General features: G+C 41.4%; 2 protein-coding genes across 5 annotated transcripts; both read left to right on the top strand.

Moving 5' to 3' along the window:
• Window positions 1–22,751: 22,751 nt before the first annotated feature.
• Window positions 22,752–97,808, top strand: nlgn2b (neuroligin 2b). Its single transcript, XM_053476111.1, has 10 exons — window positions 22,752–22,821; window positions 46,924–47,649; window positions 63,423–63,476; window positions 78,296–78,445; window positions 87,774–87,959; window positions 91,934–92,199; window positions 92,505–92,658; window positions 92,840–93,200; window positions 94,310–94,525; window positions 94,677–97,808. Exons 2-10 carry the CDS (start codon window positions 47,169–47,171, stop codon window positions 95,353–95,355), a joined length of 2,547 nt encoding a protein of 848 aa, XP_053332086.1. The 5' UTR covers window positions 22,752–22,821; window positions 46,924–47,168; the 3' UTR covers window positions 95,356–97,808.
• Window positions 97,809–103,002: 5,194 nt separating this feature from the next.
• On the top strand, window positions 103,003–123,057 carry gigyf1b (GRB10 interacting GYF protein 1b). 4 transcript variants are annotated; one of them, XM_053516347.1, is made up of 25 exons: window positions 103,003–103,272; window positions 104,243–104,512; window positions 105,761–105,824; window positions 107,857–107,986; window positions 108,080–108,175; window positions 108,267–108,381; window positions 108,492–108,594; window positions 108,785–109,035; window positions 109,133–109,350; window positions 109,957–110,062; window positions 110,152–110,349; window positions 110,523–110,665; window positions 110,920–111,154; window positions 111,792–111,958; window positions 112,060–112,157; window positions 112,341–112,417; window positions 118,053–118,126; window positions 118,222–118,365; window positions 118,489–118,686; window positions 119,529–119,707; window positions 119,790–119,959; window positions 120,612–120,775; window positions 120,931–120,975; window positions 121,134–121,245; window positions 121,596–123,057. In XM_053516347.1, the coding sequence occupies exons 3-25, from the start codon at window positions 105,790–105,792 to the stop codon at window positions 121,661–121,663; spliced, it is 3,126 nt and encodes a 1,041-aa protein (XP_053372322.1). In that variant the 5' UTR covers window positions 103,003–103,272; window positions 104,243–104,512; window positions 105,761–105,789; the 3' UTR covers window positions 121,664–123,057. The 4 variants fall into 4 exon arrangements, with proteins under 4 accessions (XP_053372322.1, XP_053372324.1, XP_053372323.1 ...); XM_053516349.1 differs by having other exon boundaries at window positions 105,758–105,824; window positions 109,960–110,062; XM_053516348.1 differs by having other exon boundaries at window positions 105,758–105,824; window positions 119,793–119,959.
• The last annotated feature ends 3,368 nt before the right edge of the window (window positions 123,058–126,425 follow it).

Genomic DNA, 126,425 nt, shown 5'->3' with positions numbered 1-126,425 from the left:
TTCTCCATAAAACATGTTAATGCTCAGTAGTGAACATATATGGTTCTTTAATGTATTTGCATTGTACTAAAATGCATTCTTTATCAATTGCCATATACGTTAAAAAATACAACAAAAAAACAACACTTATTTTTATGAGGTGTTAGTGCAGTATAACGGCCTGTGGCACAGCCTAAGTTTTTATCCTTAATGCTTTTTCCCCCTCACGTTACTTTTACTTTTATGCTTTAAGTAGTTTTGAAATCAGTACTTTTACACTTTTACTTGAGTAAAAAGCTTGAGTTGATACTTCAACTTCTAAAGAAGTCTTTTTAAATCCTAGTATCTATACTTCTACTCAAGTAATGAATGTCAATACTTTTAACACCACTGTTAACAGGACTTCCATACTGGGTTGGTCGCGGCCCGGGTTAACAACGACTGCCACTGGTGCTGTTGACCTACAGGGTGCCGGTGGAAATTGGGCTACTTTTGGTCAAAGAAGGAGAGGAGGAAGGCGTGTTCATAGGCAGAGAGAGAAGAGGAAAGGCAAGAGTTTAGGAGTGATAGTAGGAACTTTGAATGTTGGGACTATGACAGGGAAGGCAAGAGAGTTGGTTGACATGATGCAGAAGCACTCAGGGGGACTACATCTTGTGTTGATGTTGTAATCTGAAGGAGATCAGTGACTGCAAAGTATTGGTAGGGAAGAGTGTGGAACGAGGAAGTCCAGGAGTGTACACATGTCTGGCAGACATCTCATTTTGGATGGCTGCTCATCAGCTGAAGCTCAATCTCAGTAAAACCGAACTGTTGTTTATCCCTTGTGACTCATCTCCAGGTCAAGACCTTGTGATATCCATGGACAACAACCAAATCACTCCCTCAACCACCGCCCGCAATCTTGGGGTAACCGTGGACAATCATCTGTCATTTTCCCCACACATCGCTAACCTTACTCGCTCTTGTTGATTTCTTCTTTACAATATCAGAAGAATTCGCCCATTTCTTTCTTCACAGGCTACTCAGGTGCTTGTTCAGTCCCTTGTTATTTCAAGACTGGACTACTGCAACTCACTCCTGGCAGGCGTGCCTCTGTCCACGATTCGTCCTCTGCAACTGATCCAGAATGCAGCAGCACGACTCGTTTTTAACCTTCCCAAGTTCTCCCACACCACCCCACTCCTCCGCTCCCTGCACTGGCTTCCTGTAGCTGCCCGCATTAAATTCAAAACACTGATGCTTGCCTACAAAGCCAAAAATGGCCCAGCACCCACTTACCTCTCTGCGCTAATTACACCACGCACTGCACCACGTTCCCTCCGATCCTCCAGCACTGCTCGCCTCATCCCACCATCTCTCAGGGATCGAGGGCGGCATTCATCCAGGCTCTTTTCTGTTCTGGCACCTAGATGGTGGAATGAACTTCCTCTAGATGTCCGTACATCAGAGACTTTGACTATCTTTAAACGACGACTCAAGACGCATCTGTTTCTCCAGTACTTGGACTAACCCCCCCCCCCCCAAAAAAAAAAAAAAAAAAAAACTCTTCTCAGTTGTGTTGGACTAATGGTACCTAGTTATTAACCTAGTTAACCCAGTGTAAGTATGTATCCAATGTTGTAAACATTAAAGCACTTTTTGTAAGTCGCTCTGGATAAGAGCGTCTGCCAAATGCCTAAATGTAAATGTAAATGTAAATGTACACAGAGAAAGAGGCTAGCTAAGAAGTGGGACACTGAGAGGACTGAAGATAGTAGACAGTAGTACAGGGAGATGCAGTGTAAGGTGAAGGTAGAGGTGGCAAAGGCCAAACAAAGAGCATACTGTATGAGGACCTTTATGCTAGGTTGGACAGTAAGGAGGGAGAGGTGGATTTGTACATGTTGGCAAGGCAAAAAGATAGGGATAGAAATTATGTGCAGCATGTTAGAGTGATTAAACATAGGGATAGAAATGTACTGACAGGTGCCAGGAGGGTGATGGGAAGATGGAAGGTAGTACTTTGAAAGTTGATGAATGGGGAAAATGAAAGAGAATTAGAAGTAGAAAAGGGTGACTCTTGTGGAGCAGGAAGTAGCAAAAGTAAAAATGAGGTGTGGAAGGTGTTAAAGAGTGGAAAGGCTGTTGGTTCTGATGACCTGTGGAGGTATGGAAGTGCTTAAGAGAGGTTGCAGTAGAGTTTCTGACTAGTCTGTTTAACAAGATTTTGAAGAGTGCGAGGATCCCAGAGGAATGAGGGAGAAGTGTATTAGTGCCGATCTTCAAGAACAAGGGAGATGTGCAGAGCTGTGGCAACTACAGAGGAAAAAGCTGATGAGCCATACAATGAAGCTGTGGGAAAGAGTAGTGGAAGCTAGGTTAGGGGCAGAGGTAAGCATTTGTGAGCATCAATATGGTTTCTTGTCTAGAAAGAGTACTCCATTGACAATGATGAGGGTTTGCAGATGATATTGTGCTTTGTAGCAATAGCAGGGAACAGGTGTACGCTTTGGAAAGCAGAGAAATGAAGGTTAGCTGTAGCAAGACAAAATACATGTGTGTGAATGAGAGGAACCTAAGTGGAATGGTGAGGCTACAGTGAACAGAGGTAAAGAAGGTGCAGAACTTAAAGTACTTAGCGTCAAGGCACATGTACAGGCAGGTTGGAACAGGTGGAGAAAAGTGTCAGGTGTGTTTTGAAACCCATGTTAGATGTTTTGAAGATAAAGTTAGAGAGGCCAGATTGAGGTGGTTTGGACATGTTCAGAGGAGAGATGGTGAGCATATCGGTAGAAAGATGCTGAGGTTGGAACTGCCAGGCAGTAGGTCTAGAGGAAGACCAAAGAGGAGATTTTTGGATGCAGTGAGAGAGGACATGAAGTTAGTTGGTGTGAGAGAAGAGGATGCAGAGGATAGGGTTAGATGGAGGCAGATGATTCGCTGTGGCGACCCCTGAAAGGGAACAGCCCAAAGACAAAGAAGAATTATATTATTATTATTATTACATAATAAATGCACAAAAGATCTCTTCTACAGCTGTTAAGATACTTCAGTTAGAATTGCCGGGAATTAAAATAAACTGGACAGAAATGTATATTTTTTGGTGTATTTCAATCCAACACAATTAACATACATTCGACAAATACATTCCACTCATTAGTAGATATAATTGAAAAAATGCTGATTTACTTATGTTGATTTCTCTTCGTTTTAAGTTTAAGTTTTAATTTTTAGATCACAGTGTTTTTCTTCACTCCTGTGAGAGTGTTGTGAGCTTTTATAGACGGTGAGAAGAGATTTTAGTGAGTCATGCCCTCAGGTTACACTCCTCCAAATCTGACTCAATCCCTCTCTTTAGATTCTCTCCGTCTCATCGCTTCACTTTTTGCCTCTGAGAAAAAAGTACTTACATACAAAAGATTAATTTTCCTTTTAAGCTGTAAAAAATGAGGTGTGTGCGTGTGTGTGTGTGTGTGCGCATCACCATGGCAGTGTTATCAGAGTTAATCTAGGAAGAAAGGTTTATTTTATTCCCATGATAACTGCTGATAAGCTACACTGAGAGAGAGAAAGCGGGATATCTGTGAAAGTCGAGTGCACACATGCACAAACAGCAGGACTTCAGTGACTCTTAATATATCCCTTTTATTATTTTTTTAAAGCATTTAATTCATAAAAAACACACCAGAAAAGTCTGTTCTTTTTTTGCTGAATCTCCTGTAATTCATCACGCCACGTCTGAGAGCTTAGCTTTCTTTTATCTCAGGGCAATCTCTGCGTTATCGGGTTAGGAAAAGCTGCAGTGAGCTGTTTATTATTCCGGGGTTTGGATCCTCAGTCTGTGGTGTGATTCATCTCCGCTTCGCTCTGTATGTCTCGCTGTGCTTCACTCAAACTCGCAACAAATCAGCAGCGTGACACGAAACACAACCAAACCGTATCCTTATCACTTTCCTTTCCACCTTTATAATTCTTCACTGCTCAGGTTTTTCCGATCAGTGGGATTAGTCAATATCCTGTAACCATGGTAACTATTTAAAACATGCTAATGCTTGCATGCTCCGTTACCTGTTACAGTTAGACTTCCTCGGAAAGTTTAAGAGCAACAATTAGCTTGAGCATGGAATGACAGGGTTATTCTGTACATGTCCTCAAACAGCATTATGTCATCTTAGGCACAAGTCAAACAGGCGATGACTCTTTCACTGTTTTACCTTTTCTTTAAATTAAATAATATTTTTGCTAATGGTAGAACGGGGAATTTTAAGATTCCTAGCTATATGTCTCTGGTACAGCACGTCTTTGGACTGACCAACAATCTAACAAGAAAATTTAATGCGTAACCCTTAAAGCATAGAGCATTTTAGCCATTATTTGTTTTGCCGTTTTTTTGTTTTTTGTTTTTTACATATACAGGGCTCAGGATTGTGCAGTACAGAGTGACATGTGTACAAATACACACAATGACGTGTTTCTATTGTTGTTTTCGGTTGTTTCAATTACAAAAAAATAATATGCTTATTTTGTAAGTTCTACATTTTTGCATCTTCATTCACATATTCTGGTAGTAGTAAAATTTCCCCCTTATTAAAGTAATGATAACTTTTGTTCTACCTGACATATCCAAAAAAAACTAATTAACAGTTTGAGCCCTGAAGCCTTCCTATTAACAAACACCAGAAAGGATTTTATATAAACACACACAGATGTATATCTTTATGTTAAACACAAACATTTTATTTATTAGCACATTTGGAAATTGTAGGATAAATTACAGTGGAACGTTGGATTGGGAGCATAATTTGTGGGAATTCAGGAAGCATGCTTGTATATCAAAACACTTGTAGATCAAAGCAAATTTCCCTCATAAGAAAAAATGGCAACTCAGAATATTTGTCCCACAACATAAAATATTAAGCTGAAAATTATTAAAACAAAATATAAAGTAAAAATAAAACAAATTAATTTATACACATTTTACCTTTTACCTTTGAAAAAAATCGTGACTGTACTGATCCAGACCAGAGGGAGGGGGACTTTCACACACACACACATACATACACCAGTTTACCGAATAGACTCACCCTCACACAAGCACACATGTGAGTTTCTATTTGGGAAACTGGTGTGTATGTGTAGGACAACTTTCACACACATACAAACACAAAATAAAAGATTACCTTATGCACACACATGATATTACAGTGCTTAGTAAACAGTACACGCGCACATGAATGTTAAATATATGAGTTACGCACATGCACTGAGACCGAGCATGAAAGACAATTACCCACAATTCCTCTGCCTCTAAGCTTCTTGTAATAAATTTTAAAAGCTTGCGTTACGTTTTTGCATAATTATTTGTTTGCCGTGACACAACGTGCTTCCTGATGCAAGCCGCCACTAAACACCGACGAAGAAGAAGCACTTATGTCACCCAAAAAAGAGGAAGAAGACACAAACAGTTATACCCCTATCTCACCTATGCGGTTTAATTTACGGTTAGATGCGGTGTTAGGCACCATGAGCCGCTGCGAGTGACCGCCCGTTAACATTAAACATGTTTAATTTTTTACGCAGAAAAATGGAAACGTAATCACAGCGTTAAAACTAGCGGTAAATCATGATAACCCGTTCTTACAGCCACCGCGCGGAACCATGAGGATAGGGGTATTAGCTGTGTATTGATTTGATGGTGCGTTCTGTTGCAGCTGCAAAATGGAAAAGAGCAATAAAAATAAAAAATAAAAAGCGAGCCAAGAAAAAAGAAACCAGCAAGAGAAAACAACCAAAAAGTCTTACGTTATACCTGAGGTGTAGATTTTGGAACTGTTAGTTTTGAAAGTTAAGTTGCGCAACTTAGTGTTCTTGTATAATTATTTATTTTAATGTGTGTGTTATGCACCAAAATGCCCTACTGCCACGGATTGCGCCCCCCTACATAATCTCTATTAAATATATTAGGACACCACAATTAAAAATTCATATTATTATTAACAAATACATTATATTCTTATTATCAAATATATTATTACCATTATAATTAACCCTAGGCATGTGACAAATTAACACATGAAAATTAAGACACGTAATACAAATTCTTATATAATGTTTATTTTGTGGCACATTTATTTTGCAGGGGTTTGTGTGATGTGATATGGGGTGTGTTTGTGTCATGTAATAGAAAAATGTTTACACTAAATAAATATTGTTTATAATGAAAAATATTACACGAAATGATTTTATTATAAAATAAGCAATATTAAAATATACATGTTGTCTATAAAAAAATATATAAATTATATTCCTATACATTGTATGTTTTATATTGCTTATTTTATAATCAAATTCATTTGGTGCATTTTGTAATTTGTTAACCTATGAATTTATGTCCTAATATAATATTTGATAGAAATTATGTAGGGGGACCAGTGGCAGGGAGGCATTTTTAGCACATAACAGTGCCGTAGTTTTTTTTTAAACTTAAAGTCGTTTAAACTTTTTTTAGTTTTTGATCTATGAAAAGGCTTTAAAATCAGAATGTATGACACTGTAATGCACTTAATTCATCTTAGTCAACTTTAAGCTATTTGTTTATTTTTTATAAAAATGCTGTATGTATTTAAAAAATAAGAGTTGATTTTTCTAAAAAAGAAAACCAATTAATCTTTGTTTCTCTTATATATTATACATTGCTGTTTAATTAAGCAAAATTACATTTTATCTGATCACTTGATTAATCGATTACATATTTTTGGTAGAATACTTGATTACTAAAATATTAGATATCTACAGCCATATTTATATCCATCCATCCTTTTAGGAACCTCTGTAGTTCAACTAGGGACCGTGGAGGCCAATGGTGACTGTCGTTGTATTTATTCCCATTTCACAACCATGGCAGAATCTCCGGTCAACACACACACGCACATTCACATGCTATAGGAAACCTAGCCTAAAGCACCCAGAGGAAACCGAGTTTAGATGTTTGGTTTAAAGTCCGAGCCACTGGGTTTTCTGTAAAAGTTAATAAATAAAACTGTAAAACATCAGCACGGAGATAAAATGGCGGTTATTTCTTTTTATATAAAGCAATGTTTTTTGTATCGGATGTATCTATTGTTTGTTGGAAATCATTTTAAACTTAAAGTGAGATTAAATCCAAATCTATTCATTTGTCTTTTTAGGGCTATAATGTCATATTGGTGTGTCATATGAGAATGTGGAATTCAGCGAGAGATCTGGTGGGGCCAGAACCCCACAGGTGCTGTAATAAAAACTGTCCAACTTAAAATCTTTTCTATAAAAACTGGCTGATTAATTTTGACGGACGAGCCGGAAAAGGAAGGACGAGAGATTATAAGTAAAGAGGCGTGGGATGTAATCCGGAGCGATGGTGTCGGTGCCGTTCTGTCTAACGGAACTCGAGTGTATCCGTGAGGAGCGCTATTAATAGAGCTTCGGACACTCATTCGGCTTGGCTGACATTCACTGGCCTGTAATTTTCAGTTTATTTTAACTCTAAACGCTTTTTATTTCATGTGACTCGTGTGGTATTATGTTACGACTCAAGGACTAACGTACAAGAACATGTGGAATTCAATAGGAAGCCCACTTTAGAGAAAATGTCACAACACTTTACTCGACTTCCTCAAGTAATCAGTAACACTCTGTTATTTCATGGAAATACGGTAATCAACGACGAGTCAATGTCACCACAGCAAAGTGGGTTTTTTGTATTCGTCTTGTACTACTGCAATCTGTAAATTATTACTGTTTCTTTTTTTTTTAAAGAAAGCCATGTTAAACTTATATCAATTTATAGTTACACTTTGTGGAATGTGAAATTCAATATCATCAGAGCCTAAATAATGATAAAAATATTTTTTAATTGTTAGATTTAGCAAAAACTGTAAACTTTCTAATGTTTGATTGTTTACGGTCTAACATCAGTTAGCTAGCACAGCTTTCTAATGTTCGCTAACTAACAAACTAAGTTCTAGCTAGGCAAAGGCTACCCAGATAGCACAGGTACGTCGCGGAGACGTCTGCTGAAGAGCATATCATCTGGTAAACATTGCGTATATATATATATATATATATATATATATATATATATATATATATAATCTGGAAATATAGTGGAGAAATCCCAAAGGGTAATTAACCAGAAGGTGGCAGTAGCGCAACACTTACGGATGCAAGTCGCTGTTAAACTCCAAAAAAGAAGAAGAAGAACAGTTTGTTGAGAAGACAAACGTTTGGCGGGCGTGTGGAAAAGGTCAGCAGGAATTAATTCCCATCTTTCTAAATAGAAACGAAATACTGAACATAAATGTCACCTGCTGTTTAGCGATGTTTAGTCACGTTATTTTGGTTTAAGCTATTCATTGTATTTTTAATCACACTTAAAATACCGACGGTTATATGCGCGTGATCATCATGAATTTTAATTAAATCTATCTCTATATTTTTTCACAATATGAAAAGTGTCCCGTCTGAGATGAGCAAACGCCCTCTGCCAGACATTTGCCAGATGTAAAAGACAACGTCGCATAGACGTCTCCGCGACGTGTGTGTGCTATCTGGGTAGTTGATTGTTTAACACTGACTAGCAAAAGAGCTCACTGGTATAGATAAATAATTAAAACACAGCTGTCATTTATTTATATAACTAACAAATGCTAGCTAGCAGTTTGCGAATGTTTGATAGCTGGCTATTAAATCATACTTAGCAATAGTGAGCTGACCAGCACAGCATGCTAATATGTAATACAGATTTATAACTACTAATTAATCTATTTATTTAAAAATATTTGTTGTACATTGTTTAAACTACACATCTTCAGTCATATTTAGTTTTTTCCACTTGCCTGATAAAAAGCGATTAAGTTTCACAAAAGTTGTTCCGAACATAAGCTTTGGTTTAACAATAATCCTAATCTGCTCATTAGCATATTTCTCTGCAGGTGCAGAGCTCAGAGACGACCGTGGATGGATGGAGTCACCATGTACCACAGAGCTACTGAGCTCCTCTTCACACCCCATCACACAATCCACCGAGCTCCATAAAGCAGGGGATCGCTTCCATCTCGCCATTAAAAAGGCAATTACACAAGACGCAGTAAATGTAAGAGGAACGCTGTGTCTGAGCGATCGTCCTACAAGGTCACCGCTTCATTACCCAGCAAAAAAGACGTGAACATAACGCCATGTCTAAAGTGTAACGCTGCTAATTAATGATGTATTCCCACTTGACATTGCGCTATTATTCCATTACTCGCTTAGGCTTGTTCAGATTTGATTTCTCTTATTATTTTACAGATTTGAAACTATTAAAAACTATTTAAAGTATCTAATAAACACTGAAGTCACGAGTGCAAGTCATACAGGTGCTCGATAAGATTGAATAAAGTGCAGATACGCTGTTCAGAAAGAACGTCATGAACGGTATATTATTAGTCCGCCCGCTTCCGTCCAAATTACACCAGTTTCCAACCGCTACCGCGTTTTGTTTGTAAATTTATTCCCGCGCCGCGAAAAATCTTGTCGGGTCCTGCGGGAGAGCCGCAGTAATGCAGACCTCTACACCAAGTAGTGCCCTTGATCAGAGATTAGATAGGGATTTGGGGTAGCTTAGTGGTTAAGGAAGATCGCAGGTTCAAACCCAACAACCACCAAGTTGCCACTGTTGGGCCCTTGAGCAAGGCCCTTAACCCTCAACTGCTCAGATGTATAATGAAATAAAAATGTAAGTCGCTCTGGATAAGAGCGTCTGCCAAATGCCCAAATGTGGATTCGGACTTGTGTTAGAACCTAGTTGGCTTTGTAGCTAAGCATTAGCCGTAAACAGGACACCACTTATGGCAATTCAGAACGAGTTAGAAGTGATTACTGCAGAGACGGCGTGTTGTTTAAGACGACATAACGTTATTAGATGCGTGTTCTTGCTGAAAGTGCTTCGTCAGGCAGATGCTTTCTCCTCCGCAGACCGTACAGACCTACTCTTACCCACGCTGAGACCCACAGTTAGTGTAATTAACCACTGTACAACACCAGGGACACGCCCAGTCATACATACAGTTACCCAGTCACAGTGCTGCTATGCTCTAATATCACTCATGGAATACCTCTCGTCCAGTCAGGGTACTCGGATTGGAACTAACAGTTGTATAAATTGACATAGTGCACTAATTAACTTAACAATCAGTTGTTTAATTTACACACTAACACCAACATTGATTAGGAAAGTAAACTCATCTACCAGTTACCTCAACAGAAGCAGTTTATTGGTAAGATCTTAATACTCATTTTCACCATCGTTTTTACTGATTTATATCTAATTTGCATAAGATTAGAAAATCTCAGGTAAGATCTTGATAGTGTGAAATCGCAGCTTTGTGTCATTCGAAACTTTATGAATTAATAAAATGCATACTGCTGTGTATGTGCCGCATAGCTGGTGGTTCCTTTTTTATACATTTCAACTGCCAAGTCTTTTATATTTCAGGAAACATAACACACAACCAGTTTGTACATAAGTATTTATATAAATGACAAATAAACACTGCCCCCTGCTGGTGTGGAGTACTCTTGTGTTTTCTTTCAAACAGCTAAGCACTGTGCGAGCACATCCACCGGCAGCTGTCGAGTTTGTGGGGTGTTTGTGTGAAACATTTTATAGATGTGAAGCTGACTCTAGTTCTCTGACATTTGGGTTGGCAAAGAAACATTTTAATTTGGGGTTTCTTGCAGATTTGGTGATTACAATCCAAAAACAATGCAAGGGGTTTAAATCAGCGTTTCTGTGACCTTCACGTTTTCCCCTGATATCAACCCTAAATCCAAAATCTGGCCAGTGCATACTGAAGAGAGGATATCCCTCACACAGACACAAACACACACACACACACACACACACACACACATACTCAATCATCTCGGAAAGCTCCTACTAAGCAGGCGCCCTGCCAGGCTTTGTGAATGCACATATTAATATGAGATTTCCAAATCGGATGCAAATCAGCCCACAGATGCTCGGTATAGAGGAGTGTGTGGGTGCTGAGACAGCAAGAGAGAGAGAGAGAGAGAGAGAGAGAGAGAGACAGGATTGTGTGGGAGTAAAAAAGTAGCCAGAATAAATGCAGACACTTGTTTCTCTACAGAAATCTGGTTTGTCTGATACGTGATGATGAAGTGAGCTGAGGTTTAAAACATAATTATCTTTTTACCATCATAATTACTTCAATTGCATTATCAAGGTGCTGAGATGAAATTTTCCTGTGCATTCTTCTTCCTGGTCCACCTCGTCTATGATCTGCTTTCACCTTCATTGTTGTCAAAATGCAGTACCAAACTTTCCGTGTTGTTGCGTATGTTATAAACGCTCTCAGACTCTGTTCATCATGGAACTTGACCTGAACATGGAGGAGATGGAAAATATGATCAGCACCCTTGCTGTTGCTGAATCCACTTCTCCAGGTGTGGTGAGCTGTGGCCACAAACTGTCACCACAACATTGCACTGAAGAATAGTATTGTCCAAGGTATAAGGGGCCTGCTAGAAACATCCAATTCAATTACTAACAGGTTTAAGCGAATACTTTTGTCCATATAGTGTATTTCGGTTATAAAGTTGGTGAAAAGACGAGCTCATAAACCCAGCAGCACCGCTGTACACACAATGTTTAAGTGTGTTTTAGAGCTGGTTTTACACTCTGACATTCACTGCATATTCCTGTAAAAGTAAACCCTAGACAGGACAGAGATCAGAGTATGAAAGAATACACAGATATATATATAGAATATATAAATATTCTCTGTTAAACGCCGCTTAATCTAATCTCTCAGAAACCCAGAGCCTTTACATCGACAGAGTCAAAAAGTGCAAGACCTGAGAAACTGTGTACGATACTACAAAGATTAAACTCGTGCAGGGTATCTAACATCTAAGATTTTATCCACTTTATAATTAAATCGATCTTTTATTAGGCGAATCAATTCCGGGAATCAGTCGGTCATTTATTTATACAGAAGCGATTTACAGTTTTTAAATCATTAAGGGAACTTAAACGATCTTAACTTGACGAATTCCTCAAAATCAAACACACTGTTTGTTTAAAAAAACTGCTTAGAACTTCTGCAGATGCTCATATTTTATGAGATTATCACTTCTTATTCTTCTTTTGAGTTTGGGTGCGGCTGGTGCAATACTGCCACCTGTTGGACTGGAGTGTGGAGCGGACGATCCGTAGGAAAAGATGACTATCGTTTTTGTGACCTGACATTTAAACACTCAAGAACACAAGTTAAACAGAGCTTCAGTGTTTAGTGGAAACTTTAAGTAGGTTTTATTGTTTTAAAACATGTAAGAAATATGGCTGCTTGAGACAAATCAGAAGATAAACTGCTCCTGAATCAAATCGAATCAAAAATCACAATGACGAAAATTTTAATCAAATCGACAGTCGAGCTCTGAGTCAAACTTTATTAGCAACTAAAGAGAGTTGATGTAAAAAGCCTTTAATTGTAAAATCTTTCAACAGACAAATAAAACTGAAGCTCAACTTTATTATTAAACCAATATTCTCAAAAGACTTATTATTCGTATTAAAGCTTGGTTTGTAAAGTAAATGACATAACTCAATCCTAGATTGTAATCTGTCTAATCCATCTGATCAAACTGTTTTCCAAGTACTGTACAGTGTCTCACAAACTAATTAGGTTTCTGAGATCAACAGTATATTTCTAACCCAATTACAGACGCCTCATGGCACTGGCTCAAGAGATATTGACTGTATTGTTATCGTGACAACATGGATGCCATGTGTTGAACATGGTGTGATCATATGCCCATGTCACACAAACATGTGAGTTTAAGCAAAATACAACCTGCTGTGGCCCAAGAGCTCAATCCAACATGGATGTATTACAGATCAACTCATCCAGTCTAAGTAGGTCTTCGGAGCAGATGGCTGGGAACGCGCTGTACGGCTCGGCGTTTGCATTATGATCATGAAAATGGGGCCTGTAATGAAGGAGGATAAGAGTGACAAATTATTTAAAATCTCCTGAGCATGTGTGAGCTGTGCAAGCTGTTCCAGGCATCCCTAAGCGTCCAAAATGCCCTTCTGTGCCTGAGCGAGCGCATCCATATGTTCTCATAATGATCGTTTTCACTGCTGCAAAGGGGCGGTGCTAATTGACGCCGTATCGGCGGTTAGAGTCGTTAAGAGACGTGAGTGTACAGCTGTTAGCTTCTGAATAAAATGTGTCAGAGCAGGATCACAACACTGCACTGATGATGGCTCGAGGATTTTCTAAGATTTTAGTTTCCAATACAAAAAGCAGTGAGAGCATCAGGGTCATGTGTTTACGAACAGGAGGCTTCCTCGTGTCCGAGAGGTGAAGAGCACTGATCCAAACCCGCTCCTCTGGTATTTCTACCAGTATCATGGAATTCTGATTATTCACTCCACTATACACTCTCTCTCTCTCTCACACACACACACACACACACACACACACACCATGACAGCTTTATACTGGAATCTCATTTTATGAAAATTACTCTAGTGTTTATCACATGTCATAAATATACATATTGTATTATAATTTATTAATCTAAATATATGATGTTATAAAATGTTTTGTGTTTCAGAGAATGTCTTATATTCATTTTCTGAAAGATACACAAAAAATCATACACAAAAAAAAAAAAAAAAAACACCGAAAATTCCCTGAAACATTAAAACATTCCCTGACGCGCACACACACACACACACACACACACACATATATATATATATATACAGTGAGGTCAATAAGTATTTGATCCCCCTGTGATTTTGTAAGTTCTCTTACTTAGAAATCATGGAGGGTCTACAATTTTCAGCATCGGTGCATTTCCACTGTGAGAGACAGAATCTAAAAAGAAAAATCCAGAAGTCACATTGTATGATTTTTGAACAATTTATTGGTGAATTACTGTGTCAAATAAGTATTTGATCACTTACTTATCAGCCAGATTTCTGCCCCTTAAAGACCTGTTATTTTGCTTTTAAATGTTGAATCAATGCCACGTAGAATTAAGGCAGTTCTGAAGGCGAAAGGGGGTCAAACACCCTGTTAGAATTGTGTTCCTAATAATCCTTTAGGTGAGTGTATATATATATATATATTTGTGAAATGTTTTCATCGGGATTAAAATGTTTTGTGTTTCGTAATTTTTTTTGTGTTTCAGAAAAATGTGTTTTGTAAAGTGTTTTTATGTTTTGTGAAATGTTTTTATGTTTTGAGAACTGTTGTGTTTTGTACACACTAAACCCTGCATCTGATGCATGCTGTTACAAAATTGGAGAGTTGCGACAGAAAGAGCATCTGGCATAAAACCTGTGCCATAACTTGTGGATCAAATAATCTGATCCCTCAAATACAAATAATGCAATAAATAAACACCACTGCATCAAAAAAACAAAGCTAAATACCCTTGACCACAACTACATTTAAGAGTTTTAATCTTGTGTTTATGTGGCTTCAATTGTGATGCAAAAGAGGGAAAAAATGGAGAAGATACTCTCTCAGATGGAGAGAGAGAGAGAAAAGCTGAGGTTGACCTCACAGGAGGACTAAAATAGGATGAGTGAATAAACAGTAGCGACAGATAAGTGCTGTTGTAGAAAGAGAGAGAGAGAGAGAGAAGCGAATGATGGCGCATTACCCTGCGAGCCCCCAATCCTGTTTTTTTTTCATCACCAACGTCATAAAAGCAATTTGACTTCAAAGCCGCGGATGGCACGGCTCATTACATTGAGCGGTCTTTTGGACTCATAAAGAAACCTATAGTTCAGAAGCAGTTGTAATTAACGCAGAGCGAGATGGTGAGGAGATCCTGCTCGGGTCACACAAACCATGAATAAGCCTCACACACTGACGACATCTACTTACGAGATTAGAGTTTTAACGTCAACATTTAAACATTGGGCAAGAGAAAGACTGAAAGAGAGAAAAGAGGAAGAAATTAAGAAACAGAACGGGGGATTCAAACCCCGGGAGAAAACCAAAACGCTGCTTAATTTATTTGTTTGTTCCTGTAAATCCCTGCTGAACATCTCGCCTCGGATACAATTTGTTTTAACAAATGTTAATGCAAATGAGATAAAAACAAATGTGAGGGAAGAGGAAGAATGGAAGAAGATGAGAAGAACACATGAAAGGAAGGACTAGAGCACACAGGAGGAGAGGAGCAGAACCTCAAAATTCCAGCAAAATCTCAACAACAACTCTATTATAAGCATTCAAACTTACAGTACAACTACCCCCTTTCAAAGCTAAATACCCCTGTAACCACAACTACCCGCAGGGTTTGGGTTAGGGTTCAAAATCTAAAGGCACAAATATAAATTCTCCTGAACCTACAGTAAATGCAATCTTTCAATGCTTTTATAAATGCAGCTGAATACACATGAATCAGAAATACGCCCCGGGACTCACTAATGCCCAAACCACATGCCAAATACCCCATACCTGATTACCGCAACCACACATACCCCATACCTACTGTTATTACCTCAACCACAAATAGCTCATAGGGCGTTTTGACCCAAGCATGTAGGTGAAGCCACAAAGCCTAATAAAACAAAACCTCTTCTTTAAACTGAGAATAAAATTACACAAATTGGGAAAAGAACTCATCTTTTACATTCATTAAAGGTGTCAGTCATTTTGAAAACGCCCGTATTAAACTAAATCCTTCATTTTCATCACGTCTCTGCTGAGAGGCTTTGTGCGTATGTATCATACCTTCAGTTATCTTCTTTTAAAATATGTCAAAAGCTGTGCTTGACCTGTTCGCTTGGCCATGTGAAAATGCAAACAGCGTGAAAAATTACGCAAACGTCCATGATCTTGAGCGCAGCGCGTTACAATATTAAATTCTGATTGGCTAATCACCATTAATAGTTCAAAAAGGATCATACTGTATATAGAGAGTTTTAATATTTTCATGAGAAATATAACATAATACACAGCATTATTAATCCAAAGGAGATCGAGCCTTGCTCTTATCTAACTCAAATAACTCAAATACCCCCTACCTAATTATCTCAGGCTCAAATACCCCCTACGTAACTACCTCAGACACACATACCCCATATCTAAGTACCTCAGACACAACTGCCAAATAACTAACAACATGATCTAAAAATATCTCATACCTAATTATCTCAGCACCAAACATAATTACGCCTCCCCTATAATTATAAACACGCTCTCAAAACTATCCCAGGTACAAATAGACTGTCATAACCATAACATCAGGAACATAACTAACTACCGTAACTACTATTAATACCCCTCATGGCCATATTTTGCATAAGCCCAAATGCATCGAAATTAACATGAACACTTTTATCTTTTAGTGTTTCACAGTTTGAGTGTTCAATGACTCTGTGTGTGTGTGTGTGTGTGTGTGTGTGTGATGATTATCGTAGACGTATTTACATAAAGGGGGCAGACGAGGCCACCCGACCCCAGCATGAGGACAAGTGTTCATCACGTATTCCAGGAAATCCTTTTAATCTCTTTATCCATGACAGATTGAAACACTGTGCGTCGCTTCATACGGATGTTCATCTGTCGGCTTCCAAATGGTTTATCCCTGTCGTGATTCTGGTCTTTTCATCCTTCACTCAATTGCGTATTTCCTTTATTTCCGTTTAAATCCCTCTTTATCCTTCTGGCTCGGCTCATCTTTGCCTCCCTCTCATTTTATTTCAAAATATTACTTTTTTACCCTGTTTACCCTGTTTATCCTGCGTTCAGCCTCAGGTGCATTCTGATTGGCTGACAGCAGATGCATGATGTTGTGATATGTTAATGCTGTTTTGTTTTTTTATCCTAATATTTTTTTTTTTTATGTTTGCACTGAAGACTCCTGAAGATACAAAAGGGGGCGGGGCTTTTTCATATTTAGCTCCAAAGCTTTGGAATAGCCTTCCAGACAGTGTTCGGGGCTCAGACACAGTTTCCCAGTTTAAAAGTAGACTCAAGACGCATCTCTTTAATCTGGCAAACGCGTAACTCATCCCATAACCTCATACTCCAGTACATCTATCCTAAATGGCAACGACGCTATTTCTTTCTATCTGTTCTGTACTTTTCTACCCATCCCGAGGCATCTGGAGATTGTACCAGCTTCAGTAGACAAAGGCCAACCCTGCGAGGATCCTGAGGCCTCCAGAGAAGGACCAGCTCCAGCTGGATTCTGCTTTATGATGGCTGGAGCTCCACATCCTGCTCCTGTGCTCCCAGTGATCCAGACCTCATCTGCCTTTTTTAAAATTTCTTTCATTTTCGTGAAGCTGTTTTGAGACGATGACAATTGGTAAAAGTGCTATATAAATAAAATTGCAGACTCCTTCACTGCTATCACTGATTACACATACCGTCTTTTATAAATCGTAGTTTCTACAGAAGCCATAATGTAAAGGCTACCTATTTTTTGACCATTTACAATCCGGAATTCACTAACAGGGTAATGTACAGTATAGTCCCGCCTCCTGGTGCTGATTGGTTGGCTGTTGGAAGTGTGAGGTGATGTTTTATTAAAGCTTGAGAAATATTGCAATAAAAAAAAAAAGAAAAAAGAGTGGAAGAAAGAAGTGTTTTAGAAATAAATCAGATAAACTGATTTAAAAATTGCTGACTCTGGCTTTGAGGAGCAACTCAGTAACTTTTATTAAAACAGGAAAAGGCAGGCGGTCTGAAGTGTAAACAGGGGTTTGTGTTATTATATGATCGTGTTAATATTTAAATTAGGTTCATTAGAATATGACTGAAAAAACACATCTCAGTATTAATGCGTATTGTAATTTGACAGTTTTTACACCGTGACCGCTGACTAAAGCTTTTATGAAGGCAATAATATTATTTATTGTTTTTCCCAGTTAGAAATTTATCTTTATAGTGAAAGCTTCCTCTTAGATACGGTGAGAGAGATCTGCTTTCTGCTAATGGTGCAACACCACCTGTGTGTGTGTGTGTGTGTGTGTGTGTGTGTGTGTTGAAACCAGCTCTCTCTCTGCAGCTCCACTCTTTATTCTTGTGCTCCTCTCCTCTTCCTCCTTGATGGTTTTACTCCAACCGTGACTATCAGACCACAAACAGAGGCACTGTGGATTAGGACGCAGCCTCAGTGTGTGTGTGTGTGTGTGTGTGTGTGTGTGTGTGGGTGGGTGAAGTATGCAGGCACTGCCCCCTGCTGGTCGTTTTTTTTTTACAAAGTGCACTACAAAGTGAGTCACTATCACGAGTCACGTGACCTACATTAGTCCCTGACTCCAGGCATGGCCAGTGGATGTAGATGAAGGTGTTGATTGGAAGAGGCCTTTGTGTGTGTGTGTGTGTGTGTGTGTGTTTGCGTCATAGAAAAAATTCAATGATCAGACCGAGTTGTGAGGTCGTCGTGTGTTGGTGATCATGGCGCCCCCTGCTGGCCAGACACTGATATAACTGATTCATCTCACATTTAACTCTGGAGAAGGAATGTACTGTAACAGAAAAGCAGCTTTCCCTATTTCTGACTATCTGTAAATGAAAGACAGGTTTTGTCTGTACATCGGATCAGAACTCGCTTTTTAAATGATATCTTTATATTTCACGCATTGGACGACCAGAAACCAGTCTCAGAAGATTTGTCTGTCTGTCTGTCACAGCAACACGCAAGACTTGCTTCTCAGAATTTTATGAAACTTTGTCAGTACTTATGTATTTGCCTGAAGTTAAACCTGTAAAATAAATGAAATTAAAATTTTAAGTAGAATGGAAGTTATGAGCAGTTATGTACCAGATTATAACTCGCGTCTTAAATCGACCGCTGGACGGAATTTACTGAATCTCCTGCAGTCCTTAGATCTCTACCTGAAGTTTAATCTGCACCATCAGTGAATCTAAATGTGGAGTAAAAGTGATGTTATGAACAGTTATGTGTGGGATTTAATAATCTACTTTAAAATAATCTACTAATGCGCTACTGTCTCAATGTAAACACACACCTGCACCAATAGATATTAATTAGAAAAGATAAAGTGAATATTTTGACTGGGATTAGTTCATATTTTCACTTTAGCTGAAATAACAGCGCTGAAGTGGTATAAGTGAATTTTAACACGCTGGAGTGGTTTTAAGACAAAACTTCATCTTTATCCTTTGATCTACTTTTTCCATTTCTCATCTGTGATTCACTCTCCGATTACCGAACAGGGAGTGTATTTGTCTGAGCACCAAAGAAGGACAACTTAGTGTAAACAAGGCGTAAGATCCTCAACCTTACAGAATGGGATTTCTTTGTATTAATAAGTTAGACAGAGAGTTCTGCTGTACAGAGAGACACACAGACATGGACGTGGGCTTCAACCTCAAACAATAATAATAATAATAATAATAATAATATCACTGATTACACTAAAGATCAGCAGATTATTATTAGATTTAACATTTTAACTGTTTCTACAAACTTTTTAACTGTCAACAACTTACTTATGTTACTATATTTAGCAAATCTGCCAAAAGCACACAAACTACAGCATAATGTTCATAAATTCTACTCAGTGTATATTCAGATGGAATCAGTGTGTGTGTGTGTGTGTGTGTGTGTGTGTGTGTCAGTAAATCACTGTGCGTGTCTGATTGATTTCTGAGAGCAGTGAGACAGCTGGATTTCTCTCCGAGACGCTCATTAATCCTGTTCACACTCCGTCATTTCCATATTTAAAATCAAACAGCGAGCTAACGAGCTAAACGCTGAGCATGCTAACATACACACACTGCTTCCCAAAACAACTCTACATCTTCTCCATTTTACACATTTTCTTCACCATATCCTCCATCTTTTTTACATCTTACACATCTACATCCTGTCTTCTTTATTCTCACCACCGTCTCCACCATCATCATCATCATTACCATCTACATCATCATCACCATCTACACCATCATCATCATCACCATCTACATCACCATCATCATCATCACCATCTACATCACCATCATCATCATCATCATCATCACCATCTACATCATCATCATCACCATCTACATTATCATCATCATCACCATCTACATCATCATCATCATCACCATCTACATCACCATCATCATCATCATCACCATCTACATCATCATCATCATCACCATCTACATCATCATCATCATCATCATCATCATCACCATCTACATCACCATCATCACCATCTACATCACCATCATCATCATCACCATCTACATCATCATCACCATCTACATCACCATCATCACCATCTACATCACCATCATCATCATCACCATCTACATCATCATCACCATCTACATCACCATCATCACCATCTACATCATCATCACCATCTACATCACCATCTACATCATCATCATCACATCTACATCACCATCATCATCATCATCACCATCTACATCATCATCATCACGATCTACATTATCATCATCATCACCATCTACATCATCATCATCATCATCATCACATCTACATCATCATCATCATCATTATCATCATCTACATCATCATCATCACCATCTACATTATCATCATCATCACCATCTACATCACCATCATCATCATCATCACCATCTACATCATCATCATCATCATTATCACCATCTACATCATCATCATCACCATCTACATTATTATTATCATTACCATCTACATCATCATCATCACCATCTACATCACCATCATCATCATTATCACATATCATTATGTGTGTGTGTGTGTGTGTGTGTGTCAGGATTGAAACGTGTTGGGATTTGCAGTAGCAGCACTACTCCAGCAGAGGAAGATATTTCTTCATTTATTCCCTCTTTCTCTCTCTCTCTCTCTCTCTCTCTCTCTCTCTCTCTCACGTTCTCTTCCACATTTGAATATTTTTCCTTCTTCTAGATCCTGCTTTTTTCCTTCCACCTTTTGCTTTTTTACTGTATTTGTTCTTTTCTTTTTCAGTGGACTCAGTGACCCCCTATTTATCTATTTACTGTGCTGCTGTAGTTAACACCAATCATTTTTACAGCTGCAGAAAAATTTCTTCCTGAACTTTATAATAAAAAGGCAGTAAAACAATTATTGTTATTTCTCAAAAGAGAGAGAGAGAGAGAGAGAGAGAGAGAGAGAGAGAGTAAAGAAAGCATAAGAGGAGGAGAGAGTCACTGACATTACCATGGTGAAGGACATTTTAAAAATCTGTGAATGAGGTTGTCTCATCCTCAGTTATAGTCTCTGCCTCAGTCTCTCTCCCTCTCCCTCTCCCTCTCTGCCACTGCCTCTCTGCCTCCGTCTTTCTCTCTCTGCCTCCGTCTCTCTCTCTCTCTGCCTCCGTCTCTCTCTCTGCCTCCGTCTCTCTCTCTCTCTCTGCCTCCATCTCTCTCTCTCTCTCTGCCACTGCCTCCATCTCTCTCTCTGTCTGCCACTGCCTCTCTGCCTCCGTCTCTCTCTCTCTCTCTCTCTGCCACTGGCTCTCTGCCTCCTTCTCTCTATCTCTCTGTCACTGCTTTTCTGCCTCAGTCTCTCTCTCTCTCCGCCACTGCCTCTCTGCCTCCATCTCTCCCTCTCTCTCTGCCACTGCCTCCATCTCTCTCTCTCTCTGCCACTGCCCTCTACCTCCGTCTCTCTCTCTCTGCCACTGCCTCTCTGCCTCCATCTCTCTCTCTCTGCCACTGCCTCCATCTCTCTCTCTCTCTCTGCCACTGCCTCTCTGCCTCCGTCTCTCTCTCTCTGCCACTGCCTCTCTGCCTCCGTCTCTCTCTCTGCCACTGCCTTTCTGCCTCCGTCTCTCTCTCTGCCACTCCCTCTTTGCCAGTGCCTCTGTCTCTCTCTGCCACTGCCTCTCTGCCTTAGTCTCTCTCTCTCTCTCTCTCTGCCACTGCCTCTCTGCCTTAGTCTCTCTCTCTCTGCCACTGCCTCTCTGCCTCCGTCTCTCTCTCTGCCACTCCCTCTTTGCCAGAGCCTCTGTCTCTCTCTGCCACTGCCTCTCTGCCTTAGTCTCTCTCTCTCTCTCTGCCACTGCCTCTCTGCCTTAGTCTCTCTCTCTCTCTGCCACTGCCTCTCTGCCTTAGTCTCTCTCTCTCTCTCTCTGCCACTGCCTCTCTGCCTCAGTCTCCACATCTCTCTCAATTTCTGCCTCAGTCTCTACCTCTTACTTAGTCTCTACATTTCTCTCTCTGTCTCTTATTCTCTTCCTCTCTTTGAGTCTCTGCCTCAGTATCTGCCCTGACTCTGTATATAACTCCTCCTACTTTACACAGAGTCAAAAAGTGTAGAAGAAGAGCAGCACGTCTATAGTTCTGTATTACCACCTGCTTCACAGGAGAGAGAGTGTGTGTGTGTGTGTGTGTGTGTGTGTTGTGATGTCCGTACTTTTACGGAATGTAGATTAAAAGAACAGAGCTGCTGATGCGGTATACACACACACGCGCGCACAGGCGCACGCACGCACCCGCACAAACGTATGCACGCACACACACACGCGCGCGCGCAATCTCACACACGCGCCGTGCTCGCGCACGCGCACACACACACACACACACACAGTGTCCCTCTCTCTCTCTCTCAGGCGCGCGCGGCTCGGCTTCTTCTTATTAGCGCTTCATCTGCGGGTCTCCAACATCAGCAGCCTGCGGGGATCCGAGAGAGAGAGAGAGAGAGAGGAGGAGGAGAGGATTCGGTCTGTCGGTCCGGGTTTTTCTTTTGGGTTTTTTTTTGGGTTTTTTTTTTTAGACGGAGCGTGAAAACAGCGCGCGCTAAAAACGCACAGGATGATGGAATAAAACGTCCGCGCGCGCCGAGCACCGGGAGGTAAGCGCTGCACAAAACGCCGCTCTATGTATGTGTGTGTGTGTGTGTGTTTATGTGTGTGTGTGTGTGTTTCTCCGTCATACAACGTTAGTGTATCGACCTCGTCTCGCGCACCTTTGCTTCATTAAGGATTGATACAATGTTGCTTCTGGTGTTGCTTTTTGAAGCGCCGCACGCGCGCACGTTAACGCATCGTGTAATGCGTGTCATCAGGTCGGCTCACATCAAAGCGGTGTGACATCACGACCTGAATCACGAGACGTGATTGATAGGATTTCTGCCTGGCAACGCAAACAGCGTCCCTGTCCTCATCTTATTTTGCACCTGATGGTGGTGATGATGGTGAAGGTGATGATGATGATGATGGTGGTGATGATGATGATGATGATGACACTGAAGGTGATGCACCTTCAAATCCTCATCCTCATATTACTCTCACTGCACCTCTATGTCATTTGGGTAAAATAGGACATGAGCAATAATACCAAATACCCCCCCTCCTCCCCACCCACCAACACACACACACACACACACACACACACAGAGCAGGATGAGGGATGATGCAGACGTGGTGATGTGCTCCACATTTACATGCCGGTCCGGTCTGGTGAGCCGGTACTCCGTCAAAGGCGGGATTCATGTCGGTGCACAAGGCGAGCTCTGTTTCAGTGCACACTCTAGTGTAGTGCTCCAATTATCACCTTGGTGAAGTGTTCACTACTCAGCGACGCTGCGTCCTGTTCACCACAGCCACCTCTCTCTCTCTCTCTCTCTCTCTCTCTCTCTCTCTCTCTCGCTCTACCCTGCTGCTGCTGCTTCACTCCTGAGATCCCTGGCGTCTTCCCGTAAACAGGTAAAAGTTGATGGAATTGTGCAGCTGGAATATCGATAATGCTGAGATCATGCACTTGCTTTCGAAATGATCGATCCGTTCAGTTGGCAGCATCCTACTGTACAGAAAATAGGAATATTCAGATTAGCACTAATAATATCTTTTAACCAGTGTTCTTTTTTTAGACTCCAGCCCAACACTGTATTTCTCTACAATCCGGTCTGAAGTTCAGCAAAAGAAACGATTTTATTTATAGAGCCATCTCTCCGTATCGCCCACGCTCTGAGCATGGCGGCATTATCTGCTGGTGGGGAGAGGGAAGGATTTTGAGGGTCTGAAAAAAAGATTTTATAAATTAAAAAAACAAATTTGACTTTTTCAGTGATTGTTGTGAGCGGTTTTCATCTTTTTCATCTCGATTTATCATGATTAAATTAAAAATCTTCCTCGGGAAGGGAATTATAAAGGACGCACGAATGCCCAATTTTGACTCACAACAGCACAAGTAAATCTTTCGGGAACGTACCCAAAGCAAAATCATGGACAGATATATCGTCGTATTGGATAAATCAAATATAAATTTAATTGTCTCCAGGAACAAAGTGGTAGAAATTACTTAAAATAATAAATAAATAAATAGGTCAGATTTTTAAGCCATGCCCACGTCCTGTGATACAGTGAGAGATTGTGTCATTGTGTTACACCCCTATTCGTGTACTACTTGGTATCTTTCAAACATTATTGTGAAACTATGCATAAAGCACGCAGTGTCTACTGATTAATGTCTACAAACAAAAAAAAAATGATTAGTAAGCTAAAAAATTACAAATAATTAGCACTGCCACCTTGTTCCTCCTGGGTCGAGGGTTCGATTCCCGTCTTTCCTCTTACAATCTAAAGACATGCAGGTTAGGCTTATTGGCGTTGCCTTTAGTGTGTTTGAATGGGTGTGTGCATGTGTGCCCGTGATGGATTGGCAGGGTGTACCCCGCCTTATGCCCCCCCCCCCCACACCCACCCACCCATGATTCTGTATACAGGATGAAGCGGTAAAGAAAATCAATGAATGAATAGATAATATTTGGTGCAAATTCATCCACCATTATCCCTAGAGCTGTTCATTTATCCTCAAAGTAAGAAACTCAAAGTTTTTTCCGCTTATTCAAGCTTCAGTTAAACTTTAATTGACTTTCTTGTGCATGTTTTAGGTTAAAAAAACTTTTATTCACAGTCAATTCTGGAGCATGAGGATAAAGCATAAAAGTTTGGGCTCGGTTCTGAATTTCTTTGTTTCTTTATCTTGCTTTTAAAAAAAAAAATACTGGGAGCTTAAATCTGAAAAAAAAGTCGTGTTCATCTTAGCTTCTGTGCCTGTCTAAGTGTGTGTGTGTGTGTGTGTGGGGTGTATTATCAGGAGTATAAAAAGTGAAGCCACAATTCAGGGGCCTCAAACACAGGAAATGCAGAGGTTTTTTCTTCTTCTTCGTCTTCCATTTTCTCAGATGGGAAAAAAAAGTCACACTTGTAGTTTGTCAACCTTTCAAACAGCATTTGAAGAAAAAAAACCCTCTCTATAGACCTCTACGCTTTTCCGTAAGTTACTGGAACTACTCCGCTAGCCCATTAGCTACATTAAGTACACTTCTACTTAATAAGCAAGCTAGCTTCACAAGATGTTAGAATAGTTCTTTGTTTTTAACACAGATTCTTAATCGTTCAGGAGGTTATGCTACGCTGCTAGCTGGATACATTAATTAGCAGACTGGGTTCTTAGCAAGCTATTTGCCAAACTACTATGGCTGAAAATATCCTGTTGTGCTGTTAGTGAACAGAGACATACATCAAGTTAGCATGCTAGCTCATTAGTTGGGAGGAAAGTGGATACTTGTGTAAAATTGACGGGCTGCTAGTTAGTTAATTACTGTAAATGATTTTAGCAAGCATTTACATTAGGGTAGGGGTAGCTCAGTGGTTAAGGCATTGAACTCATGATTGGAAAGTCCCAGGTTCAAACCTGCACTTCCTGCTTCACAATCAGAGTGGACACTTTTTGGGAACCCATAAAGGTCAAACTGGCAGCGCGGTGGCTTAGCGGTTAGCACTGTGGCCCCACACCTTCAGATTCGATTCTTTCCTCAGGTCTGTGTGCATGTTCTCCCTGTTCTTGGTGGGTTTCCTTCTTCTGGTCCCCTTCCACAGTCCAAAGACATTCACATTAGGCTAATTGGTGTTCCCAAATTGCCTATTGTGTTTAAATGCTCGTGTGAATGTTGACCAGACGTCCTACTACAGTCGTAAAAATGGGAATAAATGCAATGGTCACCTTTGGACTACAGAGGTTCCTAGATGGATGGAAAGGTCAAAACGCTTACCTAATTAGCATAACATCTACTTAGCGTCTGCTGTCCCTTCTGTGCTGCGGTAGTATATGTGTAGATTACTTACTCACTACAGTCTTGCACTAAAATTAGGCCTTAATTGCATCAATGAATTAATTACTGAGTTTTTTTCCCCCTAAAACGGCTCCATGGGGCTGAAGAGTTTGCGATGCAGATGGAGCAAAACGAAAGAGCACGGATGAGCCCGGCTCCTCGAGAGATAAATAATGCAGAGGGATGCAGCGTTAGCTTTGTGCAGAAACGCTATGCATTCCCTCTGAGCTGTGTTGCGTATGCGTGTGTGCGTTGTCTTGGGGAAACTCTTGCATGGACTGCAGGATGATTAAAGTTTAACGTGTTGCGAGAGGAAGGAACGCAGAGCCACGAGAATTTTTACTCTGTGCTGATTTTGGGAAAGAAGTTAGTGCTTTTAACAACAACGAAAAAAAGGCAGCCATTTTGTGAAAAGTTTTGTAACTGCTAGAACACCTTCCAGTAAAAGGTTGGAGAAGTCCAATGTTTGGATGGTTTGTATTTCATCAGCCCTTGCAGATTGCAGAACGATGCCGTATCTGATCCAAGCACTAAAAATGTGGGATATGGCATTTATAAAATGTTCTCTAGTTAATCAGACCACCTCATTCCCTGACATGCGACTGTAACCAATAGAACCTCAAATCCCCTCTGAAATACTCTCAGCTGAGAAACTTTCACATTAGTAATATTGCTCCGTACCCGAGGACGCTTGGTGTGCACCTGGTGGAAGTACAGCGGAGTCGACGGCCATACTGATATAACTAATATCTTGTAACTTTTGTAGACAATGTCAAGAGCAACTCTGCGTTACTATGCTATCAGCTATGAGTGTGCAGTTCAGAAGGTGAGATCGAAACGCATTGAGCAGATTTAAGATGGTGCCGAGCGTTCACGTTTAATTCAAACACCGCACCAAGCTCGAGACCATGGAAACTAGAGCAGGGTTCTCTGATTTGTGCCTGGGCATGATACAGCGGGATCAAGTCCACTCAGACATCAGGGGCAAATGCACTGTATACAGATCCGTGCCTAAGGTGTTAGTGTTAAGGCGTACATTCCCTCCTGAAACGGTACATTAACCAATCAGGTCATGGATGTAGTTCAAAAGGACTTTTGTTCCCTCTCAAAGCACAACTGTAATCCATCAGTCTATTTTGAATTTTTGACAAAAGGCGATACTTTTTTGCATAACATGTCCCTTTTAAAACTACGTCATATGGACAATTAAAACATCACTTGTTTAATGATCTATTCAATTTATACATTTTGTTCATTCACTTAAAGGGCGCACTATTTATAACGGCTGCTGCGGCGTTAGCAGTTAATGCTTTCCGTTGCGCGATGGGTAGCATGCGCTACTTTAGGTGAAGTTACGATATCACAATGCATTTTGGGAAACTGACCTCGGCATACTGATCACGTTATATGATTTTAGATCACTTTGAAGTCTTTTATGTGGTTTAAAAGCTTATCAGAGTACGTGCGAAAAAAATTCCGGCTGCAGTACATGATGTGATTAATTCATAAAGCCTGTACAGGAGTGTGTAGTTGTGTGTAGTTTTCCGGGTGAAGCGGTGGTGTAGTCTTGAAGTCTGGATTCAGTTACGTTCAGAATATAATTACGCCTTAATAGAGCATGTTTGATGGCACTCACTGTGGTATGCTTAAGTCTTTCATTTTAAAAAGTTTCTTCACACACACACACACACACGCAGACACACACACACAAAATACCTTCTACTAATGCTATAAGGTAATTTCCGTGCTGTTATCCTACACCTTGAGCCGACAACCGCTTAGTTTTCCCCTCCTGTGCTGCATTAGGTGATGAGATCAGAAGGATATTACATTATTTAAACGGATGCATTAGCAGCGCTTAATGCCAGCCGCATGGTTTATGATGGTGCCCAGGTCTGACCATTCTTCCTATACCATTTCCTGCCAATAAGGTACCTGTTTGACGCTAATTGAGTCTAAATGTCATATGCAGATGATGAAAAGTCCGAGTGCACTTCCAAGTCCTGAGAAAAGAAAATCCCCATATGAAGTTTGAATAACTCTAATCATTTAGCGATGGTTGTGCAGCTTCCTGGATTCATTCTGTCTTCTATAGGGATGGCGAGATTATCCAATTCGTATTGATGCACAAGCACACATGGGCACGATGTGTATGCATCGGTGGAGCAGCCGGGAATCGATAAAGCTTTGGGAAGAAATTGAGATTCATCGGTTATTACGTTTGCATCGATAAGATACAATCTGTTTAATTTTTAGATGTTTCATGCATTTATTTAGAAATGTGACTGACCCAATGATTCAATAGTTGGATATTTTATTCCTCCTACACTATTGTTCGTACACCACGGTTGAGCAGGACTTCGTTTGTGAACTATAAATCAAACTACAGGATTTACTAAAGACACAGGAAGCTTGACAAGTCAGACTGAAGACTGAAGTACGTACAATCAACCTTATAACCAGAATTAGGCAAGGTCCACGAATCCTTGATGAGTAAAAGTATAGACTCCCTTAAGGAGACGATCCTCAAGTAAAAGTAGAAGTCCTCCTTTATTTGTGTAAAAGTACAGAAGGGCTTCTGTGCACCGAGTGGGAGCTCTTCCTTACGTATCAACAGTACGGGGCTCGAATTCACTCACAGTGGAATTTTTCATAGTAAAAACTCTCTCTTTTTCCTTCTCTCTTTCTTTCCTTCTCTCTTTCTTTCCTTCTTGAGCTGTTATAGTAATAATAAAATAAAATAAAAATGGACTAACACAAAAAAACATAGACATGTATGCTTTACATCTGCCAAATATATATAGTGGAACCTTGGACTACGAGCATAATTCGTTCCGGTGTTATGCGCTCAAATGCCCCCCTGCCATGGATTGCCCCCCTACATAATCGCTATCAAATATTATATTAGAAGATAAATTCATAGGTTTATATCATCAAATATGATATTATTATTATAATAAACCCTCGGCACGTGACAGCCGTCAAGACCATTAATACAAATTCTTGTATAATGTTTATTTTGTGGCAAATTTATTTTTCAGTGTTTTGTTATAAATATGCAAATAAACATTTATATATAATAAAAATAAATATTGTTTATGATGAAAAATTAGACGAAGCTAATTTTATTATAAAATAAACAATATAAAAGTATACATGTTGCATATGAAAAAATATCAATATTTATATTTTTCCATATAAAACATATTTATTTATTTATTATATATTTTTTATTATTTTTATATTTCTTATTTTATTTTATTGTCTTATGTAATTTGTAAACCATTAACCTACTGTATGAATTTATGTTCTAATACAATATTTGATAGCGACTATGTGGGGGGGGCAATCCATGGCAGGGGGGCATTTCAGCGCATAACAAAGGTGAAAGTAGGAGGGGCCTTCGTGTGGCACAGTCTCCAATGACGCACGCGCACACACACACACACACACAGCAGGAAAAGAGAAGGCTAAGTCTTGAGCAGAGAAAGAAAATGGATTTTTAACGTCTCTAATGAGACTTGTCTGACATGTTGTGTTTTGCCGTACACACACACACACGCATACAGACATTGTTATAGTAAACACTACACGCGTGCACAGATGTTGATTATACCAGTAAGAGACGCGCACTAAGACCCAGCAGCCTCTGCCATGGACATGTATATTTTTTTCCTGTCTATGAGGCGTCTCTGCGTTCCTGTCTCTGTTAGCATCAGTGCGCAAGACCGCGTGTGTTCACTCCGCTCTTATCTATCAAATGTCTCCGCATCGCGCGACACAACGATCGATTATGAAATTTGTTGCCAACTATTTTAGTAATTGATATTTATCGCTTCGTTGTTGCAGCCCTACACCCCACTGTGGTTAGGTAACGCAACACCTTGCTGAAAATGAATTAGGTAAAAGTACAGACATTTGCAGTGCTATATACTGGAGTAAAAGTGAAAAGAATGACTCAAGTAAAATACAGATATGTGAAATATGTACTTGAGCACAAAAACAAAGTAAATGTACTCAGTTACCGTCCACTTCTGCTTAGAACTCATAAAGCGGCGACACTGTGTGACCGTGGAGGAATCTGCCAGTGCCTCTGTATCCCACGGGTTCGGAGTCACCTCCGGCTACTGCCCTGAAGAGTGATGAGCAAAGTACTACAAGTTCACTCCATGCACCACTGGCTAAAAGCTACAGTCATTCCAAGACGAAACTCATACCATAGCCTGCAAAATCCTCTTCCATTACAGTTAAGCACAAAAAGTGTTTCATATTTTGCATGTTGTGCAGTACTTAAGTGTTCGTGTTAACCTTAAACTCGTGAAATTGCATATCATTATTCCTTGGCATGAAGTCACGTTGCGTCACATCGAGTTGCTCTGTGTGTTGAATCAGATTGTGTTGAATCTCACCCCACACTGGTGATTCCTGCATAGGTTTCTTTATCTTTATATGTATCACATGACAAGGTCTCGACATACAGTCATGTTTAAGGATTAGTATCAGCTCTTTTAAGTCTGTTTATTGTGTAAAGACAATTAAAAAAATCTTGGTATTAGACAAATACAACCTCGGACAGACAACAACATAGAATGTTTTATTTATTTATTTAACAAAAAGATGCGAAAAAGGAAACGTGCAAAACTATGTAAAAGTTACTGCTTCCACTGGGATTAAGAGGGTAAGTTGCATCCAGGTGCTGCTAATCATCAGCCAGTGATTAATTGATCATCAGCAGGTGTGTCCTAGTCAAAACCCCAGACCTTAACCCAATTGAAATGATGTGGCGGGACCTTAAGAGAGCTGTGTGCATTAGAGAATTCCCAAAAAACCTCAATGAACTGAAGCAATATTGGAAAAAAGAACAGACCAAAATTCCACCCAGACAATGTGAGATCATACAGGAAATGATTTCTTCAAATTATTGCCGCTAAAGGTGAATCTACAAGCTACTGAACCATGGGGATCCTCACTAATGACCACATGTGGGTGGGTTTTTTTTTAGCTTAATTTTTGTTAAATAAATAATGACACAATGGAAAAAGTTTCTGTGTTCAGTTGGATTCGCCCAATACTGAGATGATACTAACTTTTGAACATGACTGTACACGACTGTTGTATCTGCCTCACCCGAGATCACCAGAGATGCCCAAATCTAGTTTCTAAGAGCCGTCAGGCGGATCTTGCATACAAAAGAGAGATCACTGGAACTCCATCATGATGTTGCGGTCGTAAAAGCGAAGGTTGTGTTTTTATAATGAGCTTCAACTTTCAGACTTCAGGGTGTGAGAGTAAAATAATAGTCATTGAGGCTGAAATGAAGACAGATGGGAACAAACATAAACATAAATGTCTTCTCTTTTTTATCACCACTGAGACCACTCACACACACACACTCTGAACTTACACGAATCTCTCAGGAGGAGCTAAAGGCAGCGTCAGAAGTTATTTGTTTCTATTAAAGCAGAAGCAAATTCAGGAAATGTACATTTAAATATTTTTAAGGAAAGGAAAATGCTAATGCTAATGTGATGGTCACTGAAAATATCAACAACAACAAGGACACCAACATGTACTGTAGGTAGAGTCGCCAGTTAATATATAGCTAGCTTGTCAACTTCAGTTCATTTACAAAAGTCAATAATAGGTTAATCTTTCATATATTTAAAAAAAATAATCATATTTTAGCATAACAACACGTAGACAGATAGCTCTATGACCTTGTACCATATAGTGATCGTCATGCACAAGTTCAGTTTAAGACCTTTCTACTTTTTTAAGATGTGTTTCTTTACAACATTAAATAGAAAATAGCTCAACACTCTGTACATTCAGGCTGCAAATGTTCAAAAACAGCAATAAAACTGTTACATATAATAAAAAAAAAAAAACTAAAACAAAACGTTCCATGTAACGTTAAACATCAGATCAGCTCTTCAGCGCCCCCTACTGGTCCAGGGTTTAGTCCGCTCACTCCTCTTCTCCTGTTCAGAGCTTTTATATAAGTTGGGATCTATCAGTTTTATGCTAGCACTAAATTAACACTAACACACACACACACACACACACACACAGGTCTCTACCTTGCTGTCACTGCTTAAAATAACACAGCTGCTGTAAATGTAGATGCAAAAAAAATGAACAAAGCAATACATTCTCTCGTTCTTCGGCTAGAAGATAAGTCGAGATGAGACGTAACACATTAAGAAATAAAGCAATATTTAGCGTTTTGCTACGTTCATGTGTTTAAAAGAAGATTTCAGTGACTGAGATGAAACCCAGTGTTTTACGGTTTTGTACTCGTTCGTTTATCAGAATTTAACGCTAAATTTCAAAACAGTGTCATTTTTTTTTTGTTGAACCAAATCTTGTTTAACTGCTTTGTCCACACGTATGAGGTACGTTTTGCCGTTCTAGACAACATTGTCTCATTTCCAGTTTGGCTGAATGTTAGCTATCTTGCTAAACCACTAAATCAGTTTTTTTAGCCGAGCCTCAGTTTCGCATCCAGCTTCTAATTGGTGTCTTGGTGTGGTTGCCTAGTTGCCAAGCAACAGAGCTCTCACCATTATAAAGTCATGTATTTTGAAATAATTAGGATTAAAGGGAGGAGAGTTTGAGAAAACTGTTTTGTTTGTTTTCTGAGAGAGAGAGAGAGAGAGAGTGTTAAGCTTATATTAGAGATATTTTAAACTATAGTTATTTCATGTGCATTTGATGAGGCTGCATGTGTGACTGTGTGTGTCCACACACACACACACACACACATACACACAGGAACACAAGAACTGCAGGTAATGAATCGCCTGCTTGAACTTAACAGCTCTCACACATCAAAAGCTGCTCGTCAGACACACCGGCCCCGAACGCACCTCGTTTCCATCCGCTAATGAGCTCCCTCAAGTCCTGGGGAACTCCCTTACACCTTTACCTGTCTCCCAGAGATGTGTGTGAGACCCTAAACTGGACACGGACCCTGAATAAATACACACCGTTTCGGCTCTGTTACACAAAAACCATGACATTTTGTTCCAGACAATCTTTAATCTGGAGATTTTATTTCTCACTTCTTTATTTAACACAGTTTAGAGTAAAGAGCACAACATTTCAGTGTTCGGCAAGACTGAACGCGGCAAAGAAGCAGCAGTGAAGTCAGGATTTACACATTTACACATCTGTAATTTTATTTTCTTTATTATTTACAAAATTTTACAAAATCTTGTAAACCTGAATATCCTGCTAGCAACCCTGAAACCAAGCGTTACTCGCTAGCTGCTAGTCAGCGTCCCTGCTGGAAGCTTCAGCTTAGCCAACTGATAGTGGGGAAGAGAAACTTCCGCGCATTAGCTAGCATGTTTTAGCTCCCTAATGCTTGATGTTTGTATGTTTGTAAATAATCAGGACTAATAGCTGATGCTAAACATATATTGATAACCATTTCTGATTAGCCTACCTAGTGCAGTCTTATATATATTATTATGTTTTTTTACTGATATTCAGGCTGATTGTTGACCGCGATTTCTGATGTATCTTCACACTCCTCGTCTCAGGACAGAAAGAAACACTGATCTTCAAATCAGACTCTTTTTTCTGGGACATGGCCGAGTTTAGTGAGATGGAAACAACCAGCCCTAAAGGAGAGCAACTGTATGTGTGTGTGTGTGTGTGTGTGTGTGTGTGTAAGAGAGAGAGAGAGAGAGAGAGAGTGTGTGTGTTGCAGTTTTCCTCATCCTGCTGTTCACAACACTATTTTTAATTATTTATAGGTTCAGAAACACAGATCACAGCTGCAGTCCAGCAGCAAGACTTTATCGGATCCACAGACAGACAGACAGATAAACAGAGAAACAGACAGGCAGACAGTGAGACAGACAACAAGACAGAGAGTGAGGCACACATACAGTAATATGAGAGAGAGACAAAAAATACAGACAGACAAGGTGACATACAGAGAAAGAGATAGGGAGACAGACAGACAATGAGACAGGATGAAACAGACAGAGAAACAGCAAAAAAGACAAAGACAGAAAGATTAAAAAAGACACACAGAGGACAGACAGGGTAACAAACTAAGAAACAGGCAGTCAGACAGAGGAACAAACTGAAAAAACAGACAGACTGAGAGACAGAAAGACAAAGTGAGAGACAGACAGAAGGACAGACAGAGAGACTGAAAGGCAGACAGACAACAGAGTGGAAAACAGAAAAGGTGACCAAGATACAAAAAGAAACACATAGAGACAAACAGACATAGAAAGAGAAGAAAAGACAGAAGAAAAAACAGGGAGAGAGAGAGAGAGGTGGACAATTATGGACAGTGAGAAAGACAGACAGATCTTATTGCACTCCAGTTTCTTTTGGTTTAGGTGAAGCCGTTTATCTTTCATGTTTGTGTTCTAGATTCCGATTGGCTGAAACACTGTTACCGTACAGAGATGGTGCCATTATTTATTTTTATCCTCATTATTTCACCCTAAGATTCAGTGTTATGAATTAATTACTGCTTCCTTAATGCGCTCTAATTCGAGACGCCTGAAGGTGAGCATCGCGGAGAAGCCAAGCCTGAATATTTCATTCTGTTTACACCACAGCGCGGCTGAGATCTGGATTCTGATTGGTCGTCGCGGGTTGATACATTTTCTGTGCAGCTGCTGTGACAATAGTGCTGCCGCGCATCATGACGTCCGCGGTGGGATATGGTGAGGATATGACGGGCCCGTTATTTCTGCTGAATATCGACTCGTTCCACCATTCGGTGGTGATGATTTTGAGATTGCGTATCGATTCATAACTTCGGCTCCTCGCTTTTCTCTCTCGCGCGCCTCAGACACGTGTTTACTCTCGGCAGCCATTTGACGTTAATCACATCAATGAGTTCTTCCCTAATAAACCCTCACACTCCCTTTCATTACTCCCACTGTTTATCCTCCCTCCCTCCCTCCCTCCTTCTCTCTCTCTTTCTCTCTCTCTCCCAATGAAAGAAGGAGACTGAGAACAGGGACGCGTCCCTAACCATCTCCATTAGGTCCCAAACGTCCCATATTGGTCACATCCGAGCACTTAAACAGCCACTTTAACCCTGCTCACTAATTAGCCACGTTGCATCCCGCTGAGCTGGACTGTCTGTCTTTAGACTTTATTAGCGATAGAGCTGTAAACAAGCCTGGTTTTCCAGACCGCGGATGGCCGGATGTCCAAGACGGCCTCTCTGAAGAAATGGAGAAGTCAATTCTAGACTAGTCTTCACCACCCTCCTCACCTTCATGTTCTTCATCACTGTCCTACCATTTATCACAATTTTTGTATTTTTTGTCAACGACTATATCACTGTCTCGTCCACTATCTCCTCCACCACCATCGTTCTTGATCATGACTGTCGTCACCATTATTGTCTCCATCACATTCTGTCTCACTCTCTTCCCCACCTTCTTCACTATTGTCTTTCTTTAATCTTCTTCATCAACATTTTCTTTACTTTCATCATTGTATTTGTCACCATCTTCACCACCATATTTCTTTATCACTGTCTTCATCACTGTTTTCATCATCAGCTTCATCACCATCCTCATCATAGACTTTCCTCATTACTGTCTTCATCATCATCTTCATCACTATCTTCATTATATCCTCATCTCTATCATCATTGCATTCTCATCAACATCTTCTCCACCATCTTCATCACTATTCCTATTACCATCTTCACTATCATCTTCACCACATATACATCACCATCTTCATCACATCCTCATTACCATCTTCCCCATTATTTTCCTCATTTCTATTTTCATCTTCACCATCATCTTTCTTCATCACATTCTTCGCAACCATCTTGAACACCTTATTTTTAACACCACCTTCACTACCATCTTCATAACCGTTTTCGTCAGCATCTTCATCGCTGTCTGGCTTTCTGATTTCAGCACCGTCTTCACACCTACCTTCACCATCATGTTTTATCACCTCCCTTTCCATCACCGTCTCCATCTCAGGTTTTGCCATCGTCTTCACCTCCGTCTCCATCGCAGTCTTCACCATCATCTTCACCGCTGTCTTCCCCACTTGATTCTTCATCAATGTCTTCATCAATCAGATTTAGATCATATGAGGACTTGTGGGCGGGGCTAAATGTCAGTCAGTGCTTGGTTATTTTTGTCTGACTGCTGCTTATTCACAGAGAAAAACCTGGCAGGAATTTCTTTGTTTTGTTTGGCATAAATCCTCACAGTCTTGATGAATGAGTAAAGATTAAACCCGAGCCATGTTGACCCGTGTGGAACACAAGGACTCGCTGGTCCTATTGATCAGGACACAATTACAAAGGTGACGGTTGGTTAAAGCAGCAGAGACCTTCACGTGTCCATGCCTCGTCACGGCTTAGTGAACGTAGATTATTTTGTTACAGTCTCACGTGCCATGCATGGAAAAAAAACAAACAAACAAAAAAAAATATCAGATCAGACGGAGAAGAGCAGCAGCAAGGCTGTGTGTTTATTTGAGCTGTCAGTCATCCGTTGTTCTGCTTTCTCCGAGAGTCTTCAGAGACGTGCTTCTGGCCTCAGAGCGTGACCTGCTTACTTCTGCTTTTCTGATTCTGCGCCGCTGTGGAGTCGAAGGTTTTACACTCAATGCTGGAAAAATATCTGTCGAGGGAAGAAAAGAAATGATTATGTATCGGTAGAAATGGTTTGTAATCTGTGGCGCAACAGACAACAACGTTTAATACCATTAACGGCGCCGTAGGTGTTTTTAAAGTCCCCCGGGAGAGGCTTCAGCCCCCCTGCGACCCTGCACAGGATAAGTGCTGTACTACATGAGTGAGGTTTTTTTCCTCTTAGAAATCAGATCTGAGTTCCATCTACTCACACTCCAGGTATTTTACTTTTTGAATTGAAAATCTCCAGTGAAATGTCCTGCAGTGTCTGTAAAACCCTGATCGTACCAATGCGAGCTGAGCTGTTGGACACTGAAGCCTCTATAAGACTGTCGGTGTGGATTCAGCTGCGGACGGATGGTAATTATAAAACATTTACATGTAATAACATGTCTGGACTAAAAGCCAGACATGAATCCAGATTGGGTTAGCATAGCGAACAAAATGAGGACCAATGTCTTTTAAAAACAAGGACAACGCAACACAAGACAACAAGTCACACCCAATGAAATAGACGCCAATGAAAAACACTAGAAGATCCGAGCGTGCGGTCGCTATCGCACGCCAGGAGAAGAAAACCCTAAGAAATCCAGAACAAAACACATGGTCAAGTTCAACCCATGCTCACCCGTGTTATGATCTTGACGCCGCGGAAATCTTGAAGAGATCATCGGAAAGGACATCAGGGTCTGGTAAGGCTTTTTGTGGCTAAAGAGAACCGGCAGATGAAAAAACTTATGCAATAAAGATGAAATATTAAGAAAACTGACATTAAATCTTTCTCTTTTTTTTATACAGCTAGCAGCTAGGAATCGTTAGCAACCTTACACTGACGCTACCAGGCTAACATCATGCAATCATCATTCAACTCAGATAAGAAACTCTGAAAGGTGAAACAGAACACGTTCCTGGTCATAGCAGACCCAAGAATGTGTTTTAGATCAACTTGTTTCACTTTGTAGCCCCGCTACGCTGGATTTTATTCATCTGTTCGCGGTGTGTTTGAGCTCACAGCTTCTGCACAGTCGGGAACACACCCTCTGATTGGTCGATGGACTCAACACAAGGCATTGGCTAGTGGAAGCAGACAACAGAAAAATAGATTAATACAGTACAGTTGAGGATTTCAGTTTATTTGCCCCGGGCAAGCAGGCGAGCGCTAACCTTGATGTTAATTGAGCATGGGTTAAAAACACAATTTCAAACATATTTTTTTTTTCTAAGGTTAAATTTCAAACTTGTTTTATTTTAAGTTGATACATTAAATAAGGCTGGAAATAATTAAATGTACCGCACCCCTCTTAAAAAAGTTTCCTTGCATTTTGCCTATGAAGTCATTTTCCTTGTGGAACGAATCCCGTCCTCCATCTTTGCCTGACCTTTACTGCGAAGGAACTTTATAACCACATTTTTTCTTCTTTTTTTTTCTAAATGTTAACGTGGTGTCGCTCGGGCATGCAGAAGAGCTAGGTGCAATTATAACGTAATGAAGGAACGACGTTTAAAAAGCCTGAGAGCAGCACATCGTACGGCTCAGCTGCGATCGCGCGTTAAAAAACAAACGGCTGTTAAATATTATAAGGACACTGAAGAGGAAATAAAAACAGGGCTGGCTGGGGACAGGGACGCGACGTTGCGATGCTTCTTAAAGTGCTGTGGCTGAAAAGAGTTTCCCTCCAGTGGTGCACCTCGTATATGAAATTTATTTGAATAATAATAATAATAATTGGAAATGAGACAATCCACATTTTTTCAGTTCCGATCTGATTCCCACATGTACTGCCGATAACGAGTCCATATCAAGAGCTCTTTTTCATGTTATGTTGTTCTTTCAAGTACAGTATTGTGTCAAGTGCATTTGCAAAACCCATCAAGCACCATGATGATACTGTCTCTCATATGATTCCAGGGTCTACACTGTAAAACAATGCTGAAGGCGTTTATCCTAAACACACAATAATCTCCTCTGAACAGTTGATATTGAGATGTATATCTGCTCCTTCTGCTCCATGAAGCTTCATAACGGCTCTAATCTGAGGTGCTGGTTGTTAATTGGTGATTTCTGAGGCTGGTGACTCTAAATGAACTTCTCCTCTGCAGCAGAGCTCAGTTTTGGTCTTCATGAGAGACAGTTTCATCATGGAGCTCGATGGGTTTTACAAACACACTCGACACAATACTGTTCTCGCGAGAACTGTTCCAGAACAGCTGACCTTCGCGTCTTAAAATAACAACAGACTGATATTATTTCTGGTCTAACCTCTCGTCTAGCAATCATAAAAAGAACGAGTCAGAAGAGGAATCACTCGGGGGGATTGTGAGGATCTCCTCCTGCACATTTTTTCCCTCCCATGTCCCTTTAGGGAACCTGGTGAATTATACCAAAGATTTTGTTAAGAAAGTTTTACATAAGTTTTTATATTATATATATTTATAGTTATATCAATAAGCTTTAAAGAAACACATCGTAACGTGTTATGTGACCTCTACTGCCAGTCACGTGACCTCCAGAGTCAATCATGTGGCCTTTACAGTCACTCAGGTGACATGATCTTTGTCATGTGACCTTTGTTGTCAGTCATGATGATTTACTGAAATGACTATAACGACAGCAATGTGTGTGTGTGTGTGTGTGTGTGTGTGTGTGTGAGTATGTGTGTTCTCGGTGCCTCTATCTTCTCCCTCTCTCTCTCTCTCGTGACTATTATGAGAAAGCAAATGATTTATTACAGTAGTGTGGGTCGTTGGCTCCGCCCACTTCTTCCTCCAATGGATAGTATTGATGACCTGCAGCTCAATCACAGGCCTCGTTTCACACACACACACACACACACACACACACACACACACACACATGCATGACATCTCGTATTAAAGTGATCTATCAGTGACTCCTCAGGTTCATACAGCTTCAGTCCTGCCCCTGGTTCCACTCTGACCACACCCATTAACCACACCCCCAATTATAATTATATATTTGTCCTTTTATCTGAGATTTTATCTACTATAATTTTTTTTTTGAAATGTTGCTCAGAAGTTTCTCACGTTACTAATTCTCCACTCCAGAGTGCACTTGTATATGGAGGCACTCGTACTCGTATATGGAGGCACTCGTACTCGTATATGGAGGCACTCATACTCGTATATGGAGGTGTGTTTCACATCCTTAATTTTTAACCCAATAGAACAAACTGGAACCTGCAGTCAGCCATCGTTTTGAAATTAATAAGAGAAGATAATACACACATTCCACCTTCACGCTGTTGATTAGCCTTTAATCTCCTTTGTTTGTTTGTGGCTGAAAAGGAGAGTGGAGAATATCCTGTAAGGTCACGATACTTTGTAACAGCGCGTGGAACTTTTAGGTATTCGTCTTCTATTCTGGCTCCTGTTTGATGCACGTTTAAAAACGTTTGTGTGTGTGTGTGTGAGAGAGAGAGAGAGAGAGAGAGAGAGACAGAAAGAGAGTAAGAGAGAGAGAGTTCAAGGTGTGTGTGTAATGGCAGCAGAGCAGTTGCTGAACTGTTCACACTCACTTTCATCTGTCTGCCCACACACACTGACCTGAGACACGCAGAGACGGTGAAGGCACGGCTTATAAACTCTGTGTGTATTAGAGTGTTATAGAGCCATAAATCACCTGCAGTAAGCAGCGGTAAACAGCATAGAGCAGTAATAAAGTGTGTGAGCGGGACCAGAGCAAACCATCTCCAACTGTTTTAAATATAAATAAGAGGGAAGAATCTTAAACCGTAAAAAGCAATATCACACATAAGCGGCGTTAAACTGTAATAAGCAGTAACAGAAGTAAGCGGCTCTAACCTGTAATAAGTATAAAGTTAAACTGTAATAATTGGTATTAAAAGATAAAACCTGGAGCTTACAGCTAATATGTGATACTAAACTGCAAAAGCAGTAATAAGAACTATTAAACTGTAATAACCAGTAATAAGCTGTATCAAACTTGTAATAAGCGGTATTAAATGGAAATAACTGCTATTAACCTGTAATAGGCGGTATTACACTTTAATAAGCGGTATTTAACTTTAATAAGTGGTAACATGTAATAATCAGTATCAAACTTGTAATAAGCGGTATTAAACTGTAATAAGCGGTATTAAATGAAAATAACTGCTATTAACCTGTAATAAGTGGTATTTAACTACAGTGTAATAAGCTTTATCAAACTTGTAATAAGCGGTAATAACATGTAATAAGCAGAATTAAACTGTAATAAGCTGTAAGTGGTATTACTCAGCGGAAGTGAAGCGTAATTAGCCGTGTAAAGCAGTAATGTGCAGTAGCAGGCAGTAATAAGCAATAGGGAACCTTTAAAACACTATTAAGCAGTAATGCACTGTACTTAGCAGTAATAAGCAGTAATAAGGACTAATCCACTGGAATTAACAGTAATAAGCTGTATTAAGCAGTAATAAACTGTAGTAGCTCAATACACAGTAATGTGTAGCAATAAAGAGTCGCTAATAGCAATACACAGTTATAAAGAGCAACAGTTATAAAGAGCAACAGTTATAAAGAGTTATAAGCAGCAGTAATCAGTAGTTTAAAGTTCCTGCATGAAGTTGTTTGTGTGACACAGACGCGGGGTTTATCAGAGATGTTTGTGCGAAGCTTGACGTCTTCTCCTGCTCTGAAGCATCAGCGACTCTCACACCCAGCTCCTCCACAGTATGACATTTTTAGAAATATCCCTAGGGAAGCTAAAATTGAATTCAGCTCTGAGTGTTGAGTGGCTCCGCCAGCAGGGCGGCGCCGTGTACTCAGTAACGTATGACGGTTTTATACAAACGACTCGAGAAGTAAAAGCCCCTGTGTGTAGACCAATGGAGTGTAGATGCTCTGAGTGTGTAACTATGGAAATTAAGAAAATATTAGAGCAGTTCTGACAGCACACACACACACACACACATACGGTTTATAGGGTATGCTGTGTTCATGTGTTAGTGCAGGTCTGTTCATTCAGAACAAGCTTTGTCTGGAGGCTGTGCAGCTGGTAGACTCACACACACACACACACACACACACGCTCTATTTGCTCTCTCAGTCTCTGTGCTCTTTGTGAATGAACAGTAATTAGCAAACAGATTGGCTCTCACCACTGCAGTGAAGGGATGAACCCTAACACATAACCACACACACACACACACTCTCGCTCACACACACAGCCCAGAGCTTGTAGCATGGCTGACGACCCATCATTAAAGCCCGCCCTGGTTACACCACTTGACCAATCACAGGCTAGCGACAGTAACCGGGCAGCATCACCTCCAACAGGCTCTCAGTTCTCATTATAAATGAGATTGAGAGGAAGAGTCTGATTTCTGTCTCTATGGCGATGTCGCTGAGACGCAACATCTTTTACCAGCTGATATTTCTGCATGGACTTTAGAAGTTGCGAGATCGCTACAAGCTTCCCGGGCCTCACGGTCACCATGGCAACAAGCAACGAAGCTAACGGGAGATGTCGTTAACGTGGCGTCTGTTGCCGCTGCCGTGCCGCTCTGGTGGGTGCGAGTAAGGAATCCTTCATTCTGATCAGGCTCTCCGGGTGTTTGATGGTCTCTTGATTGCATTTGTCGCCACGGAGACAAAGAAAGACCCCCCGCGGTGATGCCCTGATGAGCGGAGGGCGATAATCATCGATCCTTGAGCGACCAGTGGTTTTAGCGTTAACGGATTAATAAACATTGTTGGAAAGTAACGTGTGGTTCTTGGTATATTTTGCACCGTGTGTGTGTGTGTGTGTGTGTGTGTGCCTAGTCAAAGTTAAAAATCAGCATTGTTTCCATGGCGATGCATTAATTATGGAGATTCTCATCGTTATTTTTTTCACACTTCCTATTTTGATGCTGGTTTATGTCATGTTTGTTTTTTACTTCCTGCTTTGTTACGGGCTTTTTCATCACCTTGTATGAATTGCAGCAGTGCATGCTGGGAAAGCGCACCCCGTAACCAAAGCCTCCACTCCACCACTGAGTCGAATATCAAACGCTGATTGAATAATCGTTAGCGCTTCACTCAGCACCGCGTGTATTAAAAGCTAGCACTTGATACGTGTTCCAGGAAGCACGTCTCTCCCTAGGCCCTACGTAGGAACCCTTTCTGAGCATCACGGACGCTGAGACGAGTGCTCTCTTTCAGCTCTCTCGCTTTAGTCCCAGGCGTGAAGGTGAACATCGGCACCGCGGCCGTAGGTATGAGCGCGAGAACGTACAAAAAAGAAAAGAAAAAAAACACAGACAGGACATTAGGAGTCCACCTTCCTGTTGAAGAACCCTCTCGACGCTCCACACTCCTCCTCTCATGCCTCAAGTGCAAACTCGTGTGACGGACGGAAGCGAGACGGATCCGAGTCGTGACGGGGAGCTGATGATGAGGGGACAGGAGGACTGGAGTGCAGGATGAAAGGAGATCCAGAGAGATTCCTTTCATCACACAGAGTAGGGCACATGCAGTGTGTATGAAGGGCACTTCTCCCAAAAGTGTCAGGTACGAAATGGCATGATCAGTAAAGAATTCCCACAAATACCCATAATTCCTCACTGCTGAAAGGAGTTTACCGTTTATGTAAGGTGTCCAAAAAAGCATGTCACTTTTCTGGAAGTGATAGAAAAAAAACTGTCATGGAAGTCTGTTTTGATTACCCATAATCCTCTCTGCTCAGCACCCGGGTGAGATAAAGAATAGTGATGAAATCACTTAGCTCAGGAACAGAGCTACTGGGTGCTTTACCGATCTGCCCACACACACACACACACACACACAGACACACACACACACACACTCATTCACACGCATGCTCGATTAGGTCTCCGTTACATCTCCGTTCACTCTGAGTGCTTTATTGGCATGTCTGAACAACACGACAGCCACACTACTGTAGCTCATCGCTAACAGAGGGTCACAACATTCGGCTCGTGCAAACGCGCACACACACGCACGAATGCTGACTTTAGGTACAGCTGTTAAATAAGAAAAGCTCTGTTTGGTCAAGCAGCAGCCGGAAAATGGTTTGCATCTCTTACAGACACTGTGAAAACGCACCAAATGTTTGATCACGACTCGATAAAAATCATCAAGTTAAATGTTTGTCACAGACTGAACCCTGTGGTGTTCCTCAGGGCCCAGTTCTAGGAACACTGTTACTGTAGCATAACACGCTTTAGCTTTAGATAATATAAAATACAATAATAGATAAGAGTCTTGATCATCGTGCATGAAGAAAATTAAGAGGAAATAGACAAAACCTTCGAAAATATTTTAACTTCATATCACAAATAACTGACTGATAGAAAATCCAGACTTTACATGACATTTAGGGTTTTCAGTATATAAAAAAAAACTATTATTTTTATTCCAGCCTAGAAACCACCCAGGACATCAAAGATTTCACCTGAGTAACACCCCTAGCAACCACTTTAATAACAACCTAGCAACCACCTGGAATCCCATACCCACCACTTGGGATACCATAGCAACTGAAAGCAAACATGATAGCAACCAGCTGGATTATCATAGTAACCCCAAGCAACCACTAGCAACCACCTGAGATAGCATGGCATCTACCATAGTAACACACCAGCATCCAGCCCGATAACCAACCTTAACAACCAGCTGCAATACCAAATACACCAGCTGGAATAAGATAGCAACCACCAAGCAAACTCTAGCAATGGCCTCGCATCCACATTAGTAACACTCCCAACATCCTAGCAACACCCTAGCAACCACCTGAAATACCATAACAAAATCCAAGCGACCAAAGCAACATGGGTTAGCACAGCATTCTCCTATCAGCCCTCTATCATCCACCCTAATAACACTACCTGGAATACACTAGGAACTGCCTAGGAGCATGAATACAACCACGTGGCAGCTGCCAAGCCACCAAGCATGCTACCGACCATCTGGGTTCTTATAAAAACTATCTGTATCCTAGCACCCATTCTGGGAAATACTAAACATCTGGAATACAGTACCATAGCAACCACAGAGCAACATCTAGCAACCACATTGGAAAGCATAGTACCACTTCAGCATCCAACACAATCAGACCATACCTGTGAAGAGAATAGCAACCACTTGGAATACCACAGCAACCACCAAGCAACCCCTAGGATACCACAGTTCCCACCTAACACTCTAGCATCCAGACCACCTGGAATGCCATATCCCACTAATGGGATAACTTAGCACCTGCCTGGGAAAATTATAGCAAACTTCTGGAATACCAGAGCAACCACTGAGCAATTTCTAGCAACTGGCATAGAACACCCCTCCAAATAGCTCCATAGCAACTGCCTGGAATACCATAGCAACTAATAAGCGATCCCCAAGCAACCACCCGGGATAGAATATCATCCACCCTAGTAACAACTAGAAACCAGGAAAAATAACTATTAGAAAATAAAAGCAAACAACTGGAATACATAACAGTCCCTGAGCAAACCATATCAACCACCTAGAATAGCAGAGCAACCAGCCTAGTAATCCCCCAACATCTCCCTAGTAACACCATAGCAACCACCCGGAATACCATAGCATCCCCCTAGTAACACCATAGCAACCACCCGGAATACCATAGCAACCCCCAAGCAACCACCTGAGATAGTATAGCATCCACCCAATTACACCCTAATCACCTCTCTAGCGAGACCCTAGCAACTGAGGATATGAAAAGATAATATCAAACATCTGGAATACCATAGCAACCACTGAGCTACACACATCAACCACCTGGGGTAGCATAGCAACCAGCATAGTAACACCATAGCAAACACCTGAAATACCTTAGCAAGCACTTGGGATCATTATTATCATTATTATTAATACTGTTGGTATCACTAGAGCATTTTTATCTCTTTAAATTAGTTGCACAATTGTAACGCATTGTGTGCAAGCTTTACCTGATTACCTAATTAGCCCTGCCCACTTTTTATAGCAAAAAAAAAAAAAAGTATTTCTTTTTATTTTTGTGTTAAGCGAGTGATAAGCGACGCCGCACTCCATCCTGATCCTGATCCCTGTAAGTCGTGTGCACATGTCGCTTTAATCCCTTAAGTCTTTCATTATTCCACTTTAATTACACAACTTTCAAGCCAGCGTCTACTTTCATCTTATGTTATTCTTCGTGTGTGTGTGTATGTGTGTGTGTGTGTGTGTGAGAGAGAGAGACAACAGGGGGTCAAAACAGAAATGCATATGTATAAGGTCCTGGCAGCCTGTTAGCCGTGCACAAGCCTCTGGCCTTAATTGTGTCTCATAAATATGCAAACATTAGGCATTTCATCACACACACACACACACACACACACACACACACACAGCTCCTTCTCATATCCACTTTACAGGTAGATTAGAGTCATTTCAGCTTAATTGAAACAAATTCTACCTGACCTAAAATACACTTTATCGCTAATTATCCCACGCTCGTTTTAACACGTAACGGTTTCCATAGCAACAGTGTGCAGGGACGTTTACGCCGCACGCTCCACTGATACGCAGACACACAAGCGTGTGGAAGAGTCGAGCTGCTGGGGCTTTGTGTAAACGTGACCGGTATGGAAGGAGTCTCCAGTTTGAGCACTTGTTTCTGTGAAGGAGGCGTGGCTTATTACAGTGAAGGGGGCGTGGCTTATTACTGTGAAGGAGGCGTGGTTTGTATAAATGTAATTAATTTCTGCATCAGAATCATTGCTAAGTAACAGTTAGCATAGCCTCTGTCTGTGTGTGTGTGTGTGTGTGTGTGTGGTTTCTGACAACAAGTGTATGACTTTAACTGTCCCTCTCTGTCTGTCCTCCTTCCTTTTCTCTCTCTCTCTCTCTCTCTCTCTCTCTTCTTTACATTCCCTCTCTATGTTGTATCCATCGTTCTCTCACACATTCTATCCTGTATCTCCCTTTTCTGTTTCTCTCTCTCTTCCTCTTCCTTTCTCTCTCATGCATGTCCTCTCCTCTCTCTCTCTCTCTCTCTCTCTCTGTCTATCCCTCTTGCACTATTTTGTGCTCTCTCTCTCTCATCTGTCTCTCATTTTCGCTTTTGTTGTCTTTTTCTTCTTATCTTCTTATCTCTCTCCTTCTTTAACTCTTCCTCATTTTATAAACACTCTCTCTCTCTCTCTCTCTCTCTCTCTCTCTCTCTCTCTCTGTCTCTCTCTGTCTCTCTGCAGGAAGCTGACGGAGCTCAGGGAGGACGATGTGGATGGTGCAGTAACGTCAGCATGAAGCTCTTCAGCGCTCTGCGTCAGGCCTCTCTCGTGCACCGCTAGGCCACACACACACACACACACACACACATACACACACACACTGTATCTCCAACCCCTCCTTTTTTTCCCATCACCACCCTTTACTTTGATCCCTTCAAGACAGGAAGTGGGACCTTTCCTCCGCCTTCCATTCCTCACTCGCCGCCATGTCTCTACCCTGCGACGGTGGACGCCGGCGGTCGTTTTCCCGCCCCCACCGTAAACGGGACGCCTGTTTGTTATGGTTGTTAGGATTGGCGCTCCGGTTGGCGCTCTCTTCGTGCCAGCGCTCGGAATTCGGCTCCTCCAAACACCCCATCGTCTCCACCAGTTACGGGAAGATCCGTGGCATCCGGAAGGAGCTGAACAACGAGATCCTCGGCCCTGTGGAGCAGTTTCTCGGCGTCCCGTACGCCACGCCGCCCATCGGGGACCGGCGATTCCAGCCTCCTGAAGCCCCGGGAGCCTGGCACGACATCCGGAACGCCACACGCTTCCCCCCTGCGTGTCCACAGAACGTCCACGGAGCGCTGCCTGAAATTATGATGCCTGTGTGGTTCACGGAGAACCTGGATGCTGCAGCGGCGTACCTGCAGGATCAGAGCGAGGACTGTCTCTACCTCAACATCTACGTCCCCACGGAGGACGGTGAGACGCCTCACACACACACACACACACACACACAAAAAAAAAATCCCACAATGCACTGCAGATCTGCTCTTGTGACCTCACTGAATGTGTCCAAGCCCTGCCCAGTTTCACAAGCGCAGGTTGTTTCGACCAATCACAGAGCTTCCCCTGTAGTCCATCACCAAACACACACACACACGATTCAGAAGTGATATAAAACTTTTAAAGATTTTAAATATGAAACATTTTAGTCCATTAACTGTTCTCTTTTGAAGAATCTCAATAAACACACACACACACACACACACACACAGGCATGCTCTTGTTCTCTGATTGTCTACTTTAGTGAGTCTTTGCATGTAGGTTGTTTTCATGTGTGTGTGTGTGTCATGATGAACGTTTCTTGACTTTCGAAAAAAATTGTTCCAAATAAAAATTCTCAAACATTTGTCCGTCCTTTCCCTTTTCCACGCTTTCATGTCCTTCAAAACATTAGCAGTTCTTCTGTTCTTCATCCTCCTCTTAAAGATCATAAAATTATTTCCCATTCCTGATCTCTGCCTCTTCTTCATCGTCCTCCTTCTCTCGTTCCTTTCTTTCTTTTAATTCCTTCTTCTCTCCTCTTTTCTTTAAACCTCCAGATATTAGTTACAGTCTCCTTTTTTGTCCTCCTCTTCATATCCCTTAAACCCCTCTCTCTCCTCTCCTTCCTCTTCCTCAGTGTAACCTGTTGGTTGTCTCGAGACCTGTGCTAGGTGTAGAAACCTTCAAGACCAGAGCAGCCTGATACCTGATACTGCTAAGAATCTATAAAAGAATCTTCAAAGAGAGCTCTTTTTGTTCTGTACACTGTTTCAAAATTTGTTCCTTTATGGTTCCTCATGGGTTTATTACATATTTAAAATGTCTTAGTCTTCTAAAAGAGGTTTATTTGCATACCAGCTTAAGGTTTTAGGTATTTAATACTGTATGTATCTACACTCCCTTTTAGGAAGTCCAAATGATTGCTCATCTAGAACGGAGTTTAACATATAGTTGTTGGTACCGTCTTAGGGGGAAAAAAACGTGTTCTTCAGGGCTTCATCAAAAACGACAAGGTCTTACTTTCTATAAGAGTAATATACAGTGGTGTGAAAAACTATTTGCCCCGTTCCTGATTTCTTATTCTTTTACATGTTTGTCACACAAAATGTTTCTGATCATCAAACACATATAACTATTAGTCAAAGATATAACACAAGTGAACACAAAATGCAGTTTTTAAATGATGGTTTTTATTATTTAGGGAGAAAAAAAATCCAAACCTACATGGCCCTGTGTGAAAAAGTAATTGCCCCCTGAACCTAATAACTGGTTGGGCCACCCTTAGCAGCAATAACTGCAATCAAGCGTTTGCGATAACTTGCAACGAGTCTTTTACAGCGCTCTGGAGGAATTTTGGCCCACTCATCTTTGCAGAATTGTTGTAATTCAGCTTTATTTGAGGGTTTTCTAGCATGAACCGCCTTTTTAAGGTCATGCCACAACATCTCAATAGGATTCAGGTCAGGCCTTTGACTAGGCCACTCCAAAGTCTTTGTCCTGCTGCAGCTCAAGATCGTTTCAGCTTGAGTTGACGAACAGATGGCTGGACATTCTCCTTCAGGATTTTTTGGTAAACAGTAGAATTCATGGTTCCATCTATCACAGCAAGCCTTCCAGGTCCTGAAGCAGCAAAACAACCCCAGACCATCACACTACCGCCACTATATTTTACTGTTGGTATGATGTTCTTTTTCTAAAATGCTGTGTTACTTTTACGCCAGATGTAACGGGACACGCACCTTCCAAAAAGTTCAACTTTTGTCTCGTCGGTCCACAAGGTATTTTCCCCAAAGTCTTGGCAATCATTGAGATGTTTTTTAGCAAAATTGAGACGAGCCTTAATGTTCTTTTTGCTTAAAAGTGGTTTGCCCAGTCTCTTTCTTATGGTGGAGTCGTGAACACTGACCTTAATTGAGGCAAGTGAGGCCTGCAGTTCTTTAGATGTTGTCCTGGGGTCTTTTGTGGCCTCTCGGATGAGTTGTCTCTGCGCTCTTGGGGTAATTTTGGTCGGCCGGCCACTCCTGGGAAGGTTCACCACTGTTCCATGTTTTTGCCATTTGTGGATAATGGCTCTCACTGTGATTCGCTGGAGTCCCAAAGCTTTAGAAATGGCTCTATAACCTTTACCAGACTGATAGATCTCAATTACTTTTGTTCTCATTTGTTCCTGAATTTCTTTGGATCTTGGCATGATGTCTAGCTTTTGAGGTGCTTTTGGTCTACTTCTCTGTGTCAGGTAGCTCCTATTTAAGTGATTTCTTGATTGAAACAGGTGTGGCAGTAATCAGGCCTGGGGGTGACTACAGAAATTGAACTCAGGTGTGATAAACCACAGTAAAAAAATTTTAACAAGGGGGCAATCAATTTTTCACACAGGGCCATGCAGGTTTGGAGTTTTTTTTCTCCATTAATAACGTAAACCTTCATTTAAAAACTGCATTTTGTGTTTAATTATGTTATCTTTGACTAATAGTTAACGGTTTTTGATGAGCAGAAACATTTAAGTGTGACAAACATGAAAAAGAATAAGAAATCAGGAAGGGGGCAAATAGTTTTTCACACCACTGTAATTGGACTATGAGAGTTTAATTATGCACCTTACAGGTTCTGAATCGATCTAAACTGAACAGAACCTTTCAGAACTCGACCCTTAGTGAAGCTGCTTAGCATTAAGTATTTGGTTCTTGAGGATCTTTACGTGGGTTCTTTGACACTCAGGTAATTTAGGTAGAATCCATTCCTTTGTGAAGTTCCACACAGAACCTTTTGGGTCGGGGACGCATAAAGAGCTCTTGTCAAGCTCTTGGAATGGATTCACCAGGGATCCTGCGATACAATATGATCATACCTCCGAGCGGATTCGTTTTCTATTGTGATTCTGTAAGTATTAAACAACAGGATCTGTCCTGCCTGTCCGTGTGTAAACAGTTTAGAGCGTCCCACCTGTAGGATTGTAGAGAAACCGCAACCTGTTTTCACCTCAAATGCAAACATGAACAAATTAAAAAATAACCACAAAAAACAAATACTGTAACTGACACCCAAAAGAATCCTTGTCCCCCATCGTTACCACCCTACATACTACGCATGATTCCGGGGTTCCAGTAGGGGGTATCACTCCTAAACATGACGGCGTTAAGATGGTAAATATTTTCCGCTACACTGTTCAGATAAACTGCTTGTTTGTCACCGCGGTAGACGACGTAAAGTTTCATCATGGACACAGATGGGTGTAACTGCGAAACTGTTTGAGCTTCTCCTCAAAACTTTTCGCTATTTTTGACGTGCCTGCTGACTATGCTGCCCCCTGCTGTTTATATCCATTATTGCATCCTGCATTGATTTCGGAGGATGTGCACAAGCTACAAGGATACTCGAGACAGCGGAGTTAAAAGTGTGTGTGTGTCTGTCCTTAGATTGTAACATACAACGTGCTGTATGTTATGTTTATGTAAACGCATACACCCTGGGAATAAAGGTGTTTTTTAGAGGTTGAGCAGCACGAACGAATGTAACGTTACAGACATGACGGACAGTTTAGCAGCTGGTTTGATTATGTATTAGATTTATTATTTTTTATTAAAAGGATTTCAGGCTTTAAAATTGCTCTGTCCATTTTCGAGGGAGAACAAAAGGGCAGTGTGTACGGTGATAAAAATAATAAACTGCCGATGTGATGCAAATTAACAAATGCTGACTAATGAACACACACACACACACACACATTTTTTTTATTGCCAAGGTTATACTGTAATAAAATAACATGCACACAAGCACCAAATTGACCGCTCCATTTTGAATCTTAAGCTTTTTTCCCTCCCAAATAAAGAGGTTTGGAATCCTCTTCCTCCTTCCCGCATCCTCGTCTTCCTCCTCTTCCTCTCTGCACTGCAGTCGTCCCTCCGTTTTTAATCTCTCCTCTAAGGAGGAAGTCTCAGGGGACGACACACTGGCTGCAGTAAATGAGGAGTTTTGCTCAGTAATGGCTCCCCGGGCTGATCCGCTCATTCTTTTGGCAAATCAAAAGTGTGTTTGCGTGCATGCGTGCGCGTGTGTGTGTGTGTGTGTGTGTGTGCGTGTGCGAGCACGCATGTTGGAGGAGAATCAGTCACCGGATCTCTGGAGATGAGTCTGTCATCAGAGAGACGAGAGCACTTCGCTGCTCACACCAAAAGCTCAGGAGACTGCCAAGGACTGATAGCATAGCGCTTAGCCACTCAGCGTCCTGGTGTGTGTGTGTGTGTGTGTGTGTGTGTGTGTGTGTGTGTGTTTTGTCCTTCATGATTAATCATCCTTGATTTGTGGACCTACATTAAGCATTAAAGTAACGTTTTTTGTAACGTGTCAACGTTAAGGCATTTTAGCATTCAGCGTTTGTTAGCATATCCATTTATGATGTTTGTTCAGCTGCTAGTTTTTGATCTATTTTATAATCACATCAGATGTCTAAGTAGCTATTTTTATTTTTCTCATTTTGTTTGTTAAGAATTTTTTGGACGCTAATCTAATCCCGCAGCAGAGATACATAGCTAGCTAGTCTTTTGTTTTGTGCTAACTGTGATAAAGCTACCTAGCTAACCTTAGGTTCATTCCCTTTAAATCATGACGTCTTAACATCATCCTCTTCCTTTTTCATCACTCCCTGGCATCTTTCTCCTGTGTTCCTTTAGCCGTTTTGTCCTCCTGTTCTTCTTCTTTCCGACTTGTTTTTTTTCTCCTCTTCTCTTTCTTCCTCCTTTTACCACTTTTCATCTCCCTCCTCCTCCTTTCTTTGCTACACTCATGCCATTTCTTATATCCTACAACTTTTAATATCCATTAAATCTCTTCATTCAGCCGTCCTCTTCCCATCTCACTTCCTCCTCCTCTTCTTCCTCTAGTTTTTCTCTTCTCTTGCTCTTCTTCTTCGTTACACTGCAGTTGTGCCTTTGATTTTTCTTTCTCCACTAAGAAATGAGACGACCAAGTGCTGCAGGAAATAAAGTTGTTGTTTTTTTGTGTGTGTGATGGCGGACACATCTTTTAAACATTTCTTAGACACATTTTGTGGGACCGAAACACTGACTCGGGTCTGGACGTCTTCTGCCGTGTCCCTGCATGTATTCCAGATGAATATTCTGTTTATCCGATCGATAACACGACACGGCCGGACGAAGAGACCGGAGCCGCTCGATAGTCATTTGATTTACAGGAGTGTAATATAAATGTAGATTTGCTTGGTAATTGTGCATGTGTGTGTGTGTGTGTGTGTGTGTGTGTGTGCAGAGGCTGATTATAAATAAAACCTAGCAGTCAGTTGACTCAGCAAACAAACCGTCACACGATTTTCCTTTCGATGCGAGAACAAATTCTATTTTTTGCAGCTCGTGTTCCAGTGAAAAATTAGATCAGGTTCCTTTTATTTCATTTATAGAGGGAAAGTGTGTATCCCAAACGCACACACACACACACACACACACACCCCTCCCTGTCGATGTACAGTACGGCTGTCATAGGGGCTCGCGTATCCTTTGATCTCTGAAAACAAGACCGCATGTCCAGCTGGGATTATTACCTACGTAAGCGTGTGTAAGAAAGATAGCGGTCTTAGCATCTGCATCAACTATGCACATTTTTATTTTATTTTGCATAAAACATGCAAAGTCATGCTTATCCAAAGTCCTGTACATTCTACCATCAGTGTATCTAACTTTATGCCTTTGCCTATGAGCTAATAGTTTGTTAATAGCAATCATTGGTTAATGTAATGTGTACAAAACATAATACGTTGATCTTAAATGGTGTTTCACTCTCTATATACTTATATACTATATTTTTATAAACTTCCTATAAATGTTTATATTTGTATACTAGAATTTTGTAAAGAACAAATTGCTGCACTTTTGTCAACATTTCTATAAACAACAGCACATTATTGTGAAGGTCTAGTTATAATACTTCTGAAATCATCTTAATAAGAACTAAAACCACCTGGTGGCTCGAGGTGTGTGCAACATTTATCTAAAAATCTTTTTCTTTTAGGATTATAGAGTGCACTAGATTTCAGCGAGCCTCCCGGTAGCACGAGGACACTACGGCAGTAAAAGACTGGGAAGTGCAGTTATGATATCGAGATGACGCTTACAACGTTCAGCCATCGTATCTTTATACGACCTACAGTATAAACATCTGCTTTTTTTAGAACTTCTCGCCCAAAACAGATTCCACCCGGAACTCCCCCATTAAAGGGGAACACCCTGTGTATCCTGACTGTCTCAGTTTGTCTTGTAGAGCCAGACGATCAGAGAGGAGCCTTAGAGGAGCGGTGTGAGTGCAGCTATTAAATCGCTCACCTCGTGATCGATACTAAAAGAGTTACAGTGCTGAGTGATGCTGGAAGGTTCCTTCAGCAGAGGATGGATTTCTGCACTCTGATGGACCTTCATAATAAACCCCAACATCCTGATCAGATCAAACACTCCCAATTAACGTTTTTATTTATTTCTTTTTTTCCCCCCAGAAGATTAATGGTGCTCAGTTTGACTTTTGTAAAGAATTCAAAGAAAAGCATTGAATTGCTGTTAAATTTAAGGTGGACAATGTGTATATAAAGTATATGAAATTGGTTATTTAGTGATTTTTAATATTTGATAGTGAATGCTGATGATTTTTCATGGTGTTTAGGAATGACTGCTGGTGTTTTGTGGTGTTTGATGGTGAGCATTTTTTCTCCACACGTTTTGTGATTTGAAGAGGAGTTTTTGGAGTTTTTATTGTGTTTGAGGGTGGGTGTTGGTGTTTTGCGGTGTTTGAGCATGACGTTTGGTTATAAGTAGTGCATGCTCGTGAATGTTTAAGGCAAATCTGGGTGTTTTGTGGTATTTGACATTTTATCTCAGTCTTTATTGGGTTTGGTGGTGAAGGTACAGTAGATGTTTTCAGGTGTTGGGTGCTTTATGGTGGGTCGGGTGGCAAATCTTGGTGTAAAGGTGTTTGTCTTTAATGCTAAATGTGTAATTGGTGTTTTGTGGCAGGAGTAGCTGTTTGTTGGATCCTGGTGGTGTTTGCTGGTATTTTGTGGAAATTTTGGTAAATGTTGTGAAATTCTGGGGACCGATGGTTTGTTGATGGTGTTTGACAGTGAATTTCGGTGTTTGTTGGAACACAGTGCATAAAAAGACCTAAGATGAAGCTCTCAGTAGTGCTGACATGGCGTCTTGTGTGTGTGTGTGTGTGTGTGTGTGTGTGTGTGTGTGTGTGTGTGTGTTTCTTTGGAAGAGGACAGAAATCAAATATGTTTGTGTTTGTCCGGTGTTTTCTGAGTCCAAATTCCTGATGGAGTATCAGCTATCAGCAGTATTGACCTGTTTAGATATCAGTATCCAGACTTAAGCTGAGACAGTACACAAAGACACACACACACACACACACACACACACACACCTAAATAAACACCTTTTTACTCCCCAAATGCATTCTCACACCTGAAACTGGCAGCTCCTCACCTGCGTGTCTGTTCCTGCAGGCCGCCTGCTCCTCTATTCAAATTCCCTTTAAACAAAAGCACGACTGACCCTCTGTTACAGTGCGGACTGGAAGCCTGCCAAAACACCACACACACACACACACACACACACACACACACACACACACACACACACACTTTCCCCCTTGATGTTGTTTCCACCCATACACCCACAGCCGAGCTCTGCATTCCCTAATTTTTATTAGTGCTAAAACTGTTTACTTTATTAAAACCATTTTTCACATGGAGGGAGAGAGAGAGAGAGAGAGAAGGAAGGATAGAGTGAGATAAAAGGCCTAGAGAAAAGGAGGATGAAGAGATAGATAGATGAAAAGGGATGGAGAGGGGGAGGACAAAAGCAGTGGGATGGAGAAGAGACAGAGATAGAAAGAGAAGTGAAAGATGAATAAGAGGCAGGACGACAGAGCGAATGCTAATACAGGGATCTTGGATTAAAATTGAGGGGGTGGAAAAAAGAGAGTGAGAGAGATGGATAGAGATCAACCATAATGATGGAGCCGTCTTGTGCGAAGAAAAAAGAAGAAAGAAATTTAGACCCTGAAAAAAAAAGATTCCTAGATCAATGTATTTAAATTAAGAGCAGCGTTTCCACTTAAGTAAATTAAGCAGATCAATGACAGCAGGTTTACGTTAAAGTCGTTACATAGAAAGACATACTGTACATTTACAAACTTCATTTATTGTAGTAACATGAGTCTTATCTCAGTATGCAAATGCCATATCATTTGCATGATAAATCGCTCTATAATGTGACTATAGGAATCATATAAATGGAAATGAAGTGCCCTTTCGGGCTCTCTTCCAGCAGAGAAATCGTGATGAAGTGCCCTTTAGGTGCTCCTATGTGCAGGAAAATGTACCCCCAAGGTTTAACCCCTGGTTGCAGCAATACTCATTTCCATACCACATTTTTCTCTTACACTGTCCAAAGACATGCAGTATAGGCTCCAAGTTCCCTGTAGTGTGTAATATACAGTAGTGTGTGAGTGTGTGTTTGTGCCCTGTGATGAGTTGGAACCCCATCCAGGATGTACCCCACCTTGTGCCCTAAGTTCCCTGGGATAGACATCACCCCCCATGACCCTACACTGGATAAGTGGAATAGACAATAGATGGAGAGATGGATGGATAGATTTCTCCCTCACTTTCAATCACTTCATCATTTTTGGAATCACAGTGGATCTCATCATAGCCAAGTGATCTTCTGGAATGTTTTTGGGAGGTTGAAGGAAGAACCTGGAAGAAACGCTATGCAGACACAAGGAGAACATGTGAAACTCCCACACAGGCAGAAGTTGAATTTACGACTCAATTTGAAACCTTGAACTGAGAGGCAGCAAAAATGCACCACTGCATTATTTACACTACGTACCGTGTTCGATTCCCGGCCAGTGCCCAAGCCCCAGCTACTGGATGGAGTGCTGGTGCCAACCCTGGATAAAATGGAATGGCATCCTGCATAAAACCTGTGACATGTTGTTGTGCAGATTGGATGGTGCACCGTGACGACCCCTTGACGGAAGCAGCCGAAAGACCAACAACAACAATCTATGTGATTTTAAATTAGTCCTCCAGAAGGTGCAGTCAGTAGCGTTGCCACCACAGCCATGGGGTTAACAGTCTGATCCGAAGTCACCCTCTGTGCACAGATTTTGTTCATGTTCCTCTATGTGCCTACATGGGTTTCCTCCAGGTTCTTCAGCAGCCTCCCATGCTCCAAAAAAAATGTTTGTGTACAAGTCTGTTTAAATTACCCTTAGAAGTGGATTAGTATAGGAATGAGTGTGTTGTGCAGTGCAGTGAACTAGCCTTCCAAGCACTAGTTTCCAGCTAACTCTGAGTATTCCCAGGATAAACTTCACTTTATGTCCACCATGACCTTGACCAGAATTAAGTGCCTACTGAAGTTTAATGAGTGTGTTTTAGTTGAGACAGTAGAAGGTGTTCTAAGATATGTTTTTTGCTGGCTTAATGGATCATAACCTTGGGACCATTAAGAACAGTTCCCAGGAATATTAAAATGCTTCTGGTTGGGTTGCATCTTTGGAGAAAATATCAGTTCATCAAAAAGGAGAAACATTTTCTCATTGAGGGATTTCACACCTCAATTTCTTTGTCATGTTCCTCAAATCATTCCTGAAGTGTGTCAGGCCACATTCTCCTGTTGAAAGAGGCCACTGTCATCAGGGAACACCATTTCCGTGAAGGGGTGTAACTTGGTGAACAACAATGATTAGGCAGGTGGGAAGTGTCCAAGGACCTGAAGTTTCCCGGCAGAATATTGCTCAGAGCATGGGCACCCTGAGCAGTTTGCAGCTACGCAGCTCTATACACAACAAACTGAGATACACTATGTGTTCTGACTCCTTTCTATCAGAGCCAGCCTTCACTTTTTCAGCAGTTTGTGCCACAGCAGCTCTTGTATTGGATCGGACTACACAAGCCAGCCTTCACTTTTCATACACATCAGTGAACCTTGATTGCCCATGACCCTGTCTCAGGTTCACCAGTTGTCCTTCCTTGAAGCACTTTTGATAGGTACAGTACTAATACCCCTACTATCTCACCTACCCGGTTTCGCGTGGTGGCCATAAGTACGGTTTATCATGATTCACCGCGAGGTTTTGGCGCTGTGAGTACGTTTCCATCTTTCCGTGCGAAAAGTTAAACATGTTTACTTTTTTTGCCAGTCCTCGCAGAAGTTTCCGGTCCTTACAGAACTTCGCGGAACGCCAGCGGAACGTCAGCGGGCAATCGCGCCGTCTCACGGTGCCTAACTCCGCATCTCAACGTGAGTCAAACCGCGTAGGTGAGATAGGGGTATAACCACTGCAGACTGGAAATATCCCACCGGACCTGCTGTTTTGGAGATACAATTTATCCTGTGTCAGAGTCGCTCGAATTCTTACGCCTCCCCGCGTTTTTTCAGCTTCTTACACATCAACTTTGTAAACTGACTGTTTGCTTGCTGCCTGCTATACCCCACCCTCTGACTGGTGCCACTGTAATGAGATGATCGATGTTATTCACATCTCGTCTTAGTGGTTTTAATTTTATGGCTGAACGGTGTATGCTGAAAGCTTTGCTCTAATGCAAACACAGTATCTTATATGTTTTTTTTTTTTTTTCTCAGAGACCATCCAAATGTCCCCACAGAGTAATAAATACATGCTCACACACACTGGCACACACTGATGGAGAACTCCATTTAAAGCAATTAAAGTGCACTCAAACACACTGCTAAAGTGCTGATGTGGTCAGAGCTTAATCTATACCTATCCATCTATCTTTCACACATACACACTCACACTCATATACGTACATTGTAATAGCGTCTAGCCGTCTCTCCCTGAGACGTTTCCCAGAAGAGGTGTTTTGAGACGTTGAATTGGCCCGGCATTGATCGCTTGCTGCTCTTTAAGTGCTGCTGGGAAAGTTTGTGTGTGTTTATCCGTGTGTGTGTGTATATATATATATATATATATATATATATATATATATATATATATGTATCTATGTCCCCGTGTGTGAGGTTTTCCTATTAGAAGTCTTGCATGTGTTTGTGTGGTGGACTGCCAGACCCAAGAGAGTTTGTGAGCGTTGTTCGACCACTGTGGCTCCAATTAAACAAGGCAGTGACAGAGAGCAGTGTGTGTGTGTGTGTGTGTGTGTGCGTATGTGTGTGTAAGCAAACACATATGCTGTACCTTATGCTCGCAACTAAAGATAGCTGGCGCACAGTTTAAAAAGGTACTGTACAAACTTATTTGTGTTCCGTTGACAGAAACATGTTTAAAAGGTACAACAGGGGTCCTTAAAGTCTCGTAATTTGTTCATGATGTATTCTTAAGTGTAGGACCCTGTAAAAATGCCTTTTTGGTGCCTGTCGTTCCGAGACTGGTTACCATGTCTGGACAGTGTAATCAATCCATCAGTTCGGAAGTCTGAAAAGGTATAGTCATCTCTTTCATCTTCTAGTCTTGCGGATTCCATCACTTTAATAAGAGCTTGCATTCATGAAAGGTGCTGAAAGTATAAATGATACTTAAAGGTCCCATATTTTAATATTCCTTTAGCAAGTCAATACAGGTGTTAGAGCTCCCCCACTTTGTGTGTGTGTGTGTGTGTGTGTGTGTGTTAGTGCCCCAGCTAAAATACCCTTTGGATGAGGCATTGTTCTCCTTTATTTTATTGCTCTTCTCAATGTGCCATGTCAGGGGCACACAACAAGCATAACAGAGATGAACAACAAGCCGGCGGAGGGACTCTTCCTATATGACATCACAATATGGGAATTGTCAAATTTTTTTCTTTTTTCTCATGTTTTTTTATTTGGAGATCCATCTTAATGTTCAAAAAGCTAGTTTTATCCTCTTTAAGGCGGCACAGTGGCCTAGTGGTGTGGCTCCAAAACCCCAGGGTTGTGGGTTCAATTCCTGCCTTGAGTCTACATGCTCACTCACTCACTCATTCATCGTCTACACCTTATTGTGGGTCTGGAGCCTATAACAGGAGACCTAGGGCACGAGGCAGGGTACACCCGAGACAGGGTGCCAATCCATTGCAGGACACACACACACACACATACACTCACTCACACACTCATTCTTACTATGGGCAATTTGGGAACATCAAACAGCCTAATCTGCATGTCTTTGGACTGTGGGAGGAAACCAGAGTACCTGGAGGAAACCCCCCAAGGACGGGGAGAACATGCAAGCTCCATGTACACAGAGACAGGAACCACTACTAACCACTAAGCCAGGTCTACACACATGTGGTTTAAATGTTCTCTTTATGCTTGGTGGGTTTCTTCCTGGTACCTCTTACAGTCCAAAGACAAGCAGGTTAGGTTGATTGGCATTTGTAGTGTGTGAGTGAGTGCATAAGTATGTGTGTACTTATGCCCTGCGATGGATTGGATTGGCACGTCTCCATGGGGTACAACACGTGGTGCCCTGAGTCCTTTGGGATAGGTTCTAGGCCTCTCTCCACACTGTACAGGATAAGCAATATAGGAAATGATTAAGAGACTGAGTGAGGTCCCCTTAACATGTGGTCACGACAACTATACTAAACAAAAGAGCCAACCCCAAGAACTATACTAAACAAAAGAGCCAACCCCAAGAACTATACTAAACAAAAGAGCCAACCCCAAGAAACCAGAAGAGTAGAAGTGCAAACACCAGTACCACACCATTGACAAGTGGTTCTGCAGTAAAAAGAGCTTTTTGGTCTGAGTATAAACAGTATTTAAGTGTACCTACATCCAGTTAATGTTTCGGTTCAAAACTATTAAAGGGAATAGAAAACTCTTATCCAGTCTGTCACTCATTTACTAAAGTACTACCTTTGCAACAAGGAACTATGTTCTATTCGAGGAACCTCTTTGGTGGTCTGAACCATATGAAAATTCCTTTCAGACATGAAGATTGAAAACTCAGTGCTTATTGTATGTATTCCATCTCAAAGGTCTTTTAAGTGTTACATATCTTGGATTACCATCGCTACAAGTGACAGTACCCTGAAAGGTACCATTCCTCAGGGTGTAACATGTTTACAGAGGTAGCAACAGCAGCTGAGCAAAGTGGTGAACTAATGGGGTTCCCAGCCCTAGTCCTGGAGGAGCTCTGCCCTGCACATTCGGTGTTCTATCAACCACTTCTATTCAGTAAAAGGCTGTTAATTAGCTGATGATTTATATCAGGAGTGCTGGAAGCAGGGAAAACACTAATATGTGCAGAACATGGGGGTCCTCCAGGATCAGGGTTGGGGACCACTGGATTAAAAGATAAAAATAAAGGGACTTTATTGACATTGTAGTGATATAATGAAATTTGTTTGGTAGCTTTTAGAGACCAGCAGCAATAAAGAGAATGTAAGAATTATTATTATTATTATTATTATTATTATTATTAATACAGTGGTAATAAGAACCCCTAGGTCTGTCATTTATTTCCTGGAAGTAACAAAACAAGATGTCTGCTCCTGATGTAACACCCTCTGATAGGTGATTGTACCCTGGAAGGAGATTTTCTGGTACACCAAATTCAGAAGTCCTTGAGAGCAGGGGTGAAAGTAGTTTTAAATTCCTGTGGGTACTATGTAGGCAAAAAGTGCGGAGTATAAACCACAGAGGTGGTGGACAGTCCCGAGTATCACCTCAGCAAACTGTTGGAGGCAAAATAAAAAAACTATTCCGGGGTTGCATGCCAAATAGTGTTAAATAGAGATCTAGTGCGCTATAGGTGTGTACAATCCCTTGTTCCACACACCAAGTAGTGCCCTTGTTCGGAGTCTTGCCACTATGGAGTGGCAGTTTGGAAGCATTTAGTTTAAACTGCATGTCTTTGAAATATGGGAGAAAAGAAGAGGTACCTGAGGTGAACGGGAAGTAACTGGAGTACCCGGAGACCCTGCAGGTGCGAGGCCACACTGTGACATCTTTGGTCCCATACTTCCTGAGCATCTCAGTAGGAGATCAGGAACTCCATTTAAACATTTACATTTAGGCATTTCGCAGACACTCTTATCCAGAGCGACTTACATTTGAGGGTTAAGGGCCTTGCTCAAGGGCCCAACAGTGGTAACTTGGTGGTTGTGGGGTTTGAACCTGGGATCTTCCGAACCGTAGTCCAATGCCTTAACCACTGAGCTACCCCTGGCCCTAAACCTGGCCCTAAACCTGGGCTAAACCTGAAAAGGAATTTGAGATTTTCTATGTTGACGTGGATCACCTCAATTAAAGGTATATATCTATTTTTTAGGGTTTACGAAATACTAAAGCTACATGTGAGCTATTAGATCCATGTTATGATGGGTGCTTTTTCATATCCTTCAGCTAGCTTGTAAGGACATCATGTTAGCAGGGTGAAACCATAGCAACTGGCTGTAAACTAGTGGTAGGACTATAGCATGTGTGTGTGTGTGTGTGTGTGTGTGTGTGTGTGTGTGTGTGTGTGTGTGTTACACGGTCCATCCTCTCAGCCCAGACAGTGATGAACCATATGTGGTCAGTAGAGGTGTGTGTGTGTGTGTGTGTGTGTTCCTTGCTGACAGGTAAACAGGGTAAATAATGAAGCGGATCCCTATCTTACTGCTTTACAGCAACACACACACACTGGCGCACACAGGTTACACCGATAGTTCTTGCTAATAGCCGAAGCACTTAGCGCTGACATAGAGACGACTGATACACACTCGGATACTGATACACACCATACCTGATGTTTTATTTTTTTCTGAAACAAGTCTGGGTATTTCCTGTGCCCACGCTCAATCAGGTTCCTCTTCCTGCCAGGACGTAATCGAATACGGCTGCGTGATTCAGAACGAACAGATAATGCGTTTAGTGTTCTAGCCATCTGTAAGCTGCTGTTCTTCACGCTGCTGTGTGATTCTGCAGCGCTGGTGGGTGGGTGTGGCCTCGCAGGTGATCAGTCGTAATTCGCAGGTAGATTGAAGGATAATCTACATTTCTACGTCTAGGAACCTTCCGATGTTTCTGGGCATGAAAGAAGAAAACATTAAGTTCAGAATACAAATGCAGGTGGTCCCCCAGTGCATCACACTGTACAGGTGAGGGTACTGAGAGAATGCAGGTGGTCCCCCAGTGCATCACACTGTACAGGTGAGGGTACTGAGAGAATGCAGGTGGTCCCCCAGTGCATCACACTGTACAGGTGAGGGTACTGAGAGAATGCAGGTGGTCCCCCAGTGCATCACACTGTACAGGTGAGGGTACTGAGAGAACCGAGCCGGGACACGAGGGCGGAGCTTTGCGTAATCCTGTGTGGGTTTAAAGTCATTACACTGTGCCTTATTAACGAGTTTCTTTTTTAACAAGACGTTGCATGACACCATCTCAGTTTTCACTACGATAAAAAGTATTGGCACCCTTGGTTGGGCCTTTTTGATGCTTTTGCTCTGTGTGTGTGTATGAGTGTGTGTGTGTGTGTGTGTGTGAGTGAGTGATGCTGCACTGTTAGTTTGTCTGATTTTTTTATTGTTGTTTGAGTCTTTTTGTCCTTTTTTTTAAAAGATTTTTGTCGTTTCTTGTTTTTCTTGTCTGTTTTTTCTTGTTTTTTTTTATGAGACTCATTGAGACTCTTTTTGAATTTTCTCTTTTCTCTTCTTTCCCCCTGTGTGTGTGTGGTGTTTTTTTTTTTTTTTTTTCTCTCAGGTCCTCTCACTAAAAAACCTGACGAGTCGGCGACGAACAGGCCGAGGGACGAAGGTATTTTTCATGCATGTCTTTTTTTGGTCAACTTTTTCACAAACACACACACATACAAGCACACACACGCACACACTCTTTTTGGGGGGTGTAAATACATCTGTTCTCTTGATTGTCACAGCCTGAGCTGAGATTTTGCACTGTATATATGAGATGCGTGTGCACACACACATATACACACACACACACACACACACACAAACACACATTGCTGTGCTCTGTAATTGCTGAGGTTTAAATAGAGACACATCTGGCTAATCCAATTGTCTCCGAGCGATGGAAAGACAGATGAAGAGAAGAGACGGAGAACGAGTGTGGCTCGAGTGCAGTGTGAATATGAAGCAAAAAAATAAGGCAGAAAATTATCACATTTGAAAATTGCGATAAAGGGAGGTTTATGATGAAACAAAATTCACAGGCTTTGAAAGAAAAAGTAATTAATTAAAGCTTTATGTTAGACATTATGAAAGAATTTGTGGTACATACAACACCTTATAAACCTCAGTACAAACTCCAAAGTGGAAAAGGAAATCGGGATACGGAGCTCCATGCGCAGTGTTCAGTTCATTCCTCACTACATTTTCCCGAGAATTAAATCTACAAAGACAATCACAAAAATATATATACTGTACTATGCAGTGAAAATAAAGTCTATCTATTGATCTATCAATCATGCTCCTGCTTGACTTACCAATATAAAGGCAAAATATTAAATCGCGCTACATTTGCTACATTTACCGTGACATTTCTATGACACACATACATATCACAATATACAGGTCTGCAAACAAATCTGGTACAGGTACTGTATGTATGTTGCATTTAAATAAAAAGTAAATAAGATGGAACCTTGAATTACAAGCATAATTTGTTTCCGGAAGCAGGCTCGTATTCCAAAACACTCGTAAACCAAATTGAATTTTCCTATAAAAAATAATGGAAACTTAAATAAAAAAATAAATGCATCAAAATTATTAACACAAAATATTAAGTAAAAATAAAACAAATTAACCTGCACGTTACCTTTAAAAAAAGTTAAAATAAATGCAGACAGATAAGTGTTTCCATTTGTGCGCACAGGCGCTGTGTATGTGTGTGTATGTGTGTAAATTAGGGATGCACCGAAATTTCGGCCGCCGAAAATTTTTGGCCGAAATAGCATTATCGGTTTCGGCCGAAACGTAAGAAAGCGGCGAAAATAAAAGCCGAAATTGTCGCCACGCCTCTCCCATCCTCCCGTCTCGTTCGCGCTGTCATTACGCATCAAACACGGAGTATGTCGGCGGTTTGGAAGCACTTCAAAGTTTCAGATGAGGACAGCAAAGTTGCAATATGCAACATTTGCTCTGCAAAAGTTTCAAGAGGGGGTCACGTGCTAAAGCACGTGACATAACAGAGAAAGTAATGGAATTCATTGCTTTAGATGACCAGCCGTTTTCAGTCGTGGAGGACATCGGATTTCGTAGGCTAATACACCACATTGAGCCGCGTGATTTTATTCAGTGCAGTATGTTCTTCATGAGAAGAGGTGTCTTCAGCCAGAAAACTGAAAAACTTTTGTTCATAAAGATAAACCTGCTTCTTTTGCTTAAATTAAAAGCAGACCAATTTAGTGTGTATAGTTATGTTGTTTACAGTAAGAGGTTGGATTTATTTATTTTTCTTCTGTTTGTGCACTGTTGTTTGGTACAGTGATTTAAAATTGAAGTAAAAAAGCAGCTAGCATTTTTTTTGCACAATTTTGTTACAGAAAGAAATTTTATTTAGTTTTGTTATTGTTAAACAGCCTTATTACTGTTATTTATTATCAATAAAAGTTTGATTGCTTAATTAATTTGTAGTTTTTTTAATACAAACAAAAAGAAAATATTTTAAACATGTTTTTTAATGAAGCCATTTTCGGTTTCGGTATCGGTTTTCGGCCAAGTGCATCCAAAAATTTCGGTTTCGTTTTCGGCCCAGAATTTTTATTTCGGTGCATCCCTAGTGTAAATCTAAAGCTTCCTCCACTCTTTTTACACACACAATGGAAAAAATCTCTGTAATGACACTTGATTGAGCGACACAGTAACGGAATCACTGCTGTAAAGTAAAAATAAAACTTATTAATCTGCACTTTACCTTTGAAAAGAATTGCGACAGAGCAGTGTTTCTGTGTAGAGCAGAGAAAAAAAAGTGTGTGTGTGTGTGTGTGTGTCTGGTTCTGTGAAGACGAAAGTAGGAGGGGTGTGTGTGTGTGATGATGACAGACACACAGAGCAGGCTGAGCCTTAAGCAGAGAGAGAAAATGGATCTTTAACCTCTCTAATGAGACTTGCTTTTGCTTTACATTCGCGCTGTACACACACACATACAGACACAAAATTAAATATGTTTTAAACACACACGTGGTCAGAGTGTTATAATAAACAGTACACGTGTGCATGGATGTTGATTTACCGGTAAGAGACGCACACTAAGACCCAGCAGGGGAGACGATTACCCACAATTCTGCAGCGCAAGAGATAGAAAAAACCTTGGCTCAGTTGTGATCACGTGACGCTCGGCATCAAAACAAGAAGCACTTGCGTGATACATGATACTCGGTAGTCGTAAACCAAGACTTGTTTGTTTTCCAAGTCAAAACTTATTAAAAATCTTTGCCCATCTTGCGGAACGTTCGCAAACTGCGTTACTCGCAATCCAAGGTTTTACTGTACAAGTCATTTGTACAACTTTATTAGAGATGACATGATACTTTTTATTTTCAGACTCTGATACCTATAGTGAAACCTTCACCATCGGAGGCACCAGTACCCATGGGATATTTGTTCTTTCATTTTAGTTGTAATAAACATACTCAAATATAAAGTGTAGATACACTGCTCAGGAAAATAAAAAGGTGGCACACTCTAATACTTTATTGGCCTGACTTTGGCTTTGATTACGGTCGTGGCGTCGTTTCTATGAGCTTATGCATTTTCACCCAGAGTCGCATTAATTTCTTTTAAAGATCCTGTAGTGATGATGGGAGAGTCGGGACGCTGCGTAAAGCTTTCTCCAGCACGTCCCAGAGATTCTCGATTGGCTTAATGTCTGGATTCTGTGGTGGATGAGTCAAATTATGGCTCCCTGTAGCTCTCTTTTACAGTTTAAGCCCAATGAATATGGCTGTGCCATCAAGGGAGTAAAACTCCATAGGCTCCATAGGCTGCTGAGTCTAGACCTGAGTAACTGATCAACCCCAGATCATAACACTGTCTCCAGAGGCTTGTACAGTGGACACTATGCATGATGGGAGTATCGCTTCATGTCCTTCCCTTCTCACCCTGACACGCCCATCACTCTGGAATAGACTCGATCTGGACTCATCAGGTCACATGACCTTTTTCCATCGCTCCGAAGTCCAATCTTTACGCTCCCTAACAAACTGAAGCCTTTTTATTTTTATCTAACAAGTTAGTTACAGTAGTACAGTAGTAGTTCCATTGTGTGTGTGTGGAAATGCTCTTACTTTCACAGCTGTGAGTCCTGATGTTTTTTTGGTTTTTTTTACGATTAGATTTTATTTAATAATGTGTTTTGCATCAGGTAGTATTAAATTACTTGTTGCAGACATACAGTGTACGATACGCAATAAATTTAGGTATTCTTCAAAACTCCTAGTTCTAAAATTATGTTAGAATATCTTATTGAAATTTATCATGATATTAATGTTATTGTGGCTTATTATTAACGGCTGCTTATTTGATTATTAATTATACTACTCCATCTGTGATGTAAAGGGACCGTCGAAGTAATGTACTTATTTTACTAAAACTCAAGCTCCAACTACTGTATGATAAAATGCTCACACTTGCATTTGTACCTTCTTCTCTGCTCTCTGTAATCAGAGGCTAATCTCTCTCCTAAGCTTGTGTACCTGCAGATGTTCCTGTGAGTCAGGCTCGATAAATTTCTGACCTTCACTGGTCCTGTTGAACAACACACCACGCTTTCACAGCATCCACAAAACCAGGGTCCAAGGTTAAACCAAGTTAAAATGGTCTCCAGGTTCACTCTAAATGGACCTGAGAACCTTCTGAACAAGAGAGCTGTGAAACTGTCCTAAGCATGACCCAGTTCCTGAACAAGTTCCTGATTTGTTTTGCCACCAGGACATGAAAAAAAAAAATTCTTTACAGGTTTTTTTGATAGTTTGCTTCCTAAATTGATTCTAATTTGAAAGCTATTTATGATTCTTAAAAAGAGTTTCTCTAGAGTGCTTTGGATACTTAAAAGTTCTTACTCTCCTAACAGATTTCTTATTTGAACCCAACCCATCATTCCTAGCTACAAGTGCACTTCCAGAAAGTAAGAAAGCAAGTTCTTGGTTTTTGGATAGCTCTTCTGAAGGCCCTTAGCTTCCTAAATTGGTTCTTTTCTAAACCATCTCTGTCATTCCTATTCATAGGTATACTTTGAGAAAATAGAGTTCCTCTAAGGTTCTTTAGATAGTTAAGAGATCTTAGCTTTCCATCATTGTTTCTTTAGCTTTCTTAAGCTTTCCTCAGATTCCTTCTACTTTGACCCCCATGGTTTCTGTCCACTAATTAACTAATTAGGGGTTTATTTATGACCTTTATAAAGGTTATTTGGACTTTTAAGTCTTTATATGAACAGTTTGACAACATAACGTGGACTGGACTTTTACTTATTTGGGCAAATATTGTTCTCTGACAAACAAAAGTGTCTAAAACAGAATGTTTATTTTAAATGTTGGTATATAACTTTATTTAATCTTATATATAACCTTATTTAAGAAGCTTTAAACCTCCACATGTTGATTGAAGCTCAACACATAGCTGGGCAAAAGCTGATGAGCTGTGATGAGCCAATCGCATTGCTTCTTTGAGTTAAGTAAAGCTACTTCAAATGCAACTAAGATCTAACATGAGTGATTTAAATGTGTTCAAAGGGTTTCTGGAGAATGATTGGGCCAAGAAAAAGATGTTCACCCAGGCAGAAATAAATAACAGTTATGCGTCACTTAATGTCCACAATACATTCTGTGAAACAGGACATTATGCCACCAGTTTAACCACCAGGTAATATACTTAACAAAAAAACAGACTGGTATTCAACTGGTATTCAAGTGAAACTGGGACTTGTGATGACATTTCTGGTGAATAAATGTGTAAAAGTGATTGACATTTACGGAAGACTTCTAGTACAGTACGGTGATGAGACTCTTAGCCGTATTTACAGAAGTTTAATAGAAGGTCATATGTCTGTGAATATCGATGCTGGCCAGGGTGGCTCGAGGCTCACTGCAGTCGTTCCCGCGAACATTAAGCGAGTGGAACGCCTGATCCTTTAAAATCGATGATACCGAATTGTGGAAGAGACAAATCTGTCTGTAGGAAACTGGACACACAAACATTCACCAACTCCACTTGCACATTGCAGGAACTCAGCTAGGAGTTATTGCCACGCCCCCAGTACAGTCCCGACCTCGCTCCAAGACATTTCTATTTGGAACCGTGAAAGGAGCCGTGAAAGGAGTTCCTGGGAGGCCAGTGTGTCCTAGATTTGGAGCAGGCAGACTGATTATGGCTGCGTTGTACTGAGAAAACTTACTACATTTTTTAAATGGGGGTTCGATTCCCACCTGGGGTCTGCATGCGAAGAGTTTGCATGTTCTCCTCATTCTTGGTGGGTTTCCTCTGAGTACTCCGGTTTCCTCCCACAGTCCAAAGGCATGCAAATTAGACTAATTAGTGTTCTTAAATTGCCTGTAGTGTGTGAGTGACTGTGTGACTTTTGTGTGTGTTTGATGGACCGGAACCCCGTCCAGGTTGTACCCTGCAACTGACAGGTTGTGTCCCAAGTCCCCCCAGGTTACACATCATAAGTGCAATAGAGAATGAGTGAGAGTGGGTAAGAGAGAGAGAGAGTGCAAAACTCAACACTTTTCTCCCAGAATCAGAGTCATGAGTAGGTTTGTTATATTTTTTTTTACTAAAACTAACCAATAAATTATTGGTACTAAACTGCATGCTTAAACAACCACAAACACAAGTGTAGGCTGATGTATCCAATGTGAGAAGGAACCTGTGGGAGGTGGATTTATAGCGTTTTGAAAAATCATACAAAATTCACACTGATCCAACCCAAACAGTTTTGACGAAATATTTTGGCATTTGTGTTATTGACACCCTTTTGACTCAGAGAAAACACGCACAAAATATTCTTAAACAGTTTGCAGTAATTCTGGCTTTATTTAAAATACAACTGCAAAAACGGAGTTCTCTCATTTGGCTCTCAAATTGTTCTTACTTAAATATATTCTCTTAAAACGGTCCAACTTTAAACCTTCTCTCATTTCATTCTTCTATCATTTCTTTTCTAGGTACAGGTTTAGAGAAATAAAAATGGTTTCCCCTGGGTTCCCCAAAGAACCCCTTAAAGACCACCTAAGGAACCCCGTAGATCCCTAAGGATGAAGCCGGTTCTCCCTCGTACTCGATTCTAAACAGACTGGTTTTTGTGATTTGGTCCTCATTAATAATCACAAGGAGGTTCAGGTCAGAGAAGCCTGCAGAGTCTGCATCGATGCTGGGTGCACAAAGGGGTGCACTGCACTGCACTACACACACACACACACACACACACACACACACACACACACACACACACACACACACACACACACTCCGACATCAGATACTTGGTTCTGGATTTTAAACAGTTAAAGTAAAAGGTGCCACTTAATACTTAATATAGGGCCTATGTTTTCACACCACGGTGTGTGTGTGTGTGTGTGTGTGTGTGTGTGTGTGTGTTTCACAGGTGCTAATTTGGTACCTTTATTGATCGTTTTTGTACTGTTTTGTTTCTAGGCAACACAAAAAACAGGCTGCTCAATGCGTGTGCGTGTGTGTTTGAGATCACTGAGACGCATCTGGTGAATTCAGCTGTACTTATGTCTCGGGATGAGAGAAAGGAGGAGAAAGAAAAAACAAAATGGACAGAGAGAGAGAGAGAGAGAGAGAGAGAGAGAGGAGGGGTATAGGAATACCATAGAGACAGAATGAAGGAAATGGACAGAAATACAAGGAGAGAGACAGATAGAGGGAGACAGAAAGTAAGAGAGACATCATGAGAGGGAGGGGGACATAGAGAGAAAGAAACAGACAGATTTAAAGACATACAGAAACAGAGTGGGGGAGACAAAACGAAAAACAGATAGACACTGAAAGTGAGATAGACAAAAATAGAAGGAGAGACAGAAAGAGACGAGGAGAGACAGGGACACAAAGTGTAAAGAGAAAGAACGAGAGACTGAGACAGATGAAGAAATAAAGAAGTCATGACTGTAAAGTTCATAAATAAAACACAATAAACAAAGCTAGCTGGAGCTGACTAGCCAGCTCTCGCTGGAGTCTGTTAGCTAAATTATAGCTGTTAAATGTAAAGACTAACATTTCAGATACACTGATTGTCCTCTAGCTAATCAGCTAACTGGCTAACTGACTCGTAACCATCTGTACATCCGGATGTATATCCGTACATGCTAACATGCTAAGCACAGACAAGCTGACGCGGCGTGTAGCTATTTATCTCTATGAGCTAAACATAGCTAGTGTTGATAGTGCTATAATAACCCAGTGTAAGTATCTGTCCAATGACACAAACTTCAAAGCGCTTGTTGTAAGTCGCTCTGGATCAGAGCGTCGGCCAAATGCCTAAATGTAAATGTAACTCCGTCATTCAACAGAGTCAGAAGGCGAGCTGAATGCAAAGAAACCCGCTACGTCACTAAAGAGCTAGCTAAAAATTAGCTGCACGGAAATTAGCTTCCTTCATTCCTCAGAACCACGAAGTGAAAATGTCTGACCCTCGAGAAATGAGGATCGAAACGCAGTGTGTGTGACAGTAGCGCTCACACACTCGTATTATGCTGTTAGCGCTGTTAGCATTGTTAGAGTCGTTAGCGTCGTAAGCTTTTACACAGAGACAGGGTTCAAGCGCCACCGTAACTGAACATGAGAACATTCACACATATTATAGTGATATTCAAGGTGTGTGTGTGTGTGTGTGTGTGTGTGTGTGTGTGTGAGTGTTGGAAGGGACACGCTATGCTAATACTGGGATAATTGAACATGTTTACAATTCCTCTGGGAAATCAGCGGGCAATTGAACTCACTGGAGAGAGAGATGGACAGAATATGAGTGAGAGAGAGACAGAGAGAGAGAGAGATGGACAGAAAGATAAAATGAGAGAGAGTATGAGAAAGATAGAAAGAAACTGAAAAATACAGAATATGAAAGAGAGAGACAGAGACAAAGAGAGAGAGAGAGAGAGAGAGACATGTATGTAGAGAAAAAAGGTGCAGAGATAGCTAGAGGTTTTAAACCTGTATTTGTATGTAAGTCTGTGTGTGTGTGTGTGTGTGTGTGTGTGTGTGTGTGTGTTCAGGTGTTGATGCAGGCGGGCGTGCAGAGACGTGCGTAGAATTCGTTTCCGTGGCAACAGGCCTGAGTGAGTCAGTGCTGTGGAATGGAGCCTCTATTAGACAGAGAGGCAGTTTCCATAGCGACCGGGCAATCACAGCTGCGTGTGTGTGTGTGTGTGTGTGTGTGTGTGTGTGTGTGTGCCTGTCCATGAAAAGACCTTGGTTTTTGTAACTTTTCCTCTTTTCAATGCCATTTCCTGTTTCTCCCAAATTTCGTCTTTTGCTCTTTTATCTGTCTCTATTTCTGTCTTCGTCTCTTCATGTCTGTTTCTAATTCACTCCTTTCCCATGTCTCTTACCTGTCTCATTCTCTTCCCTGTCCCAATTTTCTCTCGTGTTTATTCTCCATCTTTCTCTCTGAATTTAGTTTTCTGTCTCAATCTCATTGTGTCTCATTTTGTCATGCTCGCACTCTCTCTCTCTCTCTCTCTCTCATTTTCTGTTTTTCACCCCCTGTCTCTGACTCCCCCTGTCTCACTCTCTCTCTCGCGCGCTCGTCTGGATAAACAGATGCCGTGGCTGTTAGTTTTGTTTCCAGTTGGTCTGCTGTTCGTATGAATTATCCACAGATCCTGCACAGAGCAGATGCATTGGCTAACTGGCCGTCTCTCTCTCTCTCTCTCTCTCTCTCTCTCTCTCTCTCTCTCACGCGCACACACACACACACACACACACACACACACTGCAGAGAGAGAAAGAGGCTGCATTAATGCAACACAGTAGGGGAAACACTGAAAGTAGGAGTAAACCAATGTTTCAGAGACAAAAAGACACTAAAGGGACAAATATCTCCTACAGAGTGAGGACAAAAGAGACAGACATTACCGGTAGATGGAGGATAAACAGGACAGACCTTGTAAGTAGAGTGAGGATAAAGGGGACAATCAGCAACAGTACACGGAGACAGACATTATTAACAGAGTGAAGATACAGTAACAGAAAATGAGAGATCATTGGCCCGCCTTTTGCTTTCATTTCGGCCGTAGCATCGTTTCGATAAGCTTATGCACAGTGTTTAATTATGTCCAGAGTCGCATTAATTTAAGCCCCAGCACTGCCAAGTTGCCATTGTTGAGCTCTTGAGCAAGGCCCTTAACCCTAGGTGCTCCAGGGGCGCTGTATCCTGGCTCTAACCCCAGCTTTCTAACTGGGATATGCGACAAAGTCAGTTCACTGTGTTGTAAGATAAATGTGACAAATTATTTATATCTTTTAGTATTTTTATTTCTCTTCAAGATCTTGTATTGATGACCTGAGAGTCGGACCGTTGCGTGAAGTCTTCTCCAGCACATCACAAAGATGGGGTTAAGGTCTGGACTCTTTGGTGTCCAACCCATGTGTGAAAATGATCTCTCATGTTCCCTGAACCACTTGATCCCAAATAAAACCTGGCATCAACATCTTGGGACATGGCCGTGCCATCGGGGAAAGAAAACTCCACAGATGTGGTAACTTGGTCATTCAGTATCAGCTGACTTCGTTTTATTGCCCCATAATGTTACTGAGTCTAGACCTGAGTAACTGATCAACCCCAGATCATAACACTGTCTCCAGAGGCTTGTACAGTGGACACTATGCATGATGGGAGCATCGCTTCATGTCCTTCCCTTCTCACCCTGACACGCCCATCACTCTGGAATAGGATCAGTCTGGACTCATCAGGTCACATGACCTTTTTCCATCACTCCAAAGTCCAGTCTTTATGGTACTTAGCAAACTGGAGCCTTTTTTCTGATAAGCTTCACTGATAACTGGTTTTCTTTAGGCTTCGCAGCTGTTTAGTCCCAATCCCTTAAGTTCTCTTCGCGTAAATGCTCCTACTTTCACTATTAAACATAGCCGTGAGTTCTACTGGCGTTTTTTCATTTTTTTATTTTTTTACAATTTGATTTCACTTAGCATTCAAGTGATATCATCATTATTATCATCTTAAAAATGTATTTCGACTACGTTTCTTCCTTAAATTTGATGCTTCACCACTATTCTTCCGTTTTTTAATAATGCATTTTATAGTTCTTAACCTTTATTTTATAGTTCCAGCAATCTCCGTAGTTGTTTTCTTTGCTTGATGACAAAACAGCAATTTGACCCGTCTGAAACAGAGTAACATCTTTGCCACAGCCACAGGATATGTCTTCTGACGAGGTTGTTTAAGATATGAGAAGGTACGAACTCCATCACTTAGGATTAAATTACTTGTTGCAGCTGAATCGTATTAATCCCTGCAGTAATCATCCAATGGAAGGCTCTTAGCTAATTGCTTAATTGAATTCAGGTGGCGACCTTTTTTCTGCCCAGGCAGTGTATAAGGGACAGGCATTACTAATAGACACACGATGATTAAGTAACCTGAGTGCTGTGAATAAATACTGAGTAGATTTTTTCCAACGGTTTGAAAAAAAGATTATCATTAGATCGTGTAGTAGCACAAATAAATTGATAGAAACTAGATAAAAAAGAGACATTATTAATAAAGACAAGATAAAAGAGACAGGCATTACTAATAGAGACAAGGTGTGAGAGACAGGCATTACTAACGGACACAAGATACATATGAGAGTCAATTCAATTTTATGTATATAGCGTTTAACAATGGTCACAAAGCAGCTTCACAAACCTTGTAAGAAACTTATGTAAATGTGTATGAGCAAGAAAAATGTGTTGAGATCATAATGATCAGATTGTCCTCTCGATGAACGAGCCGAGGGTGACGGCGACAGTGGGAACTCCCTGAGATGGCAACAGCAAGAAATCTTGAGAGGAACCAGACTCACCAGGGAACCCATCCTCATTTGGGTGAGAAAAGGTAGCAGGAATTTTATGCTGACATTCTGTGTGTTAGGCGGCTGGAAGAGACATAAGAGATGATGTTTAAGTTAACATGGAGTCCAGTTCAGCACCAGGATGAGTCAGACAGGTGCAGAGGGCAGAGTGGATCTGGGTCACTGGGAGCTCGGGAGAAGCGTGTGTAGATCCAAACCGTCATGAAGCAGAATCCAGCTGGAGCTGGTCCTTCTCTGGAGGCCTCAGGCTCCTCGCAGGGTTGGCCTCTGCCTACTGGACCTGGCACAATCTTCAGGTGCCTCGGGATGGGTGGAAAAATAAAGAAGAGGTGGGAAAGAATAGGTGTAGCTGCCGCTTATTACATTAGCAGGACTATATGAGAGTGTGCATTTAGATGTACTGGAGTACGAGGTTATGAGATGAATTATGTGTATGCCAGGCTAAAGAGATGTGTCTTAAATCCATTTCTGATCTGGGAGACGTTATCTGAGCCCCGAACATTATCAGGAAGGCTATTCCAAAGCTTAGGAGCTAAATATGAAAACGCTCTGCCGACTTTTGTGGACTTTGATATTCTGGGAACTACCAGAAATCCAAAGTTTTGTGATCTTAAGGAGCATGGTGGATTGTAACGTGTCAACAAACAGTCATTACTAATAGAGACAAGTTATGAGAGACAGGCATTACTAATAGAGACAAGATAGAGACATTACTAATGGAGACAAGATATGAGACAGGGATTACTAACAGAGACAAGGTATGAGAGACACATGCAGTATAAACAGAGAAAAGATAAAAGAGACAGGCATTACTAAGAGAGACAAGATAAAATAAATACATTACCTATAACAACAAGATAAAAGAGACAGGCATTACTAATAAAGACTAAATAAACCAGAGACATTATTAATAAAACAAAAAATAAGAGACAGGAAAAGGTAAAAGAGAGACATTACTAATAGAGACATAATAAAAGAGACAAGCATTACTAATAGCGAAAAGATAAAAGAGAGACAAGTTAAAAGACACAAGCACTACTTATAGAGACAAGATAAAACGGACAGGCATTACTAATAGAGATGAGATAAAAGAGACAGGCATTTCTATTAGAGACAGGATAAAAGAGACAGACAGTACAAGTAGAGACAAGATAAGATAATTTACTAATAGAGACGAGATATTGGAGCAAGGCATTACTAATAGAGACAAGATAAAAAAGACAGAAATTACAAATAGAAACAAGATCAAAGAGAGGTGTTACTAATTGAGATGAAATAAACGGGACAGTCATTAATAATACAGATGAGATAAAAGACGTGTTAGTAATAGAGAAAAGATAAATGTTAAATTAAAAACATTAAAAATAGAGACAAGACAGGCATTACTACTGTAAGAGATACAATATAAAAGAGACAGGCATTACTAATAGAGAAGATATTAGATACAGTTATTACTAATAGAGAGAAAATTAAAAGAGGTTTTAATTGAGATGAGATAAAAGGAACAGGCAGTACTAATAGTGCCAAGATAATAGAGATACATTACCTATAAAGGTAAAAGAGTTAGGCACTACTAATAGACACAAAATAAAAGTATATATTATATATAGAAATAAGATAAAAGAGCCAGATAGTACAAATAGAGAAAAGATATTTTCTAATAGAGACATGATATTGACGTAAGGCATTAATAGTAGAGACAAAATACATGAGACGGGCATTATTCATAGAGAGGAGATAAAAAAGTTACTAATTGACTAATTGTCAAAAGTTATTAAGTTACTAATTGAGACAAGATAAAAGGGACAAATATTACTAAGAGACAAGTTAAAAAGACAGGCAGTATAAATAGAGACGAGATAAAAGAGGCACCCATTACAATTAGAGACAAGCTTTACGGATAAAGACGAGATAAAAGGGACAGGCATTACTAAGAGAGACAATATAAAAGAGACAGACATTACTAATAGAGACGAGATATAAGACACAGTTATTACAAATAAAGCAAGATATAAGAGACAGGTATCACTAATAAAGAGAAAATAAAAAGAGTTGTTAATTGAGACGAGATAAAAGGAACAGGCAGTACTAATAGAGCCGAGATAAAAGCAATACATTACCTATAAAGACAAATTACAAATAGAGACAAGATATAAGAGACAGGCATTTCTAATAGACACAAGATAAAAGGGATACATTACCTGTGAAGTCAAATAAAAGAGACATGCATTACTAATAGAGACGAGATAAAATAGACTTATTACCTATAAAGACGGGATAAAAGAAACAGGCATTACTAATAGAGACAAGATAAAAGAGATACATTACCTATAAATCAAAATAAATGAGACAGGCATTACTATTAGAGACAAGATATAAGTGACAGGCATCACTAACAGAGACCTGGGTGTTGTGATTAGAGACAGGATACATTACTAATGCATTATAATACTAAGAGAAAGGCATTACTAATAGAGTCCAGATAAAAGAGAGAGGTTTTACTAATAGAGCTGAAATAAAAGAAAGCCATTTCTTTAAAGAAGGACATTACTAATCAAGACGAGATAAAAGAGACAGGCATTACTAATAGAAAAAAAATAAAGGAGAGACTTTACTAATAAAGCAAAGATAAAGTCGTCAGTCATTACTGATTAAGTAACCGCGAGTGCTGTGATTCCTTTGTATGAGCTCGTGTAAGAAAGACAGACCAGAGCAGTCCACATGAAAACACCTCGGGCATATAGTTCAGAATAAATACCGAGTAGAATTTACTGGTGATGTAAGATGGATCATTATCATTAGATCATCCATGTAATAGTGACGGGAGAGACATCACTAATAGAGAACAGATAGATTGATTGAAATTGCTCAGCTGTTTTGGTGTTTGTCATATTTTGTGTGGGAAAAAACAAAAACAGCATTGTGTAATGACCACACCGACACAAACACATAGAACATTGCTGCAGGCTCATTTGTGCTGTAAAGTTCCATCCGAAGTCACTCCATGTGCTTTAAGGGCTGATAAAGAGTCAGGAAATAAATCGTGAAATGTGTTGGAAGAAAAATTCAGGGACATTCCTGAAAGGAACTCAAGTAATTGATTGAGAAAAGGTGCACACACACACACACACACACACACACATCACCCTGTTGTGTCAAGCTGTCCACTTACTTATGAAGAAAATTGTAAACAAGCAGAAAATTACTGTCTGCGCAGCCCTAAATAAAACCCCGGGGCCGCGCGTCTCCTCACACATTACCGTCTTATTTTCCACTCCGCACTTTGGTGTCATCATTTTCCAGTCACTTTTTTTTTTTTTTACATCTAAAATAAGTGTGAAAACACAGGGTGTGAGACAGGAAAAAAAAAACATGATGGAGCTGTAGATTAAGTTTTTGGATCCTCCATCTTTTACTTTCTGTTTTATTCTGTTCTATCTGTGATGGAGGGAGTCTCCAGTGTCAGCGCTTTGTAACAGTCAGATGTAAAGCTGCTGTTATAACAAAAATTATTTCTATGTGTGTGTGTGTGTGTGTTTGTGTGTGTGTATGTTAACAGATATCCGAGATCGGCGGAAGAAGGCAGTCATGTTGTTCATCCACGGCGGTTCGTATATGGAGGGAGCAGGGAGCATGTTCGACGCCAGCGTTCTCGCCGCCTACGGCAACGTCATCGTCGTCACCATGAACTACAGACTCGGGGTTCTGGGTAAGTTTGATACCGCCGTGACCGACAAACAAACAAAATGTAAGAGAGAGAGAGAGAGAGAGAGAGAGCGTCAAGCAGACATACAGACAAAGAGAGAAAAATGGCAGGAGAGACACGGGCTAAAAATAGACCATGGGATTTTTTTATGTTCTGCAGTGAAGCTCTAAAATCATACAAAGAGATGATCATGATGCAAAATGGTCCCATCTCACCCCCCACCCCCCAATTGTATAAAGCTATAAACTCAGGGGCGGGGCTAGACATTGTCTTATTTTGTGATGTCACCAAATAATCTCCACCAATCCAATAGGCTGAGGTTACAGAACGATACGTGACGATTTGTTTCAGTAAAACAAACAAAAACAAACAAAAAAGCAGCTGATCTTCTAGAGAGACAAACCTCAGCTATCGGTTGGCGTCAAGACTAGCCAGGGTTCAGCTAACGTTAGTGATATTAGTTCTGTTTGGGGTCACAGGAGGTCATTTTAAATTTGCATATTCATAGCTCCTGACATTTTTAATGAGGTGTAAAGATGGACAGACGTCCCTCGGCTCGTCCCTCGGCTCGTCCCTCGGCTGTTTGTTAGGTGCATTCTGTATGCTGGTTTTCTGTAATTACATCACCCGTCTCTATTTTTCTCTGTTTTTTAAATCTTTCCTTTTTTCATCCTTTCCTTCCCTCTGTCGCTCCATCACTCCATCACTCCATCACTCCATCCGCACAGCCCCCAAGACTTGTTGATTTGTGAGTGCGGCCATCTGTTCAGACTAATTTACTCATTAACTAATTAATGAACTCGAGAGTGTGTGTGAGAGAGAAAGAGAGAGAGAGAGAGAAAGAGGGAGAGAGAGAAAGAGAGAGGTGCTTTCTTTGACCAGTTTAATCTCTGTCCTTCTATCCCTCTTTTTTAATCCCTTTATTTTAATTTCTCCATTCCACTCCCCTTCTGCATCTCTCTCTCTCTCTCTCTTCCTTTATCTTTCCTCCTCCCCTCCATTTATAACACTCAGTCGCTGCTTTTTTTTTAAACCCCCCCCCCCCCTTTTCCACCCTTCCTTTTTTAAATCTGTACGTTTTGGGGGAGGAGTTTGGACCTGAGCCAATCGACTTTTCCTCTATTTAACGATGCTCAACGAGTCTTTTATTAAATTTACAGTTTGTTAATATAGCGTTCTGTTCTTTTCTTTCTCGCATACAGAAGACGTCACTGTCTTTTCCCTCCTGACTCTCCCTCCGTCTCCATCTTTCCTCTTTATAACTCTCTCCCATCTGTCTTTTACTCTTCACGCTTCTTTCTATCTTATTCTCCATCCCTTTATCAGACGCGCTCTATTTGCAGAAACAGATTACCCTAATTAGCTTCCTAATTCCACACGAGACCTGTCTGCTTTATATATATATATTATATAATTTTTTTTTTTTCCGGATGCTACCAGCGTCCCCAAATTAGGATTCTGTGCCCCTGCGCCACTCTTCTCGAGCGTGTTCGCTTTGAGGCGCTTGTGTTCCTCACTTGTGATGTCGCCTCCAGACGTGTGATTACGAAGTCTAATTTAGAACTAAGTTCGAGGTGTTTGACTGGTTATGTTTAGACCTTGAACGCATCACCAAGGCAGCATGTGAAGGATGGAGAAAGGGGGTGCGTCCTGAAAGGACATTTATTACTCCTATAGTGCACTAGGTAGGCTGTAGAAGCCATAGTGATGGGATGAGGTGGATAAATGGCATATTGGACTCTGGGCGCATCCCAAATGGATGTGTGTTGGCCATATAGTCCACTTCGTATGATGCAGAAGCCAATGTCTATGGAGGAGGTAACTGAGTAAGTTCTATTAAGAGGTCCAGGTTTTGTCCCAAATAGATCTTATCATCACCCTGGGGCGATGGTGGCTCAGTGTGTTAAGGCTCTGAGTTAATGATGGGAAGGTCTAGCCCCAGTTCTGGAGACATCAGGGTTAGGGTTAGCAACAACGTTAATTGTCGCAAAGCATCTTTACAAGATTGAAAAGAGTTTGGAATGTGTGGGGACGTATGTATGGATCACAATTATCAGATTTTTCCTGGTGAGCTAGCCGAGAAAAACCTCCCTGAGATGGCAATAGGAAGGAACCTTTAGAGGAACCAGACTCAACAGGGAACCCATCCTCATCAGGGTGATAACGGATAGCAGGGATTGATCTGCACTCATACTGTGTGTTAGAAGGCTGGAAGTTCAGTATAACAGTTGAGGTGGAGAAGTTCATATGGAGTTCAGTTGGTTATTGGAGGCTCATGTAGACTGTAGGAAACTCCAGTCCTGAACTATCGAGTGACTGCAGTAACGCGTCCTCAGAGAACAGCTGTCTGCATCAGCCAAGGACAGGACCGTCTTCATGGTGAAGTGGAACCGTCCCCAGTCACCACACGCATCCCAGACAGACCACACCTCCATGCAATGGGATCTCCAACCAGAAGAGGAACACCAGGACGAGTCAGACAGGTCCAGAGGACAGAAGGGGTCTTGATCACTGGTAGCTCAGCAACCACATGTATAGCTCAACAGAGAGACAGGGAGAAGGAGAGATAACAGTTCTCTATAATCACAGTCGAACAACGTATAAGGTGAATGTATATTAACTGTAGAGTGCAAGCAGAGACTCCGGCAGGACTAACTATGACATCATAACTAAAAGGGAGACCCAGAAGGAAACACAGACATGAGGGGGAACTGGGATGTAAAGCAAACAATCACCTCACCGTCAACAAACCTGAGTGATCAATGAGAGTGAGGAAGACAGCATCTAAACATACCAGTTCACCATAATACTCTACGTCCATGAGTCCCCCAGATCTGCTCCTTTACCTAAGGCTAATCTATTTATAAAAATGCTAGACTAAATAAATAGGTTTTTAGCCTAGAATTAAACAACGGGTCTGAGTCCCGAACATCCTGAATATCATTCACCATGTAGAGTGAGGAAAGCATTCAATAGGTACTGGGTACCTGAATGTCAAATGTGAAACTGGCTGTGTTCCAAATGCATTTGTATTTTATATAGTGCATTATGTAGGCTGTCAGAGCCATTTCCCAGGCATTAGGAAGCTTAGCATTGAATGAGAATCAGACTGCTTTCCAAATGCATCTGTATTACTCATATAGTGCACTACGTAGGGTGTACAAACCATTTCGTAGTGAGTAGGATGCCGGATGCCAAATTAGTCAAATCTGAAAGAGATCCATATTGTTCATAGACATACTGCTGTATGAGACAGTCTGTAGAAGCCTGTAGTCTGTAGAAAATGTGCAGGGTGTATGGGTAGGTCAATGACTAATGAGACACAGGCTGCGTTCCAAACAGATCCGTATGGGTCATGTAGTTCATTATGTAGAGTGTAGAAACAGTTTTATTAGAGTAGGTACCTGAATGTCAATTGAGACACGGGCTGCGTTCCAAAGCAATCGGTATTGTCTGTATAGTGCACTAGGTGGGCTGTAGAAAGTATTTTATAGGGAATTAGAAAAGTTAAGTTAAGACTATGTCCTAAATGGACCTTTGCTGGTCATAAAGTGTCCTAGGCAGGCTTTAGAAAGTTGAAGGAACCCGGCAAGGTAAAGGCTGCGACAGTACAGTAACTTAGTGGTTAGCACTGTCACCTTGTAACCTCAGGGTTGAGGGTTCGATTCCCGCCCCAGGGTCTGTGTGCATGGAGTTTTTATGTTCTCCCTGTGCTTGATGGGTTTTCTCTGGTTTCCTTTCACAGTCCAAATACATGCTGATTAGGATAATTGCCATTTCCAAATTGCCTATCCCCCCTCATGCCTCCTGGGATAGGCTCCGGCCCACCCAGTCCGCCCACAGGACAAGCAGTATATGTAGAAGATAAATAAATGGCGGTTAAGACTGTGTCCCAAATCGACCTGTATTGGCCATAATAGACACTAGATAGGCTGTAGAAAGAATTTTATAGGTAATTAGGAAAGTTAAGTTGCAGCATGAAGTCATATTTTAAAAGTTAATGTAAGGTCTTGTGCCAATTCAACCTCTGTTGGTCATTTAATTCATTACATAGGCTGTTGTAGTATTTATGAATATACTGTACACTACCGCTTAAAAGTTTGGGATCACTTGCAAATTGCTTTGTTTTTCCAAGAAAACACATTTTAATGCAATTCACAAACAATTTTACCCATTTTACAAACCATTGAAGTTAGCCGTGATTCTGTAATGTAATGTTAATGGAGCGGGCAGTACAGAGTCCGGATCTGAACCCTATTGAGCTGTTGTGGGAGGAGCCTGACCGTATAGTACGGAGGAAGACTCTATCAAGCCAATCCATCTTGTGGGAGATGCTCCAGGAAACATGGGGTAAATCTTATTAGATTATGTTAAACCGCCAGAATGCCTATGGCCTGCCAGGCTGTAATTGCTGCAAAAGTTTTTTTTTTTTTGATGAAGGCAAAGTTTGAAAAACACATTCATCATTTCCATCAAAATCACTCACTCACTCATCTTCTATACCACCTAATCCTGTATTCAGGGTCGCGGGGACCTGGAGTCTATCCCAGGAGGCTTAGGGCACGAGGCGGGGTACACCCTGGACAGGGTGCCAATCTATCACAGGGCACACATACATATTCACACACTATGGGCAATTTGGGAACGCCAGTCAACCTAACCTACGTGTCTTTGGACTGTGGGAGGAAACTGGAGTACCCGGAGGAAACTCACTAAGCACAGGGAAAACATGCAAACTCCATGCACAGAGACGGGAATCGAACCCGGACCGTAGAGGTGCAAGGCGACAGTGCTAACCACTACAACACCACGCCGCCTTCCATCAAAATCATTATTTCTAATTATTTTGGTGTCAGCATGTCCGGTTCTTTTGCTATATTTTCTATTCAGACTAATTTTGTGTGTGTTTCCTTGGATAAGTTGGATACAGTTATCCCAAATGTGATCCCAAACTTTTGAGCGGTGGTGTAATAGGTAGCATAGAGGAGGAATTATTAAATACCATGTGGTGCAGTTATATTGGAAGTAGGTAGATGAATCCCAAATACCTCGGCTCGTGTCCCAAATGGATCACATGCTGCAGAAGATGTTATTTTCTGCCCTATATAGTGCACTTTTAATGGTAGTAGGGAACCAAATCCCAAATGCTTGTGCAGATAGAATTGCAAATAAACCAAATCGAATATGTCTCTGTATGATTCTGCCGTGAGTCCACACAGCCGTCTCAGTCTCAGTACAGCTGTTTGTTGATTTCTTAAGGAATCTGCACCAGATGTTTTAGTGACATTGTTACGCTATAGCGCTTTTACAGGAGAATGTTAAGGATATTAACATTTCTCTCTCTCTCTTTCTCTCTCTTTTATTTCTCGCTTTCGTTTCATCTTTACTCTCATCTCAGTAAAAACACAAAGGATGCAGGCTCGCAGTGGTGGTTAGTTGGTGAATATTTATGAGTTTGGCTCGGGAACGCTCCGCTCAGCGCTAAAGTTAGCAAGAGCTCCAACTCTGCAGGACGGAGGTGTAGATACAGACAGATAAATGAACAGAGCCTGTTAAATAATGGATGGATGGATAGTTGGATAGATGGATGGACAGTTTAAATAAACAGCTTCCTATAAAATGATGTAAGTACGGATGAACGGATAAAGAGAAATCAGTCTATCCATCCATCAGTCTATCCATTTTTCATTTATCCATCAATCTATCTCTCCACCCATCCATCCATCCAGAAAGAGGGTTTTAATCAAAAGGTTGCTAGGTGTTATAAATAGATAGACAGAAAGATTGATCAATTAATGAATAGGTGAATGATTGACTGGACAGATAAATTGGTGAATAGATTGATGGATAAATGGATGGAGAGATGGATGCATTGGTATATAGATGAATGGATGGAGGATAGATTGTTGGATTGGTGGATAAATGGATGGATGGATGAATGTATAATAGATGGATAGGATGGATTGATAGATGGATAGAATGATGGATGGATAAAAGGTTACTGGATAGATGGATAGATTGATGAATGGATGGATGGATGGATGGATGGATTGTATAGATGGAAACTTTGAAAAGTGGTCCCTATTAATGATAGATTTTTCTGTTATGGACAGATAATTTAAATAAAGTGTCCTATAATGAATAAATGGATGGATTAATGGAAAGAATGGGTGGATGGATGCATGATGGATAAATAAATAAATTGGAGTTTAATTTAAATAAAAAGTTCCATGTGATGGATAGGTAGATGTTGGATAAAAAAAAAAAGTCGCAATTCGGATAATTAAAAAACAGATCCTAGCAATAATTGGATGAGTAGTTTTATAAAACTGTGCCGATGAAGAATGGACACACGGACGGACAGATGTACTGTTTTGAATAGAAGCAGTTTATCTTCATGCACTTTTACGATTACGAAGGTAATATGAACAGTTTTAACAGAACAGCACAAGCTGTATAACACACACACACACACACACACACACACACACACACAGGCATGCACAAAAACGATCTGTCTGCCACTATATTAACCTTCTCTGGTGCTGTTTTGCTGCTGTTGCCTGGCAACCGACCACAGTCAGACGTGTCCTCCATAACCAGCGACGTCCAGAACACACATCGGTTTATTTTTTTTTGTAAAGATTAATACCATATTTTACAGAATATTCATCCGTGAACCCACGCCAATCCATCTCACCCCAGACCACCACACCCCACCACACAATGCCCCCCCACCCCCCTGCAGGTGCAGTGATTTATATTCATATAGAATAGATTAGTACATATGTCTGTGTACTAATCTATTATAGATAGATAGATAGATAGATAGATAGATAGATAGAAAAAGCTTATGTTAATTAAACAATTATGTGTTTAATCTACATAATTGAACAGTTGTAAGACGGTATCTGAATGCTCTCTAAGAGTGGCCAAGCTGTGAGTGATGCTCATGCATGTATGAGTTCAGGACTGCTTCAGGACATTTAAACATAAGCAGGACATTCTACTGAGTATTGGTCAGAGGAGTTGGTTTAGGACTGAGCCGTTGACTCTGGAGCAGGACGAACAACATCTCATTCAGCCTTAGGATTTAAATATGACTATGATGATTAAATTATTTTTGAGGTGTTACTTGATGTCGTTAACTATTAACCAGAATCTCTCCATCCATCTTTCTTGCTGGATGCTCCCATCGAGGGGTCGCCACAGCGGACCACACAATCCCCACACAACTTGGCACAGATTTTACGCCGGATGCCCTTCCTGACATAACCCTCCCATTTTTATCCGGGCTTGGGAACAGCACTGCATGCATTGGCTGGGTAATATAAGGGTGTGGACAATGGTGGTGGGGCTCGAACTCAGATCCTCAGATCCCCAAACCAACAACCTAGAGCCTTAGACACTCAAGTCACCATTAACCAGAATCCATAGTAATAAAATAAGGATACAATCACTTTACAAGCCACGTTGCTCAATTCAGATCGGATTTGCATGTCATGATGATTCACATTCATAATAACAAGTGATTTTTATCTGATGTAGACATGTCTGTACACCAATGAGAATCATCTTTGCTCATTTAAACACGTCATATTCGTGTGAGCCCTAATTCATTTCAAATAATACATGTGCAAACATTTTAGCAAAAATACGTTTGAGGTTTTGCTCTGCAGGGCGAGCAGTAAGTCGGCTTCAGAAGAAGGAAGAAAGCCAGACGCCTCACTTTAGCTAGTTGACGCATTGACGGTGCAGACTGTCATCTGTGGGCACACTACACATGCACAGAGGCAAAAAGTCAGTTGAATTCCGATCTGCCCGTTCTCGGTTAAGTCACATGACCACGTATCGGATGTGTCCGACCTAGGACTACCACTGAAAGTGACTCAGTTCTAATCTTTTCGAACTGCAGAGTAACACACTCAGAGGACAGCGCTATCCGCTCCTTCCGTTAGCGTGAGCTCACAGACGCCTGTAGAGCCGTGATTAATGTGGGAGCACGAAGTACCTCTCATCACGCCCCTCTGAAAGAGCTCGGCCAATCAGCTCTTTCTAGACCTCCAGATACAGCATTACCCAGGAATCGAACTCGCGATCTCTGGATGATAAGACGAGCACTTTACCACTGCGCCATTCAGATTGAAATTTAAGTAATGTGTCCTATTTTTTTATTTTTCGCTGCATCTAGATAATAAACCTCAACAAATGTTCCCTTTCGCTCTGTCTCTGCTAGTTCCTCAATAACAACATCAAGAAACCGAACACAAAAGAATATACCAGAACCAGAAGAAAATGAAACACCAAGTCAGGGGAATAAAGAACGTTCTTGATGTCCATCTGCCCCATAGCATCTGAGAATCCGTTCCTTTATTTAGCATAGCAGTGCAGCTAAACCCAAGCAAAGAAAAGAAAGACAATATGTTGGTTTCTTCGTAAATTAGAAATCCAGTTAAAAAAAACAACAAAAATGAGCCTAAATCAGAGCCTTGAGGGACACCAGATTGCATTTTTTAACACTGCATACCCATCGAGTGTGTATTGTGGTGGGTTTTTTGTGTTTATGTGTCAGTACTGAAGGTAAAGTAAAAAGTGCTTCAGTAGCACCAGGATTATAGGACTCACATTTCCTGCTTTTTTCCCCTCTTTCCGTCTTTCCAACGCGCGCACACACACACACACACAGCCCTCACTCAGTCTCAGATATTAAGGCAGGCAGGACGCTTTTAAGCTTTCAAGTCTATTTTTGTGCTGTTTTTGTATCCTCCTCGCTTTCTTCCTCCATCCCCATTTCCTTCTCTTTCCCTTTTCATCCTCACTAAAAAGCTTGTCTTTCCTGTAGCGCTCTTTTTTATTCAAAATGTTCCCCCTCTTTTAATTCGTGCAGCATTGAAGCAGACATAAGCTGTGACACAGTTGCTCTAATTTAATTTGATTTAATATTTTAAGACATTATCGTAAGAGCGCCATTTTTTATTTGATTTGGAGCTTTGTATTCACGCTGGACCGCTAACAGGAGCTGTTTTTATTCTATCGGTTATTAAACGCTAATGTGATTTATGTATTAGCAAGCGTTCATCATTCGGAGGTAACGCATTGCCGGTAAAGTGCGTTCTGATTGGCTGAAAAGCAGGAGAAAAAAAAAAAAGCTTGAGGACGGAGTCAGGGTCGGAATTAGTCACTTATACAACAAGAAAATTAATGTGTTTAAACCTGCCGGTAAATGTATTATTTATTTTAGAAACAAATCATCAATGTTTGTGGTCAATTTGTGTTTTTATGTATTTTTCATCTGTTATAAAATCATAAACATTCCTTGGCTCATGTACAGGTTTCCTAAGCACTGCTGATCAGGCGGCTAAAGGGAACTACGGCCTGCTGGACCAAATCCAGGCTCTGCGCTGGCTCAACGAGAACATTGGCCATTTCGGGGGTGACCACAAGAGGATCACTATCTTCGGCTCCGGCGCTGGAGCGTCCTGCGTCAACCTGCTCATCCTGTCCCATCACTCGGAAGGTGAGTCTCATCATTGTCATTACCATCACTACCATGATCATCATCACCATCATCATAACCATCATCATAATTATCAGTATTATCATCAACACTTTCACAAAGATCAATACCACCATCATCACCACCATCACAACTTCATCGCCACTACCAACTTTACCACCACCAAGATCAACACCACTATCATCACCATCATCACTTGCAACACAACTATTAATATCACCACCATCATCTCCCTCATAGCTACCATAACCATCATCACTACCGTCACAATGACCATCATCATGACTACAAACATTACCACCACCATCTCCATCATAGCTACCATAACCATCATCACCACCATCACAACTTCATCGTCACTACCAACTTTACCACCACTAAGATCAACACCATTATCATCACCATCATCACTTGCAACATCATAACCATCATTATAACCATCATCATAATTATCAGTATCATTATTAACACTTCCACAAAGATCAATACCACCATAATCACCAACATCACAACTTCATCGTCACTACCAACTTTACCACCACCAAGATCAACACCATTATCATTACCATCATCACTTGCAACACAACTATCATTATCACTACCATCACCTTTATCGTAGCTACCATAACCATCATCACTACCATCACAATGACCATCATCATGACTACAAACATTACCACCATCATCTCCATCACCATCATCACTACCATCACCATAATTATCAGTAACATTGTCCAAACTACCACTGTGATAATCACCACTATCATAACCATCCCTACCATCATTACTAGCATCATCACCACCATATTCACCACTATCATCACCATTATAATCACAACTACCAACACTAACATCATCACCACAATCATCACTACCAACATTACCACCACCACCACCACGATCAACAGCACTATCTAATATGCACACGTTCTAATACGTTATAGTTTCCATAGTAACAGCTATTTGACAGGGGCGTGTACGGTAATCATTAATCAGATCAGAGTCACTGTAAATGGAAGGAGTCTCCAGTGCCAGCACTTTGAATCAGATAAAAACAGATGTTCTTTAATGAATGAAAAGTTGTTGGCAGACTGACATTGTGTAAGAAGAAGAACTCGCGCACACACACACACACACACACACACACACACCACTGTTTATTATAGCACTGGCACGTGAGTGTGTTTGTGTTGCATTCAGTCGTAGATACATGATGAGCCTGTTTGTTAGTGTGACTGACAGTATTGTGTGTGTGTGTGTGTGCGTGTGTGTGTGTGTGTGTGTGTGTGTATGATGGAGATGTACACTGAGATCTCACAGAGTTCTGATGCAGGTTTTATAACGAGAAAGCGTGTGATAAAAACAGACGGGTGCGAGACAGATCCATAACGAGGAGCATGTAAATATGTGTGTGTGTGTGTGTGTGTGTGTGTGTGTGTGTGTGTGTGTGTGTGTGTATGAAGAGAGAGAGAGACAGAAAGAATGATGCATTCAGCTGCATCTGAACTGACTCTTAATTGATTTCATAGGGACAGGAACTGAAAGGGGGGAACATGGTGCTGTGTGTGTCTGTGTGTGTGTGTGTGTGTGTGTGTGTGTGTGTGTGTGTGTGTGTGACAAAAAGCGAGCGAGAGAGAGAGAGAGAGATTAATGTATGAGACTGAAATTAATAATTAATAACCAAGTCTTCAAATGCAAATGTGGGAACACGACTGCTCTTGACACACACACACACACACACACACACACACACACACACACACACACCTTCAGCATCTCATTTTATTATATTATAATCTACACATCATTGATATTTTTACATTATGTGTAATATTTTATACGTGTATTAATAAATACATACGTACTTGTGAACACATGTGTACTGCAGTGTGATAGAGCGCCCCTTGGTGGTGGCTGCATGTATCGCATCATTACAGCAAAACCCATTTTTAATATACTGTGATCTTATTTATTTTAATTTGACGCGCAGCAGCGCAGAAATGCACCTCGTCTTTCCTTTCTCATTAATCAGTTAATTAATAAGAGTTAATTATGTAAACGGAGAAGCATTTTAATAAAGCAGTGACGTCACACTGAAACAGGAACGGCATGTATATTTCATTTTCTCGACCATGCAGTCTGTGCGATCTGGGTCATCGTGTGTCATGCATATATTATTGTACATACACAGATTTAACCCTGAGACCGTGTGTGTGTGTGTGTGTGTTTTGCACTTCATATATCATGGCCATTATTTCTAATGCATTCATACACTACAGTTTAAATGTGAGTTTTATGCATCTCTATCTCTCTCTCTCCATCTCTCTTAGCACACACACACCCACACACACACATACACACACACCCACACACCCACACACACGCTGATGTCATAAATCAGTCATACTGACACACAGCCTCAGCTGTGACATTGCGGATTATCTTTCGCATGAGTGAAATAACACGTTCCTCTTGCCTGTTTGCCTTAATGAACATCCAAATTAATATGTAAATGAGTATGTAGATGTAGGCCGTTTTAAAATGCGAATAAATTACATTAGCACCTGAAAGTAACTAGTACAAAAGTAAACAATTAATATATGAGTAAATTATTGATGGATAAAATTAGCTTTAGCTGTACCGATTATTGATTATTTTTGACCGGTTGCTATGGCGATACCGGCGCCATTACGCTTTCCTAAGGTTGAGGCAAAGCAGCGGTCAGGAGAGATACGATTCACCGAGAGGCAAAGCCGAGTTTCTGAATGGAAAGAGCAGAACGTAAACTGCGGTTTCATTCTTTTTGTGAAATTTACTTACATGATGGTGGACCAGTGAGTTTCTCAGGTTTATAAGCCAGTGCTATCTCAAAAAGTTAGAAAATCTAACAGCCTCCGTCATGGAGTTCATCAGTGATACGTGTGGTGTGTCGTGTTTCGAGAGAAATCCTACACTTGTAACAAATAATGTAACGTGCTTAACATTTAAGAATAAAAGCAAGGTTTTGTCTGAACATGGCTCAGAACTCGCTTTTTCAATGATCTTTAAGATTCATACCCTGGAGGACCCGAAACCAGTCTCAGAAACATTTCTGTCTGTATATCTGTCCGTCTGTCCAGCCGATTTCGGTACAGCACCACGCAAAACTGGATGGACAAAATATAAACAGACTTTGCCAGAAATTAAACCCAAATTCAATCTAAATGTTGAGCAGAAGTGAAGTTATAAGCAGTTCTGTGCCAGATTATAAACAGGAAGCGCGCTGTTGCGTAGTCATGTTGGATCAAGAAGGGGCCGTCCCCAAACTGTTCCCACAGAGGTGGGAGCATGAAATTGTCTTGGTGTTCTGAAGCATTAAGAGTTCCCACACCGGTTCCAACATGACTGCGCACCAGTGCACAAAGCAAGGTCCATAAAGACATGGACGAGCGAGTTTGGTGTGGAAGAACTTGCCTGCACCGCAACCCGATAGAACACCTTTAGGATGAATTAGAGCGGAGACTGCGAGCCAGGCCGTCTCGTCCAACATCATGTCTGACCTCACAGATGCACTTTTGGAAGAACGGTCAAAAATTCCCATAAACACACTCCTAAACCTTGTGGAAAGCCTAACCAGAAGAGCTGAAGCTTTTTTAGCTGCAAAGGACCAACATCATATTAAACACTATGGATTAAGAATTGGATGTTACTCAAGTTCATATGCATGTGAAGGCAAGTGAGCGAATACTTTTGGCAATGCAGTGTATAAAATAGACAATCATGTGTAGAGGTGTTTTGATGAAAAATATACTTTTGTTCATAAGAAAGCTCCAGGAGAATGTTTTATTTTGGAAGTTAGAATGTATAACATGATCAGAAACAATTCTTAGTATTAGGGTTATTAGTGGGAAGTTAGAAAAACTTTAACATCCAACAAATGTCTAAGGAACTTAAAGAGTGTACTACGCTTTTATTTTTAACTTTTCTGGTCTCAGGTCTGTTCCAGAGAGCGATTGCCCAAAGTGGCTCTGCCATCTCCAGCTGGTCCGTGAACTACCGCCCGCTCATGTACACTAAGATCCTGGCCAAGAAGGTGGGCTGCAGCTCCGGGGACATGGCCAACATGGTCAGCTGTCTGAGGAGGAAGAGTTTCCGAGAGCTGGTGGATCAGGACATTCAGCCTGCGCGCTATCATATCGCATTCGGTCCCGTCGTCGATGGAGACGTGGTTCCTGACGACCCCGAGATCCTCATGCAGCAGGTCTCACTAGCTTTAGACTTAACCTTATCAAGTGATCGTTTATATCCTTGCAGTAGAGATGCCAAAATGTACAGTTTAAAAGTAGTATCTCCAGTTGTTGACACATTGCTAAGGGAGATACGTGGAGACGACATGATGTTTAAGCTGAAGCAGCTGTTAGACCAAACTCAAATTAAACTGACCCAGCAGAAATGCCAGTTAAGTGAAGGGGAAAAGATGTGAAGGGTTCACATTTGCAGTAGCTTTCAGTTTGTGTCAACTTCATCTAGGTGAACTTTGAGGTCTTTTTTCTCTGCCATATTCAGGGAGAATTCCTAAACTATGACATCTTGTTGGGGGTGAATCAAGGAGAAGGACTGAAGTTTGTGGATGATAGTGAAGGAGAGGACGGAATCTCAGCTGCCACCTTTGACTACACAATATCTAACTTTGTGGACAACCTTTATGGATACCCAAGTGGTGTGTGGTGCAACACATAAATAGAAATATATATATATATATATATACTGTAAATAATTACTGAATCTAGACAAATAAAAGTGAATATAAATGTTAAATACAACTCTCATTGTTTTTTTTTATCTTTTAATTTCCCTGTTTCTCTTCCTCTGTCTTTCCTTCTCTCTCCTTCTTGGTTAAGATATCCTTCGTGAGACCATAAAGTTCATGTACACTGACTGGGCCGATCGCGATAACGGAGATATGAGGAGGAAGACTCTGCTTGCACTCTTCACAGATCACCAGTGGGTGGCACCAGCAGTGGCCACAGCCAAGCTGCACGCAGAGTTCCAGTCACCGGTTTACTTCTACACTTTCCACCATCACTGCCAGATGGAGGGGCGACCAGAGTGGGCGGATGCTGCACATGGGGATGAGATTCCCTACGTCTTCGGGGTGCCCATGGTGGGTGCTACGGACCTCTTTCCCTGCAACTTCTCCAAGAATGACGTGATGCTTAGCGCTGTCGTCATGACCTACTGGACCAACTTTGCCAAAACAGGGTCAGTTCATTATTGTTATATTGAATCATAATGAATTATATAATATTTACTTTTATATTATATAGCTGCCTAGTTTATTGTAGCTACCTAGTTGCTTTAAACCCAATCCAGTACTGTAGTTAAATTCAAACTCAAATCAGGAAATATGAGATATACAGGTCCAGCTATGGTACCCAGTGGGAACTTTAGAAACAAGTAAAAAACTATTGTAAGGCGGAGTTTACACCATCTGAAGACCTCAAGGTGGTGAAGACCTGAGGAGAATCAAGGAGCGTTATCACAACCATGGACAGGATGACTGGATATTGGTAAAGTTCAGGGCCAGATTTAGGACAGAGCTGGACAAGCGCTAGAGACGGGGACTAAGAAATACACAAAATAGGTAAAGGATGAGGGACTAGAACTTGATCTGAAGCTTAGAGAGGATGAGTGGATCATGAGCTGACTTTGAGTAGAGAGTGGGAAAGGAACTGGACCAGACACAACACACTACATCTCGAAAAGTCTTAAGACAGGAACTGGGATTAAAACAAGAGTCAGACTCAAGGTGGGGTCCACATCAGGGCTTGAAACAGGGACTGGGATTAAATAACAAAACCAAGACGATGACTAGGAGGTGCCATTATGGTGTGCGTAGTGGTTAGCACTGTGGCCTCGCTGCAGGGTTAGAAGTTTGAGTCCCACCTCATGTCTGTGTGTATAGAGTTTGCATGTTCTCCCCATGCTTTTTTAGTTTCCTCCAGGTGCTCTACCTTCTTCACACAGTTCAAAGACATGCAGATTCCCAAAAAATCCCAAATGGAATCCTCTCCAATGTGTACTCCCCCCCATGCCCTAAGTCTCCCGGGATAGGCTCCAGGCCCCCACGATGCTGTACACAGGATAAGCAGTATAGACAATAAATGAATGAATAAACAAAGACTAGGAATTGTCCACAGGAGTTGATCACATACTCAAACTAGTCAACCCTACTGTAACTCATTTTACCTTTCAGAACTGTCTATGGAATGGTTGATTATAAAATGTTTACTGCAGTGTCGTTGTATGCCGGCTGTCATTGTCTGCCTGTTCAGCAGTTTGTTGCAATGGATTTGTTCTGGTTCTTCCAGAGACCCAAACATCCCTGTTCCCCAGGACACCAAGTTTATCCACACAAAGCCAAACCGCTTTGAGGAGGTTGTGTGGACCAAATTCAGCTCTAAGGACAAGCAGTACCTTCACATTGGTCTGAAACCACGCGTACGGGACAACTACCGTGCCAACAAGGTGGCCTTCTGGCTCGAGCTGGTGCCGCATTTGCACACGCTACACGAGGAGATACTCGGGTCAGTTACACCCAATTATAATGAGCTGTTTGCCTATTTCAAACGATAGAACCCTAATGATTAAAAAGCTTTTTTCATATTTTATAAAAACACAGAAACGTTGATTAGAGTGTAAGAAAATATACTATACTAATCGTACTTTTATTAACAGCACTCCCAGTGCAACCCGCTTACCACCACCTGGCGGCGTCCCCCACAGACCTGGCTGGAAAAATCCGTTCCTGAATCCAAATCATCCAGGCACGCGCCAGCCCTCGGTTTCCTCCACGTACCCACCGGATACAGAGTCGGATCCAGAAGGTTCGGAGCGTCCACGCATATCTCCTTTCCCAGAGGCAGCACGTGACTACTCGACGGAGTTGAGTGTAACAGTGGCGGTTGGTGCATCTCTGTTGTTCCTGAATGTCCTGGCATTTGCGGCGCTCTACTACAAACGTGACAAGCGCCACGAAATGATGCTGCTGCAACAAAGGCGACGTCATCGCCGCCTCTCGCCTCAGCGCGGAGCTGCTGGTGCCCCGATTCCTGCAACAGCCATCGCCGTGGGCAACGACCTGGAAGAGGAGCTCATGTCCCTGAGGATGAAGCAGCAGAGGGCCGAGTTGGACCTGGAGCCACTTCGATGCCCGCCGGATTACACGCTGGCACTGAGGAGGGCACCTGATGATGTGCCACTCATGATGCCCAGCACCATTAGTGCCATGCATGCCTTTAATACATACCCCCCTGCTCCTGGCCACACCCCAAATCCTGGCCCTGCCCCAGGGTCAAGCTCTAGCTCTGTGCATACCAACAATGCTTTGCATCAGCACTCGACCACTCGTGTATAGTACCTCGCCAAGCTCTTAGCACCCCTAAGGACTACCTGCACCATGATTTGGTGCTCTACAGAGGTTACACATTTTGTCCAGTTCGGGAATGTCTAGGTCCAATCCTGGAGTTCTGGAATCGGGCACAGCTTGGTGATATTCATGCTCGAAGGTAAACCAAACCGTACCGGACTCCAGAACTTCAGGAGGGGGATTTATTAACTTGTAGCCTAGTGGTAGAGAGTCAGAGTCACTGGATTCGTGTCCTTCTCAGAGATCTTGAATCGTCCAGATGCCTCGACTTCCTCCTACTAGACCATTTAAAGACTTGGAGAACTGAAAACCTTTATAGACATCTACAACACATCCTTGGTCTCGGTTAATCCCTTCAGTCCTAGTTTTCTCTCTTTTTTTTCGGAAAACTGAAAGTTTTAATATAAAAAACCGACAAGGAACCACTCAGTTGGCCAACTCTCCCTCAACCTTCTCTCTGCAATCTTCTGTTTTGTGTTCTTTTTAATCACGCTTGCTGGGTTGCGTTTTTCTCTCCATGCTTTCTTTTCTTTCTCGTCTTCTTCATCTACTGCAAAACTCTGCTTTTTGCCTAAACTGAACTCTTTTATAAATCGAGAGAACCTCTGTGTAATACGTACTATCAAGAACCTTGCGAGGACATGAGCGAGAAAAAAAAAAGAAAAGATTTGAATATTTAGTTTTTACCAGCATTTCTGTGCCAAGTACTGTGATATCCATCCGATCAGACTCTGAGTTGAGACCCGGATTGGGAGCGCATACAAGGATCGCGTTCGTGGAATTTAGAAGAAGTCACTGAAAAGTGCCAAACCCTTGTTTGCTTTTGTTTTCTTCTCTCTCTCTCTCTCTCTCTCTCTTTTTCTCTCTGCCCCCACATATCCTTCTCTTTCTCTCTGCCTCTATTTCTTTTGCTTTTGCACTGTTGCTGGTTTGGGATGAGATTTGAAACTATACACATAATATCTATATTAAAGTCTAAATATAGAATTATTTAAAAACAATTATATCTTGTTTGTTCTCGGGGAAAATTTGCATGATTTATTTTTTAAAAAACAGACACGCGCACGAGACTCCTCGTCTGGTTTTATTATTATTATTATTATTATTATTATTATTGCTGTCCTTTTTTTCATGCTCTCTTTTTTTTTTTTAGTTTTTAATGTCTCCGCTATATTGTGCGCTTCATTCTGAGAATATTTTCCTTCTTTAGAGACTATCAGAAGCATATCAGGAAAAATGGAAACTTTCAAAAATCAAAAAAAGGATGTACAGATCCCTTTCTGTTCATTTATCAAAAGGCGGAATATCTCGGAACGCTGAGCATCGAGGAAGGACTTACGGCCCTCCAGCATTCCTCCATCATCTTGCTTTCTCCTGTATATTCCACTGCATTGAACTCGCACAATAAGGAACGAGATTGAGTTTTTTCTCTTCTTCTCTCCTAATCTTTGTTCCCGTCTGATTTCTACCCTCGTGTGCAGTCAGGGTGCTAAAGAGACCGCATGGAACCACAAGGAATCCATGGACAAGGATCCAAAGTGGACAGAGAACTGGATACTGGTTGAATGACTAAAACGCTAACCGCGACCGATGATGCAGCTTAATCTTCGTCCTTCATTGCTTGTCTCATCATCATCATCCTCGTCATGTTTCTGTTACCGTCTCGTTTCTGGGAAACAAACACTCAGCGGGCGGATGGATATAAAAATCTCGAGGGAAACTAAAAACAAACAAACAAAAAAACAAACAAATCTACAAACTGTAAATTTTTTTTGAAGTTGTATGAGATGACACGGTCTTTGTAAATATTCTGTTTCGTTGTTTGGGTTTTCAGGTGAACATCCGAGCGACTCTTTTGTGAGAACAGGTGCAAGTTCGGTTTCTTTTATCTCTCAGTTTCCCGACTGTCTTTCTTTCTTTCGTTCTTTCTTTCTTTAGCACGGAACATACACGCAATCCTCCCGAACCTCTGCGTTCGACCGCGCCGACGCGACACGCAACACTTTATCGCGGACGCTTTAACACATCATCGGCGCTCGGTGCTCAGGGTTCAGGAGGAGGAGTGTAAACTCTGTCTCGTGTAGGAGCCTGAAAAGCACAGCTGCTAAGTGTCATGGCGTCTGGTCATGTGACCTCGGGTAGACTCGTTCCACAGGGTCACATGACCTCGGCAAAGACATAACGCAGGGTCACATGACCTAAGCAATGAGCAGGAAAGAATTATCTTCACTGTCGAGAGAAAAGCTGATGATGTCATGAAGTCTACTGCTTACACTTTCTTACCCACATCTTTTCAATTTATTTCTTTTCCTTCTTCCTTTCATTTTCTCTCTGTTGCTTTGTTTCACTTCCTTGCCTTTCTTTTGTTTATTTTTTACTTTTTTTTCTCCATTTATGGTAATTTTTTTTTCTTTCTCTGATCTTTTGTTTTTTTTAATCAGTTTCACTCTTTATTAGTTTCTTTCATTCCTCACCTTTTTCTTTGCTTTCCTTTATTTTACACTGTTCCTTCCTCGCTCTTCTTTCTTTCTTATTAGTTTATTTTTTCCTTATTTTATTATCTCTCTTTTTCTTTGTCTGTTGCTTTGTTTCACTTTCATAACTTTTCCTTCTTTCCCTTCCTTTTCTCAAATGCATGGTTTTTATTCCATTTGTTTATTTTTTTTCATTTCATCCAGTTCTCTCTCTCTCTCCTCCAACCCGTTCTTTCACTTCCTCTCTTACCTTTTCTTTCCAGTCTCATCAACAAAAGATTAGAACTTAGTTGACAGTAAGATTTTCATCTTTTTGTCATTCCTGATTGACTTTTGCACCTGTGTGTGCGTGTGTGTGCGTGTGTGTGTGTGTGTGCGCGCGTCTCCTGCTGAACCCGAAGCGCACTGATGATATTTGAAGCGTCCACAATTAAATTTACGTTTCTTGATCATCATTGCTTGATTTGATCACATGACACTGTGTGATCCTCGCCCGACCCCGTTACGTTTATTGAGACTGAATCCTCATTTCAGAAATAAAAAAGAAAAAAAGAATTAAAAACTGTCCATATTTTTGTACAGAGGGAGTGAGAGGCAGCGGACAGACTCACGAAGCACACTGTCACCAGATCTCACGGTGACCCTCTCGTCTGCCCTGGCTGTGTGTGTGCGTGTGCGTGTGTGTGCGTGTGTGTGTGTGTGTGTGTGTGTAAAACTGTGGGGGGAGGGGGGAGGTGGAGGTTAGAGATATATTACAGATATTTACTAAGCGCACCTGCTCTAATATTAACGCTGGGTCGCCAAATATACACTTGCACCTGTTGCTTTTCATTTTGTTCAGTGGCAGCGACTCGGGACGAGAGGAACGGGTTTGGGGGGAAAGCGGCGTTCATATTTCTATTTCATATAAAGGCTATTACACACTGTATGTTGTGTATATGAACTGGAGAACATTAAAAGACGTTATAAAACCTACGGCGGTCTCAGAGTCCTTACTTCATGCTACACAACACCCGGCTAACGTAGCCACCGTAGCTACCGTGGTCTCAGTGGAAGCCTCCGGCCGAGTGATGTTGCCGTGACTCAGTGTCAGTTTTATCTCGGACCTTGTCGTGTCTGTAGTGTGTGTGTGTTATACAGACTCAGAATCTCTTTGAGGAAACACTGCTGCTGCTCTAGTGCACTGCGCTAAACTGTGTGATTTATACGGCTTCCATTACTGATTATCTGCGTTAGCCTCTTCACTGATGGACTGTGTTCAAAAAAGACTGATCCCAGTGTGTGTGTGTGTGTGTGTGTGTGTGTTTAGCTACCTTTTAGCTACATATAATATACCTTTATTGCTGAAAGATGGTTGTAATACCATATCAGTCCTCCAGGGGGGGTGTTTATTTAACACAACACATGAGTTCTTAAGGTGGAATTTTGTATTGTGAAACACATTGTCCCATAGGAAAGAATGTAAAATGCAAATAATCCGTGCGAGCCACCGAAACAATTTTACCAATATTACCAATTTTCAACACTATAATCATATTTTTATCAAAACATTTAGAAAAGATGTTGAGTTTCTTAAGTTAAATATAAAATAAATAGACATTAAACCTAACTTAACCTTAATTTATGATGGCTCTCGTCAACGGCTGCCAAACTGATATATAAACACGGTGAAAAAAAGAAAAAAAATTAAAATATAAACGGACACAGGATTAGAAAGAGACCGTCAGACATACGCGCAACTTAGCCGGCGTTCGGTTTGGCTCTGTTTGGCTAAAAATGCTTCGTATGCCCAGACAAATTACTAGCAAATTTTCAAGATGGGAAGTTTGTATGCCGAGGTAGCGCTGTATGTTGATTTGGACATTGTGGTGGTAATTAAAATCTTAAACTTTGAAACAATTATTTAAGTGTTTAATATTAAGTGCAAATTTAAAAACTTTATTTTAAAAATTTCTCATTTCAATAGTCAAGTCATTAACACACTGCTAATCTGTTAATATGCTGTTAGCGTCATTTCAACACTCCTAAGTTGTCCAGACACTGTCCTGTGAAACCAGAACTGAATGTCTTTATTTTGTAGGTAAGTATTGTGTAGAAAGTCAGAAAGTGTTGCTCTGATGCAGGTGTTTGTCAACTGACGCAAAAGATTTAACCTACTTTATCTTTGACGCTACGCCTCCTGGGTCGATTCAACAGTGTGCTACGTGTTACTTTAACACCATGAAGGTTAGTTTAAAACCGTAGATATTCCTATGACACTGATTATAGTCGTTATATTCAATACGACACTTTATTAACAACGAGTGTGCCTTAAATTCAACATTTAGGGGAGAAGGTTAGTATTGGGACAAGTTAGTATTTTTATTAGGAATTTTAAAAGTTCACTTTTTTGTTTTGTTTTATTTTTGAACTAAGGGAATTGATTTGTATTGTCAGGACACCATGCTAGCCACTGATACTAGCAAGTTCTTCTTCTTCTTCTTCAAGGTTTCGTGGTGGTTAGCAGCCAGCCTGAAGGTGCATTTCTGCCACCTGCTGGACTGAATGTGAAACTGTAAATTGACAAAAAAAATATCGATTCAATCCTCCCCTATAAACCAGTCTTATTTAAATATCTGTTGTTTTTAATGATGTACTTTCTATCATGTATCTGTATCGAGATTGGTTTCATTCAGAGCCATTATAAGGTCCTACCTTTGTTTGTTTTATTTATTTCATTTTACCAGCGCGTGGTTAATCGTTTCTGCTTCTTTGCAGTGTGTGTGTGTCTGTGTGTGTGTTCCACTTTCTTTATATGATGTTTGTCTGTTGTGTAAAGATTCTGATTTAAGTCCTGAGTGTCCCAGTCTCAGGCAGATTATGATCACTTCCTCTGTCTGGTTCCCGCCCCCCCGTTTTGTCTATGGCTTCTCGTTTCATGCTGTACGTCACTAACTGTGTCACCATCACCTTTGTCTCAGCCCTCTTGCCAGATTTGGTTTCTATGATCTTTTATTAGCAATTAGCACACTGTATTGATATTTTTTTTTCTCTCATCTCCCAATTGCATTCCAGTGCTATTAATATTCCTATATAATATAAACAGTTTAACAGTATACGCTGATAATTGAGCTGTTGTTATCTTTTTAACCGCAGACTGTTAAATGAAGCTGTGCGATGAAGAATGCTGCACTTGTGCGTCTTGTCTCAGGCTCTTTTGAGCCGTCTATAAATATAATTAGTTTTCCAATACCTCCTACTGTAATGTGGTTTTGTTCTGTTACCCGGCGTTAAGCACTGCAGAACTGTCTCTGATTGTGATCGCAAGGTGATACTGCAGATATAGACACTGTGAGGGGGATGATTGATTAGATAGATAGATAGATAGATAGATAGATAGATAGATAGATAGACACTTTATTGATTCCATACAGTAACACAAAATCAGATTTGTAGATGTCATTGCACGATATAACAACAACAAAACAACAACAACAATAATAATAATAATAATAATAATAAGTGAAATGCAGGGCAACCATGATGTGCAATTGTATTGGTGACAAACTGAAGGCAGTGCAAATAGCAAAAACCGTAAAAAAATTAAAATATAACTGCATGAAAGTGACAGGTGACCATGTCTAAGTGTATTGGTGTAATAAATAAACCCCGAAGCTAAAAGATGAGAGAGTTGTGCAGGATAGACATTATGAAGCCTTGGTCTCCCTGTTCACACACCCATGCCCCTGTAGAGATGTCTGGAACAGCAGAATAACTCTGGAGAGAAGAGAGCTCCTGAGTCTGTCGCTTTGCAACAAAAGTCTTCCACTGAACACACTCTGTTTGGAAAAAACAGTGGGTCAGTGTGGTGGGCTGTGATGGACAGCACTTTGTTTAGTGTCCTCCCAGCCACTACATCCAGCTCCTGCATCTGCTTCTGAGACATGTAGCTCATAAGATTCGTTGCTTGATATTCCCTGCCCATCCAAAGCTGTAAAAGTGGGACTTACTGTTTTCCTTATATGTGGGACTTATATGTCTCATTTTGACCGTGTAAATTTGCTCAGTAGGCAGGTGTTAGCTTGAGCCTTCTGACTCTTTTTAATATCTCAACCTGACACTGGTGAGGTTTTAAAGCTCCAGAACACATCTGGAGCACTTGAACTTGTATGACATTCAGACTTGACACTGTTGCAGACATGTAAGGGATACGAACATAATGTAGGGTTGCTCTCATAAATATATCATCATCAAGATTGTAGGGCAGCCTCGCTGGCGCTGTGGCGGCCAAGACGGATGCATTCTCACTTTTGCAGAGGGGTCCATCTGTGATCGTCTGAGGACTTGGTGACATCTCTGTCGAATGATCTCATTGCACAAGGATTGTGCTGAGGCATCTCATGTGGAATGTTTCCAGGGTTCTGAGGTCCCCCGCCAGCAACGTCCAGGTCTCTGTGGCGTAAACCAGGATTGAGATGATGACAGCATTGAAAAACTCTCATATTAGTCTTGATGCTAACAATTCGCTGTTCCTAGAGGCAGTACCTCAGACTGGCAAAGGCTGGGCGCTGCCAATTCTGGCTAAGTCATCAGCTGATTTTTTATGCAGAAATGAGGGAACGGGGGTATCTGAACGGGTCCACCTGCTCGATCTATTCGCCCGTAACCGCCAGAGTTATTTGTGTGTCGTCATGTCTTCTTGGCGCTGATACACAGGTCCAGCTTCCCAGCACTTTTGCCAGAGGTTTTGAGCAGCTCCTGGGCACTTGCTACTGGTTTTTCAAGGATAATAGTGATACTTTACTTGCTCAGCAGTCTTGTCCTGTTAGGGGTTTTAGTATATTGTTAATTTTTTTTTTTTTTTGCCCTTGGTTTTTGTTTATTGACAATGTGTTGTCTCCAGGCAAGTTTCTCATCATATTAAACACCTATGAATCTGACCACTGTGATTTTTTCCCCACAACAGTACTCCGCGCCGAATCACAAATAGATTTATAATATTCACGAAGGGCACTACACGACGCCATAGTGGGTGTTAGTTGTTGTACCCTAAGTAGAGCATAACTGTAGGCAGTAATGAAGAATTTGGGACTCACTTCATGTGGTAAGCGCAGGCCCTCGCTGATTGGATAAACCCGTCACGTGACCTACAATGAACAGCCATTTTTTTGTAAAACACAAACAAGACGAGACAGAAAAACGGCGAGCGTTGCAAAAATTAATCAGAATTAATGATTCAGTTTATTGTCGTGTTCGTAGAAGCTAGCTGCAGAACTTCTATATATTTAACTCGAATTTATCTGTTACTGCGATGCACGCGCGTGCAAACGGAATAAAGTCGTAAATAACTTAAAGGCATTAGCTGGCTGGCTAGCGCGCTGACGCCTGCTGTGCTAGCTAGCTAGCTCCCATTTTGTTAATCTTGCAGAATTAAAACAAAAAGAAAAAACAGGTAAGAAGAGCACGGTTTCTTTAAGAATTATTTATGCAGTGTTGTTTGATCGAGACACAGACTCGCACTAATAACGTTTGTAAAAAAAAATAATAATAATAAAAATGTTGAGAATGGTGTGAAGTTTTGAAGGCCGTGAGTGGATCCCCGTGGTAAAGTTTAGTAAGCGACCGGCGCAGAGTGACGCTTAGCCGGGCTTAGGTGGTGTTACATTCCGCTCACTGACTGACTTGTTCTTTTAGAGATTTTTAAGCTGTTTGCTTTGAGTGGCGGTTCTCAAAATATTAGACGATAAATCCTTTATTGAAGTGATTGATTGTTCAGCTGCTAAAATGTGTGTAGAAAAGTAATATACATATGAATGAAACCGCGGATATTCTTTCAGGCGGAGTCCTTAATGGCGCTGAAGTTTTCGCGTAGTGCACTACAGCAAATTAAGCTAAGCGCTAAAAGTAGGAACACTAAGTAGGAAGTAGGCCGCGATCTGAGACACAGCCCTCGTCATTGGAACAGTAGTAATTTACAGGAATAACTAAAGTTTATTAAAGGGTTAGAGATTTTACATGAGAGAGATAAGAACTTTAAATGTCCATAGATCATATCATATATGATTTATTTTAAGGAAAACCCAGTAAAGTTCAAGTGTTTACATGTATTAATTATTGTTGTATAGTTGTTTATTTCATTCTTGGTAATAATTAGTTTCTAAATATGTAAATAAATGTTTCTTTACTATAGATACATCTATAAAAAGTTAATTTAGAGATGTGCCATGTGTTGTATTTTATTACGCTAATGTTTAAAGCGTGTAGACGGAGCCATGTTTACTAACATGAATAAATAGTGTGTATAAATGATTCTGCTGTGTTCTGGAGTTGTTTTTACACACTGATGCCCTTTTAACACCACTATTCCTGATTTTTTTTTTTTTTTTAAACGTTTTTTCATTTTTTTATATCTTTTCCTGCAGGTCAGACAAGACGCAAGCCAGGCGGTGACCTTACGGAACACACCTATACTGCCCTGAAACACTCGCTCAGATCCATGTTCACTCACAGTGTGTGTGTCTTATATAATAACCGTCACTTTTTCTGTCCTCTTTATTATTATTTTTTTTTCCTCAAGCTTTTATAGTCAGTGTTTGGCAGCTATCAGTTCACTGATATAGAGCTCAGAGTAGCAACACACACAGCGTCACACAGCAAAACTGCACCTGCTGTCTCGCTTGCCCCGCTGAGAGGTAAGAACCATACACACGTGCAAGTTTACTATCAGTTCACGTATGTGTCTTGTGTTTCAGACACTAAACTGTCATCGTTAAAGCTAAGAAGGGAGCAAGCTTCAGAAATGTGACTTGTGTTGATTGACCGATTTATGGATGGGTTGGGGGGGGGGGCTGTAAAAATCCAAAATGTCATGATATTTTAAGACGAGGGAAAGGACTAAGATGTTGGGCTTCTGATCAGAAGGCTGTGAGTTTAAATCCTAGCGCTGCCAGGCTGCTGATGCGGTGCCCTTGAGCAATGCCTGAAACCCTCACCTGCTCAGTCCTTTAATTAAATAGACTGAGAGGGAGGTCACTATGGACGAGGGTGTTCTTAAAATTATGGAAATTAAAATGAGAATGAAATTAATTTCTTGGAAATAATCCGAAGAATCAAAACGGCGCCATCTTGTGATAAACTGAGTGCTGATTTACACCCGGGCATCGCTTTAAACGCCCGCGCACTCCACTCGAACCTCTGTGCATTAATTCCAGTCAGTTAATTCCATCTATTAATATTTAATAATCGACAATTTATTAATAATAAGTAAAGAACCTTTTTTTCCCCCACCGCTCTCAGTTTAGGTGTTATTTAACAAATTAGTTACACGATAAACTATTGAAGCCCAAATGCTACTAAAATTACTGTATATTGAACGTGGTCTAGCTGCGAGTGCGCCCTCTTGTGGTGAACGATCTGATCCATGGTTATCAGTTAATGTTTTAAATCAGTCAAGTTCTTTAAAGAAATCAATCGTTTATAAGCTTTAACATGCTTTATGCCAATATTGCTATATTAATATCAGTGTGATGCAATAAAACGTTTTTACTTGTGTAACAGTTCCCAGCACGGTTGTGACATAATGCAGGGTTTTCACATCAGTCACATGTGGTTTTTGTGTGTGGGGATGGGGTCGGGGATCTCATGCTTTATAGTAAAAATAAAAAGAGGCAGCTGAGCTCAGTCCTGCTCATCTCGTTTTGGTTTAATCCCAGACGAAAACGTGTTTAGATTCTTGTATTAGTTACAGAAATCACTCAGCCTGAGTGAAATTTCTTAGAAAGGGAAGTTGAGTTGTTTTGGTAATAATAATCATAATAATAATAATAACAAGGTCAGTTCTGCTTTCACACGTGGATGATCTGCTTGTGTGGATTTCGGTGTGTAAGTGAGGTGTGAAAGTCCCTGTATAAACACTCGGCTGGTGTTCTTCATGTTAGCAGAACCTTCGAGCCCTGAGGACGAGGAGAACATGACTGCTGAGGCACTTACCTTCGGTCCAGAATGGTAATACCCCTCTCTCTCTCTCTCTCTCTCTCTCTCTCTCTACACACACACACACACACACACACTAGCCGTGTTTATGTTTTACTTCCCCATCACACGAGGAAGCAGATGTTTCCTGAAGGTCAGAACTTTGTTTTGAATTAGTTTAGAGAAGTGATTTAATAACAGCTCGCTGATACACACACACCGATAATTTACACCCTGCTATGTCTATCTGCTTTCGTCACACACTCATCTCCTTAATCCAATATCACAAGAGTTAAAGTTTGTTTATATTTAAACTGACCATGGTGTGTGTGTGAGAATGAACGAATCCTGATATTCATTCATAAGGTTTTGTGTGAACGCGTTGTCTAATTAAAAACATTGTTGTGTCTTTTGTGTTGTTAACCCCTCCCAAATTAGTTGAGTTTCTCTAGATGTCATGAAGCTACAAAATTGTTACACTTTAGGTAAATGAATTTGTAATAAAATTGATGTACATTAGACGTTTGTGTAGCTACTGTAAGTTATTTAAGCAACTTTACATGAGAGGAAACGCTCCACTGAATATCAGCTCAGAACTGAAGATATCACAGCTGTGCTGATATTCAGCACAACCTTGAGTGGGAGAAATAAGTCGGCCTCATCGGTTTCAGTGAATCAGTCCGGGAGCACGATTCATTGTCCTGTTGAACTGGACATAGTGAATAATTCTAATTTCAGAAAATCCTCAAGGACAGAGCTCACAGTGCGATACAGTGGAAAACAGCTCTCTGACAAAATGGTGTCTGTGAATTCTCCTCACGATTCAAAGATGCAGAGACAACACTGTTACTGTTGAGAGATTAATTTCCTTGTGCACGGTTAAGTTTTTTGCTCACATGATGGCAGTATCGGCAAAGGGGACAGAGACTTAAGGTGAATCCCAATTCTACCCCTTACCCCTACACTTAGCCCTACCCCTCCGTTTGGCGCGTTCACGTGAAGGGGTAGGGGTGTCTCATTTCTCTTTAGGTTGGAGGGGTAGGGCTAAGGGGAAGGGCCAGATAGCCCTCGAAACGAAGATTTTTCGGGACCTCACTTCAAACGAAGGGCTAACGAAATTTTCAAGATGGCCGCTCACTCGAGCAAGCAGACCCGTAAATTTAACGATTTTTTGCCATTAATAAGGATTTTTATGACAAGTTTTTATTATATGTATATTAATTTTAGTCTTGTGTTTGTGTTTATGGTGATGTTTTGTAAAAAAACGTTTGCAAAAAAAAACGCTAAAGTTTGCTAGCGGATAGCGCCGATTGCGCAATATTACAAAAATATATTTTTATGTCATATACACTTTACTACATGCTACAAACAAATATGAAAGTTCAGTAGCACGGCAGTTTGCCGAGCTTTTGATAACGCATTGTTTGTTTTGCTTACGGATATACTGTATGTGTACATGTAAATGAACGGATACGTATGATGGCGTATAACAGTGTTGTAGTGGCGTCCCATTTCTTAGGGGAAATATTTTAACCCTTCCCCTTTCCACTTCGTTTTAAGGGACAAGGGGAAGGGGCGAGGGGTAGGGGAAGGGGCGAGGGGTAGGGGAAGGGGTAGGGGAAGGGGTAGAATTGGGATTGGGCTTTAGTCTCTGGGATTGGTATGGTTTACGTTGTATATTCATGTTAAAGGTGCATAAGACTAACTTTGTCTGACCTGGGAACAAATCAGACTTACAAACATGCTACCGGAATCAAACTTGTTTATAAGTCTGGGAAAACCTGTAATTAAAAATCCCACTGTAGATAGTTTTTTTTACTTTTTACAAAAGAAAGAAATGAGAAGCCTATGAGATTTAACCAGAAAAAGAAATAAGTCCACATGGAAGTGACAATTCGAAGACTTAAGTGTTAATAATTTGTATTAGTATTGTAGTCTTATTAGTGTTTAAAACCAGTCAGCAGTGAGATGTGGTGTGTGTGGAAACATTACTCATTTCCTGTGAAGGAATTTGTGTAAAAGAACGTGACTGTAAAGGTGATGTGTGTGTGTGTCCTCTCCCCAGGCTCCGTGCACTATCCAGAGGAGGGAGCATCACGTCCCCTCCTCCTTCCCCAGCAATGCCAAAGTCCAAGCTGGCCGAGTATCGCTACGGCCGCGAGGAGATGTTAGCACTTTACGTCAAAGATAACAAGGTGAGAGAGAGACACACGAGGGAAGACTCTTACACTGGGCAGTGTACGCTGGCGGCTGACACTGTGTGTGTGTGTGTGTGTGTGTGTGTGTAGGTCCCTGAGGACATGCAGGATAAGGAGTTTGCTGCCATCCTGCAGGACGAGCCGCAGCAGCCCCTGGCTCTGGTGTCTCTCACCGAGGAGGAGCAGGTCACTACACACCCCTGACTACACAGAGACACAGCTTACATCACACACACACACACTTTTACATTTATATCTTACATTTCTTTATCCACAGAGGAACTTTTCCATGTCGGTGAACAGCGTGGCCGTGCTGAGGCTCATGGGTAAAGGGGGTGGGCCTGCTCCGGTGGGCGTGTCTCGAAATCGAGGGAGCGCTAGAGGAGGACGAGGTGTGTCTCGCTTTCCCTCTGTCTTGCACACAAACACACACACACACACACACACACACGTGTGTAAGCTTGCAGATTGTGTAACTCTCGATGTGTTTCATGTCCTGTAGGGAGAGGAAGAGGAGAAGGAGGGTTCTACCAAAGAGGCGTGGACGAGGAGGTCGGGTTCGGACGCAGCCGGGAGGTGCACCGCAGCCAAAGCTGGGACGACAGGTGCGTTCGCAAGTGACTGGCATCTTCCTGTTTATAAACATGAGTGGTAGGAGTGTTGTCATGGTAACAGTGCGAGTGTTGATCACTGTAGAAGAGCCAAGTATTTTATTTATATGTATAAAGACTTATTTTTTGTCCTAAATATAGAATCCAACATTCTCCGCCTGTTTTTTTTTGTCCTTGGTTACAGAGGCGAGCGTCGTTTTGAGAAGCCGCTTAGGAGAGAGGGAGGACGCGGAGGGTTCGAGGACGGAGGGACGGGACGGAAGGATTACAATCGCTCCGACAGCGAGAACTGGCGCACGCTCCGGGAGGAGCAGGACGAGGAGGAAGCGGCGGCGGCAGCAGCGGCGGCGGCGGCGGCAGCATCAACTACAGGAGGAGGAGGAGGCAGCGGAGAGGCAGGCGGGAGCTGGAGAGTGGCCGGGATGAGGCGTGATGGTACACACACACAAACACACGCACACATTACCCAAGATAGATGTGTGTCTGTGTTTGGTCACTGGCCTGCCATGAACTCTCTCTGTCTCTCTCTCAGACGGAGGCCCGCGCTCGGCCGGATGGAGAGACCACGGAAGCTCAGACGCGCGACGCAGGAAGTTCGACTTCGATTTCCGGGACGGCGACGGGGTCCGGCGGAGAGCAGGGAGCGAGGGAGGCGAGGAGGACAGAGACGGGCTGCCAGAGTGGTGCACTGATGAAGAGGACGGGGAGATGGGCACCTTCGACTCGTCTGGATTGTTCATGTGTGGCAAGGTGAGGCGGCGCTTTAGTGTGGGCGTGGCCTGGAGATGAGAGTTGGAACAGCGAGCATGTAATATTCACCTTCACAGTCGTTATAGAAAATTCATACCTTTGGAGCAGGTGTGTGAGGATTTACAGGAGACCCGTTACCATGGTGAGACATGAAGCCTGTAGAAATTATGAATTGTGACAGAAAATCCGGTGCAGGACCTGAACCTCATAAAGGTTCATCACTCTTTAGATGAACCGTTAGCTCCGTGAGTCTTAGTCCGTGAGTCTCAGTCTAATGAACCAATAGCAAGCAAGAAGGTGGGACTACAGTGGGTTTGATTCATAAAATTAACAGCAATGGTGTTAATTATGTAGCACCGCACCAGACTGATCACACGCTGTCCTTTTTGTTCCTTGGTGGCCCGTGTTTAACCTTGAAATACGCTGCATCGAGGCCTGTTTCTATGGCTACAGCGACAGGTCTTTCTCTAAGAATGTATATTGACTTGTCTTAAAGAGTCCACTCTCTAACCCCACACACACACACGCACTCTTTCGCTCGCTCTCTTGTAGGAAGGCTGAATATGGCATAATTTTTGAGTGATTTGATTTTTGTTTTCCTTTTAGAAGACATCGAGAGATGCGATCCCTGAAGACCAGGAGCTGGAGTTCGAGGCTCTGGAGGAGGATGACGAGGTCGAGCAGGAGAGAAAGGACGGCTCTGCTGAGAAAGGTGATTAAAAGCGAGTCCCGGTGTTAGACAGGTGAGGGGTTGGAAAAGTGGAACGTTCTCTCGCTCATCCCTCGCTCTGTCTTTTCCAGCGGAGGACATTGAAGCGCCTGGAGCGTCTGATGGTGGAGAGATAAAAACTACTACTAATACTATTATTATTAATACTACTACTACTACTTCTCCTCCTCCTGCCCTCGCCGCTTCGGGCTCTACTCTCAGCTTAGAACAGGAAGCACACCCACCTCCTGCTGCTCCGCCCACAAAGTTCAGCCTCCAGATTAACGAAGGTATTTGGTCATCTTTAGTCGAGATTTTTATGTACGATATTGTTGTTTAATTTCAATGTCAATATATTATTGTCATATGTTTGTTTTTATTGATTTATTTTTCCTAAAAACAACAAGCTACTGAAATAGTCGTAGCACTGACGGCCCTTTAACAGCAGTGACGTGTGTTTCAGATGCAGCTCCAGCTGGGGGCAGCACTCAGCCGTCTCAGAGCTCTCCTCCTGCCAAGTCTTCCTCTCCTCCCCTCACAGCCACTGATCTCCTTCCACCAGGGGGCGACACTGAGGAGGAGGACGGCATGACACACATGCAGCAGGTCAGTGTTGGAAAAGTATTTGCATAGTATTGTTTGACTTTTGCATAGATGTTCATTTTGCTTAAATTTTATTTTAATTTATAGTTGTTTTGTGCACTTTAAGCGATGATTTTGCACATTATTTTTGTTACCGCTGCTCAGTTTTTGTTATAAAATAGTTTTGATATATTTATTCAGCAGGATTTTGCACTATGCTAATAATTTCCTGTGGTTTGTATTAAATTGAACTTGGGGCGGCGCGTGTTCCTCTGCAGGAGGCGGAGAAGATGGTGGCGTCCCTTCAAGACACGTCTCTGGAGGAGGAACGTTTCACGCAGGCGCTGCAGGAGAGCCACGGAGCTGCTGTCACTCGCACACACTCTCACCCCAACGCGCACACACACTCCCACCCCAACACACACAGCCTGCCTCACTCGGCCGGAGCCCTGCCGCTCACTCACGAGTCGGCCATGAAGTGGTTCTACAAAGACCCTCAGGGCGAGATCCAAGGTACGGGGATTTTAATCCGGGTTTATTCAAGTCTTGTGTTTATTTAAGGTTCATATGCAGTGTCTCCCCACACGCCCAAGTAGATTTGGATCATTTGGCTGGATGTGTTACTGACGCGTTACAAAGTAAAGGACTCAGATTACTATTTTGATGTAACAAGTAATCTAACGCGTTAGGTCTGCCAGTTGTTTACTTACTTTTTAAAAAATGTTATCCATTATTCAGACAATTTATGTAATCCGTGAGCAAGACAGCAGTCATTCCCTATACATTAGTGTGTGAGTGTGAAAGGTGTCCTACAAGCCCCGCCCCTGATAACCCACCCCTAACACCTAGGTGGTTTGACTCTGCGAGGACTCTTTAATTTTCTCCAGTGAAAAAGTACTCGAACTAGTTACTTTAATCAGAAAGAAAACACTGTGATGTAACTGATTACTTTTTAAAGACAGTAATTTTGTAATGCAATTAGTTACTTTAAAAAGTAACGTCCCCCAACACTGATTACTGACCTGGTGCTTGTACACACAAGGTCTACAAGAAAGCAATTTAAAACCAAATATTGCGCAAATTATTGATCGTTTTAAAATTTTGTTTTTGTCTCATTGTTTTTAAATTTCTGGTATAAAATTATAAACAGGCCCGTTCAGTCCAGTGGAGATGTGTGAGTGGTTCCAGGCCGGGTATTTCACCATGACCCTGCTGGTGAAGAGAGGATGTGACGAGGGCTTCCAGCCCCTGGGGGACGTCATAAAGATGTGGGGACGCGTGCCTTTCTCCCCGGGACCCTCACCTCCACCCCTGCTGGTGAGACGCGCGCGCGCGCACACAACACACAGGAATACACACATGAATATGCATATGTAAAACATTATATTTTCTGTTAATTTTGATTATTTTGTGTGTAGGGTAACATGGACCAGGAGATGTTGAAGAAGCAGTTGGAGCAGGCAGCCTCCCAGGCTCTTTACCAGCAGCTCCAAATGAGGTTCCAGCACATAAACAGGTACACACACACACACACACACATTAACTCCCTCAGGCTCACAAACACATATCCTGTTATCACTTCAGATCAGCTACTTTACTCACTCTGTGTGTGTATGTGTGTGTGTGTGTGTGTGTATGTATGTATATGTATATGTGTGTGTGTGTGTGTGTGTGTGTGTGTTTCTGTGTGTTTTTTTAGGTGTGGTGAAACAGGAATAATGAACCGGTCAGTGCCAGAAGCCTGGGACATTCATACCTCATCCTCACAGACACCAGGTACTGTACTGTTCTTCATGATTTACACACTATAGCCCAATCCCAATTCTATTTTCTACCCCTTCCCCTTGTCCATTGAAACAAAGTGGAAAGGGGAAGGTTTAAAATATTTCCCCTAAGAAATTGGACACCACTACTGTTATACGCCATCATACGTATCCGTTCATTTACATGTACACATACAGTTTGGCCGTAAGCAAAACAAACACTGCGTTATCAAAAGCTCGACAAACTGCCGTGCTACTGAACTTTCATATTTGTTTGTAGCATGCAGTAAAGTGTATATGACATAAAAATATTTTTTTGTAATATTGCGCAATCGGTGCTATCCGCTAGCAAACTTTAGCGATTTTTTTTTTTTGCTAATGTTTCTTTACAGAACATCACCATAAACACAAACACAAGACTAAAGGTAATATACATATAATAAAAACTTGTCATAAAAATCCTTGTTAATGGCAAAAATTACTTAGATTTACGGGTCTGCTCGCTTAAGTGAGCAGCCATGTTGAAAATATCGCTTAGCCCTTCGTTTGAAGTGAGGTCCCGAAAAATCTTCAGTTGGAGGGCTATCTGGCCCTTCCCCTTACCCCTACCCCTCCGACCAAAAGAGAAATGAGACACCCCTACCCCCTCACGTGAACGCGCCAAACGGGGGGGTAGGGGTAAGGGGTAGAATTGGGATTGGGCTTATACAGTGGTTAATCAATCGGAATGTAGGTCCTACCGTCGCCGCGCTCGGCGGTACCGTTTGGCTTTGTGCGTTTGCTGGCTTTTACCGTTGAGTGGCGCTATATAACTACAGACTGACGCCTCATGCCTTAGTTCATTCCCTGTGGATTAATGAGACACAGAGTTTTAGAACTGCACGTAGTAGCGGATAAAATCAAGTAAAACATTGTAGTTAAACAAATTTATAATCACAGAACTAAAATGACGATACAAATGTAGAATTTAAATTAAATTAAATCTTATTAGGATCAAATTTAAACAAAATAAATGTTAACACAGTGAGCCTTTAAATTTTATCACGTGTAATTAGAAAAGACGCGTGTAGGGTTTTGTGTCGTCTTATATCTTGTGTTCTTTAAATTTATAGTAGATTTATTAACTAAAATAAATGACCATAAAAATTATAACATTGTCAGGACGTTCTACTGCGTCAGCTGATGTTGGTCATTCAGCCCCGCTTGTGTTTGTGCGTTATTATAAGAATGAAATGCAGTAGACTGTTATGATCTGTAAACGGGTTCGACCCATGTTGCACGGGCGGCACCATAAAGCACGGACACGAGGCGAGGTCTTACGGGAAAAGGGTAATTTATTTAGGTAAAATGGGGAAGGAAAGTGTTGAAGGAGGAAGAATGGAAAGAATGGGATAAAGGTTGTGCATGTGCAGTTCCGGGGGCTGTGCCACACTGGCATGCGGGCACGCAGCTGATGCTAAGTGTTGGTGCGAGTGGCAGAACTGAGCACGCGGAGGCAGCGCTCCTGCACGCTCCCTCGTGATGGCGCTTCTCCCGCTGTCGATGGCCAGCGCGAGTTCTCGCTGACGCAAAAACCTAACCACACTTTTCCTCTTCGGCAGCGGGGCTGCGAGGGCGGGCACGGTGCGGGAGTAAAGATGCCGCGGGAGCTCGCGCTGTTCTCAGCGCGGAGATCAAAGGGCGGAATTCTAGTGTCCTTGTTTAAAGTCCCTGGGGCGCGTCACATCTCCCCACTGACATGCTTTTTTTTATATTCTCCATTACATCACGTACTTCCCAGACCTCAGACAAACCTCCGCGCCTTGCTTTTATAATGCGGAACAAGCCCGAGATCATATTAACGTTAATTATCGCCAGCCGGCACAAATAGGCGGCCCTGTTCCTTTGCTGCCTATTCAGGGAGCCTACGGAGTGAGGGAGTAGTTATAGTAGATTTGGGCGTACACCCACCACACGCCGTGGCAGATCATCATAATTGTCCTAAACTTGTATTTCATAAGGTTTTCCGAGCGGTGGTACAGCGCAACGGGGGTCATTATTTACTATTAAACATTAAACGAATTTACAAAACTTAATTCTACTCGCTGATTCTACGTAGGAAAGTAAAGAAGAGGATCCTGATGCTCAACATTCCGGAGACCAAATCCCATTTAAATTAAATTAACAAATATTGCATGTAAATAACAATAGCCCACGTTTAAAAAAGCATTTTTATTTAGATTATAAAATAATAATCCTGCATCTGTTTTAGGTGTTCCAGCTTCCACTGTTCTAGAATTCAAATTAAATAAAATCTTATTAGGATCAAATTTAAGCACAATAAATGTTAACACAGTGAGCCTTTTGATTTTATCACTTGTAATTAGAAAAAAAGCGTGTATAGATTTGTATCTTATCTCTTGTGTTCTTTAAATTTATAGTAGATTTATTAATTGAAATAAATGACCATAAAATTAAAACAGTGTTAGGACGTTCTACTGCGTCAGCAGATGTCGGTCATTCAGCCCCGCTTGTGTTTTTGCGTTATTATAAGAATGAAATGCAGTAGAATGTTATGATTTGTAACGGGTTCGACCCATGTTACTCAAACAACTCAGTTCAGGTGTAAGTAAATGGATAGAAAGTAAATGTCTGTGCTGTTTGGGGGAGGGACGTGCTAATGATTTGGTCGGCTCTCTGTGTGTCTGTGTGTGTGTGTGTGTGTGTGAGAGAGAGAGAGAGAGAGAGGCGTGTCGCGGTCGTTTTCAGTGAAACAAAGGCTCAGCTGAAAAATGTTAGGCACATCAGTCACTTAACCCCCAATAAAAGGTATTTGAGTGTTATGATAGTTGTAATATAACAGATGCGCACTGAATACTAAACCTAAACCAGGCACTGAGATTAATGAACCAAGATAGCCCCCATACCCGTTTAAAAAATAATAATAATAAATACCAAAGAATATTATTGTGTATAGACTGATTAAAAACAAAACAATTTACGCTATTATAAGGAAAATCTCAAGTTCTTCCATTCCAATGATTAAAAAGGCAACAATGTTAACTTTAGAATCTAGAATCCAGAAGATTAAAATTACACAAATTTAAACAACCTAAAGTCAGCCTCAGATTCAAGAGGTTTTTAAAGTAGGGAGAAGTGCATTTCAGTTCCTCTGAATGTATAGGTGAGAACAGCCGATTCACACCTGGGGAGGGTGAATCATTTGTATTTGAATGTTGTCTGGCATTGTAAAGCACTATAGTGACACTAAAAGAACAACCCAGGATTAATAGGAATTCTTATACTGCATAAACATTATTTAGCACAAAAAAATTCCTCGCGCTCGAGAAAACTATGCGTGCGGTTGAGCGCTGGTTAGACTATAGGAAATTAAATCGGAGGGTTTTTATTTAGACTATTAAAAAAGTAACCTGCTTCTATTTTTAGGCGTGCCAGCTGCCACTTTTTAGTTAGAAGTTTTCAATACAAAGCTTATAATGCCCACATGACATGACGGAATAAGGCACGGCTGGTGATGATTGGGGTTTGTTGGGTTACAGTGGATTTTACTACGCGGTGTGAGTGCAATGGCCATCCGTCTGCTCGCACTGACTCTGCTCTCCGCAGATGGCCGTACCGCCCCCCTCCCACCTCTCGCTCCTTTGAAGTCCCCGGGGCGCGTTTCATTTGCCCTGCTTGCATGCCGCACTTCCGCGTTGTTGCACGCGCGTCTCACTCACACCGCGTAGTAAAATCCACTGTAGCCCAACAAACCCCGAGTATTTTATAGCGCGGGGTGCAAGCCCGGGCAACGATAGCTCACCAGTCATGTGTAATTCTGCGGTCCCGCTGCTTTGCATGTCTTTGTAAGCTGCTCTGTTCTGTATTGTTTTTGGTGAACTTGAGCGCGTCAGAAAATGAACGCAAACGTTTTTTTAAATGGTCAGAGTCAGTCTGCTTGCTGTTTTCCCGACGCGTTTATAATCATTAGTCTACTTCTGCCGGTGCGCTCTGGAAAACTTCATGCATGCGGCTGAGCGCTGATTAAAACTATGGAGTAAATTAAAGAGGAGAATCACGATGCCGAGTCGTAGTCCTGAGCCCAAACTCATTTAAATTAATTAACAAATATTATAAGTAAAAAAACAATAGCCCATGTTTAGAAACCGTTTAGAAATTCTTTCCGACATTGGGCCGGTGTTATGCGCAGAGCGCCGGGAGATTTCCTGAAGCTCAGAAATCACTGGGCATGTTTTCTAAATAGCCGCTATCTTTAATAACTGATGGAGGTTTTGAGCTGTATACACACGCATTCCTGCCTAAACAACTCTTAAAACTACACCTGTAACACAATAAACAGTAATATTTCAAACATTCTGCAGGCTGATATTTGGAGAAAGGAAAGAATAATGAATAAACCAGTTGTTGGGTCAAAATAACCCAACCAGGTGTTCATTTGTAAACTACATCTCATATGAGCCAACATGAGCAACCCAACAATGTGTTTAAAGTACCTGAAATAATCCAGAACTTAAATAACAATAAAACGATACAGAGATACGCTGTATAACGGTCACTGTTGTATTTACGGCAACGAGCGAAAATGTCACTTTGCGCCACCTGGCGGCCATTTTACGAATGACTTTGAAATGCAACTGATTTATTTTGGCCGCTGACGTTTTTACGCGGCGGTGAGCGCGACGGTAATAACCATTCCAATTGATCAACTACTGTATATACATACACATACACACCACTTTATATACTCAGACACACAAACTCAGTATTGGGAAGACTTCATTTAGAACACCTGGTTTGGAACACAGCCTTGACGAGCGCTCCTGTTAGAACACTTTATGTAGAATTTGTTCAGAACTCTTTTATAAAACCGTTCAGTTTAGAACAGTTCCATTAGAAACACTCTCTTTAGATAACTCCTTATAAAACACTTCATTTACACGTCACATCACCAGTCTGAAGAGACTCGATTCTAAATGAATTTATTATTTTTTCCCTAATGTTTTTTATTTATTTTTTTTGTGGTTAGGAAGAAACTTGAGGAACTTTCATTTGCAGTTCTAGATCGGATACATTTTGATACACAGTCATGACGGCAGATTGGAATGCATGCATGGGTAGATTTCATCAGCAACAGCTAAACCGAGGCAAATCCAATCCGACCAAAAAAATCTGAAATTGTACATCGCGGCTTGTAATGTTGTAACACATTTGCAGCACTTAGTTTAAAAAAGTTTGTAAAGACTTAGTTTAGACCACTTCATGTTAGAACCCTCTTTTAGACACACTGCGTTTTTGGAATTTATTTAGAAGCCTTGTTCAGAAGGAGTGAACAGAACACTTTTATAACACACTTTCAAGCTTTTAAAACAATCTGTTTAGAGCACTTCATCAAGAAACCTTATTTTTATGGTGTTCTTAACCAAGTGTTCCTAATAAAACACTTACTTTTATCGCACGTTGAGAGCTCTCTGTTAAACACTCTTATGAATACTTTAATTAAGAACAATTCAAATGGAACTCTTCTGCTGTTTTGTGTTGTGATAAATCATTACCATGCTCGGCGGTTATTAGAGTTCATCTCATTAAGGTGCTCTCTCTCTCTCTCTCTCTCTCTCTCTCTCTCTCTCTCCTCTCTCCGTGTCCGGCAGGTGCTGAGGTCAGTCTGTGGGATTTGACCATGACTAACTCACCTCAGGGTCCAACTCTTGAGCAGCTGCAGAAAGTAAGACGGGTTTGGGAATCACCTTCACCCCATGTTTTCATATGTGTGTGTGGTGTTTAACTTTAGAAATTAAATTGTGTGTGTGTGTGTGTCAGCTCCAGCAGGAGAGGCGTGAAGCTGAACTCAGGGTGAAGCGGGAGGATGAGGAGCGGAAGCGTCGGGAGGAGAAGAGGAGGCAGCAGCAGGAGGAGCAGAAGAGGAGGGAGGAGGAGGAGCTGTACAGGCGCAAACGGGAACAGGTGCGTCGAGTCGAAACCATCGACACGCGCAACAGCGTAAACACCTCGCTCTGACAAACACCGCTGTTACAGGACTGAGCTTGGTGGGAATTCGGATGCTAAAATGTGCTTGTGTGTGTGCAGCAATGTCGTCAGCAGGAGCTCCTGTTGAAGCTCCTCCAGCAGAGTCAGCAGCAGCAGCAGCAGCGTGAGCGTGAGCGCGAGGTTCAGGGAGGAGCAGGGTGGAGCTCGGCCCAGGCGGGGACGCTCTCTCTGGGGAAAGCTCAGGGAAAGAACCTCGGGCTGCTGGAGCAGCAACAGCAGAGGGCACAGCAGCAGAGGGTGAGCCGCTCATCTCTCTCACTCACTCACTCAAACACACACACACACACACACACACACACACAGTTCTGTCTTGTTTGCATAATTCACACTTTATCTGATTGGCTTCGTGGCAGCAGCAGAAATGCACCACCTGGGATAACACATGCACCACATAGAGATGCCCTAGCAACCATCTACCAAACCACCTGCCCATAACCTATCTAGACTATGTTCTCCCATGACTCTAGTAACCTACCCACTGCCTCGAAAAGCGTTGCGAGGTTGACAAATCAAACTGAAATCCGCACCATCACAACCAACACGAGACACCTCTTGGAGACACCCTAGCAACTATCTACAGTACCATAGCAACCAGTTAGCTACCACCTAAAATACAGGTAGTCCCCGACTTACGAACGAGTTTAGTGCTGAGAGCACGTTTGTAAGTCAGATTTGTCCTTAAATTCGAAATTAGGATTATTCACCATCAGGACAGCTTTACAGGAGAGACGTTTTCTATCATCGTCCTTCTGGACTTCAGAAGTTTTAAACACTGAAATATATAATCGTAAATATTGGTATCTGGTGCACTGCAGTGTCTGTTTTTGTACAATACAGGTCAGCTATTTCTGCGATTTGTTTGTATTTATGAATGTTTGTATAACCGCAGTCTGTTCATATCTGTGGAAATCCGTGACTCGAATGATCGACTACCTGTACTGTAATGACCGCTGTGTAAGACCAGAGAGTCGGTTTAGCTGGGCAGTTAGTCAAGATTAAAATAGCTTATGGTAGCAGAGTTTGGTTAAATAAGATTATTAACTGTGTAACAAAGTGTGTGTGTGTGTGTGCGCGCACAGCTGACGATGGGGCAGTGGAGTGACAGCTCGGTGGGAATGTGGACAGGGATGGAGGGGAAGATGAGCGGCTCTGGCTCCGGCAGCGGGAGCAGCATGGGCATCTGGGACGAGGTGGTGAAAAACCAGGTCAACCATCGTAACATGGGCATGAAGCACAGCATGAGTACCCCCTCCTTCAGGTATATATAAAACACACCCACATTGCTTAACAGAATTCGGAGATAATATTTATATTAAAGAGTAAGACCGTGTGTGTGGCAGCAGCAGTGAGCAGTACATGCTGAACCGTCGGAAGCGGACGGAGGAAGAGGACCGGCTGCTGAAGCTGTTACAGAGCATGAAGCCTCAGCAGGACGGATTTACCACGTGGTGCGAACAAATGCTGCACGCTCTTAACACCCCAGCCAACAACTCATCCTCATCTTTTGATGGTGAGGAACCTCAACATGGGTGTAAAGTGACTTACACGTGTACAGGAAAAGTGCATACGTATATTTATATATTGTTCACATAATGTTGCGGATAGTTAAGAAGTAAAGTTAAGTGTTAATTTTTTTTTTTGTGAACAGTTTAACCTCTATTGTATGCGTTTTACAAACAACCCAAAGTAACTGACTTCCTGGTGAGTTGAGCCTATAACATGTAAAGGGGAAGTTGTTCACCTCAATGAGATCCAAATGTGTACCGGGTTTCACATGTCTATGTGCAAATGCGTATGAGATATGCAGCAAAATTCCGTGTGAATGCCCCGTGTCGCGGGTCCTAATGCCAGCTGATGTTGAGATGCCAAAAAGCCCTGAATTCTTCAACAAATTTAAATCCTCAAAAGAACAATCGGGCCCTTTACACACTATGATGTCATAGTGCTTGGGCTCTAATGAGGCAGTACAGTACAGAATTTTTTTTTTTTTTTTTGTAATTTGTAATGTCTAGGACATGGTTGAGTAGAGAATCATGTCTTGCTGCATCAACTGTTCTAACTCTGATACATTTATTAAGAGTTCTGGCTCAGTGAGAGACGTCATTCAGTCTCTAAATATAGAACGTGTGTGTGTGTGTGTTGATTCTCTGCTTTGTGTTTAGTGCCCTCCATCGTGGCGTATCTAAAGGAAGTGGAGTCACCATACGAGGTTCATGACTTCATCCGCTCGTACCTGGGCGACACGGTCGAAGCCAAAGAGTTCGCCAAGCAGTTCCTGGAGCGCCGTGCCAAGCAGAAAGCCAACCAGCAGAGACAGCAGCAGCAGGTCACTATTCTCATCTATCAGTCACAGCCACCGTTTAATACTTTAACTTGTGTTAGTCTTATAATCAATGACCAAACAGCGTACTGTCACCGAGCTTTTTCGGTGTGTCAACATCAATGTTTATTTCTGCTGTGTGTGTGTGTGTTCCTCTACAGCTGTGTAAGGAGATCGCCGGGCTGAATATGAATTTCCCCTTACAGGTGAGCGTTCATCTGCACCACATACATACAGATATTTATATAAAATGTAATAATGTATTAACAGCCTAAACACTGAAACCAAAATTGTTTGCAGTCTGCGTTCAGTGTGTGTTTGAGGATTTCCCATGCATAATAGCGTACAATAACTGTGTGTTTAGTCTGTGTTCCAGACGAGCCACATGAGTAAAAGTGGCAGCCTGTACGACAGCCAGGGCGGGAAAATGAAGAAGAAGCCCAGCATGATGCTTCACTCTGATCCCAGCATCCTGAGTAAGCAACTCTGTCGCACACATACATACAGATAATAGATTTAGTCAGGCTGATTGGTACGCTTTATATTGTATATTGGTGTCAAAGGCATACAAGACTCAATTAGTCAAACTTGCCAACAAATCCAACTTACAAACATGCTCCCGAAGTGGAACTCTTTTGTAAGTTGGGGACTACCTGTAGTATTTTATTACAGATGAATTTCCCCAGCACGTTCGATTCTGAGGCAAAAACACAAGTGAATTGTAGTGTAAAGTTTTAATCCAAAGCTCTCCTGATTGTTTTAGGGTAACAGCATCTTGCATTGTGTCTCAGGAGCTCTCTGTCTCTCTCTCTCTCTCTCTCTCTAGGTTACTCGTTTTTGGGCTCGAGCGAGCGCATGATGCTGGGCGAGATGGAGGCGGTGGAGGATTATTGATCCAGCAGAACCTTACTTGAGTCTACCTGAGGCCTTAACCTGGAGCAAACTAGCAGATGAATGTGCACCGCTCTCTCTCTCTCTCTCTCTTTCTCTCGCTCACTCTCGCTCTCACTTCATCCATCTCTCAGATGAGGATGGAGAGAGGACGAGTGGAGCGGTGAGCGGACGGAGAGACAGAGGGAGCTCTCACACCTCTGTGTCTAAGCACCTTAACTAAGCTCTTGCACTTTATCACAGACAGAGTTTCAATATTTCAGATTGAGTTTTTGTCTTTTTTTTTCTTTTTTTCCATTTGAGAAAACGTGTGAATATATGGTTACATATATTATGTATAGAACAGTTTGTATACAAACGTGAATGCGTGTGTGTGTGTTTATGCGCGTGCGCGCATTTGTGAAATAGCCAGATCGGAGTGTGACGATGCACTCTCGAAAGACAAACACTGTCGTATTATTTTGTTGTATTTTTTTGTTTGTTTGTTTCGTTTTCAAATGAAAGCTATAAAATTTAAAAACTTGAACATTTGCACTTGTTTAAGAAAAATTAAAAAGTGTTTAAAAAAAAACAAAAAAAAAGGAAAAAACAAATATTAGATAAGTTTGATTATTTTTTTTTTTTGGATTGCGTGTGAGCGATTTGAAGAAAAGTCTGCACAAAGAACTTTATTACTGAGATGTTTAAAGGAAACGCCATGTTTTTATTTTGTTCAAGAAAATTTTTTGTATTTTGACAAAGTGTGTATAAGAAAGAAAGAGACGTACGAGTGTCCTAACCTGATTCTCACTTGTTCGTAGGTTCTTAACGAGACAGAGACAGCAAGACTGTGTGTGTGTCGGGTCTGTGGTGCTGTATAGACTCCCCCTCCCCTCCCCCCCTCAGTTTTTTTTTTGAGGATGATTGATATTTGGGCCTCGTTCCAATCCCTAACACACCCTTGTCGACTTCTCGGCGGTCGCCAGCTCAGCGAGTGTGTGATCAGGGGTGTGTGTACACGGTACATGCTAGCTGTTTTTTGTTTGTTTTGTTTGTTTGTTTTACTCTGCTGTTATTAGGCAGAACCCTCAGACAGCGCGGCGTAACCGTAACATTTCAGTACTCTAACACGTTGGGATTTGTTTCTCCAGGTTCCTCGGCTCGCTAGAGAATTAGCACGCTAGAAAATTAGCAAGGTGCTTTTGCGCGGTCAAGTGGTGGAGTGCACACTTGGAATGAATGAACGAATGAGTGAACAGTGTTGAAGCGTTAAAAGTGTAGCTTTTTGTTCTTTTTAAAACACCACAAAACTGTGTAACGTTATTTCTCCCTATTTCGGGGGACCACATGTGAACTAAATGCCTTTTGAGAGAGAGAGAGAGTGTGTGTGTGTGTGTGTGTGTGTGTGTGTGTGTGTGTGTGTGTGTGTGTGTGTGTGTGTGTGTGAGAGAGAGAGAGGGAGAGAATCTTACTTTTCATTGCTGTTTAAGAAAAAAAGATGAATGATGGATTTATTTTTTTATCAATGCATACAAAGTATTCAAAACGTGTGTGTGTGAGATCTAATTTGGAGCACTTGTAAGGCTGCTACCTTTTTTGTCTAGTGTATGTGTTTTTTTTTTTATTATTCTTTTGATTAAATGTTTGTTTTTTTTGTTTTTTTTGCAACCTTGGGAAGTTTATTACAAATGAATGTATTCCTAAAATGTGTAACGGAGCGTCACCGCAAGCCCGGCGCGAGTCCTCGCTCACCTCAGAGCCGGACACGCTGCTTCTTCTTCTTTTGACTTAGAAAGAAAGAAATGTCCTGCTGTTCTTCCAGAACTTTCTTCAGCAGAGAACCTCGGGCCACTCGGAGCCAAGGACATGCACCGTGTAGCAGTAGAAGACTTTTCTTTTTTTTTTTTTTTTTTTTTGTCGCTCCGATCTTCAGTAAAAAACAGAGACTTTTAAAGCCTGAAGCTGAAGATCATCATCGGTACTTGATCTAGAGGAAAGCTAAAGTATCTGACTCCCCCCCCCCCCCCCCACCCCTGGTTGTGGAATATATTTTTTACAAACTAAGATAAAAAAAAAAAAAAAAGATATGTAAGAAGCAGCAATAAGGACACGAGCATGCCTGAGGACGTGCCGTCTTCCGGGGAACTTTACCCAAGATGTGGACTCGCGTTTCCTACGACGCTCGGCATGCTAGAAAAGCAGGCTCGAGTCCAGCAGCGTTTTGTAAGAGCAGACTCAAGACTCGTGGACAAAGGGCCTCGTGCAGTGTTCTGGAGAAAGACCTGTTCTAGTGATAAACCTAAAAAAAAACTGACTTTTTTTTTTTTTAACTTTCTCCCCCTATATATGAAGGAAAAATCCAGCGCTGGTCCTGAACCCTGTTGGATTTAAACAAATGTTTCAAAGTTCTGGAGAACATTAAGGCGAGTAAAAGCCTCGGATTTGGATGAAGAACATCTCAGTGGAAGTTCCTTTACCTACAGGACGAGACCTGCAGAGAGAAAGAGGGAGAGGGAGAACTGCAGGTCCTAGAGGAAGAGGAATAAGTTAAAGCACTGTGTATCAGCGAGAGGACAGGTAAATCACCTGGTGATGTCCACAGACTCACCTGCTAGTGTGTGCTATATATATACATGTAATTCTTATTCGTCACTTAGCTGATATTTCATTGTGTTTTTTTTATATGAATATCACAAGTATATATTATGCTCTTGCTATCATGTTATCGTTTCCATGGTAACATCTCATTTATCTAAAACCAAATGCTATGTTACATGTATGGAAGGAGGCTCCAGTGTCCAAGGTAAAGTTGTAACTAAGTTTGGCCACGACCTCAGGACGGAAGAGTTTTTCAATAACATGACTGAAAGCTGAAGGAGTTTAGTTTTACAAATTTGGTCAAGAGACAATAAAGAGAGGCGTGTGTGTGTGAGAGAGAGATAGCTGCTATAGTGCAAGTGACAACAGGAATTTGATTGTTTTTCTGTAACGGATTGAGCCTGGTGTCTGAGTCCGTTTTCTCTTTCTTTCGACAGCGTCCGCGTACTTGGAGCTGATTTCTCCCGTAAGGAAGACGTCTCTCCAGTTTCCGACATGCTGACCCGCATCCTCCCGCCATCTCGCACACTTCCTTTCCCTCTGTTTAAGGCGTGTGCAGATAATCAGTCATTATAATCACGATCCTCTGCATTTACAAGACATGAGCACAGTTCTGTTAACGGAGAGACGCTAGCAAGCGAGTAACGCTGACGTACGACAACGAAGCCGCTCAGAAACGGTGACATGACAGTGGTTAACTAAACTCTGTGTGATATCGGCACACGCCCCAACTATTCTCCTCCCATTTCTTTTCCCTTTACATTTTCTCTTCCTGGTCATGTGATCTCTAAGGGCGGAGCTTAAGTTAAACACATCACAATATTTTAGCTAGCTAGCATGATGTTTTAACTCAACATGCACTAGCTTGCTTTAAAACATTACTTTACCTTCACACAATACTAACTGCCGGGGAGGTAATGCTCATTTTAGCTAGCGCTAGCAGAGTGCTATATTTGCATATCTAGCTATTCAAATCTCACACACCATCTCCTACCAGCTGACCTTAAGCTCCGCCCCTTTTGTGTATATAATGTACATAATTTTTCTGAAACACTCCCCCCCCCCCCCTTTTTTTTTTTTTGTTGCCTTAAACTGTACAGCGGACAATTTTATCTCAACTCGCTAGTGCACGCGAGTGTGTATCCACAGTCTAGACTTAGACATCCCCCACCCCCAGCTGTGGGTCAATTCCAGTCAGCTCTGTATATACTGTTTCTGTGCTACAACTGTTTTAAGGTATTATCGAAGTTTGCGAGTTGTTTTAGCAGACGAAAACATTAGCCCCGCCCACACGCTCCATCCCTCGCTCCACCTGCAACAGCAGACAAGTGAACACCTGGACGCTGTGGACGTGGAGGCCGGGGCTAGTGGAGAGTGTTTCGCTTTGAGAAGAACAAACAGATCTTATGTTAATCAGAAAATAAAAGTTTTTAAAAGTTGAAGCTGTTTCCTCTTTGGATTTTTTGTCATGTGTAGGTGTTTTAGCTGTAAGTAAAGTTTTAGGAAAATTTATCATTTACGCTTGACTAAGTTCATTAACATGTTTATTTGTTTTATGGATCTTGTAATGTCATAATACATTTTCACCCCTAAAAATTATTTGATTTAAAGATCTTTGGAGAAATCAATTTATATTTCACACACACACACACACACGCACGCGCGCACACGCACACACCAGTCAGCCATAGCATTAAAATAATTAACAGGTGAAATAAATTACAGGTACGTTGATGGAGGTGTTTTGATTTTAATCTGAGCGTCAGCGGGACGTTATGGACAAAGTCCATTCATAAGGGCTCCACCTAACAACCTATGTAATTTGAAGGATCTGCTCCTGATGGCTTGGTGCCGGATAGAACACGCGCGAGGAGTCCAGGCGTTAATGGTTCAGAGCTATTTTGGATACACATTGGGCGCTACGCAATATTAGGCAGGTGGGTTTATTGTACAGCAGCGGCGGCACAATGGTTTAGTGGTAAGCACTGTTACCTTGCATTTCTCGTGTGTGCATGTTCTCCCTGTATTCGGTGGGTTTCCCCTGGATACCTCGGTTTCCTCCGTGTTCTGTGATGGAGTGGCCCACCGTCCAGAGTGTTCCCTGCTTTAGTGCCCCAAGTCACCTAGAATAGGCTCCAGGCCCCTGTGACCCTGTACAAAGCGGAATAGACAGTAAGTGGTGTGGATC

Source organism: Clarias gariepinus, chromosome 17 (genome assembly GCF_024256425.1).
Source record: "Clarias gariepinus isolate MV-2021 ecotype Netherlands chromosome 17, CGAR_prim_01v2, whole genome shotgun sequence".
In the NCBI taxonomy this organism is placed as follows: domain Eukaryota; kingdom Metazoa; phylum Chordata; class Actinopteri; order Siluriformes; family Clariidae; genus Clarias; species Clarias gariepinus.
The sequence above is the reverse complement of the archived record's forward strand: the minus strand, read 5'-3'. Positions and strand labels throughout refer to the sequence as shown.

Bases quoted from the DNA above. Each gene is read 5' to 3' on its own strand.
- nlgn2b (XM_053476111.1), top strand. From the start codon at position 47,169: ATGTCTCTACCCTGCGACGGTGGACGCCGGCGGTCGTTTTCCCGCCCC. The intron at 78,446-87,773 runs GTAAGTTTGATA...GCTCATGTACAG, and splicing joins CTACAGACTCGGGGTTCTGG to GTTTCCTAAGCACTGCTGAT. The intron at 94,526-94,676 runs GTCAGTTACACC...TTTTATTAACAG, and splicing joins CTACACGAGGAGATACTCGG to CACTCCCAGTGCAACCCGCT.
- gigyf1b (XM_053516347.1), top strand. From the start codon at position 105,790: ATGACTGCTGAGGCACTTACCTTCGGTCCAGAATG. The intron at 105,825-107,856 runs GTAATACCCCTC...TCCTCTCCCCAG, and splicing joins CTTACCTTCGGTCCAGAATG to GCTCCGTGCACTATCCAGAG. The intron at 111,959-112,059 runs GTGAGACGCGCG...TTTTGTGTGTAG, and splicing joins CCTCACCTCCACCCCTGCTG to GGTAACATGGACCAGGAGAT.